The 144,179-nt window shown below is 36.3% G+C and overlaps 1 protein-coding gene across 1 annotated transcript; it reads right to left on the minus strand.

The window, feature by feature from the left end:
* Positions 1 to 363: 363 nt before the first annotated feature.
* On the minus strand, positions 364 to 52,883 carry LOC131060878 (kinetochore protein NUF2 homolog). The gene is made up of 10 exons (XM_057994289.2): positions 52,218 to 52,883; positions 51,795 to 51,885; positions 51,137 to 51,316; positions 37,048 to 37,137; positions 2,564 to 2,671; positions 2,145 to 2,198; positions 1,929 to 2,043; positions 1,651 to 1,808; positions 1,057 to 1,155; positions 364 to 883 (listed from the first exon to the last, which is right to left on the minus strand). The coding sequence occupies exons 1-10, from the start codon at positions 52,595 to 52,597 to the stop codon at positions 818 to 820; spliced, it is 1,341 nt and encodes a 446-aa protein (XP_057850272.2). The 5' UTR covers positions 52,598 to 52,883; the 3' UTR covers positions 364 to 817.
* Between the last annotated feature and the right edge of the window lie 91,296 nt (positions 52,884 to 144,179).

Raw genomic sequence — 144,179 nt, forward strand, 5'->3', positions numbered from 1 at the left:
AAAGGCAGCATACTACAATGTCAAGCTACAAATTTTAACTACAAACCATGTGTAAAAGACCTCTCAAGTTATACTATTTACATTATGCACAAAAGCTGTTAAACAACCAAAGCAAAAAGTTATGTCAAAAGAGCCATGAATCAACACAGATTTGTGGCACCAACAAACACGATTAATTCCTTGCCCACAGATACTCTTAAAGGTACCCTTGGATGGAGATTAATTTGCAGCAATAGTTTTACAATCAAAACGTTTGCATTGGGCAAACATAGGCAGCTCTTGAAAACTATTAGTTTGTTCCCACTTTTAGATTATATAAAACTGGGAGATGCTTTAGTAACTCAAGATTCCAATCAGTGTGAGTTGGTTATTAGTATATTAATCTTTTTTTTGTAAAATGAATTTAATAGTTAATTACCTATTAACTTCAATTCAACAACTCATACTAGAAGTCAGTTCGCATTTCAGCTCGGCTTTCCCTCATTATTTACATAATCAAATTATACATCAGCAATGCATGCTCAATGCAAAATTAAATTCAGCTTTCCCTCATTATTTACATAATCAAATTATACATCAGTAATGCATGGTCAATGCAAAACTAAGTTGTGCTCACAGTGGATGAAGCTGATGACTTATGGCTAGAGGAGTAGATTTTCTATATTCAAGATAGCTTGAATACACCATGTTTATCATCATATGAAAACTTGTATGCTTTTCAATTCACTGGCTGGTAGGTCCAAGCATCCTGTACGGGTTATTCAATAACCAGATAATAAGGCCACATCTCAGAAAGCATTGATTTATCACCATGCTGTCAAGCATCCCCCTTGCCACAATGTTGGTCAAATGCCTCTAACATTGCTTGATTGTACTTTTCCAACTGTTCAAGAAGCATATTTTTGTCAGACAGTCTATTAAATCCCTGACCTTTTTTGACATTTTCTTATATTTCAAAATGTTTGGAATCTTCACATACTGATTGCTATTGGAAAAGAAACATAAATATAACTAATGGCTAGTTATGCACATCCAAGCACTTGAGCAATATGTAACCTTTTCACTCAATGTAGCATGCTTGTTGACCAATTTACTGAGAACTGTTTCTTTGCTGGCAGACACTTCTGCTATTCTCCTTTTCCTAATGAATTCTGCCTGCAAAACAGATATTCACTAATTGTCATCCAAATACTTAGAACATGTCAATCGAGACCTGTGTTCAAACTGATATTCACAATGGAGACCTGTGTTCAAACTTCAAACTGCCAATAGACATGTCACATGATAAAAATGTTACATGTTCATTGTTAAATGTTGAATCAGTTAAACTACCACACCCAATTCTGAGAGTGGCATACCCAACAGATGAAGCCAGGTGCAAGTCCAAGATGTACATGACAGGAGATGACTCTTGGGTGTGGCATCCAAGTGGAAAGGGTCCCGTCTGGGAGATATTAATCTTATCGACAACAACAACAACAAAAATCAAATATCTACCTGGAAACACACATCTAGGTAAACATTTTGGCTAGGTGCAAGTCCTGGGTGTCAAGAGGGAAGAGATTCCCCTTCCTCATGGTATCTAAGCCAAAGGTCGCCCCACAAGGAGGTATTAAACATATCAGAAGAGAAAAGAGATCAAACATATACCTCAGCAAACTTTTCAGCCAGTTTTTTCTCTGCTCGCTCAAGTTCTTGCAATCTGGGAGCCAACTGTGCATTCAAAGCATCAAGTTCCTTTTCTGCTTCTGCACACTTTACCTCCTTCTCTGATTCTATGTTTTTTATTGCCCTCTCCAATTGTTCCACTATAAAGAGAAAATAAAGTAAACAAGCTAAAAGGATGCGGTCTATTTCCACCGATTAACTATAGTGATTCTAAAACTATTATGATTTCCCAGCAATACAAAAACATTGACTTTAAATACCTTCCAATTGAAGTTCAACTCTCTTTGCTTCAAGTGCCCAATCTTCCTTCTCTGCATCTTTCAGTTTTGCCTTATGCGATTTAACATCTTTCTCAACAGTTTTGAACGAATTTATCTGGGAAGAGATAGTAAGGAGACAGCATTACTTGCCAATCATTAGTTTAATCTGAATCAAGAATTTCTATTGCTGTGTGTGTGTATTTAAAGGGAGCAAACCTGCTCCTGCAGGGCCTGCACTAGGGCCAAACTCTTCCTCACTTTGTTGTGTGCCTGAAAGAAGGCAAAAGTCACATACTCATGACAATTCCAGTGCACTGGATGTTCCAAAACTTTACATGGAAACAAAATAACAGTTGTGAAAGAAATAACTCAATTTGATGGAACAACCATACAAATCATAATTTTCTAAGAGGCATGAATAAACTAAAATAATCTCCAACCAGAAACAGACAAAAGTTAAAACCATTGATTTCCTCAAAAGTAAACAATTTCATTATACAAAGTTTTATATGCATATAAATATACAACAGAGTAGTAGTAACGAATTTTATTCAACAAATATTATATAGTGATACTTATTTATCAAAAAATAAATTAATTAAGTGAAAAAACATGCTTAGCTATATCAGCTTTACCTTTGTGTAAGCTCCATTTGTAGTGTTCCACTTTTGATAAGACTCCATTGCAGACTCAACGTTCATTTCTAGTTCTGTTTTGAGGGCCCTCTTTTCTTCCAAAGCTTTCTACACACAATGAAATAGAAAGCACCAATAGCAACATAGATTAAATACATTAAGTTGCTGGTATTGATGTCGAAACTAACTCAATATCTACTGTAATATCACAATTCCCAAACTATATAAAAACTCCTGAAAAAGAATTTAAATCCAAAATCACTATAATTATATAAATTGTTGGAAATGAGAATATTGTAAATCTTACCATAACCATTAATTTCTCTAAGAAACAAAATAAATACATAGGATTACCATACGACATATAACAATTAAAAGCAATTTACATGCAGTTCAATTATTGAATGATATAAGCTTATCCTAGCTGCTAAAAACAGAGTGACATCCAGAGAAATAATCAGACTGCTTTCAGATTCATATGGAAAGGCCCTGGGACATAGCTAACAATTATAAACCTCAATTTGCTACTTGTATTGAAGCCTCTCTTTATAAACAGACACAAAAATGTTCTTGGTTTGTCAGCTACATATTAGATTTTTAGAATTCCAGAACTAGACATCTTTAGTTCTGGTGTGTCCTACAATCAACTGTGACATCACAGTTGAAGAAAAAAGTTGATTCCAGAAAAGATAGATTTTTTGCATATCATTTCTTAACTCCCCTTGAATATATGTGTTTGTAGAATTTGCTGCTTTTAACCCACTCTCAATTGTTTTCCCGTTCCGTGTAACTAATGAGTAAACATCAATTTCTTGATGGAAAATGCAACATGAAAACAAGTTTTTGCAGGTTGAGATAAAGAGCCCTTGTTCTCTTTCTGTATGTGGATAGATGGGAAGAAGGAATGAAACAGAGGAACAAAACAAGATTGAATAGCTAGAAACCAGGATGGTGATTTTTAATTTTATGGAGATTGAATTGAAGCATTCCATGGTGCATGATCCTCAATGCATGCAAACAGGAGTAGCCCTTGAAGAAACTGTCAGAAAACCTATAAACATCAAAATGAGAAAATATACTACTACTTTCTCTTTGTGCCTTTGTGTGGAATATTGCACGTGCTTCCTCTCATTTTTGTCTGTGGAATATTTAACTTATAAATTTGTATGCTTGTATTTGTGCATTTCTCGACTTGCAATTGTGCATGCTATGTGGTAACTTCCACCTGTAATTACCCATGCTGGCATAATCTAGCATCTGCAGGTGCATGTCTATATATTGAGAATGAAATCTCTCCTAGTGCAACTCATTAGTCGTGTATTGTACCATATGTTGTTAAGGAGAAGAACAATACTAGCACTAGCAGCCCTGATATTCAAGGATAAGATTAAAGTTATTACTTAAAAAATGAGAGGACCCAAGATCATACAGCTTCCCCTTGGCTTATCCCAAGCCTTCTAAGAGGCCATCAAGCTGGATATAATGGGTCCACAGTCGATGATCTAATAGAGACTCTAATTGAACTTCTTGGTACCAATATCAAAAAATCAGAAGCACGAATCAACAATATGGTCAGATCCATTTTCAAATAGAAATCAATTTATAAAATCATAATGAAAGTGATACATGATTAAACGGGACAAATCCATTTCTGGCTCATGAACACAGATTCTAAGTAGTCTAAGAATGATTAAAAATTTTCAACTATTTATGTACACATTTAAGTATTTTTCTTATGCACAAACATTCATAGAGCTTCCCAAACTGAAGGTTTTGATGAAAAGAAGAATTCAGTATGGAATACAGAAAGAACATAGCAGAAAATACACAAATTGAGCCTAGAGAAACCCAATGTCAGTAAACTACCAGCGAGTGGGATTGTGCAACCTTCCACTACCAACAAAAATGCAAGTCATAAGATCACAAGGCCATTGGGACAACAGAATGCCTAGAGCGAAGGACTTGTTACAGGAAAGTCAAGACATCATGAAAATCTTGAAGGAGAACCTGCAACAAGCACAGAATCAGCAAAAGCTGTACGCTGATCAACAGAGGACAAAGCATCATTTTGAGGTTGGTGACATGGTGTACCTCAGGTTGCAGCCATTCAGACAGTTTACTCTCAAGAAGAGTGGGGCCAAGAAGCTCAAGCCAAGATTTTATGGACCCATTCAGAGTTACCAGGAGGATTGGGGAGATTGCTTACGAGCTTGAGCTACCAGCTAACAACCGAGTGCATAATGTTTTCCATGTATCCAGACTCAAGAAGGCACTTGGACACAATGTGATTCCTTCAGCTGTGTTACCACCATTGGATGAGGAGAAGTTGATCTTGATAAACAATGCTATTATTGATTTTAGAGAGAAAGTCCTTCAGAAATAGGTCCAGTAGAAGGATTTGCCAGTAAAAGATGCAACTTGAGAGAGTGAACAAATTTTACAACATCCAGAGCTGAAATTGCTTGAAGACAAGCAATTTTGGGAAGGGCAAACTGTAATGTCCCCTTCCTAACCAATCAGCAGGGTGAACCATTAGCCTAGTCAATCAAGTTCCCACAGGTCAATGGGTAAGCAGATAAGGAACTCAGGGGGCGTCTATCGGTTTGGACATAATTTTATATTATAATGGAGTCCAAGGCTTTATAATTAAATAACATGGAATCTTAAGTGAAAATTAAATATATTTCGCTTATCTTAATTATTATGAAGTAAGTTTATTGAGGGTCCCACCCTCATAAGCTATTTTTAAAAAGTGGGAAATTAAAAATTAAAAGGGAGATATAAGGATTTTAAAAGTTAATTGAATTAATACCTAGAGGTGCGTCCAAATGGGAGATAAGGGACTTCAAAATATTAATTAAATCAGTGTTCCATGGGGATGCGTTCCCCCCCCCTTTTGGGTCGCATCTCGAAGACGGGAATGTTTATGGGACCAGGACGCAACGTCTCCTGCCGTCTCGCCACCACCACCGGAGCTCCGTCAGAGACGGGGAAACGTCTCTACGTCTCCAAGTTTCCTTGGGAGACTCCCAAGCATCTCCTTGGGAAACTTCTAGGCGTCTCCAAGTCTCCTTGGGAAAATCCCAAGCATCTCCCATCTGACGTCTCCAAGACTCCTTGGGATACTCCAGGACGTCTCTTAAGGTGCAAGGAGACTTGCAAGAGTCTCCTGTTCGAACACATCAGACTCAAAAAGCAATTGAAATCCTTTTTTTTTTTTAATTTTGAGCGATTTGAGCATTTTGTCATTTTGTCTTTTGTAATGCTATTGCTATTGCTACTCATTATAATGATGTATCATGTAATCATCATTATAGACTTTGTGATATCAGATATTAATATGATATTTTAATAATAGAAATCTCCAATTTAACAATTTCATTTGTCAAATTTGAAATTTTATTTAGCAATTAGCATTCAAGAAATCTTTGTATTTAGATTTAATATTTCAAATTTTGCTATTTTGTAATTTTACTAATTTCCTGTAGTTCATTTGAAACGTAATTCTTATACTGTTATACTTCTTTTCACAACTAGTTTTTCAAGTACCATAAGTATATGTATAATTATATCAGCACCACCACCCTACCATCCCCAAACTTAGGCCCTTTGTCCCCCCGTCCCCGAAACCTGTCCCCAACGGTCGTGGAACACTGAATAAAATAGAAAATGTTTGCCTCCAAAAGTGGGCATTCAAACTAGTGTAATGTCCCCACTTTGAAATAGGATTTAATAATAAAATTAAAATAAAAAGAATTAAAAATTAAAATATAAAAGAATAAAATTAAATATAAATAAAATTTAATTAAGTTAATGAATGGTCAAAAGGAATGAAATGAAAAATTGTGACTCCCTCTAACATGAGATATAAAAGGGGGAAGAGAACCTCATTTGAGAGGGGAGAGGGAGGAGGAAAAGAATGGAGCCTATAAATCAAGGAAGAATCAATGGAAGAAGTAAGGAATGGGAAGTAAATAAGGAAGTGACTCTACCAAAGGATGGTTGTGACTCTTTCAAAGGGTTGTGACTCTTTCGAAAGGGTGGTGATTGTGAAAGGTTGTGACCATTACAAAGGGCAGACATGATGAAGAGGTGTGACCCTCCCTTACATTGGAAAATATAAGGGAAGTAGGTTTCATATGATAAAAACATCGTCGCATAGCAGGAGTTCTTATAAAGCAGTAGATCAGACCTGAACCGTGATACTCTAATCTCTTGTGGGCAAAATCTAAGGTGATTCAGAAAAGAGACATTAAAATTGGTATCAGAGCACCATTCCTGCCAGCCTGAGGAAACAGAGAGCAGATTGTAGTCATACCATTACAAGTATGAATCATTGTTGATTAAGAGGAGAAATGCCAAACATAAAATGATTAATAAGTAATAATGTGCAGCAATAAAGGATGCGTAAAATATGTTAAAGAAATATTGTAACAATATTATTGAGGTGGCAACAAATGATGGCAAATCAATTCTGATTGACAAAAAGCTGATTGATAAAGAAGTTTTGAAGATAGTTTAAAAAGCAATTAATATAAACAAACAATGAAGAGAAAGCAGCGATTAAGATAAACTCAGCAATTATGTGTAAAGACAAACTATTAATGGTTAGTGATTAATAAAACATAAGCGATTGATATGGAGCAATGAATGTTGCCATTATCTTCTTTGATGAATATGAGGCTATCTTTGAATTCAGAGAATGTGGTAGTGATAATTTGCTAAATACACTTTTTAATATGATGGATCAGACACAGCAATACAAAAGTATAGAGCGATGATTATATTTAAAGCAAAGTTACCCCGAGTTTCCGGGACGGGGACAGCAGGGGACGGCGGGATGCATTTCCGGGATGGCAATTTTTTTTGCCAAATTTGGGGACGGCGGGGAACGGCAAAGGGGACGGCTATATAAAATATAGGAAAGATTTAAAACATATAGGAAAATTTCAAAATTCTAAATGTTCATATGAAAACATGGATAAAGCATGCATACATACATTATGTTCATATGAATACAATAAAACATGGATATAGCATGTGTATGATACTATGAAAAGTTGAAAACATTTTAGAATGTAAATTCTGAACATACAACATTGTTAATACTCAATAGACAATATGCAATTATGCATTCATAAATCAGAATTTCAATTCATTCAAATTGTTAATATGCATATCAATAGACTCAGAGGTTAAATTTTCCCTACTTCTATCGACACAATTTCCCCCCATATTTTTCAACGGGGGTTTGGGGGCAGCGCCCCTTGCGCGTTGGGTGTTATTTTTCTATTGACTCGCCGAGTTTGGCGATTTTCTAATCTGTGTCAAAATGCCCAAAGGCTACACTGCTGCCATATAGTTTCATTGTCAAAATTATGAATTAAATTAATAAATTTAAAATTTAATTAATGTTATCTTTTAATTTTTTTTATTTTTAATAACAATTTGAATTAATAAGGGGCCTATATAAGAAAATTTAAATAAAAAATTGAAAATACAACTTTTTTAATTTTTTTGATATTTTTTAAGGGCCTTAGAATGGGGGACGTCTGGCCATCCCCGAGACGGATTGGGGACGTCCCAATCGTCCCCGGGACGTACGGATGTCCCCCAGAGCTAGGGCAAGCCTCCCCCAGTTTCGAGAACATCCCCTAAAAAAACAAGGCAATTTGGGGACGGGGGGAAACATCCCCTGGCCGTCCCCAAGTCCCCGAAACGTCCCCGGGTAACACTGATTTAAAGATATCGCTTATATATAAAAATGAAGCAGCAATGATTAATGTTTAAGAGCAGCATACAAAAAAGCAGTGCTATTATTTATTATGTTAAAGACAATGATTCTATATTATGGCAGCAATTATTCAAAAGTAGATCAACATGGAGCAGCAATTACAGTTTACAAACAATGATTAAATACATTAGGTATAAGGCAGCGCTTATATCTAAAACTAAGGCAGCGATCAGTATTTGAGTTTAATAATTAATATAAGGAATTGTTTATGAAGCCGACCCAATGTGAAGTGCTTCATATAAAGACAAAATTCAAAAGACACGAGGAGGCAGTGAGTGAAGTGGCAACAATTTGCTTAATGAGAAGTGATCAAGATTACAATAAAAGCAGAGGTTAATAAATGCAAAGGCAGTGATTAATTTAATGAAAGGAAGAGATAAAAGTTTAAGAGCGACGTTTGAATAAAGAACATATTTTAAAGCAGCAATTATAATGTGAGCAACAATTAATACACAACAACTAAAGTGGATTAGAAGCAACAATTCTTTATGAAAAGACAACAGTTCATAAGGAGAGGGTAGAAATTTATTATGCTTGTTTAGGGCAACATTTTAGCTTAAAAGAATGAATTAACAAAAGGGCATGTCTATTCATAAGATTGTGTCTATTCATATCAAAACTCGCTGCGAGTCAGGTGAGTTTCCTGAGTTGGTGAGTCGAGTGAAGCTCAGCGAGTTTTGGTAGCTCGTGACTCGAACTCGGTGAGTTTTTCGCATAACTCGCATGACAGAAAAACTCGCCAAACCCGAGCTCAAGGACTCGCGCCGCGGCAGGTCACGTTTTGACTCGACTAGACAGATTTTGGACACTGACTCTTCTCCGATCACTCTAGCAAAGATCAATCCCGAGTCTGAGTGGAACACTGAGTCTACTGATCTCATCTTCACTGAGAAGGACCATGAGTGGGTTGTGTTGAGACATGGACCAACTAGGACTCGAACCTAGGACCTTCCATATGTTGTTGGAGTGCTCTACCACTGAGCTACTAGCCCCTCTTGGACCAATTCATCGTCGGTCCGAGTGTGGCTTATCTCCAACACCAACACCCCCCCTTAAGCCACACCTCTTGTGTGCTTGGGGCTCCTAGCCTGGACCTGGCTCTGATACCATGGTGAGACGTGGACCAGCTAGGACTCGAACCTAGGACCTTCCATATGTTGTTGGAGTGCTCTACCACTGAGCTACTGGTCCCTCTTGGACCAGTCCATCGTCCGTCCGGGTGTGGCTTATTTCCAACACCAATAGGTTGACTAGGCAAACAGAGAGGTTGAGGTTGTGGCTATGGCAAAGGAGGATAGAGCACGATCCGGCACAGGCACAACTGATGTTGATCATTGTGGCACCTCACAGGCAGAGACTATGGCTACTCAGTCATCCAAGACCTACCTTAGACGCCTTTGTAGGAGGTAGACAAACTACTCTAAGGCTAAGGCTGAGGATGAGCTAAAGCCTAAGCCATAGACTTGTTTTTGTTTACAGTTACATATATGTTTGAGAACATTTGATGTCATGGATTTTATATACATTTGACAACATTTATAACTCTATATATCTATGTTTTCTATTTCCTTCAGCTACAATTTACATTTCTACGCATGTGATGGATGTATGTGATCAAATTAGCTTCAATTTGATGATGTTATAGTGTCTTTAAGCTTTATTCAATAATGGGTGCATGAAACAAGTTTTAAATCGTTAAAAATCTCTAAATTTCAAGGGTTTTTTTAATTTTGTCAAGTCGTTGTTGGGTCATAGCCGAGTCACGAGTCAAGTCGGCCTTGCCGAGTCTGAGCCAAGTCCGAGTCTAGGAACTTTGATTCTAAGGGATGTCTCCCTTCAATTCAAAGGCATAAGCTATAACTGTGAAGTGAAGTTGGCAAGAAGTGAAGTGAGATGATGTGAGAGAGGTGTGTGGAATAAAAAGGAAGATATATTAAAAGAGATGTGTATAGAGATTTGAAGAAAAGTTGAATAGAGATATATGAAGAAGAAGTAAAGATTAAGTAAAGAAAGTTGGAGTGAATAAGATTCAGATTTAGAAAAGATTTATGAATAGACTTGAAGAAGACTTTTGAAGCAGACTTATGAGAGCTTATGTGCAGATCTATTAAAGAATTATGAGCAGATATAAAGCAAATTTAATAGAAGAATTTATAACAGGTTTGCAAGAAGAGTTCATGCTTATATAAAAAGGAAGTTCATACAAAACTTGGAGACAGGTTTATGACGGATCCATAGAGAAAAATATAAGTACATTTGAAGGAAATATGCAATTGTTTGAAGTATTTATGGCAAATTTATAAATAAGAGTTTATGCAGATTTGTGCAGCATTCATAGCAGATTTGTGGAAGAGATTTATTGTGAATTGTAGAATAATAATTACCCTAAGAGATGGATCTAGTCTTGGTTGGACGTTCTTGCCTCTTGTCTTCAAAGTGATGAACTAATTACTCCAATAGTTGGATCTGGTCTTGGTTGGACGTTTCTACCTCTTGTGGACTAAGTGATGAATTAATTACCCCCAAAGATGGATTTGGTCTTGGTTGGATGCCCCTACCTCTTGTGGGCTATGTGATAAATTAATCATGCCAAGAGATGGATCTGGTCCTAGTTGGATGTTTCCTACCCCTTGTGGACTAAGTAATTAATTGATTACCCCAAGGGATGGATTTGTTTTTGGTTGGACGTTACTACTGCTTGTGGGATGTGATGCAAATGGCCATGACTTGGATATTGCACACTCTCAGCCTTAGTTGTGTTGGGCAGTTTAATGGTGGCCTGTCAAGTTCCTCCCAAACTAAGAAATGATTGGTTACAGGTTAATAAGCTAGTCATAATGTTTATTGTAACATGCTTGTTCACTATGCCTACATATATTCATGTGAATGCTTCGTGATTTTATGTGTATGCTTCATATTTGGTTCAGACTTTATGTATTTTCAGGACGTCTACTCTATGTGCGCATTAGGCCTTATGTCTCGAATATGCTTCGCATCATGTTTGATGTGTTTTCCTATGTTACCCTGAGTATCCGAGGCTGGGACAAGGGACGATGGGACGAGTTTCTAGGACAGCAAATTTTTTTGCCAATTTTGGGGGCGGTGGTGGAACGGCAAAGTGGACGGCTGTGTAAAATATAGGGAAATTTTTAATGTTCATATGAAGAATAGATAACGCATGTATATATACATATCCATACAAAAGCATGGATAAAGCATGTATATGTACATTATAGAACCTTAACATACCACATTTGTGTTCAGAATTCATTGTCAATACTCAACATGCATTTATAATTCATAATTCATTGTCAATACTCAATATGCATTCATAATTCAAAATTCTTTGTCAATATGCCAACACTTGTTTGCATGTAGTTCATTGTTTCTTTCTAGTTGAAAGATATTTTGATAGTATTCCATTACTATTATGACCTACAACGGCTTCTTTATGCAGTACCAAGTTTTGGGTGTTTGTGAAACTCATTACCAAGCTGTTATTCATATTTCTGAGTGCTTTTGGCTATGATTCAGACATGTTTACCTTTCATATCAGTGAAAATTACCTAATCAAAATTACCTCCCAAAAATTTATTAAATGTTTGTAAATATAATGCAACATGCCTTCCAAAATGTGGGCAACCAATAAGATTTGAATATGTAATCTTATTTATTGAAACAAATTGAACAAAAATGGCAACCATCAATATTTCACTCTCAAAATACAATTAATCCCCCATACTAGAAATGTACTATTGATGAGGTGTGTGGACCACAAAAAGAAATAAAAAATGTTTTTTAAGCATTTTGGCCTTTTTTATTTTTAAATGTACTGGGAGAAGGGGGACGACTGGCCATCCCCGAGACAGTTAGGGGATGTAATAGGTGTCCCAATCGTCCAAGGGACAGGGAGACGTCCCCTTTGAGAATCACTGTCGTCCCCAAGTTATCAGGATGTTTCCCACAAATTTTGCAATTTTGCAGACGTCGAGGGGACGTCCCTTGGCAATCCCCGAAACCTCCTCGATACAAGGATGGGAGATTTTAGCCCAGGGATGCTTCCCCAGGTAATGTAGGTGTTTTCAGCAAGTTTATTTTTTGTGTATTTCAAAAGCCATTTCATTTTGGGAATCGTTTGAACACTCCATGATCATTGCTTCAGGGCAAGCAATCTTGGGTGGGGCAGACTATAATGTCCTCACTTTGAAATAGGATTTGATAATAAAATTAAAATACAAAAAAAAAAAAAAAATTTAATTAAAATATAAAAGAATAAAAATAAGTATAATTAAAATTGAATTAAGTTAATGAATGGTCAAAAGGCATGAAATGAAAAGTTATGACTCCCTCAAACATGAGATATAAAAGGGAGAAGAGAACCTCCTTTGAGAGGGGAGAGGGAGAAAAAGAAAGAATGGAGCATGTAAGTCAAGGAAGAATCAATAGAAGGAAGGAACGTGAAGTAAATAAGGAAGTGACTCTTACAAAGGGCATAAAATAATGAAGGGTAGCGACTCTTTCGAAAGGGTGGTGATTTTGAAATGTTGTGACCATTACAAAGGGCAGACATGATGAAGAGATACGACCCTTCCTTACATTGGAAGATATAACCCTTCCTTAATCTTGTAATCTTCTTAATAAATTCTGGAAGAGGTCTTTACAGAGTTGTTGCTCAAATTGAGGTTGCAGCCTCGGATGGTTTGAGGAGGTGCTTCCTTGAGAGTTGGTGCTCTTTGTATTTTGGGTTGTAGCCCTTTTTCATTGTTATGAAAGCAATTTGTGCCATGGTTTTTTACCCTCTTGGGTTTTCCACGAGATAAAATCTGTGTCTCTGTTTCTCTTGTTACAAGCTTTTATTTTTGTTTCAACTTTTTAATTGTGTTAAAAACACTGATTCACCCCCCCTCTCAGTGTTTTTCTGTTTGTTTTCCAGATTATTCATTCAAGTTATTGTCTTTTTGGAGTTTTGGCCGCAGGTTCTTCTAGAGCAATATTCTGGTTAATGAGGACAAAATCCCTCATTAATGGCATTTCCTGTGCTGTTGAAAGATACGATCTGGGAGATATGTGACTATCATCCTACAGGCAACAAGTGGATCAATCAGAATAATTAATTCAATCATTTACAAGTCTGTTGCAGATTTGTGGAGGCTGATTTACAGGTTTTGGAAGGGTTTTATCAGGCCAAGTTGGGCGATTACGGCTGCAAGCAATCTTCAATCAATTCACTGGCATTTGGCATTCATAATTGCAGGTGTAGCCCCCAGATCTGAAGAGTTGCATGTCTGATTTTATGACAGCAGTAGTTTCCAGCCAACCACTTATTCTGGATATGTTTGACTTGGATTTGTAAGGGTTTTTTATTAACTAGGTTGCTGATACATTGTTAAAAATTTCAGTATTTTGATCAGCATTTAGATCTGAAATTTTCAGCTTCAAATTGTATGTTGTTGGTGCATTTTCAGAATTCCATATTTGCTGTAAATTATTGTAAAATTCAGCTGAATCATCAAAAACAAAAAACAACAAACCCTTCTGCACCTTTTGTCTAGTCTGAAAGACCATGCCAAAAAAAATGAGATAGCATTTTTAATCTAAAAAGAACAACAAGGGCAGCACACTTCACAGTCATAAAAAGACTGCAACTGATCGTCTTAAAAGATGAAATACCAATAGCTTTAACATCCATCCTGATGGGTCTCCAGGTCTTTTTCTCTTATTCAAGACATTGGAACATGCTCAAATCCATTCTTGATTACAAAGTGCTGGTTTCATGTTACCTCAATTTGGCCATGTCAGTTGCTGTTACAAATGACAGCTTTGCTTGTGCTGAAACACATGATAGCTACATACATGACAACCTCATTCAACCACGAACCCAGAAATCTCTATTTTTTGAAAAAACAAACATAAAAGACAAAGTTTTGTTGGGGATTCATCACCATTCTACCACCCAGAGTTTAATTTTGACAACAATTTACATGTTTTTTGTGTATTTTACCATAAAATACTTGCAATCTTACCCCATATCCCTTGCCTTGCATTTTTAAAAGATTGCAATTAATTTTAATAAATATACATAATTTATATATAGAATATGTAAAACATATATCAAAAAATGCTACGATAAGTGGTGGCTGCCCCTTTAGTTTGATCAGTAAATTAGAATTGATGCAAATGTGTGCACCATAAAGTTCAATTTCAAAAAAAAAACTCGCTCAAATTTTGATTGATAGCCATTTAAGGGCCATACAATGTACGTTCTCCTAATCAACTGTAGACTTATTTTGATTATCCTCTTGCCTCTGAGTGATCGCATGAAATTACATGAACACATGTACATACGTAGTGATCAGATTTCAAATCGCACCTACTAATTAGGAAGTTTCAAGTGAGCACTATTTTGCCTTGCTATGTAATGTGTTACATAGAACAACTTCCTAGCTTTCTCTTCGGTGCACTATTTTGCATTGCTCAGAATCTGACCCTTCTTACCAACCCATAAGTGTTCTTGCTCTCCTATTCTGGTTGCCCTTACCTTCCACTACAGCACCATGTTTTCCACTTCCTTTTCAAAAGTTACCAAATCCTTACATGAAAACAACATTGGACCTGCATCTTCATCATCTAGCATGTAAGGTTTAAAGCTATGTCATCGCATTTGCCAAATTTTCGGCTTCAGGTTCGAAATTTGGCAAACCTATAAAAATTTCATAAAATTTGTATATGTTCATAACAAATTCGTACAGCAGAAATATGAGTTTTGTTTTGTAGGGTTCCGGCTGAAGTTGAAGTTTGTCCATCGTACAACTAAAGTTGTGTTGACATGTTTTTTATGACAACGCCTAACATAGAATAAAGTTGCCTAACGGTCATTTCACTCTCTCTTGATCAAAGTATGATTGTATGCTAAGATTGCAGTAAGTTCAAACAATCAACTCCAAGGTTCCTTTATGCTACGGACGTGACTCAATTGGTGGATGTGATATGCTAGTAATCCAAGGGGACTTACATTTGAATCATTCTTTCAATCCTTTGTTGTGGCTTGGAACTTCATCATCGAATATGGCGATTTTGCGATGCTTCTGCTTCTGCTTCGAAATCAACTAAAACTAAAGGGGAAAGGGTTAGAGGATCTAAATCTACTCCTAAGGGCAGTGATATCAATAGATAATGCTTTAGTGGACAAATTCCAAATAAACCAAGCTCTGCTTCACTAAGATTAACTACAACTCCGCAAGAACCGAAACAATCTTCTAAGAATGTTGAAGGATTTTCACATTGAGAAAGTGCATTTGAATATCCAACACAACGCAATCCAAACGACTATTCACAATCGAACTTAGCATAAATTTGGGGGTTCAGGCTAACTTTACATTGCATCTTATAATCAAAAAGATGCAAAAAGTATGAACCATGGAAATTCATCAAACACCATTACATTCTTCATTGAAATCAAAGCACTTTATCTAACAACTGAGAAAATTAAATTCTACTCTAAGTGAGGAAGGTGAAACCATGCAAGTTTTGAAAAAATAACTTAAGTGGACACCATCAAAGAACAATGTTACACTGTTATTATCTCAAAAACTTATCGCAACAATTTCATACAAATCTCCCTCCGCTTTACAAATGAGGGGGTCACCCCTTTATATAGGTTTCATGCCTTAGCTAAATGCAAAACTCTAATTAGGGTTTTCCCTTAAAGATTCCCCACACATGATGCAACAAGGTGGGAATCAATAATAAATGCCCATTATGCCCATTAACAATTAATTACAATCCTACCAAAAATGGCACCCATAAAGTATTAATTAACCATTACATTCAACAAGTGCCCACTATGCAATGAATGTATCCTCATGCAAAAAGCCCATTGTGCAATAAAGATTCCTCCATGCAAAATTGCCCCATAATGCCATAAATGCACCATCACCTCCACTTGCGACAACTGCATGCAAAAGATGCTCCATTAATTTATCATGCGTCGACCCGACTGCCACTTGGCAAGAAACCCCTGGAGAGAGAAAACTTTACCTAGGAAGAATTTTCTTAAAGTTTTGAATTTTCCTTGTTCCAAGGAAGCTTTTCCATCAATTTTGCATATCTCCTTTTTTTAAGAGATTTTTCAAAATTAGAGTTCCAAGGTCCAGGAGAGAAAAAATCATCTCACGAATCCAAATTTATTAGGCCCTTTTTTATGCTCAAAAATGGATTTTTCAAAATTTTGCCCAAGGGGAATTTTCTTGTTCAATTTTTCCTTGATTTCTTTCTTGCCTTAGAAATTTTATCATCAATTCATCCTTGGGTGTGATTTCTTCCTTGCTTAGAATTCCATCTTGAAGGAAGGAATTTCCAACACTCAACCAAATTTTCACCTTTTCCAAGAATTCTATCATGAAGGAAGTAATTTCCAATAGTCAATTTTTCACCTTTCCTGGAATTCTATCCTGAAGGAGGAAATTTCCAAAACTTAGTCAATTTTTTCACCTTTTCCAAGAATTATGTCATGAAGGAAAGAATTTCCAACACAGTCAATTTTTTCTCTTTCCTAGAATTTCTTCTTCTTGGGCGCAATTCTTCCTTGAGGAAGGAATTTTTTTTGAATTTTGAACCTTTCTTCCTGAACCTTGATTTTTACGTCTTACTTCCAACCTTGGGCACATTTTGGAATTGGAGAAAAAATTCTTGAAATTTGTTCCTTGAGGAAGGAATTTTTGTGCTCTTTGAATTCATCATGTCCACAAGAAGCTTTTTGACCAATTTTTTACATCTATTTTTAGGAATTATTGCCAAATTTGGGTTCCACGGTCCAAGTGAGAGAAAATTCTCACTTAGCCAATTCTAAAGAATATTTTGAAATTCGGACGAATTTTGATGCCTAAAAGAGGATTTTTCAAATTTTTCCTTGAGGGGAATTTTATTTTTCAATCTATCCTTCACCTCCAATTTCTTCTTTGCCTTGAAAATTTTCATCTTTTGTCTTGGGTGTGTAATCCTCATCATGGAGGAAATTTCAACTTTTCAAGCTTTTCCTTGACATCTTGATTTTGACACTCCATTCCACACTTGGGCACTATTTTCACTTGGTCAAGGAATTCTTGATTTTTCTTATTTTCCATGCCTTCTTGATTTTGGCACTCTATTCTTGACTTGGGCACTATTTTCACTTGGTCAAGGAATTTGGCCCTTTTGAAACTTTCCATGACTTAAGTCATTTTGGCGCTCTATTCCTGACTTGGGCGCTATTTTCACTTGGTCAAGGAATTTGGCATTTTTGAAACTTTCCATGACTTAGTCATTTTGGCGCTCTAATCCTGACCTTCCAGATTTAGGAGTGTTCAGGAATGCTCAGTCTTCAATATCTGCCTGCGGAGAACCTGCCACAAATAAACTTTCTGTTGGATTTTGCCAAGATCAAGAGGTCAATGAAATGTACAAGATAGAGACACAATATAGGACAAGAATAAATTGTATTCTCATCAATAGAAAATGATCAACAATCAACTGGATTATCACCCATACAATGAATAGAGGCTTGCTTATATAGGCAAAGCCATATGGATGTATGAGCACACAAATATGACATGTGGCTCAATAAGAAACAAGGGTAGGTAGGAAATAGGTGTGGGTAGGTAGGAGAAATAATATAATATTCCACATGAGGTGGATCACCCACTGAAGGTGGAATTATCACTCCACAATAAGTGGATATGATAGTGTAATAACAAGATCAACACCATAAGAGGTGGAATTTCTCCTACACACACTATCCCAATGTGGCACAAACACCCAAGTGTCTCATATCCAAACTACTATGAAATGCATTATCCTAAGTAAACTTAAGTAAGTGTAATAATATCCATGATGAATTATTATTTACACCAACACCCCCCCTTAAGTGCAACTTAGGGGAAGCACTTAAGTCTACAATGCAACTAAGCAATGCAAGATGGGTCCCGGCTACGAGGCCATGTTAGGTACCCATGAACAAATGCAAATGCATGCAAACCAATACAATGAAATCTCTCACAAAGTGGGGAAAGAGAGAAAAACCCAATGGGAAAAAACCCTCCCCCAAAAAGAGAGATGAAAGCTATACAAAAGAACTCTCATAGAAGAATGTGAGGAACAAAACCCCATGTGAGGAAAAAGTCCCCCCCATATGAGAGAAGAAGAGAAGTCAAACTGTGACCCCCCCTCAATGGAGAATCTGCACCAATGGAAGAAGCTCGATGTATGAAGAAACTGCTCCACGAACGTCGAACAACATTCCTCCCCTTAGGAAGAAACAAAACCAAAGGTGTATCCATGAAGTCTCCCCAATCATGAAGGGAAGATGTATGAAGAAAACTCATGATGAAAGGAATCTCTGAAAACTGCTCAAGTGTCCCCATGTCGATGCTAAAAGATACCCCCTCCAAAGGTGGTGAACTGCTCCACACTACTGAAAAAGGAACTCCAACATCTAGTGAAGATGAGTGTAGAACAATATCCAAAGACTCATGTGTCTCCTCAAAGCATAAAGAGACCTCCAACTGTTGTACATAAGTATCCACAATCATGTCAACCTCGAAAGAATGATCATGTAGAGAATGAACAAGAGGGTCAGAGTGTGCCCCCGCAACAATCGAAGAAGGATCATCTTCATCAAAGAGAAGATGAATGTCATCAATGATGTCTCCCAAATCTGCAATGTAGGATTCCACAAACAAACCTGCAATGTCTGTCAAGTAATCATCCCATGAATCTGAAGCTGGAAGACAATGTATATCACATGAAGGCAAAACTGTCGCACTATCTGCATCATCAGGTGCAATAGGTGATGTGATATCAATATGAGGAGATGAAATACAAGACTCAAGAACTAGGTTACATGTGAAAATCCCCATGTTCAAGTGTCCAAAGTTCTCCTCAAAGTCTGAACCATCACAATAAGTGTGATCATCATGTGTAGAATCATCAAATGTGAAATCATCATCATCAACAAAATCTGAAAAGGAGTATAACCGAGATGCATGATCAACCACCCCAGTTGCAATGATAGCTCTAGTCTCCATGTCTCTAATGAAAACTGAGTCAAGTGTGAACTCCACAACTCTCTTAGTTGCGCCATGTGTGATTTGATAGATAGAAAGGAGATTGTTTGTCAAGTGGGGTACACACAACACATCATTGAAGGAGTTATCCCCAATGTCAATAGATCCTTTCCCAATCACATCCATGTATGTATGATTGCCCATCAAAATCTGTGGCATGGTGCAAGGCTCAAATGTAGAGAACATAGACTGTGAAGATGCCATATGATGGGAAGCCCCTGAATCTAGAAGCCATCTCTCTGAATTATGATTTGTTGTAGCACATAGAGCTTTTCCTTTTCTTGTTCCAAAAGAGTGAGTTTTTCCACTTGTAAAAGCCATGAATGCTTGCCCTTTTCCTTTTGAATGTGAGGAAGTGGAAGTTGATGAATCATCCTTCTTGTAGACTTTAGGCAAATCAATGTTATGCTTTTTGATGATATGTGTGAGTTCATCAATCTTCTTAGAATGGCAACAATGTTCCTCATGACCAATCTTTTTACAATAAGCACAAGTAGGTCTCTCCCTCTTTGGTGAATTATCTCTCTTGGAAGAGGATGAATCTCCTTGTTGTGGAGAAGATGGTGCTTTTTCTTTAGGCTTTGATTGCCATTTCTTCTTGTTTGAGTTGTCCTTTCCTTGATTTCCTTTGTTCCCTTGATTTGCCACTAATGCTTGAGACTTAGAAGAAGCCTTAAGAATGCCCATGCTTATCAACTTAGTTTGTTCCATCATCAACATTTCATTGAAAGCATCAAATGTAGGCATTTTGTAGCTTGAACCCATTGTCAGCCTATGAGTTTGGAAACTAGAAACAAATGCTGCATATTCTTGTGGAAGCTTGCCTATCAAGTTGAATATCAATTGAGTATCCTTCTTATCAATGCCACAATCTTTGAGTTGTGCCCTCAACTCATTTGCCTTAGTGACATAATCTTGTATAGTATCAAAGTTCTTGGGATCTAACATGGTTAGATCACTATCAATTTGATATCCCCTAATCTCATCAACTTGACCATACAAGTCTTGAAACTTTTGCCAAGCATCCTTGATTAGAGTGCATTTATCAATATGGAAAATGAGATCCTTTGATACATACTTTCTTAAGGTACCAATTGCCATGACATTTTTAGTGAGCCAATCTAAGTGACCAACTGGATCAGCTGGAGCAACAATAGTTCCATCAATGTAATGAGTGAGTCCTTTTTCCATAAGTTTACTCCATGCATCAATTTTCCAAGTAGCATAGTTATGTGGAGTTAAGAGAGGAAACTTAGAACCCATAGCAGCAAAAAGGAAGGAACACAAGAGCACAAAAACACAAGAGCACAAGAGACACCCCCCAAATTCAATCAATCAAAGTACCCCCCCAAAAGTGATGATTTTGGCACTTTATACTTAGTGCAATTACAATGAGCCACTTGCAAAACAAGGCAAAGTGGACTTATGATGCAAATTTTACAACTTCTCAAATGAGATACAAGAGACTTCAATCAATAGTGCAATGAATCTAACTGAGATTCAAGCAAATATACAAGTACCAAGAGAGCCAAAAATGGCCTAAATCTGAAAGTACAATTTCTACTTACAATGGCATCAATATGATAGCATCATGTGAAAGTAGACGAAAAAATACGCACTTTCAAAAAAAATGGCACCTAAAAAGGAGGTCGGATGACCCCAAACGAAGCCTCTGAAGTTGCAAAAACTGGGATTATTCAAGGACAGTCACCAAAAATTGCATTTTTTGAAAAATCCGTGCATCAAAATCAAAAAATTCTTTCACCACTATGGAGAGGACAAAATTCTAGCCCATTTCAAAAAAAATTGCACCCAAAAAGGAGCAAAAATGAGCAAGTTATGGCCATTTGAAGTTGAACTGCAAAATCAAAAATGCAAATGAGAAGGGGTCCAAAAATTTTCAAACCCTGCTGATGTGGCGCTGATGTCAGCAATTCACGTGATTAAATTTGACGGCTGTATGACCGTCGCAAAAACTTCGCCCTCTGTTGACTGGATGTCCGTACTGTACGGACAGATCACGTGGACAGCTGACTGTATATTCCGTACTATACGGATTTGCTGACTGGGCGAGCTGATTCGGCAGGTGATGTGGCGTCCGTACGGTTGATGTGGCATACTGAAAAGGCTAACTCTGCGTACGGAAGATACCCGCGAGTCAGTGGCCGCCTGCCACGTGGCGGGCGCGGGTCCGTCTATCTGAGGTGGTTGCCGGAAAAGTTTGTTGTCCGGTGGGCGGAACGGGCACTGCCAGAGGCCGAGATGCCGGTGTTGGGCGGAGGAGCTGGCGGAGCCGAGAGCCGGACTGTTGGAGCCGGCGCCGGAGAGGAGATCCGGGCCCAGGAGTGGTGGTGAGGGCCGGCAGGAGGAACCTAAGCGCTGGCGGGGACACAGCACGGCGACCGACAGTGGGTCATTGCGAGTGGAGCTTCGGCGGCAAGAACAGCCTCAGCACGGAGGACGGGCACGGGCGGCAACGCTGTGCTGTCCGGACGGCAGGCAGGTACGCAGGTTGTCAGACCTGTAACCTGCGTAGGACAGGTACGTTCGGCACAGGGGGGTCTGCGGACCCCCCAAAAACCAGTTTTTTTTATTTTTTTTTATTTTTTTTTTATTTTGGATTTTCAAAAAAAAATTTTGATTTTTTTAATTTTTGAAAAAAAAAATTTCAGAAAATAAAATTTATTTATTTTTTTCGAAAAATACAGTAATATTCCGAAAATCCGTACGATATAGCAAAATTGGAGAAAAAAATTTTCTCACCAAAATAGGCCAACTTTATAACCAAAATTCATGGAAATGGCCTTCTGGACGCAATGGCGGGGTCGGATCTGGTCTAGGACGCTTCCAAAAGATGCTGCTCCTCAGATCTGCCTCTTGACGTCACAATAATGCCTCTTCAAGACGAATCAATGAAACCCCAATAGCTCTGATACCATGTTGGATTTTGCCAAGATCAAGAGGTCAATGAAATGTACAAGATAGAGACACAATATAGGACAAGAATAAATTGTATTCTCATCAATAGAAAATGATCAACAATCAACTGGATTATCACCCATACAATGAATAGAGGCTTGCTTATATAGGCAAAGCCATATGGATGTATGAGCACACAAATATGACATGTGGCTCAATAAGAAACAAGGGTAGGTAGGAAATAGGTGTGGGTAGGTAGGAGAAATAATATAATATTCCACATGAGGTGGATCACCCACTGAAGGTGGAATTATCACTCCACAATAAGTGGATATGATAGTGTAATAACAAGATCAACACCATAAGAGGTGGAATTTCTCCTACACACACTATCCCAATGTGGCACAAACACCCAAGTGTCTCATATCTAAACTACTATGAAATGCATTATCCTAAGTAAACTTAAGTAAGTGTAATAATATCCATGATGAATAATTATTTACACCAACACTTTCCAAAAATAGAAAGTGTTTCAAAATGTCAGAGTTAGGGCAAAACAAGATGTAGAGACATTAAAAATAGAAACTTACTAAAAATAGAAATTACTAAAACTAGTAAGTTTGATTTTTAATGAAATGAAGACATTCCAGGAGGCAGTGAAATCCCTAAAAAATAGGAACTTTCTAAAAAATAGAAAGTTGCTCAAAATTTGCTCAAATTTCACAGGTAGGTTCCTTAAAGGGCCCTGTTTCCAAAGCAACACTCAAATTTTCCAAAACCCAAAAGGAAAGTATTGTAAGGTATTCACACATCACCCCATTGCAAATGGGGACCCCCACTTTTTCTTGCTTTCTAGGATAGTGTTAAAGTCCTTAACTATTAGCCTTTGCATTAGAGGGGTATAGGTGGTCAAAAGGTCAAGAGTCAGGTGGATAGCCTTGTGTGAGGTGTGAAATGAGTGAGTTGGAACCTTCACTTCATGTGCATACCCTCAGGAGCATACTTCATGACCATCACCCTTGGAGCAAATTCCCTTAAAAAGCTTTATTTGAATGTGAATTAGAGCATTTGAATGAAGATAGTGAGCATGGTTTTGATTTGAGATCACCTCTTCTTTGGAGCAAAGTTTACTTCAATGAGCTCCTTGATAGGGACGAAGTTTGCATTTTAGGCCTTCATAGGGAAAGTTTGGCATGGCATTGTGTCATGTCCCCCCCATTTATAGAAGAAATAATTAATATAAATTTTGCCATATAAAATAATATGTTAAAATCATATTAAAATCATATTATATTACATTGATATTAAAATGATATTATATTATGAATTTACATTTTTATATTGAATAATGTTAACAATATACATTATATTAAAATGATGCCATTGTATTAAAATGTATGACCGATTTCCCCAAGGCCCGATAACCATCCATATGAAATGGTGGCTTGGTATCAATTAACTACGTAGACTCCAGATTAGTTTATGGAGGGTCCCACCGGATGAGAGGGTAGTGCCCCTTCAAAAAAGGTGCTACCAAGTAGGAAGAATCGTGGCTTTTCACCATGATGGGGTGGGATAAATACCCCCGTGCCAATTTGGAGATACAGGAAAAACAGAAAATAAAATTTGGGGGAAGGATAAGGAGAATCGGGTCTGTCAGCCAAGAAAGAAAAGAGTAATCAGGGCAGTGACAGGTAAGAATACTTTGACTCTCTGACTTAATATTAAACAGGTCAGCCAGTATTTTATATATTAAAAAATCCAAACCATGCACCAACAAATATGAATTAAAATGGATGTTCTTAACACAGATTAATGACAATTAATTAATGTAAATTGATAGACAAATTATATATATTTTTACTCAGGCAGCATTAAAAATACAGTATGGTGAAACATAACATATAAATACTTAAACAATGCAAGGCACACATAATACAATCAAATTCAGGTTGGATAATTTACTGAAATGCTGTCAATTCATATAATAATATGGGAAGTAATAAATTAATTAATTGAACACTGTTAATAGATAATTCTGATACAAATAAATGCTCAGAAAATGTTAATGGTAATCCAATACAAGACACTAATGTAATATATTGTAACATAATAACTATGTCAGATATAATTGATTAACATAATGAGATTAATTGAATAAATATAACTTCACTGGAGAATCACAAATGATTCATTGAAATGGAGGGGCTCTCTCTAAAGTACGTCACTCCATAGTGGATGCCTAACACCTGCCACATGGAGCGAAGAGGGGTGAAGCATCTGCTCTTGGGCTTAGGAGAGAGGGTGGTTGTGATGAGGGGGAACAGCGAAAGAACACCTCGCTGGGTACCCCTCTCCATGATGGATGCCTAACACCTGCCACGTGGAGCCAAGGGGGATATGGTATCTGCCCTTGGGCCTAGGAGGGAGGATTTCTTGGACACCCTATCCAACTAGCCTACCCTGGTATACTAAGGAAATTGATTGGTAACTAACTTACAATCCGATTTTATTTAAATATAATAATCTGATTTCACCTAAGGAATATAATAAGTTGGACTTTATCTAACCAATATAATATTAATAATTAATTAATACATCAAAATATTGATATCGTTCAATATAATCCATTAGCATATGTTTCAGTTTATAAGTATTAACTCATATCTGTTCTCTAATTACCTATTTCAGATTTGGGAAATTTTAAGATAATTTAAAGTATAACTAATTAGGGGACATTACATATTGTGAATGAAAGCCTTGTTTGAGTGTGAGTTTGAGCAAAACCTAAGGATTGGATCAATAAGCAACAAAGTGATTGAAGACAAGCTCGTTTGAAATCCACTTTTCATCTCCAAGCCCTCAAAAGGTTTACTTCATGTTTGAGCATTAGTGAGTGAACTTCACAAATTGGAGGAGATGAGCAAACTTCACAAATTGGAGGAGATGAGCGAACTTCATGTTTGAGCCTAGAGGAGCGAATTTGTTTCAAAACAAGATATAAAGCAGCTAATAGATCATTTCCTCAAGTTGAATTGATGCCTTAAAAGATTTAGGAGAAAACAATTTCGAATTTAGGATGATGAAAGGCAAGTTTACTTCATGAACTCAAGCACATGAGCGAACTTCACGAACTCAAGCACATGAGCGAACTTCATAAACTCAAGCATATGAACAAAATGTGATAGATGAGCGTACTTCAAGAATCAAACCTACACGAGCGTACTTCAAGAATCAACCTACACGAGCGTACTTCAGGAATCAGCCTACATGAACGTACTTCAGGAATCAGCCTACATGAGTGAACTTCACAAATCAACCTACATGAGCGAACTTCACAAATCAGCATACATGAGCGAACTTCACAAATCAGCATACAAGAGCAAACTTCATAAATGCACAGAGGAGAGCGAACTTCATGTTTTGAGCTTAAAGAGCAAATTTCAAGTGTAAAAGTTATGGAGTTAACTCTACTCCATGTGTTCCTAATTGAAGGCAAATTTGCAAGATTGATTACAAGACCACTAGCTTGAACTGATTTGATGTTTGAAAAGAGTCATTTTGAGTTGAGAAGATGAAAGGTGAAAGTTCAAAAATCACTTCATGTGAAGCAAGGTCAAGGTGAACTTCATGAGCAGGGATTTGGGAGCGAACTTCATGTGCTCCATTCTCAGAGCGAAATTCCTATAGAGGCCTCTCCTAAAGGTAGTTCATCATGTTTGCATCAATAAATGATGGAAAGAATCAATGTTAGAACCCATAGAATGAAGAGAAATAGTTAAAAAACAGGTTCAAAGATCACTTCATGAGCAGTAAGGTGAAGGCGAACTCTCTCTAAATGCTCTTATTACACCTGCAAACCACATGAAATCACACAATTATATCAAACTAGAAGGTTATATAAGGCATATATCATGTATGTTTGATGCTCATTTGTTTGTTTTGCAGGAGATAAAGAAAGAAATAAAGGGGATCACATTGGAGGAGGATTGAAAACAAGCCTCTCAAGAATCAAATTTCAACATCAAGATTAAGGTACAAGGAAGATATCCTCAAGGGAACTTCATAGACAAGCACAAGAAGGTGATTACACAAGAAGCATTCACTTACACGAAGACATGATCCACAACACCAACAACATGAAAGGAGTCACAAAGAAGGAATTCCAAAGCAGAGAAGCAGTTGTGCCATCAAGAGTTCCTTCCAAGGCAATATCAATACTTCAAAATTAAGAGTATACCTTGCCCCTCAATTTTTGAAGCATTCAAGAGGATAGTTTCAGAAGAGTTAATCAAAGTTAGAAGATCATCATCATCACCGTTGAAGCTGGATAATGTTGAGTATCAAGAAATATTCCTTTATGATGATCTATCAAGCCTACAAGTGCAAGTCAAAGTGGAATCCTAGTCATCATCCCAATCATCACTCACCAAATCAAGGAGTTTCACATCAGCACATCTTGATTCAATGTACCTAACTTGCCCGTGAGGACACAAACTTCAAGGCACGTACCCTCATCATCCATTGGTCGAATATTCTAGAAATGACATGTGTCAAAATGATGTAATTATTTCATTGGCCAAAATTGAGTTTGTTGTAACAAACCCTAATTAGGGTTTTCATTGTAAAATCTCGGCTATTGATCTCGAATTGATCTGAGCCATTAAATTGTATTGAGAGCATTATAAAAGGCTCAAGTCCTTTATTTGTAAAGGTTAATAGCTAGCGAATAGTAGTAGGAGATGAATAGAATAGAAGATAGAATAGAAGTTAGAGCAAATTAGGAGAAGGAAGAATTGTTGTTATGACTTGTAAATGAGATACTCTTTTCATTGAAGTTGTGGTGAAATTTGTTATTTCAACAAGCCTCATGGTTCTACTTCTCATTTTGTTTTCATGGTGATTAGATGGAATGGAAGAATTTGTTGAATGCATTTGTGTGGAATCCCTTTTGTCCATACCACTAGCCTCTTGCTGATTGTAAGTGTGCCTTGTGTGGTCAACAGGAATGATATGAGCTTAACTTCGTATTGTTACACATCCACTGCTTATGCCTTAACTTGAATGGTGATCAATGCTTGATGGTATTGATTCGAATATCTTTGAAATGCCCTTAGAAGATTGCATTGATCTTGTGTCAAATTGTTCAAGTTGATGGTGAGACCTCGCCCAGTAGAATTCTACCTAATCATTCACCCATTTTCTTACATTCTAGGTCTTAGAATAGACTTTCTCAACCCTCCATCTTTTGCCCTTTTTTCCAATTCAAGCTAGTTTAGGACAAAAAGCATCACCAGATTGTAACATTAGATGATCTAAGTTACAGTGCTTCAAGCATTCAACAATTCAACGTAAGTCCCCTTGTGATTCCAGCATAATCACATCAACCAATTGTGCTTATCCACACGTCAAGACCTGACATTTATGAACCATGGAGTTGTCTTAAGTGAACCTTAAGCTAATCTTCAGCATTTGAGAAGCTTTGTTCAAGAAAGGATAAGATACTTTTGGGTATTTTATTCTGTGTTCGCATGTGTATGAAAAACACATCAACAGAAAGGAAGGCCTCAAATTCAGGTTTGAATGTCAAAACCCTAAAACAAACAAAACAAGCTCCCGACTTAACCAAATTTGCTCACACGAGCTGCAAACTTGATCAAACTGACCCCCAAACACTTGCATAGTGAGGAGATTGACGAGACTTATGTGAAAAGACCCAACAAACCAAAGCCAAAAGACCAAGAGGACCTAAAAAGTAGGGGGTCCCCATTTACAATGGGGTGATGTGTGAAAACGTCACAACAAGTTGGTTGTGTTTGTTCATGCTCCGTTTGTGAATTCTTGAGCCCCTGCCCAAGCGCTACAGGTTTCCCCGAAGTTCATTTATGTCATTTATATTCATAAACGTGAAAGTATTATTGTTTTTCAACTTATCGAGTGAGAGTTTTATTATTAAAATATTAATATTGTTATTATTATCGGGTGAGAGTTTTATTGTTCTTTTAATTTAAATTATTTTTTTAAAATATTAATAATTAGTATATTTAATTTATCGTTATTCTATTTTACTTATTGATCTGTCAACTAGAGTAATATATTAAATACTAAATAGTATTTTTTATTTTTACTTGTTATTTTAGTGTATTTGTTTTGTTTTTAAATTTTAAAAATATATATTAATTTTTATTTTTTTTAATTTATTGGTTATATTATTTATATTTAAAAAAATTAAATTATATAAGGCGAATGTAATGTCGAATTTTTTTTTCGAATTTTTTGCCCCTGTCGAATTTCATCCAAATTTAATGGTTGCCAAATTCGAATTCAAATGCGGTGACTTAGGTATAAAGAGACGTAAGTCCTCCATAGTAACAACATAATACATTCTCATATAAGGAGGCAGGTCTAGTCTGAATGCATTACCATTCAGGTTGAAACTTCATACCTGTTATGTACCTAGAGTTTAATGATCTGTCTCAAATTTTAATTCAGGTTGAAACTTCACATCACCATCAATTAGTTCAACAACAACATGCTCAGATAAACAGAATTTTCTTATTCACAGAACTTAGAGGGCAACTGATCTAGAATTCTGAGTTAAAAAATATCTGGATCACTTACAAATCTCATACAAACTGCTGCTTCAAGAGAATTAAATATGACTGGATGTGTGAATCAGTTACCATTCACTGTGTTTGGCCTTCTAGTTGGAAATTTGTGATCATAGCGGTTGTCACTAATGCTGGAAGCTCCAATCTTCTCAAATCTGCCCTCTGGACTGGACTGTGACTTGCCTGGTGCAGATCACCTGAATTTTCTGAGGGTCTTTTCTCACCAAGGTGTGTTCCTCCCTGGCCCATGCCCACCTAGCAGATTTGAGGAATGAAACCCTCAAACACAAACCACACAACAGTGGAATGATGTCTGGATTGGGTTCGTTGGCTGCCTGGTCACACCCTACTGCTGTGCTGGTCCAGAGCTGGTGTAATTTAGGGATTGCTGGGTGCACGGTCCAGGGTTGCTGGTATCCCACCACACGCCTCCTGAGTGACCCTCAACTGGGGTAATGCTGGGCGCTTAACTGTTAGGGTATAATTTTAATTAACTCTCCACTATTATGCCCTTACTCAAATCACTGCAGTCCTAATAAGTTCCTCTGTAAGGTGTTGTCACCAAGGACTGAATCAGAGGCAGGAGACCTGCAGATAGAAGGCAGTGAATCAAACAATTTGAACTGAAATCCATTACGCTCAGCCTTGGAGTAGTTGACAATGATAATCAGAGTTCTGTAAGTGGATAATTATGAAGTTGCAATCTTATAACACTAATAAAGGTCTGATGATTGAGGCTTGGGATTTCTCCTCACCTTAGTGGATTTATAGCAAGTGTTTGCATCCTTGTGCAAATCTTTCAAACTGGAAAATCAGAGAAAATGCCACAACCCATATAATTTTCCAGGGCTTGTAGATATATGAGCTGGAAATAGGACCCATGGTTACAAAAAAGGTGCCAGAATTTAAATTTAAATTTCTAACTTTCTTTATCTATTTATTTGTTATTTATCATTTATCATTTTTATTTTATTTTATATTTATTGTTATATTATTTACTACGAAATCCGGGGGACGGGGGACATCCCCCTAAGTCCCTTTTTTTCCAAAAAAAAAAGAAGAGAAACAGCCCCTTTTTCAAAAACACCATCCCCTGACATTGGGGGCGTCTGGTCAATGTCCCCGGTGTCAAGGAGGTGATGTCCAAGAGATGTTTTATTTAAAAAAAACACTTTCCAGTTACAACCCGTCCCCCTGTCAAGAAACTCCGTGGAACACTTATAATAAGAGAAGAACAAACAGTTGAAAATTATTTTAGTTTCAAACAAACAACTCACCACCTAGCTCACAACAAACAACTACCTCAACCACCTACACACTATTAGCCAACAATAACCAAGTATTGCATTTAAAGATTTATAGAATTTGTTTGCCTCACTGGGTAAACAAAAAGAGTACAGAAGTAACACAAAAATAAACAATGCAATAACAGCATGAATACGAGAATAAGCTTTCCATTAATAACTCAGAGTGTATACAATGTTCATAGTATTATCTGTCATAACACAACACACCTTCAATACCCACAGGTAGTACAATACATAACAGCCGAAGGGGTGCGACACAACCTTCGCGACTCCAACTACCTACCCGTCGGCTAACTAACTACTAACAAATAACATTACTACCAAAACATGAGATATACATATTTCTCGACAACATCATCCCCCCCCCAAAAAAAAGAAGTCGTCTCCAACGACTAACAACAAAAATGGAGACAATGCAACCCATACAAAATATACATCCAAGACAAAACTAAGGAGGGGATTGGGGAAGCGTCCCTGAAGTAGAAGGCTGAGATGTCTGTGTCTAGGCCGCCAAGCGGGCGCGGAGCTCATAAACCTACTGAGTACATGCAGTCACATCACGCTCCGCCACCAACACTTTCTCCAAAACCGTCTTCACCATATGCACGGCTTCCAGCAACTCCCTCTCTTTCGTATCTGTTGTCTCCATCATACAAACCAATCGATCCTGCAACAAGCTCCTCTCGACAGTGATTGCATCCAACTCCTGCTGCGCGAGGCTCCTCACACTCTGCTCCGTTGAAAGGCGAATCTCCACCTCAGCCTTTTCTGCTCGGGCCGTCTCAAGTTGCACCAACAACTAGGCCCACGAGGCCTACTGAGTGGCCATATCCCTCTCCAACTTGACTCTAGCAACCTCACGGACCGCAGACTCATGTTGCGTACGCCTTAGTGCATATTAGGCGTCTCGGTAGACCTGCTCAATCTCTCGGACGACTGCCATCACCCGTTTTTCCACAATGGGCTGACGCATAATCCAAGCCTGTAGCATCTCATCTGTTTGAGTAGTCGACCATCTCGGAGACTCAAAGCATGTAGCAAAGGCTGCAGGGCAGCGCACCCGCATAAACTGTAGGACCCTCTCTAACTCGACCACAACTTGTTGCAATGCTCGCGTCTGGGCCGTGGCCACCACTCGCCTACCCCTCGTCACCATGTCAACTAAATAGGCCTCAATGTCCTCCCCCTCTTGCTCTGAAGGTTGTGACCATGATGGAAGTGGCCTCTGTATAAGAGCGCCAAGGAGTAACTCAGAAGTCTCTGGCGGACCTGATACAACCGCATTCTGTTGGTATGAAGGTACCTCCTCCGTCACTAGATGTGTAGCATCCCCCTGCCCCTGGATGGCAGAGACAACCTCTCCTGCCTCGTTCCCAACTGCTAGTACATGTCTCACCAGAGGAATTGTCCAAGTCTGCTACCTTAGCTCGAGTCTCTCGACAAGGTGAGAATACAGCAGCTCCCACAGGTGGTACCATTGTCATCTGAAACCGCTGAGTCAGCCAGCTCTCCATAGCCACTACCAATGGGTCTGTACTGGGGATCCCCGAGACTCTCTGCATCTCAGCGACTGGAGTGTGTGTTGCCATAGCCATGGGCTCCTCCAACAAGGAGGCAGAAACAGTCACCACTACCTTAGTTCCAACAACATCCAACCGCACCTAAGGCTCTGTATCAACCACCTCCCTCAGTCCTTGCTCCTCATCTACCACTACTCGATGTGGCGACTCCTCCATACGCAACTCTGCCATGTCTTCGGTAAGTGCCTCCATGGTCGGGGCCGGTCTCGAAGGTGGTGCTCGATTCGACGGAGGTGATGCTACCTGTTGCTGGATGGGGCCAAGTGCAACTGGCGTGCGGCTCTGCCCAAATGCCGGAATAAAGGTGCCTCCCACTCCAAATGACATCACAGGTGTGCCCATCAATAGCAAGGGTGGGGCAAAAAGGACCCTCTCCTCCGTCGCCCTGCTGCTATCATCCTCCTCATCCTCCGCTTCTAAATCCTCTGTACTACTAGAAGTCTCACTCCCACTATCAGGTTCCCCTGAGGCCGTATCTACTGTCCGTTTCTGCTTCGCGGAAGAGTGCCCAATGTCAAGGTGTCTCCAATACATGATAGGAGGCTCACCTGCTGCCAACGGACCCTGCGGCCGTACCTCCAACTCTGCCTCCGGCACTGCTTCCCGCGTGGCCTCCAAGAACAGTCCTATAGCATAGTGGGGCATATAGAACATGCGATGTTGCATCATCAAGAACTCATACATTCGCTCTGCTAGCAATGCAACCCAATCGTACACAATGTCGTTCATAAGCCTGTTCGTGAGCATAATCTGAGGGAGGGCGATGTCCGACGCCCTACCAGATCTCGTCAACCTGCTCTTAATGACATCCATTATGCACCGCCAGTGGCCCTCTGCAACAAAGGTCTTACGGATTCCTCGTCCCTTCGTGGCATTAGCCACGTTGTCCAGCTCTGCTGTCGTCAAGTTTTTGGATACTAATTTAATCCAATATTCCTTCTCACGCTTCATTTTCTTAGCCTTCAACTCGATTTTCCTGCCCTGTCTGCCTCGGATGTCGAATACTCTGGTAAAGTCCACCACTTTGAAGGATATGGTGACATCCCTCCCGAGGTACTCAAAAGTACTCGTGCGTGTGTGTCTGTCAAAGGTGTCCACCATGAACCGTAGGGCACCCTCATACTCGCTGATAGGAAACACGAGCATTCGAATAGCCCACTCCACTTCTACCTTACGAAGGTTCTGCTTCACCAAATCCTCATCGGGAGTGTCCTACCACCATTTCTGGCATTCCGACCCATTCAAGCCCTCGAAGGTGATATTCTGAGGTGTTAATGTATTTTTCCCACTTATGGCAGGTTGTGGTGCTTTCTGCTTTTTCTTCTGACCTGTGCTGGCATCAATTGTGTTGTCTGCAACTCGCACGCCTGACGACAAGACCCTGGTATTTCTATCCATCTAGCTGCTACTGGAGGAAGCCTGCAACTGCTTCTTCCAACTCTGTTTCCCAGCCGACTCCATTAATTTTCCTTGTAAATGATTTCTTGGTTACAACTGTATGGTTGCGTAACCACCTTAACTACCTCCTGGATGGTTGTGTATGCCTTCCATGTGCTTGAGCGCTACGTTGTCAGGGGTTGTGCATGCGTTTTATGTTTGCTTTTGGGCGACGCTGCTGCGTGTGCGTGTGTTTTATGTTTGTGTTTGGGGTTGCTGCATGTTTTATTGCTTGCGTGGGTGGTGGTATCCACTGCACGGTGGTTTTCACGGCACGGTGGTACACCGTCGGTGTTGCCACCGCACGGTGGGACCACCGTCGATGTTGCGAAGTTAGAGAGGGTCCTATAGTTTATGCGGGTGGGCTGCCCGGCAACCTTTGCTACATGCTTTGAGTCTCCGGGATGGCCGACTACTCAGACGGATGAGATGCTACAGGCTTGGATTGTGCATCAGCCCGTTGTGGAAAGTCGAGTGATGGTAGTCGTCCGAGAGATTGAGCAGGTCTACCAAGACGCCTAATATGCACTAAGGCATACGCAACATGAGTCTGCAGTCCGCGAGGCTGCTAGAGTCGAGTTGGAGAGGGATGTGGCCACTCAACAGGCCTCGTGGGCAGCAAAGAGGGCCCAGTTGTTGGCGCAACTTGAGACGGCCCGAGCAGAGAAGGCTGAGGTGGAGACTCGCCTTTCGACAGAGTAGAGTGTGAGGAGCCTCACGCAGCAGGAGTTGGATGCAGTCACTGTCGAGAGGAGCCTGTTGCAGGATCGATTGGTCTGTATGACGGAGACAATGTATACGAAAGAGGAGTTGTTGGAAGCCATGCATATGGTGAAGACGGCTTTGGAGAAAGTGTTGGTGGCAAAGCGTGATGTGACTGCACGTACTCAGCAGGTTTATGAGCTCCGCGCCCGCTTGGCGGCCCAGACATCGACATCTCAACCTTCTACTTCAGGGACGCTTCCCCAACCCCGTCCTTAAGTGTCTTGGATGTATGTTTTGTATGGGTTGCATTGTCTCCATTGTCTCCATTTTTGTTGTAATTGCGACTAGGCAAAGCCCGCTACTACGGACAGTGAGGGTTGCTCTTGCACGAAGAATACTTGGTTCCCTTTTGTTTTCATGTTGTGGGGACACTCTTTGACGGCATATCCCAACATTTGGCAAATTTCGCAAAATGCCTTCTTCGGGCAAGTGCCTTTTGTGTGACCTTCTTCCTTACATTCCGTGCACCACACGTCTTCGTTTTTACTCATGCTTCCTTTCATGTTCTTAAATTCCTTCAACATACGGTGCATATCCTTTTGAAGAGCTTGCACCTTCTTACTTGATGATTCATCACTGTTGCTTTCTCCTGAGGACTCCTCTTTTGCAAAGGACTTGTACTTTTTCTTTCGCGATGTTTTGCCTTCACTTTCTAAATCCATCGCACAGTTGTATGTGCCATCGTATGAGGTGGGCGGTACAATTTTCATTTTTCTCCGCAGGGATGACCACAACCCTTCCACGAACCATCTCTTCTTTAGTCCATCAACCAGTTGGTTCTCCATCTTTCCCAATAACTCTTTTACCCGTCGATTGTATGTTCGCACTGTCTCCTGCTTTCCCTGCTTTGTGCTTAATATTTCCGCCACGATCTCATTATCATCTCGAAGGAGTCGAAACTCCGTCTCGAAAACTTTCTGTAGTCCATCCCATGTTCCCACCTTTACTTTATCCACGTCAGAGTACCAATCAATGGCTACCCCTCTCAGGGTGGCAGGGAACTGCACCACCCAATCAGCTTTGTCAACCACCCGGTTGGCTAACCATATTGTCTCACACGTACGGCAGTGTCGTACGGGGTCATCCTTGCCATCTCCGTTGAATTTGGGCAACTTCTGTTTTCGCGCCATCGATGGGGGTTGTCTCCCCAGAGGTGGTTGTGGTTGTGTTTGTGCCCCTACACCACTCCCTCCGGCACTGATGTGTCCTGCGTGGGTGGCTAGGGGTACGGTGTTTTGCCTGCCGTGTGTCGCACCTACAACCGTATGGTTGTCCTCCCCTTCGTTCTCACCCGCGCCCACTATTGGCTCACTTTGGTGATCCTCACTTCGTGGCGTAAGGGATAAGTTTTTGAACTGATCTCGAGTCTCTTCGACTAGATTCCTCCGTAACCTTGTTTTGTCCAAAAACTCTTCGTGGCTTCTCACCCTACGGTGTTCTGGCGACGCGTAGAAATTTCCCTCGGCTTCTGCACCCTCCATGACACCTCCTTGGTTCCCTTCGGGCAACCCTTGACAGGTCGTCCTTCAACAAGTTGCCTCAGCCTCCGTCTACGCTCTACTCGTTGTTCCAGAATCAAGGCCCTCTGCACAGCCTCCCACTCGTCCATTTCTACTTTCTTATTTCTATCTTTGTTTAATAGGTTGGGCATTAATTCCCGTACATTTCCATAAATAACAACACATAAAACCAGAACACTCCTATATTAAATCATTTCATCAGATACAACTTGTGTCAATATTATGACACCTTTATTTGAATATAGAATGTTCCTTTATCCCTATGGGATTCAGGGTTCAATTCCTTCTTGGCGTCGTGCCATCCCACTCCGCTTCTTGACGGCTGCTTTCTTCGTATTGTTGGAGGATTTGTTGGTGTCGCTCTTCCCGAGCAATTTCCTCCAAGCGAGTTCGTTGCGCCAGTGATGCCTGTGCAAGCAACCGGGGGAGGTGGTTCATCAACCGATTTACTGTCGAGCTAACTTCTAGTGTTGTCCAAACAACACTTGGTGGGATTTCAGCCTCTGTGGCCTCTCTTCGGACATAGGTCTCGATGGCTACTTGGAGCAGGATTGAAAATTCCCTCGTCAAAGTGTCTTCCCTGTTGTAGAGCTCTGTTTGCGCGTCGTCGGCCTCTGGGTTTATCTCACCAACGGGTAGGCCCATCGTGCCTGTGCGCCATCCACTCCCTCCGTTCCCGAGTATGTCTAAGCAACAGCGTCAAATGTTTGCCTCACTGGGTAAACAGAAAGAGTACAGAAGTAACACAGAAATAAACAATGCAATAACAGCATGAATACGAGAATAAGCTTTCCATTAATAACTCAAAGTGTATACAATGCTCATAGTATTATCTGTCGTAACACAACACACCTTCAATACCCGCAGGTAGTACAATATATAACAGCCGAAGGGGTGCGACACAACCATGGCGACTCCAACTACCTACCCATCGGCTAACTAACTACTAACAAATAACATTACTACCAAAACATAAGATATACATATTTCCCGACAACAGAATTATAGACCATAAGACTAGTTTTGAGATTTATAACTCATTGACAAACATAATTTCTTATATTAAAATAATGTAAATTAAAAAATTTAACATTAATCATACAATTTTAAAATTTTAATCATATTGTATTGCCTCGAATTTATGTGTGATCTATGTTGATGTTCACTTTTGTTCAGCTTGGGCTACATGATGATTGTAAATATAAATATCTTATGTTTTGTCAAGAAAAGCACTCAATCTACATGTCAAATATATGATTATAAAATTTTAATCACACAATCTACAACTTTAAAATTTGAAATGCAAACTATAAATTTTTAGAATATTTCACTTTCCAAACAAGGATAAGAACACAGATTATAAATTGATTCTTTTTAGACAAATTATCAATCCATAAATTATTACCAGAAACCAGAAATAAAAGATTTTTCTATTCTTTCAAATGTCAAAACCTGAAGCTTGTCTGGTGATTGAACTATTAGAGACTGCTGCTGCATAGCTTCTTGGGTCTTCTGTAGCAGCAAAAAATTTGCATTTCTAATCTGCAACCAAACAAAAAAAAAATTGGCATTTACAATCACCACTGATCATCATTCACCAACACAAAAACTCTACTCAGTCTCGTTTTAAAAAACCAACAAATAATACTAGAGACAAATTTAGAGTTTCTATTTCAGCACACATGAAAAGAGCTCACTTCAATAAGCTGTTAGAAATACTTTTCACATACTTAGTAAGTTAGTAAGACAAAAGAGCACCAATGAGCTAACATCTGTATTTAAGCTATATCAAAATTCTGAAAAGAAATTAAAAACAGGCATAAACAGAATTAATGCCAGATCAAAAAATGCATAACAATATGGGAAAGGCCAGCAAACCCTCTCTCAGAAAGCCCAAAGGCAACCCCGGCTTAGCAGGTTCTCATTTTCTCAGTTACAAGTTGAATAACAGGGCTGAGTGGGAAGCTGCAGTTGCTGGTATGGCTTCTTTGATTAATTGTAAAAAGCTTGTGGTGGAGGGGGGATTATTCCATTGTCATTCAAGGGCTGAAGAAAGGCTTTTGCCCAAGCCAGTAAAATCATTGTTTTCTTGAGAAAGCTTTGATTCCACAAAAGTCCTCAAATAATCAATTTAAGCATTACTTCAAAGTTGGTGATAGACTTTCTTGCTAATGTTGGTATTGATCAGATGCCATTCTCAATCCTTTACAATGGCAGGTTTGATATTTGGCCAGCGATTGATCATCATTTTGGCTTTTTGCCAATATAACATGGATGCAATGTTTCATTTCTCCCCAACCAAAGCATTAGGGTTTAATTAATGATGGCTGCTTGAGATGTTTCCTTCGCCTTATCATTTTCTTTTGTCATTGTTGAGGATTAGTGGTACAAGGTGGGATCCTCCCCGTTGTGAATTTATGAGTAATGGGATAGTAAGTTTATATCCCCCATGCTGGCACATTTGAGAATTTATTTCACTCACCTTGCAGCCTTTTTACAGCCCCCAGCCAGGTGGTGGTTTACATTCATTTCCCTGGGTTTTTTGGTGGCTTCATCTTTTTGCTATGTTATTGGTTTTGTCCCTAGTATGCCTAGATTTGGGTCTGATTTATAACAATATGAATTTGGAGCCCATTCACATAGAGCCTCTATTAAGGTGCATACAAAGGAATGTGAGTTCGTCTCAAATAAACTTCCATTAGTCCATGAAGAACCCAACAAAAAATCATGTGCCTTGCCAAGACCTTTGAAAACCAGCTTTAAACTTGTTGAAAATCTCTATTTTGTTTTTGTCCAAACATTTTACAATGAAAATTCAAGAGGGTGAAAACCCTCAACAGCCAAACATAGAGGTAAATCACAGGCATAAATATAGGCACAAGAAAAAATCCAATCAAAAGAAGACGAATGTTATTATCATAAGCTTAGTATGAGAATGGAAATGAAATCTTTTATAGTCCACAATACCAAGCAATCTACTTTTGGGCTTACATATGGCTTATAGTACTTGGGACTACCCCATACTCCCAGTATGCAAGAGGCACCTAACTATGCTTCAAAACAAAGCATACATACCCTACCCCTTGCAAGATTTGAGTTTGCGACCTCTCTTTCAAGAGTCCAACATTAGGCCAACTCAGGACTACACAGGAAGAATAATGTTTTATAAAAATATATCACGAGTCAAAATGTCAATGTGGAGAGAAAAATTTCATGGGAAGAAAAATATTAACAATCACAAGAAGAAAAATATATTGGAAATGTTGCAATCTTTAAAATCTAAAAAGTGTTGGAACTTTAAAATCTAAAACCATTGTTGCTTTTTATCCTGTTGGAGTATTACCATAAATGTTGGAATGACGAATGATGAAAAGTCAATAGATGTCTACAATAACCTAAGTTATTGGGTTCACCAATCTAGAGCCCCTAACACGTACCGGGTCCGCGTGGGTCCCAATTCGCATTGGGTTTGTGACTGGTTCAAACGGGGATCCCTAGGGTGAACCTTGTTCGGACCCGAGCAAACCCAAGCACGAACCCAAGTGAACACAAGTTTGTCGGCTGGGTTAAGTCACTTAAAGTGACTTTTAAACATTAAAAAAAAAAAAAAAATTGCCTTTTTAAAGCAAAAAACCCTAATCTGCCCCTTGCTAAATACATTTGAAACCTAAAACAACTTCATTTGCTCATCTATTCTCTCGTGGTTTCATTTTGGCATTTTGAAGGGCAAGTGATTATTTTCGAAGGAGATTGTTCGTGGAGTGCTTGACAAAGGTAGAGAGCTTGCACAAAGGAGATTCAAGCACTTAAGGTAAGCATTTATCCCTATTCTTTGATCTTTTAACGAATTTTTTAAGTTTTTTTATAGAAAAAGATAAACAAGTTCTATTATTTTTTATAATGTTTTTTCATACTTCCATTAGATTTTACATTGTCTAATCTTGCATTTTTATTTTTATTTCTAATTTAAAAATATTTAATTTCTTATAATAGCAAAAAAAACAAAATGGCAGCAAGTTCAAGTTTAGTGGGTGGGGATTACAAGTCTCAAAACCAAAAATTTAAAGTTGATAGAGGATCTCCTTTATGGAATTATACTACAATGCATCAACAACTTCCAGGAGGTGGGGGATATGAATGGACTTGTATTTTTTGTAAAACCAATTATAGGTGCTCGTATTATCAAGTGAAACGTCACTTTTGTGGCCTTGCTGGGAAAGGGATTAAAATGTGTGTAGGACCAGATGAGAAAGGGTTGTCTGCAACACAAATAGCAGCATTCATTAGAGAACAAGAAGACATTGATCAAGCTATAGCAAGAGAAAAACTAAGAGCTAATTTATCTAAAAGCAAAACCCCAATGACTTTACCTGATGATCATACACTACCAAAAAAGGCCCCCCATCACCCTTTCTTGGAGATACCCGCTATGTAAGATGAACTTGAAGTAGAAAATTCCCTTCTTTCCCACAAAAGAGGCCCATTGGACAAAGCATTCAAAATGGAATCAAGAGATATTACAGCGCAAAAAAATTGCACGTTGCCTCTATGCCAATGGTCTTCCTTTCAACTTGGTACGATCACCATATTGGCAGGAGATGGTGACGGCACTCAATAATGCACCTACTGGTTTCACAAGTCCTGGGTATGAAAAGGTGCGCACTACCTTATTGGCAAAAGAGAAGAATTTTGTATAGCAATCATTGAAACCAATTAGATATTCTTGGGTTGAATCAGGTGTTTCTATTGTTTCTAACGGATGGAAGGATTGCAAAAACCGTCCTTTGCTAAATGTTATTGCAATGTCCCATAAAGGAGCAATCTTTTTGAGGGCAATTAATTGTGAGGGGCAGCTCAAAGATGTAGAATTCATTTCTAGAATCCTCTTTGATTCCATAGATATGGTGGGACATGAAAATGTTGTCCAAGTCATCACAGACAATGCAAATGTTTGTAGGGTTGCAGGCGCTTTGGTTGAACAAAGTATTCACACATTTTTTCAACACCATGCACCGTACACTCCCTCAACTCGGTGATGCAAGCAATTAGCACTCAAATAGAGTGGGTGAAGGATATCTACCAAGAGGGTGAGGAGATCCAAATGTTTGTGACAAACCACCATATGTCACAAGTCATTTTCAGGAGCTTTTCAAGGTTGGAATTGCTAAAGGTAAATTTAATTTGTCTATTTAATTTTATTTATGCCACGTTTAATTTTATTTTATAATTTTTTAAGACGTGTTATTGACATATTTTCTACATGAACATGCGTTGTTGAGACCCGATTTGCATCACATACAATAGTGTTGAGCCGACTTTTGAAGGTGAAAGAGGCATTGAGTGCCATGGTTATCAGTAACCAATGGGTTATTTGGAAGCAATCAAATTCAATGAGGGCCGAAAAGATTAGGTCATTGATCTTGAATCTCAATTGGTGGGATAATGTGGAATATGTATTGAAGGAAGCCTATCATGAGTATGCTCAGGTATACTAATACAGATGCAACATGTTTGGAGGAAGTCTATAATGGCATGGACACCATGATTGAAAAAATCAAAGTCATAATAGCAAAAAGAGACAATGACCCCTAAGAAGCATTTTTCAAAAAGGTGGAACAAATCATTCATCATCAGTGGAACAAGATGACCATGCCATTGCACCTCCTTGCACATGCTTTATCTCCCATGTACTATAGCAACAAAGTACTTTCTTTGCCAAGGAGAACCAGGCCATATAGAGATTTTGAAGTTGCTACTGGGTACAAGCGAGCATTTGCTAGACTCTACAGTGATCTTGAAGTGGTGGAAAGTGTTAGGAAAGAGTTTGGTTTGTTTATCTCAAGAAGAAGTCATAGTCCTTGTGCCATTAATGACCAATCCAAAATCGATGGAGTTACATGGTGGTACCTCCATGGTCAAAATTTTATGTTCCTCCAACCTCTTGCAATCAAGATACTATCACAAATAAGTTTTTTTACTTTTAAATATTAACATTTGTATTGTAGACTTTAGCTTTTAAGTTTTTAACATTCTTTAATTTATTTTGCATTTTTTTAATTTTAAGTTTTGTTAGTTTTCTCTCCAATTTCAATAGGTTGCAAGTTCTTCTGCTTTTGTTGCTGAATGAAATTGGAGTACATACTCCTTTATCCACTGAATGAAGCATAACCGGTTGGCTTCAAAAAGAGCAGAAGACTTGGTTTATATTCATTCCATTACATCTTTTAACACATAAGGGACAACAATACAAGGAAGGGGCAATGAAGCTTTGGGATGTAACCCCCGAGTGTACCAACTTGGATGCAACTGTTGATGATCTGGTTAGAGTCACTTTGAATGATGATGATGAGATACTTACAACTGATGGAGCTAGTGGGAGTAGCACTTGTTTGGGTTCAAATGATTTTGAATTTGAACTTGGAGCAAATGATGATGATCTTGATCTAGATCTTTTTGATGATTGATGAACATTGAAGATAGAAGACAATTATTATTTTTGATTTGTCAATTTTGTAATTTTAATGATTTTATTTAAATCATGAACCTGGACATATATGAATCTATGATACATTGATATATATTATATGGCATATGAGTATATGACATAATATGATATTATTGAAATTCTTAACTATCAATTGAATTGGCATTTTGCATTGATGAATGATGAAGTAGCATATTATTAAATGTATCTAGATTTGTAATTTTGTATATTTCTTTAAATTTTTGCATATAATATGTATGTATGTGTGTATATATCTGTGTGTGTGTGTGCGGACGAACCCAACCCATGAACCCAAAAGGCAAAAAAAAAATTTGCCCAAACCCATGAACCAGCTTCGCGTCCTTGAACCCCTTCTCGAACCCGAATCGATAACTTACACAATAACTAATTTTTAAAATTAATAATATATACTGATATTTCTTAACATTGACTTTATTTATAATTTCAATATTATATTATTTATACACTAAGTTGTTTTTTATGTAGGGTTCTAGTATGCTAGTATAGCTAATTTATACCTTAAGTACAATACAACTATATATATATATATATATATTGAGAAAAAAATAAAAATATACAAAATTGCAAATAGTAAATAATGATGTTTGAATCATTGATAATATGATACTTCATCATTGATCAATGATAGTGATAAATATTAGTCAATGGGATTGTGCTCAAATGGCAAGGCCATAAGGTTCTTATGTTGGATATCCATGTTTGAATCCCCCAAAGTGACATCTATGTGACTTCTTTGTTAACTTGAGTTGATTCATTGGCTTATGTGGCTTCTAAGTTGAATATGTCAAATGGGGAGAAGGTCCCCCTTGTGACCTCCAACATCTTACAAAGCAAAAAAAAATGATTGTGATAAATATTGATCAATTAATAGTTCAAAATTTCAATATTATAGCATATATAATATATTTCCAAGATTATTCAAATGAAAAGCATTACAATTACAAATTTTGGAAATAATACAATCAAAATTTGTATCCTGGTATTCAATCTTCATCAAAAGCATCTAGATTGAGGTCATCACTTGGTAATATGCTTTGAACCACAAGCAAATGGAGTGTCACTCACACTCAGTTAATCATGTGTAAGAGCCCCATCCTCATCTACATTGACTCTAGAAGCAAGCTCTATAATATATGCATCCAAGATGCACTCAAGGGCTATATCCCAATTCTTCATCCCTCTAGCACTTTTCAATCCTTCTGCTTAAAAAAATACAATCAATCTTCCAAATGCAAATTTGGCAAAACGAGAATGAGTTTGTCTAAATAGCTTTTTTTGTCAAACAAGAAATATGATAGGTGCACTTTGGGGTTGGGGGAACTTTTTAGGCTTTGTTTTTATGTTTAAATATTTAAAAAGTACTTTTTTATTTTCATTTCAAGTTTGGTGTGGCTACATTAAAGGTACCCACAGGGAACCCAAGGTTACAATGATGCACAATGTTTGCTCCCAACATGCTCCCATCCCTAAAATGATACGATTGGGTTTGGTGTTCGAACCCTTGAAGGAAGAACCCGATAACTTAGTTTATACACTAAAAACATGATGAAATATATGTATTGTGTCTAATATTCTTGATTTCAGGTTGTAAATATGTATATATTTACAATTATTAAGTTTTTTAGTACCAACAAACCTAACTCCAAAAAACTTTTGGCCAAATACACAAACCAAAACTGCACAGCTGAACTATTACCATGATTGAACTTAATTTTTTTTCAATTTTTGTTGACTTTGTGGCTAGTTGTTTTAGTGGCTTGGGTGATTGTGTGTACAATTCTACTCTATTCTAGTGGATGAATGACTCAAAATTGTTCACTCAAAGCCTAAGACCCCTTTCTTAGGTGTAATTTGTCCAGCAAGAACCTATGTGTGGTTTTGAACTGATTCAACTTCCTTAAAATTTGTTCAGTGTGTTATGGGCACATCAACATTGGATAAGTCTTTTGTGAGCTATTCAAGCCTCCATTTCTAACTGATTTTGTTACAAAACTCTCTATTTTGATTTCTATAAGAATAACAATATTCTAACTTTTGGGTTTAACTATATTTCAGTGTTCCACGGTCGTTGGGGACAAGGAGAAAGGGGGACAAGGGGACAAGGGGACAAAGGGAAAAAGTTTTGGGGATGGGTTTCGAGGACGGGGGGGGAGGGGGGACTTGGGCCTGGAGGGGGGAAACGTGTTTCCGTGGAACACTACTATATTTGGTTTTTTTTCAACTAACATTTTGGATAACAATCCATGATTCACAATTAGGATGACAAAAGAATAGCGTGGTTCAAAAAATCGATGCAAAAAAAAAACAAGCGCAATTAAATCCAAAAGCTAGAATATTATTATATTCATGAATTGTAGAAGCTCATGCCTTCTATCCCATTGAGGAGTTGAGGGATTAGATCTTCAAAGCATTTCTAACAAGCTACATTGGCCCTACAAAGTTGATTAAAGTCAAAGAAAAGGTGGTTAAAGGTAAAGTGTGACAATTATAGCCACCAACCTTTGTGGGGGGTATAAGTGTGGCGAGCAAAGAGATTATAGCAATCTATTAAGAGTTGCAAGATGTTAACGCCAACCATGAGGATTTAGGGCTGGTAATAAAAAATTTGATGGTTACTTGTGTTAAGTTCTTTTGAAATTCTGCGATCAAGAAGATAGGAGAGATGGAGATATGATCTAAAAGTTGTATTTTATCTGCTATAGTGTGATTTGAAGGATACACCACACGTATTGATTTTGGTGTGTTCATCCTCCTCAATGTATGTATGTTATATAAGTGGATGAGGGGTTACGTAGTGAAGAAATATGTCTTCCCACGTGGGAAGACACATCTCTTCCCTACGTACCTCTCACCACAGCACGTTAACTAGCATTATTTACTTACCCGATCGGAAGGAGTGCGATTTGTTAAGAATCGCTTACAACCCGATAACATGTAACAGTGTAACCGTTGGCTAAATGCAATAATTTAATCTTGTTTTATTCATTATATGTTAACGTATATACTAATAGTTAATCTATTAGTATATATGTTAACATGTAATCAGATTAATACATCGAAATCATGAAATAGCACAACCGATGTTAAAAAAATTAACACTCCCTCTTAACTAGGGAGGACACATCTCATGTTAGAGAAAACATCACAATTCATCCATTGATTGTGAAGAGAAAAGATATCACACCATAGTGATATTCAAAGATATGGTTCAACAATGAATATCAAGTCTCATGATACTCACCATAACTCATAGTTATCAAGTAAGGTATGTGCACTGGCATCAAGTCACATGATGCCTACCATATTGATAATGATTTCATGGCGTGTCCACGAATATTATGTTCATAATATTCACCATGAAGATCTCTATCATAATTATGGTTTATTTAATGATATCAACCAATAGATATCTACCATAATGTCTCAGAGATATATATACTATCATGACATGTCCACACATATCAAGTCACATGATATCCATCAAGATAGATAAATTGATAATTGTAAAATCGTCACCTTACAATATCAATTTGAAACGTGTTCATTATTGAAAAGTCGTCACCCTTCAATAATGTTCACAGAAGGCCCATGAAGTCATGGAGTCACACACATGACAAATAAAAGAGTCTACAAATTAAACGTCTTTAAATATATTAGTATATCAGAATAAATGAGACTCTATCTCAAAATTAAATAACATTTTCAACCATACCAAATTTATCTCTAAAGTGTTCAATCTTGATACTAGAGAGAGGCTTGGTAAGAATGTCTACAATCTAATCACCTGTACTAATATAATTCAGTCAGATCACATTCCTTTCCATCATATCTCGAACATTGTGATAAGGAATCTCAATGTGTTTAGACCTGTCGTGAAATACTGGATTCATTGAAAGCTTGATGCAACTTTGATTGTCACAATAGATGATAGTAGGATTTAAGGGCTGACCAAACAATCCTACAAGCAATTTCCGAAGCCATAAAGCTTCTCTTTCTCCCATGGAGGCTGCAATGTATTCAGCTTCTGTAGAACTCTGAGCAACTGAAGACAGTTTTCTACATATCCATGAGATCATTCCTGATCCTAAACTGAAGCAACATCCTGATGTGCTTTTCTTGTCAACTAAGCTTCCAGCCTAATCAGAATCAGTGAATCCATGTAGGTCAAGGTCTACATGTTTATATTTCAGACCAAAACAAATAGTTCCTCGAAGATATCTCAGAATATGCTTTGCTGCAACAAGATGTATTTCCCTAGGTTCACACATGAACTGACTTAGTGCATTAACAGCCTAACATATATCAGGTCTTGTGTTTAACAAATACATAAGGGATCCAATAATCTGTCTGTAGAGTGTAGGATCTGCAAACTCTGATTTTGCAGTTGTTTCCTTTAGCTTGTGCAGATTTGTCTCCATAGGTGTGGTCATGGATCTAGAATCCATCATTCTAAATGTCTTGAGTATATCAATGGTGTATTTTCCTTGATTAAGGATTATACCATCTGCCTACTGCCAAACTTCCAATCCAAGGAAGTAGTGAAGAATTCTTAAATCTTTCATATCAAACTCAGAGGCTAATTCTTTCTTACATCGAGAAATACAATTATCCTCTCCTGTAATTAGTAGGTCATCAACATAAAGAATAAGAATTAATAATTCACCATTGACTACCTTGTAGTAGAGATTTGGAACTGCTTCATTCTTGGAAAACCCTAATTCCAAGAGATAGTGATCAATTCTTTCATACCATGCTCTAGGGGCTTGTTTCAGTCCATATAGAGCTTTCTTTAATCTGCAGACATGTGATTCAGCCTTATGAATCACAAAACCTTTAGGTTGCTCCAAATAAACTTCTTCAATCTTACCATTCAGAAAAGTAGTCTTGACGTCCATTTGATGGACTTCCATCCTTTAGATGCTGCAATAGCCAAAATTGCTTGGACAAAAGTGTATCTGGCAACAAGAGAAAATGTCTCTTCCTAGTCAATACCTTCTTTCTGTGAGAAACCTCTAGCAACAAACCTTGCTTTGTCCTTCAATGCTGCCATCTGCTGCATGTTTGATTTTGAAGAGCCATTTAGAAGATACCACAGATTTGCCTTTAGGCCTAGGCACAATATCCCAGACATCATTTTTCAGAATTGACTGATACTCTTCTAACATAGCATCTTTCCAAACTTGATGCTTGAGCACATCTCCAACACAGGAAGGTTCTGCATCAATGATCTCACTCATCAAGGCAATATAACTAGAAAATAGGTTAGGTCTCTTACTTTCTCTGAAGGTCCCCTTTGGAGCAGCATAATTTTCAGTTTTTTGAAGAATCTTTTTAGCCCAAAGTGGTCTCTTGCTAGTTTTGGGATAATATTCTTCTAAAGGTAAGCTTTGAACTTCATGCTCAGCATTTTCAGGGGTCTCCTTCTGAATCTCAAGGGTGGAATTGTAGGAGGATCTTGGTGTTCTAATTCATTAGAGCTTTTGGACCTCCTGAATGCTATGTCTTCCTCAAATATGACATCTCTGCTTAGTTCAATTTCCCTTTGACCAGGCATGTATACTCTGTAAGCTTTAGAGGTTTCACTGTACCCAACAAGTACTCCTTTCTTTCCAAAAGGTTTTAACTTTGACCTCTTTTCTTTGGGGACATGAATATAGACTGACACCCAAAGATCCGGAGATGACTTATGTCGAGTTTGTTACCAGTAAAGGCTTCTTCAAAGGTTTTATTATCAAGAAGAGAATAAGGACATCTATTTTGAATGTACACAACTGTCCTAGATGCTTCAGCCCAAAATGAGGTTTCTATATTTTGGTCAAACAACATAGCCCTAGCAGCATCTACTATAGTCCTATTCTTTCTTTTAGCTAACCCATTTTGTTGTGGGTTATAAGGTACAGTTAACTCCCTCTTATCCCAGCATTTATACAATAATCTTTAAACATATCAGAAGTGTATTACCCCCCATTGTCTGTTCTTAAGATTATGATTTTCTTACTTGTCATATTTTCTGCAGGAGCTTTGAATTCCTTAAATTTAGAAAGGATTTCTTCAAACTCTTTGTACCTCAGAAAATATATCCAAGTCTTCCTAGAATAATCATCTACAAATATTACATAATATAAAAATCCCCCTAAGGAGGGTACAGACATGGGTCCACATAAATCAGAATGAACTAATTCTAATACATTTTTGGATTTACTGTTGCTAGAATTAAAAGACCCTTTAGTATTCTTTCCCAAGGCACACCCTTTGCAGGCTCCTTCAGAATTTTGACTTAGCTTGGGTAAGCCAATCACCATCTTCTCTATCTTAGGTAGGGCATGGAAATGAAGGTGCCCTAATCTTTTGTGCCAAAGTTCATTCGAATCTGGAGTCTCACGAATCAAGGCTAGAGGTGGAGTGGTGCAAAGTCTGTAGAGGCTCCCTTGTCTTACTCCAATGGTGTGGGCTTTCTTGATGGTGGAGTTCTTTGGCCAAGTAAGTACCTTTCCTTCCATAAAGGTTAATCCGTAACCCTTATCTTCAAGTGCAGAAACTGAGACAAGGTTTCTCTTTATACCAGGTACAAATAGAACTCCAGTCAGCTATAGGGACATGCCTGACTTTAAGTTGATATTGCAGGTTCCTATTCCCATAATTGGATAATTTGAGTCATCACCAATTGTCACTTCTTCATTTGAATTTTCCACAAGTGTATGTAGGTGCTCATGAAATCCAGTGATGTGTCGAGATGCTCTGCTATCAATCACCCATGTGTTGGAACTGGAGGTGACTTGACTAGAGAGGGTTGAGTAGAAGACTAGCTTCTCGGAATCACTCCCTTTCTTAATTTTTGCCATTGAAGCTTGTTGCTTGATCCTGTCTGGGCACTTCATTGCATAGTGCCCATATTGGTCACATCTGAAACATTGTACTTCAGAAATGTCTCTCTACTTCTTTGAAGACCTCTTTCCATTTGAGCTATTGTCCCTCTTTCTCTTAAAGTTCTTCTTCTTTCCTTTCTTAAGGGAATTAGAGTTTAGAACTTGAATGTCTTCATTACCATTGTTTTGTTTTATTCCTCTTGTGACAAGACAAGATTCCTCTTGAATGCAATCGGTTTTCAATCTATCAAACTTAGGAAATTTAGAACGAGCATTGATTCCTTGAATGAGCGATTCCCATAAGGTAGGAAGTCCATTTAGGGCCATCATAGCAAATTCTTTGTTGTCTACTAGATGTCCAATAGTGGATAGTTGATCCCTAAGCTCAGTGATCCTCAAGAAATAGGATGTAACTTTTTCTCCTTTATTCATCTTTATATGGTGTAGTTGATTCTTTAGGGTGAGAGCCCTGCTAGTGTTGTTGATTTCATAAATGTCAACTAGTGCTTTGAACATCTGAAAGGTCATCTTGTATTTAGAAATAACTGGCAAAATGTGGTCTCTCACTAAATCCACAATTATCTTAAGAGCCTTCTCACTGTCCTTGCTCCACTGAATTTCCTCTGTATCATCAGAGGGTTCAAGAATTTCACTTTTGACATGGGAGTCAATTTTATTTTCTTTCAAAACAAGTATGATCCTGAATTTCCAAGATACAAAATTTGATGCTCCATCTAATCAGTCTTCAAACCTAACTCCGATTGCCATTAGGATTATAGGAATGTGATCTAGTAAGAGTCGAGTGAAAGTCTATGAGATTGTTACAGAATTTTAATATGATCTTCCTTAACTTCGCTCTGATACCATGTTAAGTTCTTTTGAAATTTTGTGATCAAGAAGATAGGAGAGATGGAGATATGATCTGAAAGTTGTATTTTATCTGCTATAGTGTGATTTGAAGGATACACCACACTTATTGATTTCGGTGTGTTCATCCTCCTCAATGTATGTATGTTATATAAGTGGATGAGGGGTTACATAGTGAAGAAATATGTCTTCCCACGTGGGAAGACACATCTCTTCCCTACGTACCTCTCACCACAGCACGTTAACTAGCATTATTTACTTACCCGATCAGAAGGAGTGCCATTTGTTAAGAATTGTTTACAACCCGATAACATGTAACGGTGTAACCGTTGGTTGAATGAAATAATTTAATCTTGTTTTATTCATCATTTATTAACGTATATACTAATAGTTAATCTATTAGTATATATGTTAACATGTAATCAGATTAATACATCAGAATCATGAAATAGCACGACCGATGTTACAAAAATTAACAACTTGGAAGTTTCCAAACCATTGACACTATCTTGGAGGGATGATGATAGATTGATTTGTGTGCAAGAAAGAGACATGGTGTTCCACAATCAAATTCCCTAGTTTGGACACATCTGGAGGTTGTGGCCCTTGATGCCAAATAAGGTTCCAAGCTTGCAAGTGGCGGTGATGGATGTTAAGGCCTAGGGTGCTCGTAGCTAGGGATTTGGAAAGGTGCTAACAATCCTCGTCTACAAGGAGTTTGTTTTTTATGTTTTTTGTTTTTCTTTTGCTGCTGGTAACCATTGGTTGATGGATGTTTTTGGTGGTGGGTTTTTGTATGCCAAGTTTTATACTTCTTGTTTATCAATCATTATGACTATTTTAGCTGTATTTATTTCTCATACTTTTTTGCGCAAAGTCCCCTATAGATACCCCATTAATTATCAAAAAAATATATAATTAAACAAATGTAAATGCAGCCGATTTCACACCCATTGCCATAAGAAAGCTACATTAATTTTTTTGCTAACATTAGATGTTATTTTCATAGAATACAATAAATTTTCATCGAGTTATTAACGTATTGCAATAATTTTGTGAAACATTTGCACTGATGCATTGCTATTTTCCAATGTAGCATGCTTAGCAGGATACACATCTTGAGATTGGCATGCATATTTCCAGAATTGCACATAACTTGGGCATGCAGTCAAATGCACAAAGCATAAATGTGTATGATTTCATTTCTCTTTTTTAAAGATCAATTAACCCTGAGATTTGTATGAAATTCAAATGGACACTCCAAAAAAATGGAAAATCTTACCTTGTCATTATAGCCGATGTTTTTCTCCTTGAGAGTCTGCACTTCTGCTTGCAAATTGGATTGTTGTTTATTAAGGGCTAAAATGTTCTGATTCAGCTCCTTGATTTCAGACTCTAATGCCTCAATCTGGGGCTGCTTGGATTGCCTCTCTGCATCAATTTCTGCCAATTCAAGCTCCAACTGAAAAAATGCAAGAGTTGAAAAGAAATTAAACTTAGTAGCACAATTTCATCACCATTACAAAACCTATACAAAAGAACTTATTAAAAATCTAGTCCCATGGACCTAAACTAAGCATGGATGGGCATTGCCACAATAATGTCTCAGATTCTAATCTTTGCGGCATCATCCTCCTAGTCTATGCTGCACAAATATAAAGGATCAAAAGCCAGCAAAGAGTTGGATAGCCCTTAGTCTCTGGGTCTTAAGTTCTTAACCGATCTGTAACCTGAGTTCGGCTGGTGCAGTGATTAGTGCTGCTGCAACTAAGCACTCGTGGAGCCTGCTCTGTGTGAGGGCACTGGCGCAGGCTACCGTAGGCACTCCTAGGGTTTCAAATTTGCCAAAAAGACACCCTTAAAAAAGCTAATATGTAGAAGATGGAATGAGAATACCTCTCTATGTGAGACAGAGAGAGAGAGAAGAGTGTGAGAAAAACCTCTTTTTTCCTGTTTTTGAGGAGAATTTCTTTCTCTAGCTCCTGATCGCTTTCTTGCAATGTCGAACCTATAAGTGTTAATTTATCTTCCCTGCAGTGCGGAAACAGAACAAAATCAAGGTGAGCCATTAACAACAATTCGAGAGGAGAGAGAAACGTTACAGAGCAGCAGACATTGGGAATGCCGGGTAATAATTTTATAAAAACTGGGCATTATCAGTAGGTAATAACTTAAGATAGCTCGAACCAAAAAAATAAATTTCAAGTTCCTTCAAAATTTGCATGTCCAGTACAAAAGTAGGACAAATTTCCAAAGAGAAGAGAGAAGGTTTTGCAGAAATCAACGGAAAATTTCTACAAATGGCATACAGAAAACCAGTCAAATAACGAATCTGGACCAGTAAAATCATCCATAGCCCCTACTTGTAGCAGTATAAATTGATCAATGCGCTTAAGAACTTGACAGTGCGCTGGGGGTCGGGCTTGAAAATGTCCTTGGAAGAGAAGTCATGGGCCCCTGAAGCACGCATTACTTTTTGTACTTTCCGAATGTTGTTTATTATGCCCACGGAATCCCTATGCAGCTCCAGGTCTTCTAAGACCTCTAATCCACAGAATAACGGCTGGTCGTCCCGGCCTGAACCGTCCGTCATTATGTTTTTGGCGAGGCATTCATACATATAAGCAGCAGTTTCTGAATTTATTTTCATTAGTTGGTCGGCAGTTACCGAGCCGATCCCCAAATTTGCCAAGCTGTTAACAATTTCTTTGATACCCAAGATGGGGAATGAATACGGAGGCATCCTGGCTTCGTGCTGCGATATTTTGAGCCACAACTCAATCGGGTAGGGTGAAATCTTTTGTTGATTTCTCAGAGGCTTTACAATTTATAATGATGGGACGATTTAGAGGTTGCCCTTCCCCACCTGAGATTTCTTCTTCGGCCCTTGCTTGCCCTGAAATTCTTTTCCACTGCAATTTCTTGCAAGTAAAAAATGACAGACGATGAAAAGAAAATTTTATCCGTTCGCGCGCCCTTTCCTTTCAAAATTTGAGCGGGAAACGGCAGAAAGATTTTCCTTCATTTCAAACCTGATGAAATAAACCTTTCAAATTATATGCTATTTGGGTATAAAGGGAAAAAACGTGATATTAGGATTTATAAAACTTATTCAAGACAAAGAAATTCAACAGCCTTAAATTTGTTGTACTGGTAGAAAACAATAGACGCTTGATTTCAATATTGAGAAAAGTGGACACATGATTTTTACTATTGATTCAATATTGATGAGGTTGGTTCTTATGATCTTTTTGAAGACCTCAAGAGCATCTTGATGAAGAATAGTGAAGAAAGGGTCTTTTCTTACATTTATGTGTTTGGATTTATGATACATGCGTAAAGAGAAACTCTATTAGTAATTGAGATGCAATCAATATCTATTTTTTCTCCCTCTTGCAACCAACATCATTTCTTGTAGATATATGTTGCATGGTTAATGGTAAGTTGAAGGAAATTGCAATAGGGAAAATTATTCTCTCAATAAGTCTTTGACCTAAAATTGTGCCAACTATGTTCTATGCAATTAACAGAGACATTGGTTATAACTTATCACTAGGAAGATCATGAATACACAAGATGAAAGTGATTGTGTCTTCCCTATTATGAGAGTTATGATTCTTACATTAGTAAAGATCTATATTTTGAAATGAGGCCCAAAACTATTCAACATGTTCGAGAAATGCTTAACTAGTAAGAAACCAAGAATTCCAATTGAATATAAGTTACATGAAAACAAGGTCATAAGCCCCCAAAACAACACCATTAACTTAAAAAGAGAGATAAAATAAATAAATTTTTGGAACTACAAACATTTAAGCTCAAAAAGAAAGACACTTCTAAGGCAATCTCCATTGTCTCCATGGAGATAACTATAGAGATAGTTAATTTGTTGGAGAAACACAATGAGAAGCTATGTTATTGAAGAGGAAAAAACATATGGAAGCATTGTCAATTCCATACAGAGAACTAGATAGCTAATAACTAGCATTCGTCATATATGTGTTAGTCATGATATTGTGAACTAGTATATATAATAGTTATGTAATATTATAAGAGTATTATGATATATGAACAATACCCTTGTATTACATTATCTTCTCAAAAGTACAAATCAAGAAGTTTGCAAAAGCTTCAAATTTCACTATTGCACGAGATTTACTAAACGCATGATCATGTTGCCCTTGAGTGGAATAATACTAGAGCTAGATATTCATTTGCATTATTGGGTCCCAAAACTCTTCCATTTCCTAAAATAAAATCTCACTTTCAAGGGCGATGTTGTCATCATAAAAGCGATATTTGGCCATACACAAACCATGCAGGGTTAAAGGTCAACTCCAAGACAGTGGGTTACCTCTCCGTAGTATCATAAATTGTATCCTCTTCATTTTCACACTCATTTTGGGCTCACTTTGGTGGTTTTCCCTCATGCTCTTGATTCATGGTTGATTGTGCTCAAGCCATGGCCAAATCTAGAAGCCCAACATAATCCTGAGCTCACTGACCTCAATTTTAGCTCATAAAGCCAAGACTATGGCACCTAGCACCCTAGTCCAACCTTTTCAAGTTCCTCTTTGTATCTCATTTCCAAATTTGTGCTTCTAAGTTGACTTTTTGTTTTGTATATTTCTATTTATGTTGAATCTTGTCAATTTCTTAACACTCTACAAGAGTTCTCGCGTCATTTCTTATCATTATTATATCAAATCATATCAATCGCAAAAAGATAACTATTAGTCAAAGTGCTCAACTCTCCTAGGGAATTGAAGTTGAGCCTAATTAATTATTCTCCAATGAATGTAAGGTTGTAAAAACGATTCCTAGTTTGCATGTTTAAGCTAGTGAACACTCATTTCTCCTACATTTCATTCTCTTACAATTTAAACTCAACTTACACTCAAGATGGTGTTACTAGAGGTATACCTAAATAAGTGTTGAACCAAACAAAATGGACAACCAAAAATAACCACAACCAAATTTGATTGCATTCCTGACCTTAAATATTATCACTAGAATAAGAAATAATGGTTTCAATGGTATTTATATAGTTGATGTGATTGTGTAGATGATGCAAGAGTGTCCCAAAGAAACTTACCACGTTTCATCATAGAATCAGATTATGGATGATGATAAGGAACTCTAGATCTCTACATTAGCTCACAAACATCATATCCATATCTCAAGAGTTGTGAACTAGAGTGTGAATAGTTAGCACACAATCCATCAGACAAGTTTTGTGAAACCTTTTTGTGCCTTGTGTTGTGTAGCCCAATGTATCTTAAGGAAGCATGGGACTAGAGGAATCTTTAGTTAGAATCACACCAAGTTTCTTCAACATTGAGTGTTACCCAACAAATTTTGGTTGACCTACACATTACACCAGATATTGAGATTCAGAACCACTTACAATTGATGTAGATTACTCCTAAAGCTTGGAGCTAGTGTGTAAGCATAGTGGAATTCATTTGAAGGGGGGTGATTTCTTTTTTCTTTTTTTTGAAGAGGATACTAGTAGATTAATAGAGTTCATAACTATCATAATTTTCCATGTACGCTTGTAATAAACCTATGGTGGCCTATGAGTTAGTCTATGTTTGTAATTTGCATGTGGTAGGCCTGTGAGTTAATCTATGTTTGTAATTGTATGTGGTAGGCCTATGAGTTATTCTATGTTTTTAATTTGCATGTGGTGAGACAACGAGCCAATTGTAAGCATTCTATGAAAGAGAAATTATTGTTATTCTATGTTAATTTTGTTGTGTTAACTCCAAGCTACACAATCCATCCATGACTACATCAACAAGCATATCCCATGTAAAATAAATCTATTTAAGGCTCTCTTAAGGTTTAATCCCCTATTTGTATGCAAGATTATCGGTGCACAATAAATGGTTCTTCTTGTATATTATTGATTAATGTTTATGATATTGCTTAATGATGTGAGATTGGTTAAATGGTTGCAAACTGGTGTCTAATCCTTGGGTAACAAAGTCATGGTGTTGACGTGTGTTAATCTTGCTTATGTGCATAGGTGCCTCTTGTTAATGCATGATAGCCTCGGTAAGATAAATGATTGAATGAGAGATAAATGAAGTCTCTCATTGAAACATTTATTATCGTGAGGGGGCACGATCAAGTGATGTCCTGATCGGCCATGTCCAAAAGACATGGCCGGTCAAGGCATCGCTTGACCGTACCCAACCCACTACATATACCAAATGAAATGTGTGAGAATGGACATTGAAATAAAAATGCTCCTCCTCTCCTGCACCATAAAAGAAGACAATTAGATTTATACAATAATTCAGTGATAGATGATACATAGAACAAGATAAATTTTAATTCTGATCCACAAAATTAACATGGTATCAGAGCCAGGTTTCCTTCTATAAAGCCTAACCGCCTGAAGGAAGATCCGATTAAGATCAGATTGATATCTCCTTAAAGTCTCAAATATGGCCACATTGCAAGAACTTGTCCTCTCAAACTTAAACTACAAGCGTCCCTTGCTGAAGTCAGAAATTCAGACGTATGTTCAGAAAAATATGTTCTCTAGAAGAAACTCAAGATACCTTGTGATTGAGAGGGAGCTTACTAATCAAGATTGAGCACTTATGAGGTAAAAATTGTAAATATTGATTATTATTATTAATACTAGTAGTTATTTTATGGGCCCTGTGTAAATCACAAGGAAGTGACGACTTCCAAATGATTTCCACTTGTATTTTTTAGGTTATTGGAAGGTGATGATCTACAATAACTCAAGATAGTGGATAGAATTGTCGACCAAGGCAATCCACGTAAAAGCTTGTGGATAGAATCACCGACAGAGGCAATCCACACAAGAGCTCATGGATAGAATCGTCGACTAAGGCAATCCACGTAAGAGCTTGTCGATAGAATCGTCGACTGAGGCAATCCACGTAAGAGCTCATGGATAGAATCATCGACTGAGGCAATCCACACAATAGCTCATGGATAGAATCATCGATTGAGGTAATCCACGTAAGAGCTCATGGATAGAATCGTCGACTGAGGCAATCCATGTGAGAGCTCATGGATAGAATCATCAACTAAGGCAATCCACACAAGAGCTTGTGGATAGAATCGTCGACTGAGGCAATCCACACGAGCTTATGGATAGAATCACCGACAAAGGCAATCCACTCAAGAGTTTGTGAATAGAATCGCCGACAGAAGCAATTCACATCTTGAAACTATGGTCCCAAGATAAGCATCATACGATTTATGAATATTGCTCCCAATACCTTTTACATTTATCTTACCTAGCTAAGAGGGAGTGTTAATGCATGATAGCCTTGGTAAGATAAATGATTGAATGAGATATAAATGAAGTCTCTCATTGAAACATTTATTATCGTGAGGGGGCATGATCAAGTGATGTCTTGATCGGCCATGTCCAAAAGACATGGCCAGTCAAGGCATCGCTTGATCACACCCAACCCACTACATATACCAAATGAAATGTGTGAGAATGGACATTGAAATAAAAATGCTCCTCCTCTCCTGCAACATAAAAGAAGACAATCAAATTTATACAACAATTTAGTGATAGATAATACAAAGAACAAGATAAATTTTAATTCTGATCCATCAAATTAACACCTCCTATGTGGCATATTTTCTAGTTGGCAAGTTTAAAAGGGTGGTGGGTAGGATGCTTGTCCTATATAGACCTCCATTTCTCTCCTAATACTTTACCTCATTCATTAATCCACTCAATACATCCATCTTCATTTTCCTATTAAATTTTTTTTTTATTTTTTATTTTTATCGATAAAAGGTCGAGGCCAAAGAATTTTATTAATTTAAAAATAGATAGATTTACATTTACACCTCCATTTGGTGTGGACGCCGGTAGGAAAGAATGGAGGGAAGAAAACCTCCAATCTAGCCGAGATCCTTCAAGGATCAGAAAAATTAAGAAAGCAATACAAAATGGAGATGCAAGATCACAAAAGGAACATGTCCCAAATAATGAAGAAAAAATTAATTTTTTATTATTTCTATTATGCCTAGTTTTCCAACCTAATCCCAGACATAGTTCATTAGGAAGATAACAAATTGAAACAAAAAAAATAGATACAAATATTAAAACCAAAAAAATAGGAACATATTTATTTGCATATAAGACCAATTATAAAATATATGACAGGGCATGGTTAGTAACCATAAAAAAACTACATGAACCCATATACAATGTGAGAAGGGTCATTTAAAATCTTGAAATGTTTTTGAAGTGTTGAACACGCATTCATCTAACTTAGCATTACATTCATGTCATCAAGTGTGGCAAAGGAAAGTATTTATCTACTAGTAAGACACCCTCATAAAGACATATGCATACTCTAATGGAAATGCTCTGCAACAAAAACCACTTGCAATATTAAATCGCATTTTATTCCATAGGCTTATACTCCACTCAATGACTTAAATTGGCATTCAATGGTCGTTTGCATACTTGTAACAATTCTCTACCATTTATTGACCATGAAATAACTAACCTCTTCACAAAATACTCCTTTTAAACTTGACACATATCTAACCCTAATTTACAAAATTATTGTACCCTAATATAAATGGCTCGAATGAATTCATATTAAAATGAATCCTTAGTATTTAAGAATAATCATAGAGAAGTATGCATGGTATCTATCAAAGCTGCTCTGTATTCAAGACAATTAGGTAAGAGAACAAAGATAACACCATTTCATATAAAACAACCCAAAGCTTCAAAAAATCACAAAAAAATGTTCGTTGGCAAATCTTGTGCCAATAGACCTACTTTGAGAACTTTAGGTGGTTATAAAACTACATCAAATCTCTACCACACAAAACAATACTAATTTTCAATGAAATCAAGAAATTTATAACCTATTTGATGTCAAGAAAGGTTACAAAACCATTAAGAAGTTTGTAACATATGTCAACCCTCAGCCTTGTCATTTTGTTTTAACACTTGGATACCCATTAGGAACTCCATGTAGCTAAGCAACCATGATAATCATTGAGTATATTCAAGATTGAATTCTCATAAAGGTCTACAATTATAGTTACATCCTTTAGGCTTATACATAACCCTACTCGATGTGTGCTTAGATACTCTTATCCTCATGCATTTAACCTTTTTTTTTTTTTTCTTCCTTTCACTAATTTGAAAAATGGTGGTATTTGAGAATACATTGAAAGGGTCAAAATTATGTTGCAAGGAGACAATTTCTCCTAGGTCAATCCCTAGACACGTGAACACAAATTTGAAGATGTTAAGCAAGCCTCCTAAGATGGTGCATTTAAATTTGATACTTGTTGTAATGCACCCAATCCAAATGTTTCATTATTGATGGGTCCTTAAATTTTCTAAAATTGGAGAAAGTGTAAATTCTAGATGATGTAAAATAAATGCATTGAATGTCTCTAAATACAAAGACATGACATCATTTTTTTATTATTAAATGTGCTCTTAGTCAACTTAGGGTGGGAAAATGAAAAAGGCTAGTCACCCAAGCTTGATATTTAGAATTTTAAAAAGGAAAGGGCCAAGTTTGTGACTTCAAGGTTGACTTAACAACCATATAAACAATCCTTAGTAGGAAAATGGTTGAAAATCCAAGTGGCTAATTGCTATGCAAGGTAGGTGTATCGGCAGATAAAATAAATACGTGATCTAGCCCAATGTATTAACATGTATTCGTATTTAAGAAAATTAGGAAGGAGTTGTGTGGGAATAAGTGTGTGTAGAATAGTTAAAATTTCAAGAGCCAAACTTTAAAAAGTGCAAAACTTGTCACTATATGTAGATGTATCAAGACATCTCCATAAAATAGGAAAAAAATTAAGTGAGAAACAACAAGGATATATCATAATTTCACCATTACAAGTTAGATGTGACTCTATTGGCACTTGGAAAAATATTTGCCCCAAAGAATGAAAAATAATATCAATATAAATAGAATTCAATTGTTCTCACTTTCAAAATGATTTCATTTGATCTGTGAACACCAATTTGAAGAGTCTACCTTCATATGAGTACCAAATAACTATAGAAAAATGCATATCTATTCTCAAGAACTATTTATTATTGTTCATGGATTTTAGAAATTCAATAAATAAATATAAATAGTATAAATTAAAAATGGTAGTTGTAGATGTTTATGGTGAAAATAGAACAACAATATTGAAAGACTAAATGAATTTAACTACAAAACCCTAGCCTAACAACAAAGATCCACCATAACATGTGAAGATTACCTAAGACAATGTAAATCAACAAAATCACAAAGATGATACCATCTCATGTCCAATAGGGTTTGAATCTCCATTCTTCCTATCTCCATTGATCTTGTTTGATATATTTGCTCTCAGATTTTATGTGTGTACAAGAGCTCAACAAAGAATGGAAATGTGGTTGCAAGTAGGCTTGATCACATATGAAAGTTTGAATGCTAGAATGCTTGGGAGAGATTGATAATGAAAGAATCATCCTTTTATATAGAAGACACTATAAGAAATGGAGGGATAAGATTAAAAGGTGTAAAAGATATATGGATGGCTAGGATTAGAGGGTAGGTAGAAGAAATAAGAAAATAATGAGAGGTTAGGTAGTGTAGGAATTAAGAGATGAATGACATGTGTCATGGGTAGAAAAGGCTAATGAATTAATTAAATAAATAAAATTTTATTTAATTAATAGATCTCTTCGTCATCATATGCCTTAATGGTGATTTTTTTTGTAGCATTCACAACTTTTTTAGAATATCCCAATTTATTAAGAGTATTCAATGTACATATATTGAGACCAACTCCTCCATCTATCATGATTCATTTTATTCAGTGTTTGTGTAGGAAGGGTTCAATGTGTAAAGGTGCATTACGTGGTTGGCTTACAGAGGCATCATCAACTTCGGTGAATGTAAGGGAGTGTGGAACAAAAATGTATCCCACCATGGCTTGAAACTGGTCCACGTTCAGATCAGTGGGGACAAAGGTTTCTCTCAAATTTTTATCAAGGATGGGTTTATGCGAAGGAGAGATATGCAACAGTTCTAGGATTGAGATAAGCGTGGGCATCTTCCCTAACTATTCTACCAGATAGTACTCAAGTTTGGTTGCTAAGGAAGCAGTGGTTTTAGCTAGAGCACCTTGCAAGGTGACTTTACTTTGATGGGTTGTGACATTACATTCAGAGGTAGATTCAAAAGAAGGTCCAATGCCTTTTAGGACAACTTTGGGTCTTTGGGTAGAATTTTCAGGTGTTTTGTGCTTTATGATAATGGTAGAGACATAATTGTCCATCAAAATGTGATTAATAGTTGAATCATAGTTATAGGACACTTTTGTATAGTTGGCTTGCTCATACATGGCTTTGGATTTTCCCTTGTCATGTTTAGGGAATGGTTCCTTAAACATCTCATGTTCTTGATTGGATAAATGTCCTTCGATCTCAATGTCACCTCTATCAATAAGATCTTGTATAATATTCTTCAAGTGATGACAATTTCCTATTTTATACCCCTTGCTCTTGTGATATTCACAGTACTCATCGTCATTCCACCAATTTGGTTTGACCTTTGGCTCATATGGAGGATTGTCTGGAATTGTTATTATCTTGTTTTCCACTAGCTTCTTGAAAGCTAATTCAAGTGGTTCTCCCAATGGGGTGTATTTCCTTCGTGGTTTTGAATTTGTTTGAGTATTTACTTGGTTGTTTGTAGAAGAACTTGATTGTGAAAGAATGATTTTAGGTCTCACTGTGTTAGCATCAACACCATCATTTACCGTGTTCTTGTTTTTGTTCCAAAATCATGGCTTGTCTTTTCCTTTAAAGTCATCTTTGTTTTCTTTGAATATCTTAATGACTCCTTGTTCAATTAAGACCTTCTCTATTGCTAATCCCTTTTCAAGGAAATCCTTGAAAGTGGACAAACAAGATTTTCTTAAGTCATAACCAATTTCTCTATTGAAATTCTATGTGAACATCTCTACCATTTGTTTTTGTGGAATTTCACAAGAGCATATGTTGGCTACATTCCTCCATCTTTGTAAGAATGATGAAAATGACTCCCCATCATTTTGCTTGGTGTTGCACAAAGTGGAAACTAATATATTTATCTCTATGTTATATGAGAAATGTTGTATGAAAGCTTCTGCTGGATCACCCCATGACTTAATTCCAGGTGGAAGTTGGGAGAACCATTCCATAGCTTGATCACCTAAGCTTTGTGGGAACAATCTCATCAAATATGTGTCTTCTATTGCTATATCAATGCAAGCTATGAAAAATTGTCTTATATGTGCCTTAGGGTCTCCTTTGCCTCTATACTTATCAAACTTAGGTGTCATGAAATGTGTAGGAAAAAGAGGCATTGGAATGCTTTGTTCAAATGGATGGGGACATATGTCTCTCATTGTGTAAGCTAGCTTTGGTGTATTAATGTCCTCCATTTTCTTTTGTAAATCCTTGATTTGCTATTCCAAATTGTTCTTAGGTGAAGACCGACTTCTTGGACCATATCCCATGCCCGAGCCACTAGGTGGAGGAGGAGGATACTACATATATGGATGGTATTGAATATAAACATGTTCATATGGAGGAGGTCTATAATGATACTATGTATAGGGACCACTTGGTATAGAGTCATAATGAGGAATGTAATATCTGCTTTGTCCATGCATATCATATTCTACAAGCATGTCATGAGTTTTTTCTTGTGTAGTGCCCCCAAATTTGACACGGGGTTTTCTTATGTCCAAATTTTGAGCATGGCTTTGGATATCCAATTTCTTTTGAGGTTGGTCCTTAGCATTGGTATGCAATTGAGTGTATTTATCTGCACAAGACTTCCATAATGGTCTGCGTAGATGGAGTTGTTCATGAGATTCTCTTTCATGAGTACCATAAGTGTGACCATGTATATTTGGGATCTTAGGTTTTTGAAACAAGGATGATGGTGACTCAGGCACAAAATGTGGTCCTTTATTACCTCCACTATTAGGGCTCCTTTGATCCATGTTGAGTTTAGTTTCTTGCCCACTATTTGAGACATGTCAAAATCGCGAGGTATCTTAGCTCCACTTTGTGCCATCACTTGTAAGAAATATTGTTTATCTCTTCTCATGATTTCCTCAACCAATCTATTAAAATGGAGATCCATAATAGAGTCTTCCAATTCTACTGAATGTACTGAAATGTTGTCCACATTGTCATTATGTGTATCATTGTTGTTTGTATTATCCAAGTTCTCAACGTTTTGAGTGTTTCTATAGATGTCCATGTCAGGTAATGTGATATGATCAAAATTGAAAAAGATATCATTGTCATACTCATAGCCACTCATGTTTGTAGACTCTTGGGCCTCTTTAGCTTCTCTCCTAGATTTTTGGGAACAAGTTTCAACCATGAACTAGGTCTCGACCAAGATGCGTGAGACTAGATGAAAATGGAAAGAGTATGGAAGATCAAGAGTTGGATGGAATGTAAATGAATCTGAGGTGTACTTGCAATATCAAAAGTGTAAGACCAAGTATGTATGTAGTAGAGTAGGCGTGTCTTCCAAAGAGATGATAGATTCTCTTGATGAGGTGAGTTGACCTCGACTCTAAGTAAGACCAAATGAGACCCAAAGGTGATAGACCTTGATGAGGGACAACTTAACAAAATGTTGTTGTATGTAATGTGTTGACAAAGCAAGATGAGGACAAAAAGTGACCTTTTGACTCAAGTTTAGACTAATGTGAATGTAATGCAAGATGTAAAGCAATGATGAACTATGTGAGACCCAAAGACATGTCGAATGCTAGATGAAAACCTAGAGAAATAACCTAGGAAGCTCAAGAATTCTGAAACTAATTGCTCTTGTTCACTGGACTATAAGTATTTTTCAATGTCAAACACAAACGTGCCTGTATACTTCACAGACATAGTTTTCCAACACAAACATGATTGAACACTGCACAGACGCGTTTATGAGATTTTGTGAATGCAAATTGCTTATGATAATACATACGTGTTTCTGTCCTACACAGACGTTGTTAAAGGACACATACATGTTTCTGTCAGACACAAACGCGTTTCTAGAATCTGAGTGCAATTTTTCCAATTTGTAAAGTTGTTTGTTGGGACCAAATCTGAATTTTTGACTTTTTTTAATGACAAGATGACACAATGGTGATGAGGACTCAATGTTTGCAAGTGTTTAGACTCAAAATGACTCAAAAGAAAGTGTGTTGTTTGGTGTAAAAATGTATTGCATACACTTGAAGACACAAAAGACATAATGTTTTGATGTTTGATCTTGAATGGTTGAATGTTTAAAAGAAAACAAGCACAATTCTTATGGTTGGCCAGGACAATAGTTGTTGATCCCACATGGGGTTTCCCCCGAGGATATGCTATTCAAAGCGGATACTTAGATGCTTGACCCCACTGGCTCCACCCTTGACACTCACTTCTCTGGGGCAGCCAAGCACTAGTCCCCATGAAAACATCCCTGTGGCAAACTTTGTATCTCTACTAAGAACCGTATATGTGTGGGCCGCTCCAGAGGTCCAACCTCCTACCCCAACAACTAGAAGGATTTTGACTTTCTAAACCAAAAAGGTGCTAGTAAGGGCATCCGCTCGTGTGGCCATACATGCGGCACTTTTAGCTCTGTAAATACAAAAGGCTCCCAACCAGTAGGGGTTATGCCCTACTATTGATCAAACGGGTTTATGGGGAGACATAGTGTCGGTATGAACTAATCAACACACGTTACCCATGGCTTTGACCATGGATACAATTATTTATAGTGGTTCTAAAGAGGTGGGTTTTCCTCGCTATCACTTGGGTCGTTCCCTCCTTACTAGTAGTCCTAGTGACCACACGTGGAGGCAGGCCCTCTAAAGATCAAACAAAAAGAGCCTATTACTCAAGACACCAAAGACACTGGTTAAATTTCTGTGCACCAATTGAAGTGTTTGCTAATCTATGAAAACAAAACACACAATGAAAATCAAAAGAAAACCCTTGACAAGATCCTGCAACAAAGATTTGTTAGTAGTTTTGCAATAATACCCATCTTGCAAGCACCCAAGTTAGGTAAATTTTAGATCCATAAGACTTTGTGATAGGGGCCTTCGACAAGACGTTTTTTGACAAATTCAAAGATCTAATTTTCCATGAGTTATTTTGCATCATAAAAAATAGAGCACCTGTAAAATTTCAAGACATTTCCAGAAATGTAAGAAATCCAAAAACGTTTCTAATTTGCTCCAAAAATTATGTTTTTATGAAAGCTCATAAATAATTCATAGAAAATACAAAATTGATCCAAAAAATTTGAATTTTTTACTGGAAACTCTTGATAGCATTCCAAAGCTACATTAAAAAATGCCTGCAAAAAATCCAAGCAGTTTGTGAGATATGATCAAAATAATGCAAAACCTTAATTTTTAAAGATCCAATTTTTTAGGAATTATTTTTCATCAAAATTAAAATAAAAAGAACAGATCCTATGTATAAATTGAAGAGATTTCCAAAATTGTAAAAAAATCTGAAAAATTAGCTCATGTTCTCTCAAAATTATTTTTTTTATGAAAATGCATAAAAAATTCATAGAAAATTCAAATATGCTCCCAAAAATCTTATTTTTTTACTGAGCACCTTTGATAATGTTCTTGACGTGCAACAAAAATTTGATGCCCAAATTCAAAGCCGATTGTGAGATCTGATCAACATAATGAAAAACCTAATTTTTAAAGATCCGATTTTTTAAGAAATATTTTGCATCAAAATTAAAATCACAAAGAATAGATCATGTGTATAATAAATTGGAGAGATTTCCAAAAAAATTAGAAAATCCAAAAAATTCACTCATTTGCACTCAATTTTTTTTTTTTTTAATGAAAATTCAAATATGCTCCAAAAGATCTAAATTTTTGATTGAAAGCTCCTAATACTGTCTTCAACCATCACATGTCCACTAGGTTTTGAATCTCCATTCTTCCTATCTCCATTGATCTTGCTTGATATATTTTCTCTCAAGTTTTATGTGTGCACAAGAGCTCAACAAAGAACAAAAATGTGGTTTGAAGTAGGCTTGATCGAATACGAAAGTTCGAATGCTAGAGATTGACAATGAAAGAAACATCCTCTTACATAGAAGACATTGTAAGAAATGGAGGGATAAGATTAAGAGGTGTAAAAGATAGATGGTCGGCTAGGATTAGAGGGTAGGTAGAAGAAATAAGAAAATAATGAGAGGATAGGTAGTGTAGGAATTAAGAGATGAATGACATGTGTCATGGGAAGAAAAGGCTAATGAATTAATTAAATAAATAAAGATTTATTTAATTAATAGAAGAAGTGGGATTAATTAAAAAAATAAAATTATTTAATTTAGAAAAAGGGCAATTTAAATGAATAAAAGCATTTATTTAAATGATAAATAAGGCTAGAAGATGATAAATGAATTAATTAAATAAATAAAGATTTATTTAATTAATATAAGAATTAGGCTTAAATAATTAAATAAATAGAAATATTTATTTAATTAGACAGGACAATTGTAGGTGTCTACAATAGAAAATGAATAATATACAAAGTTATCACTCATTATATGAAAATAGATGGTTCAAACTCTATTAAATTATATACTTAACTTAATATCAGCTAAATTTGATAGAATCGATTCTATCTTTTTGCCCTTATAACCATAAACACTATCAAGGTTTAGCTTATGTTGACAAAAGTAACCCCTTTCTTCTACTTATACCATAAAATTGTGCAATCACCAATAATTTTATGGTCATTTGTTTAGTTATTGTAGTGTATGAAAATTGAGAATTAAGGTTTAAGATACTAAAACCACTAAATAGCCCATTTGACACACATACATTGAAATAAGGTTGAACCCAATAGATTTGGGCTCAATCCTAATAGGAAAGGGCTCTAAGATTCTGATTGGATTTAGCTAGTTTTAATTGTGATTTAACCTCTTTCTTAAGTTGAATTGGTTTGATTGTGAAATTAGGGCAAAATAATGAATTATTGAAGCAATCTGACATAAACAATAAACTACAGGTATCCCATTGAGCCACAAAATAAGATCCAGACAAAAGAATATGTTTCGAACCTGTTCTTAGAAGTGTGACCTAATTTTTTCAGACCAGGTAGCACAGATTCACCCTGGTCCCCCAAATATTTCATCATCAAAAGCTGACTCATTCGTCATTGTTGACTCTGTCGGATTTCCCAAGTATAACTCTGCACCTATTTCCAACACACATAAAGAAAGGAAAATATGTTGGGAATAGAGGTTTTCCTTAGGTCAAACTCCAATTTTGGAATTAACCATGAAATTAAATTTACAAATGTAATGAAAGACTTAAAGTAAAGTACTTTCTTTTTGAGGGAAAGACCAAATCTAAAATGTAAAGTTGAAAACCATAATGTTTACCTTGATGAATTTTTGTTTGTCTTAACACAAAACAATGGGTTTTATGTAAGATGTCTTCATAACACATTGATCATGAATGCCATCTTCAATGCTTGAACTTGACTTTTCTTTTGTTCCAAAGCTCGATGAATGACTGATTGCTTGCTCACTTGAATTTGCTAGAGTGAAAAATGATAATTGATCTCAATTCGTTAGATGATTGATTTCGGTTTAAAATGAGAGGGGTAGAATTCCTTTTATACTTGACTGTTGAAAATGAAATTGAATTCCCCAACAGATCAACATGAGATCCAAATTCTTACTCATTCATGATTACCATTAAGGGGGTGCAATTTGGGGCCCAATTAAGAGGCCCAAGGCATGGTACACCCTAGTCCTAATTTGGGACCAAGGCATGGTACATCTTGGTCCTCGAAATAGATTGGGGGTTGAAATGGGAAATTGATGAAAATTTGGAATAGGTAAGTGGTGTGAGCAAAATCAGCATTGCAAGCAGGCCTTGGAAGATGGAATGCTAAAGTGGGGCCTAGGTAAGAACAAAATTGTAGGCAAGTACAATTTAGGACACTACATTTAACCCCAACTTTAGCGAGAGTATGAGACTAAGTATACTCATGGTAAAGTATAAAGTTGCATCGAGATACTTCTATCGAGATATCAAAGAGACAAGACACACTAAGTCCCCAGGGACTTTAGGATCTTATTACTCTAACATTGATGTAAAAGGGACAACATAATAAAGAGGAAGGAGAGATAATAGATGAATGCACTAGCCTAGTAATATTTTCTTACTACGAGTCATCAAGAAGAAAAACAAAAAATTACAAAGCAAAAGGATCAATTTGCAAAGTAACTTGAGTATGAAAACATGGCATAGCATGTGCAAAAAGTGTAGCATTGAGTGGAGTGTATACCCCCACATTAAAACGATTGCATATGCCTTATCAGGAGAAATTTCTTTAAGGTAGCATGCACCCTTAAGACAAGCGTGTTAACACAATGAGATTCCCCGAAGAAAAATGACAAATCAAAGGATAATGGTCACAAGATATATATGAAAAAGCACGTAAGGGATCCACTAACTCTAGGGTCAGTATACTCTTATGATAAATAATATATATCAAATATATTTGTATTGAATTAACCTCATCCCCCAAAGGTAGTTGAACTACAAGCACAATGGAAGAAGGGAACGCGTGTCTTTTTTAGTCAACATGGAGAGACCAATAGAGATCTCAACGCTTTGCATCGTCCCCAAGTACAAAACATACAAAGTAATAAGGGTCATCCAAAGAGAGACTAACATAACATAAAAATACATCACAAAGGAAACACATTACGAACAAGCAAACACACAAGAGAAGATCTACGACACGAATGTTCAGCTAATCAAGCAAATCATCCACCCCTCAATCTTGTTGAACATCATTTAGGAAAGGAGAAAAAGATACAAGAGGAGCCCCTTCAAGAATGATAGATGGAGCTACTACAAGTTCCAAACAAGGACCGTGCTCTAATGATGAGTGACGTTGTTTGTGATTAGGAGCTAGGGTTAATGCTTTTGAAAAACGTGAAAAGTCATGATTAACATCAACAAGCTCATACATATCTTCAGAATTATTAGAATCAACATTGTTAGCATGAACAACATCATCATCCATGTCATCATCCAAATTAATAAAAATGAGATCTCTAACACAAAAAGAGCATAAACCATCATTTTTCTTAAGAAATTTTAATCTTGGTGATTTAGGTTGAACTTCCTCCCTAGGGTTAGGCGAAGGCTAGACAAATGGGAACACGTCAACATTTGGTGTCTTCGGGGAGTAAATGGTTTGGGAAGCAACTTCATGAGCCTTAGCACGATGTCTTTGTTGGCGTTCTCTCGCACACCAATTCCTTTTAGTTTTAGATGAGACTTGTGAAGGTTGAGGATAAATGAACATAGGTTTCTTGATTTTTTTAAAGGAGGAGGAACAAGAGAAGCCCTACTAGGTTGAGACATAGGAGATGTAAAGTGTTTTCCTTTGTGAGATATAGAAGGTGGGTCCGAGGCATACATGGGAGGAATAAAAGGCCTAGGAAGAATACCATGTCCATTATGGGGAGGAGAAATATCCATAGGTATAAGAACTCTAGGCTTACTCAAGAACATGATCATCTCATGTTTCCACTTTTGATAAGATAAGGATGTCACTTCGAGGATTAAGAGGTTCAATTTGTTGAGGCCAAACGTAATCAAGAGTGAAATTAGAATTCTCTGTTGTGGGTTGGTAAAGGCTATGGTTAATTGTTATGATAGTGACATTATGAGGGAATTTCAAACATTTATGGATCGTAGAAGGAACAGATTTCATGGAAGAAAGCCAAGGATGTCCCAACTTCACATGAAACCGATCTGATGTAGGAATGATAGAAAAAGTCACATCTAAGCACTTAGTACCAACCTCAATAGGGAGAGTAATATAACCAATAGTAGGGAAAGAAAAACTATCATACACCTTGTACATAATATTATATTTATCATATGTAACTTGGTGCAATTATAAAGTATAAAGACATTCTTAATTAATCACATTCACCATATACACTGGATCAATGAGCACTCCTAATGAGAGTTTGCCATTGATCTTCACAGTGATATGCAATGGGCCATCAGGTGTAATATTAATCTCATTAAGATCAAAAGTAATGCATAGATCTTTAGGAGGTATAGATTTATCCACAAGATTCACAACATTATTAGACTTCATACCAAGGTCATTGAGAGACAAGGCAAGAAAACAAGACTCAACAATATCAATAGAGTGAGAAGGCAAAGGATTGGTGAAGATTTGGCGGTTTTGATTAGGAGTTGCGAACTTGTTTCCCTTGTCATTCACACTAGTTATAGATATGGTACTGTTATCAATATAGTCTTGAATCTTACTCCTTAATGTATAACATTTTTTAGTATCATGGCTAGGTTGACAATGATTTTGACAAAAGGCTTTGGGATTATGGTGAGATGGAAACGATTTAGAAGTATCAATTGGATTGATGGGAGGAAGTTTCAACACATTATCATTTATCAACCTCAACATTATACTATGAAAAGACTCAGAAAGAGGAGTAAATTCTTTTCTAAAGTATTTGGATAAAGGGGCCACATCTGATGTCATGGCTACCACCGAGTGTTGATGTAGTCATTTATATTGATGTAACCCTTGTTTGGTTTAAACTTCACAAATGATTGTTGAGCACCTTCATTCTTATCAACCAAAGCCATTGGAGGAGATGGTTCAAAATGACTCACTTGAAGGTGATAATTATGAATTATTGCAAACAATTATGTAAGGTCCAAGTAAATGTTTAAAATAGAAGTTTATTTCTAATGTCTTTTAGTAAATGAAGTAAACTCATAAAATAGAAGTTTATCTCTAATGTTTTTTTTATAAATTAGCAATAAAAATTATTTGAACATCATAATCAGACACTTGATAAGAAATTTGAGAATGCAGATGTTTATATCTACCAATGAAATCAGTCACTTTTTCTTTAACTTCTTGCTTTCAATGAATCAAATCAGTTAGAGTAATTTTAGTACCAATATTATTTTGAAATTTTGTTGAATAAAAGAATTAGCCAATTGTTGAAATGATGTAATGGAATAAGGAGACAAAGAACAATACCATTGCAAAGCTTTATCTCTAAAGGTTCGAGTAAACAATTTAGTCATAAGTCTTTGGTCATGAGCAAAATCACTACACAAAATTTGAAATGTCTTCACATGAGTCAAGGGGTCACCTTTTCCATTATACAACTCCAATTGAGTGACTTCCATATGTTTAGGGGGGATTGAATGGACAATATTATTGGACAATGGGCTCATTACATCAAATGTGGGCACATTAAACTTGGATTGAGTAATGGAAGACAATTTTTGTTGTAGAGATGTAACAATTTGGACTAGATTATTGATGGTTGCTTTAGTGGATGGATTGAAATTGGGTGTGTTGGATTGAGATGGAGGAGTAAAATTGTTATATGTAGGTGGAGGTTGAAAATAAGGAGGTGGAACACTATAGTATGTTGGTATAGGAGATGATTAGGATACAAATGGAAGACTCATGGAAGGAGGTATGTAAGAACGTTGATTAACGAGATTTCCCCCATGACTAACATGTGTAGGATTAACATTTTGTGTGGAAGTAGCCATGATAGTTCAGATGTAAATGTAGGCACACTAGGCAAGGATGCATGCATAGGACCGAAATGATTATCTTGAAGTTAGTGGGTTGAGAGTAATTGAGGACTTTGACACATCTTTCAATTGGAATTATATTAGTGTCAACAATATGGGAAAGGTCACACACCAAACCCTAATTTTATCACTTTGCACCATTCTCTTTAATCCTTCAATCAAAGGGATTGCCTCCCTTTTCGGGTATTGTTGACTCATCCATTGTTAAAGGTTTTAAAATTCATTGTCAATCTTCTCCAATTGGTCAACAGTAACCCTAGTTAGTGATTCATCCACGTCATGAGATATGATGAGAATGGAGATAAATGATGTCATTAGTTGGATTATAGGAAGCACCAACATTCTCATGGAATAAGTGACCTAATTGAGATTTCATACCCTTAGTGATTAAACCTTGGGAAGCCTTAATTCTACAAATTTTTTTTCTCACGGGAATATTGTCTGTACAACTAATGGTAAGAAAACTCACGCACAAACGAGAGAAATTTGAATGCACAAATTGAAAGTATGATTAAGCAATACAATTTGTTGTAACAATGATTGTTTAACCAATTAGTTAAGAAATTTAAATTATGATTTTGAACAATAAATACCTTTATCTGATAACATAACATGTCACAATAATCAGATATGAAAATACTCTTGAAAAATTATGCAACCCACAAGTTAATTTTATAATGATAAATTGAGGTTTTTATGAATTTAACCTTTAAATTGATGGAATTCATTGTAAAATAAAAATTATGAGAGAAAATTTGAATTTTAAAATGCATACAAGATCAGATCTGAGGCAATAAATCAGAATTAGGCATGCAAGATGTCGATTCACCATAATGAATGTATGGAAATTGAGAATTAGGGTTTAATATACTAAAACCACTAGATAGCCCAATTAACACACATACATTGAAAGAAGGTTGAACCCAATAGATCTAGGCTCAATCTTAATAGGAAAGGGCTCTGAGATTCTGATTGGATTCAACTAGGTTTAATTGTGATTTAACCTCTTTCTTAAGTTGAATTAGTTTGATTATGAAATTATGGAAAAATAATTAACTATTGAAGCAATTTAACATAATTAGTAGGCTACATGTATCCCATTGAACCACAAACTTGGATATGGGAAAAAGAAGATGTGTTACCTATTCTTAGAAGTTCGGCCTAATTTTTGGGACCATGTAGCATAGATTTGTCTTGGTCCTTTGAATATTCTGTCATTGAAAGTTGACATGTTCATCATTGTTGACTCTATCGGATTTCCCAAGTAAAACTCCGCACCTGTTTCCTTCACATAGAAATAAAGGGAAATATGTTGGGCATAGGGGTTTTCCTTAGTTCAAATGCTAGTTTTGGAATTAACTATAAAATTGAATTGACAAATGCAATGAAAGACTGAAGTAAGTACTTTCCTTTTAAGGGAAAGTTTGAATATAAAATGTAATACTGAAAACCACAATGTTTACATTGATAAATTTTTGTTTGTCTTCACACAAAGCAATTAGGGTTTTATGTAGGATGTATTCATAAAACATTGATCACGAAAGCCTTCTTCAATTCTTGAACTTCACTTCTGCTCTAATGTTTAATGAATGATGGATTTTTTTCTCACTTAAATTTGGTAGAGTGAAAAATGATAATTGATCTTGTATACGGTGAAAAATGATAATGATAAACTATTGTAAAACTACAAAGATCCAACCACAATAAACCCTAGCTCTACAACCAAACATTCACCATACACCAATGAAGATACCTAAGAACATGCAAATCAACAAATGAAGTAATATTACCATTCACATGTCAAGTAGGGTTTCAATCTCCATTGATCTTGTTTGATATATTTGCTCTTAGATTTTGTATGTGCACAAGAGCTCAACAAAGAATGGATTGTGGTTGTGAAGTCACTTGATTGCAAGAAGGTTTGATATCATAAAGTACTAATTAGGGTTGATAATGATGAAATAATCCTCTTATATAGAAGACACTTTAGAAAATGGAGGGATAAGATTAAGAGGTGAAAGTATAGATGGTAGGCTAGGATTAAGGGTAGGTAGAAGAAATAATAAAATAATGAAGAGGGTAGGTAAAGGAAAATTAAGAGACGAATGACATGTGTCATAGAGGAAAAAGCTAATGAATTAATTAAATAAATAAAGATTTATTTAATTAATAGAAGAAGTGAGACCAATTAAATAAATAAAATATTTATTTAATTTAGGAGAAAGATAATTTAAATAAATAAAAATATTTATTTAAATGAGGAAAGGGATAGAAGAGGATTAATGAATTAATTAAATAAATAAAAATATTATTTAATTAAATAGGACAATTTTAGGTGTCTACATTTTGTTCCTCTTTGAGTCAATGCAGCCTGTCGCGTTGGCTCAAAGAAGAAAAACTGATACAAAGTTGCCCCAAGATGGGAATGATATGCCCTCTTGAGAGATTGGATGGAAAAAGTGCAAACAATCTCTTGATAAGAAAGAAAGGCTAGAAAGACTGACATGATAAGGTGAAAAGGTCACACGAGAAAAAGACTGAGAAGGGATAAGAAGACTGACATGAAAGATTAGAGGTGAGTAGCCTATATGTACAGGCCACAAGGAAAACAATCTCATTTGCATCCACAACATCCAGGAGATTAGAGCACCTAGAGCTTAGAGAGTAGTCAACAGAGTGGGAGAGATGGTAGAGAGGATTCATAGATTTGATCGTGTCCAATGGTTCCAGAGACTAGATGACATGGGTGAGCCAATATGTACCTCAAACTTTGTTTGTACATTTCTGCATGTATTGCTTTATTTAATGCATTTTAAAATGGTTTAGCAAAAATGTGGAATCAATAAATTAGGTCTTAACGCGTCTAGGTCTGGTTTGGACGCATATGTGATGAACGGTTGTGTCTAGGTCGGCTTAGGGTGCGTATATGCAAATAATTGCGTCTATGTATGGATGCAGGCAGACTTGTGATGAGCATGTGTGTCTATAATGGGAAAGCATGTGCAAGTAGAGCAGGACTGCGTCTATGATGAACAGGCGCATCTACGTTGCAAAAGCGCATATGCATAGGTTGAAATCACATTTGCGTGGTAGAAACACATTTTTGTTTGATTAGACTGAAATCGAGAATTATATGATGTTCATATGTTGTCAATTGGATAAGCTGCCAAGATGAAACACTCAAATAGGTTCCCTAGGAAGATAAAACTAAAAGATAGGCTAGAATTGACAATTATATGAAAAACATACATTGCCAATTGATAAGTTGATGAGAGGACACACTCAACAGGTGCCCTAAACAAGTAGGTTTGCTAAGCTAAATATAGGATAAGCTGTCAAATTGATAAAATCTTGCGAGTGCTCTAGCAAAATAGGATCAAGTGCAATGCGATAAACATATACATTGATAGGATGCAACACCATGTGATCAACATAAGCACTAGGATATGAGTAGCACTTATGATGAACATTAGTACCACTAGAATTGACATGATTGATATGACTGGATGTAGGAGTACTTTCCCCAACTAGAGTCATGAGAGATATTTCTAGTGACTTAGCGGTTACGACCAGAGTTGACCTTCGAGGAGCATGCTGATATTGATGTGATGGGCTTGAGACATGTGTGGTATATGCCAGAGATCAAGACAAATAGAAGACTATTGATTGCTCTTGCAGAGAGATGGCACTCAGAGACTTGCATGTTTCATTTGTCGATTGGCGAGATGTCAGTCACATTAGAGGATGCCTACAAGATACTACATGTGTCGATCCATGGGGATCTCATAGTATATGATCAGGAGGGAGATACAGATGCACTTAGACGAGTCTTTGCAGATCTAGATCTAGAGTTGAGACTAGGACATTTGAGCTGGGAGATCATGTACTCTAGTGGACAAAGACTAGCAATAGTGGTGGGAGGAGTGATCAGTGGGTTCTTGTGTCCTGATAGGGCTACATGAGGTTTAGCTATCTGATGGGGGAGGACATTGGATATCCTTCTCATTGAGTGGAGGAGATTTGTATGGGTGCCTTGCATTCTAGTGCATTTTTACCATGAGTTTCACCAATTTGTATACCTCGGTGGTTGCGTGTTAGGATGTGGGGTTCCACTTATATAGGTGGGGGCTTATGAGCACAATATTATGACTAGGCCGATACATTTCAGGTTTAGAGGACACATATAGTCATATGTATATTTGTACAACATGATCACTTCCCAGCCACAAATTGGGAAGGTAGAGTATTGGTGGTGAGGGATTGATGACATTGATCTATTATGATATGGAGGCCTTATCTTGACTGTGAGGCCTAGGAGGAGGACAATATAGAGTTGCCATTTTGTTTTCACAGCAGGTACCTCATCAGGAGGACTCCTTACATACTAGATAGAAACTTGATCGACAAGGTATGTAGGCAGTTTGGGAGACAACAATGTATGCTACAGGGTTCAGGTGAGTTTTCTGACTGTTAGGGAGCAGGTCCATTGGGGGCCTATTTTGTCATATGATGCAGTGATTACACAATTTGAGCAATTGGCACCTATGCCTTGGGATATGATACCAAATGTTATTGCCGTCGGGATGGATGATGAGTACGCAGCCTATTTTGTAGCCCATTTGTTCCCTAGGCTTACAGATCCAGGTGAGCACATGCCACTCGCAAAGGAGGACGATGATGATAAGGATGGAGGTGGAGGTCGATAGAGGAGACAGAGGAGAGGGGGAGACATGAGGATGGTTTGAGGTAGAGGGGGACAAAGAGATGGAGGGAGAGAAGAGGGTGTACAAGAGGTGGGGATGCAGGACAAGGAGGTGGAGAGGGAGGTAGACCACTGAGGCCACCTAGGGGCAAATGAGGATAGGTCATACAGATTCTTGGACAGGTACAAGTACAAAGTTAGGTTGGATAGAGGTAGGGATAGGTACAGGGTGGATGGGGATGGGATTCCCCACAACAAAGAGAGAAGGTGAAGGGAACTCAGGGGGAGATGAGGAGGAGGATGAGCTACTCATGCTACGAGAGCTCACATAGGGGCGGACCAATGAGATCAAGGATCTCAAAAGAGACGTGACTCGATTGAGGCGAAAGATGGGAGAGATGCAAAGAGAGAGGGATGAGGCCATCTAGTGATACATGACCATAGAGGAGACACTACGGGTGGCCAAAGCTACACCAACAGGGGACATAGCATCAGGGTTCACCTTTTGTCTTCATGTAGGGCATGAGATATCCTACTGGAGGAATCTATATTATGATGCAGTACCTCCAGAGTTGAGGGTAGGGAGCTATAGGAGAGCTTCACGCTCTACCACTACAGGTAGGGATAGAAGAGCAACATCCAGTGGTGGGGTCATGGGTCCACCTACACCACCAGGAGGAGGAGTTGACAAATGAGGAGATCTAGGGGCGGGTACTTCAAGTGCTCAGATTCCATCGAAGCTAGTCAGCTTCGAGGGAGGGAGTTCATTGTAGCTCTCTAGGATCCCATTTTGTATCAGTTTTGTATGATGATATAGACACCTTCAGGTGATTTTGTAGCCATATGATTATTTTGACATCATTGTATCATGACACTAGTATTTCACACACACACACACACATGTGAGATGATCCATCCTTGCGGTGATTATATGCATGTGTTCTTATTTGATGCTTCTATATGTTTTATGACTATGTGATGTGATGATTATATATGATGATACAGTCTTATGTATACATGTGTTATTATGATGCTTATGATAATTATGATATGGATGCAAATATGTACATGATGAAATGCAATATATTTTTGTTCTTTTCTGGATTTATATGTATGCTATGATGCAAATGTGCTAAATGCAGATGGATGTATGTTTATGATTTATTTACATGATGAGATGCATGATGTATATTTTTATCATTTTATGTTTTTATATTAAAATGTAAATGCTTATATGAGATGCTAATCAGTGGTGTGTGCAAGATGTGACGCTATCATGATGTCTATATGCATTTATATGATGTACTAACATGTAATGATGCAGATGAAAGCCATATGGAATGCAAACCTTTTTGGTGTGTCATTATACTCAGTCATATGATAGCAAGCTACATGGACTCAGGAAGGGACAACGAAAAAGGGGGATGGAAGGTAGAAGGTATGGAAATGAAAGAGATTCTTGTTCTATTATCATCATTGAGCTTTATTATGGAAAATAGGTTATGACATTATAGGTATATGTTTGACCAAGAAATCCATTGTACCCATTTGCATGGAGATCAGACAGTCACAAACAAGGAATGCCCCAGTTCATACTAGACTCACAATGTCCTCATATTCTTGGATGAGCCATAACATTACTAATAGACAATCCACAAACAACAAAATAGGTGAACATACCCCATCCTCGCCTTTCTAGTCAAAGACATCTTGGAGATAGAATCTCTAATCAGAGACATCCTGGAAAAGCTAAAAGACATGTCACCAAAAGATAAAATCAAAAGAAAATAAAGACTTGACACCAATATTCAATGAAATCCTCAAGTTATTTGTGTTTCTTACCACATATGTTAACATGTTTAATTTGGTCACAGTATTGTTTAACTGATAAAGGACGGACAATGTTGAAAAACTCTATTGTCTCCAAAGTTTGTTGAAAGATTTGATTTGTTTAAAGCCCATTACGGATTGCGTCCCATCTGAAACTGACCGAATTCATGAAATCGATGTCTTTATTGTGGAGAAGAATAAAACTTTATTGCGGATCAATGATGTAAATGACATTTTATTGTGGATTGTGTGCGAACAAAAGCAAGTATGAAAAGATGATGCTCCTCAAAACATGCGATGCGTAGGCACCATTTCCATCACTAGATTTAGGATTTTGCCCCAGTTGCAGATTGGACTTGATTTGTTAAAAAAAATATGGTGAAAAGGGGTTTATTTTGAATGAATAATTAATCTTAGGTAGATCAATAACAAGCCATGATGGGAATGGGTAAATTTATTATGGAATGGTAGGTTGTGAGTGTGTGCAAAGTGAAAGGATGAGATTGAATCCTGAAGGAGAGAGGAGCAAGGTCTTTACTCATGATGTTGATAACCTGGTTTTCACCACGGTACTTGCCGAGGGCGCCACCAAAGTGGTTTTTACCATTAGACGAATTTATTTCTCTTTACTTTTTAGGGTTTTTTCAAATTTTTTGTGTCACAAGGTGCCTATTTGTCAAGTTTTCACCAAGTAACGATTTTTTATTTTTATGTTTTTTTGGTATTTTTGATTTTTTTTTGTATTTTTTATATTGGGATACTCTGAAAAACTATGTGTAAAACCTGCTAAGGTGCATGTTGTTGATAAGATCCTCTAAAGGTTCTCCATCTGGTGTCGAGAGCTGATATGCACTTGATCCATAGACTATTGTGATGATGTAAGGGCCTAGCCAATTTGGTTTGAACTTACCCTTCTTTTCTCTATCTTTCTGATTGTTAAGATTTTCTCTACGAACTAAGTCACCCACCTCAAATTTGCGAGGCTTTACCTTATGATCAACTCATTCTTTACTGATATGGTTTGAGATGATTGAAAGCACTTTGTTTGCGCTCATCCAATAATTCTAGATCTTGTATGCAGGAGACCCTGTAATCTTCATCATTGACTAGATTGCACAAAGAGACTCGTAGGGATAGTAGCTTGACCCCAATAGGCAAGATAACTTTGACACAGTAAACAAGTGAATAAGGTGTAGCTCCAGTAGGTGTGCGAACACTTCTATGATAGGCCCAAAGTGCAGGGTTGATTCAAATATGCCAGTTACGACCAGTGTCATTGATTGTCTTTTTTAAAATTTTGAAGATAGTTTTGTTAGATGCCTCAGCTTGACCATTACCTTGGGGGTAATATGGGGTGGAAAAGCGATGGTGGATATGGAAATGATCACAAAGCTCACGGACATCTTGATTTTTGAATGGATGCTCATTGTCTGTGACAATGAAAAGGGGAACACCATATTGACAAATGATATAGTTAAGGATAAAATTTGCAATCTTCTTTCTGGTGACTTGGGTGAGAAGGACGACTTCAATCCATTTCGTAAAATATTCTATGGTTTTAATAATGAATTTATGGCCATTAGAAGAGGGAGGGTGAATCTTACCTACAAGGTCAAGTCCCCACTGACAAAAGGGCCATGGAGTGGCAATCGGTTGAAGTTCATGCACTGGTGCATGAATAAGGTCTCCATGAATTTGACATTGCTTACACTTTCTGACAAACTGATATGAGTCTTTTTTCATAGTAAGCTAGTAGTATCCAATCCTCATCAATTTCTTGGCTAAGGTTGGACCACTATAGTGAGCACCACATATACCTTCATAAAGCTCATGTAACACAATTTTAGCTTCGTCACTTTCTAAACATATAAGAAGAGCACCATCTAGACCTCGACGATAAAGGGTATCGGCTAAAATGACATATCAAGAGGATTGACGAATGAAGGTACGATGCTGATTATTGGAAAGGTCAAGTGGAAGGATATTGTCATAGATGTAAGTTAAAATGGTACTGTACCAAGGGGAATTGGTACCAACAACACATATCATTTCAGCAGGAGTAATCTCATATGAGAGAACCAAAAGATTACTCGCTAAGAACTCATAGCTCGTCTCAGTCTGAGGCATATCAATCAAGGAAGCAATGGTAGCCATGACATCTATAAGTTGATTATTATCCCTTGGAATATTTTCAAAGATTATTTGGGTAAAATATTGCTTAAAATCATCCACCAAGGCATTAAATTTTCATCTTTAGTCTGATAATCATCATTTGATTGACGAATTACGAGTTGAGAGTCCCCAAAAACATGAAGTTCCTAGATCTTCCACTGAATTGCAATTCGTAGTCTCATTGTTAATGCTTTGTATTCTGCTATGTTATTTGTACAAGGGAATGACAATCGTTATGACTTAGGAATGAAATCCCCTTGAGGTGTGATGAAGAGGATACCAGCTCTCGTACCATGTTGCATGTATGAACCATCAAAATATAATTGCCAAGGCTTTGCATTTGTCACCATAAGAATGGATTCATCCAGGAATTCTGATACAATGAGAGTATCATCAATCATAGGTGCATCTACAATAGCTTGTCATTTAATTTCTTTTCTATCCACATATTTAATGTTGAACTCACTGAGGATCATAACCCATTTAGCTAATCTGCTAGTGAGTTTTGCCTTATTGAGAAGCTATTTGAGTGGATCTATCCTTACAATGAGCTTTGTTTTATGAGTTAGCATGTAATGATGTAATTTATGCGAGGCAAAAACTATAGCAAGATATGCATGCTCAATCAGTGAAGTTAAGCTCATAACCAACCAATGTGCAACTGATATAGCATATTGCTCTTTCCTTACCTTCATTGTCCTATTGCACCAAGAGTGCCCCCAGTGTTGTTTGTGTAGCTGATATGTCAAGTAGTAGGGGTTTTCCTGGGATAGGTGGCATCAATACTAGTGGATTCAAAAGATAATCTTTGATAATTTGGAAAACATGTTGACACTTATCGTCCCATTTAAACTTATTATTTTTGTGAAGTAGATGCTGAAAAAGATGACATTTATCTGCAAGTTGAGCGATGAATTGGCGTATCGATCGAATTCTTCCTTGTAGAGATTGAATTTGAATAATATTATTTGGTGATGGCATCTCCAATATATCTTTGACTTTTGCTAGATCTGCTTCAATTCCTCTTTGTGAGACAATGTATCCAAGGAGTATCCTGGATGTCACCCCGAAGACACACTTCTTAGGATTTAGTCTAACTTTGTATTTTTTCAGACGTTCAAAAATCACAGATAGGATATCAAGGTGGGTTTCTCTTGTTATTAATTTCCCAAGAGATTATGAAATATTGTCGTCATTGCTCTTTGATATGTAGCACCCACATTCTTTAATCTGAAGGGCATAACATTCCAACAAAAGGTACCCCAAGGACAAGTAAATGTTGTTTTATGTTGGTCTTCAAGTGCGATTTTGAATTGGTTATACCAGGAGAATCCATCCATCAACGATAACATTGCGTGACTAGTTGTAAGATCAACTATTAAATCAATGTTGGGCAGTGGGAAATCATCTTTAGGACAAGCTTTATTGATGTCTTTGGAATCTGTACATATTCTGATATCGCGATCTGGTTAACTGATAGGTACCAAGTTATAAATCCACTTGGGGTAGTCAATTGGTCTAATGAATTCAACATCTAATAATTCCTCTAGCTCGACCTTGACTAATAGTGCCACCTGCAGATGCATCTTTCTCAATTTATTTTACAGGTTTAACTCCCGGAGTAACTGTCAAATGATGCATTACTAGATCAAGGTCCAATCTAGGCATATCTACATATGACCTTGCAAAATTAATTTGTCGCTCTGTAAAGAAACTTATGAACTTTGATCTTTCTTTTTTTGTCAAAGACTGTGCTAATAAAATGTTGTGTGGAACTTCCTCTGTGCCAATATTTGTCTTGATAGTTTCCCCTACCCGCATTTATGAGTTCTCTTCATATGATGTCATAGGGAGAGTGTCAAACCTTCCATCCTTAGACACCTTAGAGAGGTTTTCACCTTCAGATACGTCCTTTATTTTTACTTGTTTTAGGGTCAGATAGCGCCACAATGTGGTTTTCACCATAAGACCCATGATTTATTTTTATTTTTATACTTTTGCAACTAGAAGGTTTGGTGTTCTCTCCAAGATATGTCACGCTATTGAGTTCTATGGTATATCATTCTTTGTGGTCCCCAAGAGGAAGGTCATTTCTTATGCTAAGGTAGTCAATGAAGGCCTCGTCATTTTGGAAGGTGTCTAGTTATGGATGCCCTTGCTGGTTCTAGTAAATGAGTTGTGGATAATGAGGGGAAGGCCATCAGTGTTTTCAAAAGTCAACAGGAGTACGGGTAAATACACAAGAGTCTTCAAGTATTTCGATGCAATCGTCGGGGTCATCACTATAACTCTCCTCATCAGCCTCGATTGTAGATGAATCAAAAAAATCATCACTAGAGGGGCACTTAGCAATGGGAGTCTTCACTCTTCGCAATTTTGACCTAGAACCTTGAGATGTTTAGGGTTCAAGATCCCAAAATGTTTTTATCCACAGTTCTCCACTATCTTTGTTTTCTTATGATGTACACTCTGACAAAGTTACTTGACCAAATCTAATTTTTTTGTTAAACTCTTCTTCGTCTATGGGTTCACTTGGTTCTCTAAATGTTTCAGTGAGCTCATAATCACCATATTACTTTTCTAAACCCCATTCCCTTTCATTGGAGTCTGTGGAATAGTGTTTCTTTTGTTGTTGGTCATTAAATTTTGTGATTTGCAATGCTTTTTTAGAACTATGAGTGCCTAATCTAAAGGGCATGAAGCCAAGTCCTTTGGAGTGCTAATTTTTGAATGTTAACACTGGTTGCAATGGTTCAACAATTCCTTTCTTTTATAACCCAAGAGGGCCTTTACCATCATATCCAAATTATTGTAAGAACTTAAAGCCTCTGCCATACTTCTCACATGGTATTTTGATGTGATCTTGTGTCGATTCCTCCTCAGGTTCTTTATAAAGCATTTTGTGAAGGTTTTCTTCTTCCATCTCACCCCATTTTTGGAATATGGTGGGATCCCATTTTATAGTAATAGTGGATACTTTTTTAGAAGGACGTGGTCATTCATAATATTTAGGAGAATCTATTATTTGTCTTAAATACATGGTTTGATTCAAAGTATACTTTCCCATGCCATTGTCCTTTTATTTTCCTTTAAGCTCACCTTGTTTTGATATAAAAGGTTTTAATGATTCTGGATCCACATATGTTGATGACGGAATTGCTTTAGTATTAATTAGAATTATTATCTTTGATCTTGGTCACAGATTATTACAATATATGAATGGATTTGGATCACCTTTTATTGTTACTTCAACTCCATTATAAGGAAATTTGATACATTGATGATATGTTGATGGTACTACTCTCATTTCATGTATCCATGGATGTCCCAAAAGTATGTTATATGTAAGATCTAGATCAAGGACTTGAGAAACCACATCCTTCATGACTGGCCCAATTCTAAGAGGTAAGGTGATTGTCCCTTTGGATAAGCATTCTTCATCATCATATGCTTTAATGGTGATCTTATTCTTTGAACTCACAGTTTGTTCAAAGTATCCCAATTTTTTAATAGTATTCAATGTACAAATGTTCAGACCTGTTCTTCCATCTATCAAGACTCGTTTGATACAATTTTTATGGAGAAAGGCTTCAATGTGGAGAGGTGCATTGTGTGGTTTGCATATAGAGACATCATCGACTTATGTGAATGTAAGACAATGAGGAGTGGAAAGATATCCCACCATGGCTTGAAACTGGTCCACATTTAGATTAGTGGGTACAAAGGCTTCTCTCAAGGTTTTGTCAAGAATAGCCTTATGTGAAGGGGATATATGTAAAATCTCAATGATGGGAATGAGGGCAGGTGTCTTCCCTAACTGGTCTACAAGGTCATACTCATTTTTGGTGGATGATGAAGTTATGGCCTTGGGTGAAGAACCTTACAAGGTGACTTTACCTCAATGGGTTGTGACATTACATTTGAAGGTTTCGTCATTAAGTGGTGAAGAGGATGGTGAAGCAGTCACCGCTGAGGAGGGACCTCGAAGAGATCAATCTAGACCGGTCAACAACAGTAAACACAACAGAAACACAAAGATATGATGGAGGCAATACAGAACAATTTTTTTTCTTGCATGAAAATTGATTACATCCAACCAGTAACAACCGGGTTACAACAGATTGGCTCACAGGCCTAGTAGAACATACAAAATAGGTCACAATCAGTACCTTGAATCGTGAGATCTATCTTTTACGCACAATCTAGCTACCTGATACTCTCCTCCTACTGATTATAATGCAAAATTACAATTATATATATCGATCCAAGGGATCCAGTCAGCCCAAAAGGGATCAAAACCCGAAAAACAAGACCTAACGTGCAAAATAACAAGGTCGACCTCCACCAAGAGATTCCTCCGAAAAATGCAAAGGATGAAACATAGGTCATGGGAAAAGGTCGGCCACACGCCAAGGAACATCAAAATCAACGTCCAAGGCTCCGTAAGCTTCGAAATAGGTTATGGTAGATCTCCAAAATAGGTCTAGTCAACCGGTAATAGGAAACTGTCATGGAAACCAGTAGCGATATCTTGCCAAAAAAATGATCCAAATGCGATACAGTCTAGAAGCAAGAAAGATGATCAAGTATTAAAGTAGAATCCAACTCCATAGGATCTAGTGAGCCAAAACCAAGACACACAGAAAGGAAAATTGAAATTGCAAACATAAAGGAATTTTTTTTTGGTTGATACAAGATTGCTATGAACCAGAGATGCTCCTGCATCAGACATCTGAGTTTATTGAAAAATTGAGTCTCTCACTTTGCTGGGGTCAGAGGGAAACCAAGGTGGTCTACCTCTGCCTGAGAAATCCAAGATAAATATTCAACTGGTATGTCCTTCCACTTCACAAGATATTCCTTATACCGACTGCTCTGGGTACTACGCCCAATCCTACTATCCAAAATCTCTTCAATTTGATCTGGTTCCTTTCGGGGTAACTGTTTCTCAAAGTCTGCAACACTATCCTCACTGAATTCTGGTTCATGGTACTCATGAAGATCTACAATGTTAGGTTAGGACCCAGGAGGCAACTGAGAGGGGGGGAGGGGGGGTGAACCGGTTGTCAATTAATTTCAACCCAATTATAACTTAATCAAACTTGATGCATAATACCGGTAAGCCAAACTTAATGCCGGTTAACAGATTAACAGTTAATATTAATGCTGGTGAAACTTAATGCATGAAACTGAAAGAGAAACAACATCCACAACACATAACACAAAGATTTGTACATGAAAACCCTGTAAGGGGGAAAAACCATGATGGAAAACCTTACCCACAATAAGATGATACTACTGCAGATAGTATGTGTATACAAATGGGGTTTGCACATGTAGAAAGGCCAATCGCTTAAAGCTCACTGCTCAATCACAAAATAGGAGTCACATTGACTACAATTGGATGGTTAAATCCAATGATAATGTACTGCTCAAAGTAGCATCTCCAATGCTGGATTCAGCACCGGTTAAGCTCTAATAATCACCTTCAAACCTTCCTTGAACCTTCTCTATGGTCTGTTCATATGATCTTTAATATTCACACATACCATGTTACATAACCTTACATACCATATGCTATCATATGTCCATTATTCTATATATCTATCTCATCAATTGAGATCTTACATATATACCAAAACCTAAGACCAAATTTGTAGGTCAGCTCACTAAGAATGTTACAATTAAATCAATTACAAACAAGTTAAGATGCGATGCATCATATCGGCTCAATACATTTACAACAATATCCAATCAATAAATCATCTCCATAACGTGTCATGCTGATCTGGAATAGATAATGCATATCAGTCTATAACCTAGACCAATCTGTCGGTAAAGCCAAATATGTCAACCCGTTTAGATCATTAACCATAATTCCAAAACCAAGTATCAAACCATGTATTTGACATAACCAAGTGATCTCCAGATGATAACAAGTCATCCTCTATGCCGGTGAACAATATAAAATACTGGTGAACAATATACCGGTGACTGTGCATAAGTCACTGAACTTGTCGGTGAACACAATGTGCCGGTTCAACATAACTAGAGATCTCTAGAAGGATAAGTGTTGACATCAATGACAAAAATAATGCAACACATCCATAATACCAACATGTTAAACACTAGTGAAATACTTAGACTATCCAGTAACTCCACTTCATATGCATTTCCAGAACTAAACTTCCTCAAAATTTTGCAAGGTCCAAACTTCTTCATCTGCAACTTGTTATAAGTTCCAGCTAGGAATTTCTCTTTTCTTGGATATACCATCACTTCATCACCAAATTCAAATTCCTTATGTCTCCTCTTCTCATCTTCCTTCTCCTTATACTTTCTCTTCATGTCTTCCAAATGTTGCTTAATGTGAATATGCAATGCTGCCATGTGATCTGCAAAGTCTTCTGCTTCTGAACTTCTCTGGTCTTCATTGCCAATGTCTCTCAATTCTGATATACCTCTGGGATGCACTTGTTGGCATTATACACTCATATGAGAATAGTTGATGTTGTCATTGATGGCAACTAATTGGCAACCAACCGGCAACAGGTTTCTACATGCTTCAACAGACACCGGCACCGACAAGCGCTTACACCGGCATTCAGATTTCACCGGTAACAAAGCATACTGGCACTCAAGCTGACATGGGATGAACTTTTGTTTATTATAATATAATTATATTTTGTAAGACGACATGGTATATTGTAAAAGACTCATATATGTATGAGATCTTATAGGTCATTTTGATACGAGAGAAGTGGGAGATATAAATAATATGTATGGTGGAAGATAATTGTTTAGTGGTAGGGAAGGTTTTTGGTTAAGGTATCTATCTGAGATTAAACTTGTACTGAACCTGGCATTAGAGATACTATTTTGAGAAGTACATTGTATTGGATTTAATTATCCATTTTGTAGTCAATGAGACTCTTCATTGAGCAGTGAGCTTTAGGCTATTGACCTTCTTGCATGTGCAGGCCCCTATTGTAAGTAGTATTTATTCATTGGCTAGTGAGTAAATATCGTGGGTCAAAAATCCCATCGAGGTTTTTCCCACATCGGTTTTCCTCGTTAAAATATCTTGTGTTATGGTGTGTTTCTATGTTGTCTCTGTTATTTGTGTTTACTACATTAATTCTTGCTTACCAGTACACTGTTTTGGGTTGCAAAGTTAAAAATAAGTTTAAATATTCATTCAACCAGTTAGAAATTGTTTCACCCCCCCCTCTTAGTGTCTTTGGTACTGTCATTGAATCTAACAATTAATATCAGAGCCTGGTCCTCTATTTACAAAAGCCTAACAATTTGAGGAAGATTTTGAAACCAACATAGATGGAGAACTTAAGAAAATAGTTGGAAGGAGCTCTTGAAGATTTTGATGCAGAAAAATTGAAGAATATCAAACTTGAAGATGATCCAAGGACTACTAAGGAATTCATTAAAGGACTTCGGGAGAACCTGGTTATAGCACAAAATAAGAGAAAGGAACTTCATGAGAAAATGCTAAATGATGATGATGGAAAGGAAACTCTTTAGAGTGGCATCAGATGACCCCATAGGATCAGATAGATCATTTGTGTGTGCCATAGGTTTCAAAAAATGCACAGTCAAAAGTTTGACAATTTTCACACTTTGAGCACTTAAGCGAATGCGTCAGTAGGGTATGGCCTAGAATGATAGGGCAAGTTGGTGAGTGAAATAGAGATATTACTAGCATAAAACCAACCACTCAAATGCGCATGAATTGATGGTTCATGACCATGATGAGCAGAATGAAAGTTAGGGTATATTGCAACTTTTCATTGAACACATTTGATGCCTTTGTTGCAACAAAAAAAGTGTTGCCATGGGAAAATGCATTCAATTATTCCCAAATCGAGAGAGGTTTTTTCAAATTTTCATCACATGACCTTGTAGGATGAGATAGCCCATTTGTGTGTGCCATAGGTTCCAAAAAATACACCATCAAAATTTGACAATTTTCACATTTTAAGTACTTAAGTGAATGAGTCAGTAGGGTATGGCCTAGAATGATCGGGCGAGTTGGAGAGAAAAAAGAGGCATTCCTAGCATAAAACTAGGCACCTAGATACGTACACGCTAATAGTACATGACGACAATGAGTAGAATTAAAGTTAGGGTATATTATAACTTTTTATTAATGTATCTGATTCTTTATGTTACAACAAAAAAAGTGTTGCCATGGGAAAATGGATTCAAGTCTTCCTAAATCAAGATAGGTTTTATTAGAGTAGCATCACATGACCCCATAGGATCAGACGAATCGTTTGTGTGTACCATAGGTTCTGAGAAACGTGTCATTAAATTTTAACAATTTTCACACTTTGAGCACTAAAAGGAATTCGTTGGTAGGGTATGGCCTAGAACGATCGAGCAAGTTGGCGAGTGAAACAAAGGCATTCCTAGCATAAAATCAGCCTCCCAGATGCACTTGTGTTGATGGTTCATTCCCACGACAAGTAGAATGAAAATTATATTGTGATTTTTAGGCCTATTTATCAAGTGCATTAAGAAAGTTAGGGCAAAAAAGTGACAAATCATGAAACATTATTACATTACAATTTTTTTAGATTTTATTAAAATAATCACACCTCAATTGTAACACTAAGTATCTCAATCATTAGAAAAAAAAATTATATTGCACATAAGTATCTCATAAAGACATTTGATATTACAATGCCTCAAGTATTTCATATGTTCAAATATACAAGTCATATGTACATATATCCAAATATGATTGGCATTACAATTTTTTTGCATTTACATTTAATCCAATGAACCATGTGGATCCACTCTACTCTTTATGGTGCCAAGTATTTCCTCATGGTTAGACTCATGAACCTTCCATAGGTTCTTGTTCATTAGTCTACCCCATATTTGATCAAATGAACATTTGATACCCCAACAAGGTTGAAATAATGAATAATCTTCCTATGTGTCTTGAAATCCTTAAACAACCACAAGTTAGACTTCCTCACCGGGTACCTTCTAAGCCATGTACCAGTAACAACCATTGATCCTATAGGGTACTCAATATTTTCTCCATCTACCGCATGACCATCCAATTTATTTTTTGCCTCCACACAACAACACAAATAATAATTTGTTCCTTCTTCATTATCTTCAACTGCAATAACTGCATAAACATGTCGTGCAATGATAAAATGAGATGAATTTAGAAAACAATTAAGGTAAAATATTGAAGTATATGAAATTTTCATGTGGATAATTTACTCGGTTGGACTAGATATAACTCACGATCAAAGACAATTAATGCTTCCATCTGTGTGAGTTGTAGTGCACTCAGAGGTCGATATGTCTCAATCAAGATTAGAGGCCTTATTGGGCCTTATACACCATTTATCCACCCACTCCTTTGAATGAAACTCATTCCAAGCTTGATCTCTACATGAAGAACAATAACAGGCTATTCGTCATGTATGGATACTCCATGAACTGCATTAGAGCTTCTAAAAGAGTGTAGCTCACTTGATCACATCAATGTACGAAGATCCTTGAATTTTGCAATGTTAGTATCGTCTACCAACCAAAAAAATATATGAATTGAAGACTTACCTTCATCACCTTGACCCATTGTAGCATTGCACCACTCGACAATTGATTTCCCATCTTTCAAGTTTATATTCTCTTTGTACTTTAACACTTCTCATGCTAAAGCTCTTTTAATACATGTTCCTGCACCATCATGCTCCCCCTTTCCATGCCCAACCTCAGAGAAATTCCACATATGTTGAACACTAGTGAACTTATGCATCTTGTTGTTGTTTCCAACTGATATCTCTAAATATCCTCAATGAGAATTCAACCTCAATGTTCAAGGGTTTAGATCAATGACCAATTGACAAGATAATAACTAGGGATAAGGAGCTAGTTATATCCCCTTCACTTTAGGCTCTATTAGACCTACGTAGGTATCTCTTTTAACAATACTTTTTTAATATAATTCTCTTCATCTAGTACTATATCATATATGCTCTTAATACATTAAGTAAATTAGATAAATTATTTACTTTGTAGGATATGGCTTCTAGATCCCTAACTTATGTACTTCGAGTCATTGTGAGAGTCAATTTATCTTACTACTGAAAACTTGAACTCAAAATAAAATTTGAACGTAAATAACGATATATTTCGCTTCATTTAAACTTCCAAGGTTATCAATACATAACATATGACCAATGCCTATCCATTGGGCTAGATGAACCATTATTACAATACAAAATATGTGTGTACTGCAACATCTTTTGCCTCATATAACTAACACCTGGTATTAGTCATAGCATAAAATGAATTATCTAGTTGCATCCCAACCAAGTATGATCTCTACAAAATCTTTGTGAATGAATAAAGCAATTTAATCTCCTGCTTTAGAAGAAGCTCAAATTCATACACGATCAACAACACAAAGTAGAGGTAAAATTAAAAAACCCTTGATTTATTGTTTGAACAAGATTTTGGAGCACAAATGATGAGTACAACTTGAAAACCATTAAATTTGATTCCAAGATGTTCTTGCAACTGCAAAGTACCTCACATATCCATTGCAAAAAGACTGAAAATAGGACATGAAACTGGAAAATAGTATTGTATTGTAGAACCTATGAAATTTTTGTATGCAAATTAACTCTTAGTGAAAAAGATTTTTACAAAACTTGAATAATACTTCAAATTTGAACTTAGAGATCCGACACAAGGCCTTGAATACCATTTTATAGAAAATAAGGATGCAACAAGATTTGATCCTTTCACATTCTCAAAAAGTAGTAGGTTACCGCTTGACAGAGTTCAAAATAAATAACTTTTTAGATCTTCTGATAGAGACATACATTCTCCTTCTTCTCTTTGCAGGTGGCAGTTGTTGCAGATAATCTGGAGCTCTCCTTTTCTTTACACAAACTTAATTATCACTCTAAGGAATTAGATAACCCTGTAGACTTATTGAATGCTCATAGATAGAGAGAAGCTTGCCAAATCCCTTTGAAAGATATGCATTAAACAAAGAGACCATAAACTTAAATTCTCTAAGAATGTCATAAACTAGCCACCTGATTAGAATTAATATCCCTTGCCTGCATATCAAATTACAATCTGATGCGATTACCTATGTTGACATGTCCATGCCGATTACAAGTGTCAATGTGGGTTTGGATGGTGCAAACGGTCAGGAGCAGAAGTTTAAATCTCAACTATTGATCGAAAAACATTGATGGCCACTGACATAATTCAAATCCCTTTTAACTGAGCACATCAACTACCATGATGGATAACTCACAAGATTCACCATCATTTCTCACTAACCGGATTAGACACGTGTAAGGATCTCGTGAGATCGCTAGTTAGTCCAAAATGGTTACATAGAACCCGCGAAAATGCGATTAACATTTTATTTAACCATCAGTTGCCAACCACAGGATCACAATTTGAAATTTAGCACATGTCCCTGACCATTGCGATGATGTGACTTGACATCTTTCATAACATCCAATGGTCCATCACAACATCAAAAAGTTATCTGGCAGTTTGCCTCCTGTTGCGACCATGCGATCCAACAATTTATGTAATAATTAACCTTTCATTGACCGATCCCACCTAACATGTGGCGGCTCCTCGCTACTTCACAAACCAATTATAGACCACTAACCCCAAGCCGAGTAGATGTGGCTCAACACATGTTGTGACTACTTACTACTACATCATTAGATCACAACTTGCCTCAGCTGCCTGCCATGTCAGTTGCAAACCTGTGATCGATCACTTAAGGGTTTAATTAAAGCATGTACAAACATGTTATGAATATAAAGGGGCCAAAGACTTAGGAATATTACAGGTTAACAACCAGCTAAAATAAAAATGCTAGCAACATACATACATACATATACATGCATGCGTGTGTGTGTAATAAACATAATAATAATACACACACACATATTATATATGTGTGTGTAATACACATAATATAAAATATATATAGGCAATGTGTGTGTGTGATATATACATATATATACATACATATATGTATGTATAAATATGTGTGTGGTTGTGTTTGTGTGTGTGTGTAGACACACACACATATACATATATACATATACATATACATGTGTGTGTGTGTGTGTGTGTGTGAGACACACACACACATAATATATATGCATATATGTATCACACACACGCGCACACACACACACACATTTTGTATTACACACACACACACACAAGTGTGCACGTGTGTGTGTGTGTGTGACTTAGGAGACTTAACTCAAATAGAGATCTATAGAATATTTTTGTTACAACTGATGAAGTATTAGGTTTAAGGTTTGAAAATTAACTAAGAGGAATAGCCAATTGAAGGGCCACAACTAAGAATGGACTCGATATGGCTGATTTCAACAAAATATCTTTTTAAATTTTTTACTAAGGTTTTACACAATATGAAAATGAATCTCATATAAGACCCAAGCTCTATAAGTTCAATATGTTAACTTGAAAGATAATTTCATAATAATATAATTTGTTTTATTGGAAGTGATATGCATTGATAATTTTATCATTAAAATTTATATGGGAACTCTGTTCTTGTAACGAGAAAGGTATGTATCTTTGTTGTAAAAATGATATGTGCACTATGTTTTCCTTAAACAAGAGAATACTAGTTAGGGTAATATCTTACAATAATGTACATATACTTAAAAACATTGCAATATAGATATTTATGATTGAATTAAAAATTTTCATGTACTATACTAAATTAAGTGGCTTTCTAGTTATAGCCAAGTGTGCTACATAGCATATTTCTATTGGATATTATAAAACTATGCTTAATATTAAAACTAGGAGATCGATGACCACCAGACTATCTATTAATATGAATGACAAAATTTTAATTGAGTACTAAAGTCAAATTATATAATAATTATATATAAATAGTAAGATATTAAAATGGGATGACTTAAGGGTTTAAATTGTGGTTTACAGACTTGGTTGAAAAAAATATTGAACTATTATATTCTCATAATTATATACATTTATTGAATGCTTATTTTTTTTTTAATTAATTATGACTATTGTAGTAGTTTATTTTGAGAAATATTGAGTACATTATAAGTGAATGTCTTGATATTGATGTGATTTTATTTAAGGTCACCATGCCATCTTTTATTTACACTAGAAAATTATTCTTGATTAGGTTGTTACACATAGATTTATCCTTCTTTGTCACACTATAGATAGAACCAATGTACCTATATGTATAATTTGAAAGAGTAGCAAGGTTTAATATTAAATTTTTTTATTCTTGACAATGATTTACATAGTATTGGACATGGGAAATAGTGAAATGCACATCTCTTCAAGGACATTCTATTGTGAAAGTTAAAAATTATGTTTAATACACATTTATTAAATAGGTGACTAATGAACAATATTTTCTTCACATAACAATATTTTCACAATGATTGATTTTGTATAGTTATGAGAAAAGTCAAATTAGGCTATATAATAATTGATGATTTTTTTTTTTTTAGTTTAGAAATTTAATATCCAATCATATATAATGTCAAAATTGTTACATTGTTTTTAATAAAAAAAAAGAGCAGCGTTAACTAGGGCGTTGATTGTTTACATAGCCAAAAGGCTATTAAAAATTAAATAACAGCCTAAAGGCGACAAGTAGACCAAGCAGGGTTAGAAACCCCAAACAAACAAAGTCAGACATGCCATACAAATATGTCAAACCTGCAACAACCCTACCCAACCCAACTCAAGAGTGGGGAGAAACACCTGAATCTTGACAAAGGAGGGTTGGGAAAGGGAGACATATTTTCCCTTCCGCTTGCGGAAAACAACCATCTAGACAACACTTTCATTAGGAACATTCAAAGAAAAATTAGGTAGGGAGGACCCCTCAGAGTCACTGCTAGACTACTACTATAAAACAATAACAGACCGTTGCTGTAGGACAACAACAAGAGAAGAATTGCCAGGAGAAGAGCGAAGCTGTGGAGTAGGAGTGACAAAAGTAGGAGCCAAAGGGGTGGAAGAGTCCACAACAGCTGTAACATCAACAAAGGGTTCATCAATAGTAAGGGGCACCTCATCTCGAGAGGCTACACCATCCTCTAGAGAGGAGTCGACAAAAGTAGACTCAGAAGCATTAACCATCAAGTGATCTTCAGTAGTATCCTTCCACCAAGTTGCAACACCTCTGTGGCGAGAGAGAGAATAATTCGAAGCTAAGTGACCCATTGAGAAGCATCTGCAACAACAAAAGGGGAGGCCCTCATAATCCACCGATTGAGTCCATGGCCTATCCCCAACCATCAAAACCACATCCCCAGGGAGGCGCAGAGATATGTCAATATTAATTAATAAACGGGCAAAGGTTGAATGACCCATGGAGGTCGTGGCATCATCAACCTTCAAGAAGCTGCCAATGGAGTTATCGATGGCCTCAAAACAAGAAGGCTCCCAGAAATGGAGGGGAAGATTAGGGAGTAGACCCAAACCAGATGAATAGTAAGAGGTTCAGTAAGGGGGTTGAAGGAAGTTGTCCATGGCTTAATAGAAAGAGAGTGATCTCCCCAAGTTCACAACTTACCCAAAACCAAATCGTGATTAAGAGTAGAAGTAAAAGAAGTAACGAAAAAGCCTTTAGCACAAGGAAAAAGATTGATTTCATGAGCAACTTAGGTTTCCAGGAGTCACTCTCCCAGTTATAAAGGTCTGGAAGAGAGGGCCAGAACCTAGTAAATTTGCAAACCAAAGTGCAGCGTTGGCAAAACTCAATATTTTTCACAACCTCTTGGCCACAGATCACAATAGGGGAAGTCTTGGCACAAGGAAGAGGAGGAAATCCCTTGTGGAGATGAGCAACAACTCTGGCCACGCGAGCAAAGCTATGCCCAGGAGAAAAAGGAGGAGGTTTGGGATGAATAAGTTTAGCAACAATAGGGATCTTAGCACCAGTAACACCAGCCCTGACATCAATATCCACAACAAAAGGACCATCCACAAGAGTAGAGGAAGGAGCTTTGTCAGCCAAACCCTCGGCAACAACAACACCACCAACACCGATTGCAGGGGCAAAAGGCAAGGCCGAAGCCCCATCACATGTGCAGGCACCACCAGTCAAATTGCCAACCATAGCAAGGGGGGAATCCAAGGAACAGAGCCATTATGAGGGGAGCAGAGGCATTCAAGACTTGGGCAAGAGAAATAATGCCGTTGCGCGGAGAGACAAACATGATGCCTGAGACTAACTTTTCGGCTTTGGATAATATTGTGACATTGTTATAAATATGTTAACCTATATGTTTGATAGTATTTGTGATGTTTCTTTAGTTATTGACCTACATATAGATGAAGGGAAATATTTATGCTAAGTAGTAGTGTTTGATAGTGTGTGTACACTTTCCATGACCCTCAATATATGTTTGATAGCATTTGTGATGTTTCTTTAGTTATCCACCTACATATAGATGAAGGGAAATATTTATGCTAAGTAGTTGTGTTTTAATAGTGTGTGTATACACACATACTTTACATTTTGATTTGTGGAATGTGGAATTTGTCATTTGTCTTTAAGTTGATATCTATGAGATGACATTTGTGTAGACTATGATTTATGTACTCGAAAACCTTAGAAACATGTTTCATTTGTAGAGTAGAGAATAACATATACATTTTAAGAATAAGTTGTTGATTTTGATTGATATTCTAAAGGTAGAAACACGATTCTATTGGTAATTGCAATGATCAAGAATAATATTTATAGATATATTTAACAGGATTATAATATTTAAACATATAAATCAATGAGCAATAACAATATTTCTTAAAAAATAATTGAAAAACTGAAATTTTTTAAATCTCAAACAAACATATGAAGTTATAGATATCATTTATCTAAAAAACGTAAAAACAAAATTAGCATAATCAAAACAAACAAAATCAAATCAATTGTATTATACTATGATGAATTTAATGTATCTAATAAAATAAGTTAAAACTTTTTAGAATGAAGTTGAAGCCTAGAATATATATCCATAAAAATCAAAATTTAAAATGCTAAAGAAAAGGAAAAGCCATGCAAAATGAAAAGCATGATATTTATCTTCCTTTTTCATTAATAAATTTAAATGCATAGACAAGATATAGAAATTAAATGTTCTTATCTTAATTAACAACCATCTTAACGTGATTTTCAAATTGAAAAGTAAATATTTTTATTTATTGAATTATAATTAATTTTTGATTGATTAATTTGATATATTTAAAAAAAGCTAACAAATTATATAATACTCCTCCACATAACAGCGCCATCAAACATATTAAAATTTGAAATTATGACAGACATTAAAATATATCTAAAGAATGTATAGTAAATTATGAAGACAAAAAATTATCTAAATGCATGAAAAGACTGAGAACTGTAGTAGATTATCTGTTCAAATAGGTATTGTATTCCAATGAATGATGGCAGGGCAATTTTCCTTTGGCAGAGAATAAAGAAAACCACACTCATTTTCATTTGAGGGTTGGATGGCATCTACCAAAGGAAAATCACCCTGTAATCATTCCCTGCAACTTCTCCTGCCCAGTCTAGAGAGTAGACTCTCTATGGCTTTAGAATTGTTGGACAAAGCTATTAAAGATGTGATTTTAAGAGGATATTCTGTAAGTATATGTCTTGTGTGCAACAAGATACTGTAAAATCCTTTGAACATTCCCTGCAAAGAAGATGCTCTTTAGTGACCAAAGAAGAAATGAACTTTTAATCTTATCCAAGTTATACATCTGAGACAACATTTAGTTAAGAAAAAACAAAAAAAGATGTATGATCAAACCCAACAAAACCATTTTAATAATTTCATTTTACAAATAATCTCATGCTCTAATGAGCTACAGCGTTTTAAAATTTGTCAAAACAACAAGAGAACTGAAATTGTTACTTCCTAATATAAGACTTAAATTCTAGGTTTAAACTGTGTCTAATCTGAGTAAAATTTTAAGAATAATGTACTTTAAATTGAAGTAGCTTAATCAAATAGAAATATGTTTTTGTAGGAATAGATTGACTGTTTGATGCCTTGAATATTATTCGCCCTTTGATTGTAGTAGGATACTTTTATAGTTCAAATAATTCCCCAGGTATTGTCCTTCACAACAATTTTTCCTGCATTCAGGAGGAAGAAGGATATCCATTGGGCAGATGCCTTGTTTGGAGAGGAGCGAACACAGTAGAATGCTGTGAGCAAAGCTAGTTAAAGAAGCAGAATATTTTCTTGTGTTTACATGGGAGACATTTTTGGTCAATAAAGAAGAAAGCATCATCTTTGCAGAGGAATGTTCAAAGTATTTTTCAATATGCTCCTTTAAACAAGGCATCTACTCACTGGATATCCTCCTATTACCACAGTTTTAATACTTTTATACAACTAAAAACATTATAAAGCCATTACTTGCCAAAGCTATAGACTGTGGAGAAGATTTTGCAGGGAATGATTACGGGGAATTCTTCTTTGGCAGATGTCATGATCATTCTTTGTTTTCTTCCAAAGGAGAATTGCCCTGCTATCATTCATTGTAATCGAATACAATATATTTACACTGATAATCTACTGCATTTTTTACATAACTGTTTTTTCTTTTGCATTCTTCAGATTTGTTTTAATGTTGTACTGTAATATGTTTCAGAAGTATATGATGCGGTGCAGTAGCATTCAATACTCTATAGTGATGAAGTTCTTCAAAGGTATCAGATTGAGATTTTGTAAAAAATTATTAAATTCAAGAAGAAGTACAAAGCAAGGGTATTACATAGTCTTATCAAGTTCAATTAAGTGAAGAAAATGTTGAGATAAATCAGAGGTAACTGACCCTAATCCACAACTTTTCAATGATGAATATGATCAGAAGTCTACTTGACCAAACAATCAGCAACCCCATTCCATTCTCACTATGAACACCATATAATGGATGTGCCACCAAATTAACATTCAAGAACAATAATTCAGTATTTACTCCAATTTGGTTAATTTGAAGTCCTCAAGTAACTTAAGAATGCTCAAATCTAATTTGAGATTCATGGGAAGTTGTTTATAGATTTAAATTAATAAAGAATAAACATTGTCTTCTTGTTGAGTTTTTTGTGTTTTTATGTTCTCTTAAACTTCAAAATTTTCTTTTAGACGTATTCTTCTTTTAATTTAGAGGACAAACCAACACATGATTTCAAATCATTTTTAATGTTTTTATAATGTTGACGATGGTCAGCATAACTTTTTTATAACAAATTTTTCTTAAAAAATGTGGGTGTTTCTGTTTTTCATGTTTTTTAATAAACATAAAGAGTTAGAAGTCAAAAAGTAGAGACAGAAAAACAAAAGGAATCGCTGTTGGTATTCCTTTCAGGCTTCACATCATCATTAAAATTGTATCATTCAGTTTAAACTCATTATCGCTGACATTTAGGTTTAAGGTTCAACTATATTGCCCCATAGGTATTCGTGTGTTATAGCAGTAACCATGTTTAGTTTGATAGGGCTTGAAAGTCTCATAATTCTATACGCCTTATATCAGGGTAGATCAGATGCATGCAAAAAGATGATAATTAGCAATTGTCTCTTGTATCTTGGAGTGCAATGGGTATGTTGGAATAGTTTAATTAGGAAGTTTTTGGTCTATTTTTTGTATATATTTGTGCAATACACAAAGTGGATTTCTTGATTCAATATAAAAATTTATATGAGGTCAATTGGTAGGCCATATAGAAAATGATGTTATTTGTGCAATAAAGGTTTCAATGGAGAAGTGATAGCTTTAAGTCAATTATGTGTCTAGTTATAGGGATGCAAACGCGATTGAAATAAAATCTGTAAATCAAGAAGGCAATTAGGCTCCATTACCAACAAGCTCATGTTATGTTTGCAATAGGGAGAGGGGAAAGATAGGGATAGAAAGAGGGGGAGAGTGGGGAAGATTGAGAGAGAGGTGAGAAGATAATTATAAAGAGGAAGATATAAATATAAATGGAGATGGAGAGGGACATGGAGAGAAGGGGAGGGGGAGATAAAGATAGAGAGAGGAGAGATGGAAAGATAGAGATAGAAGAGATAAATGTATACAGAGAGGGAGAGATCATATAAAGATAGAGATAGGAAGTGATATATAAAAAGAGTTAGAAAGAGGGAGAGATATAGAGGTAGAGAGAGATGGAGAGCTAATGAGATAGAAATGGATGGAGGGATGGAAAAAGAAATATGGAGAGGTAGAGAGAGATGTAGAGATAGAAATGGATGGAGGGATGTAAGAAGAAATATGGATAGGTAGAGAGAGCCAAATAAATCTAGATATAGTGGTTTGGGAATAGTGGGAGAGAGGAAGAGAGAGGTTGAGATGAAGGTAGAGTGAGAGAGGAAGAGGGAGACAAATATATATCTATAATTAGAGAGAGGTAGAGGGGGTGATAAAGATAGAGAAATATGGAGAAATATGGATAAAGAGATATAGAGGAAGAAGGAGATATAGAGAGAGATGTAGATGGTGAAATATAGTGAAAGATATATATATATATATATATATATATATATATATATATATATATATATATATATGGAGATGTAGAGAAGGGGAGGGATACAAAGTCAAAGGGATAGATAAATAGAGATGAAAAGAGAGAAATAAGGGGAGACAAAGATGGAGAGAAAGAGATAGGGTGAGAGAAAGTGGAAGAGATAGAGATATATGGGAAGAAAAAGGGAGAGAGAGGTAGAGATAGAAATATTGATAGGGGGAAAGGGAGGGACTGAGGGAGGGAGATATGGGGAAAGATAGAGAGAGGGAGGGAGAGAAAGGGAGAGAGATAGGTAAATGAGGAAGAGAAAGAAGAGTGGGAGAGGGAGAGATAGATCAATATAAATAGAGAGAGGGAAAAATGGATAGATATAGATAGAGGGTGATATAGAGAGATATAGAGGGATAGGGAAAGAGATAGGGTGATAAAGAGAGGGGGGAAGGAGTAAGAGGGAGAGAGAAATAGAGAGATACAAACAAAGAGTAGGAGAGATGAAGTAAATAAGATAGAGAGATAGGGTAATATCATAGTTGTTGGATGGAGACACAAGGGCCTCTAAGATTATGGCTATTCATTGTTTGTGTTGCACACCATTCATAAAAAATTGCATGCTATGCTGCACATATTGTGCCATTTAATCAATGATGTTTGCGAAAAAAAATGAATAGAGTTTGGTGGAAAAATATTATGAAACCCTACCAAAGCATAATCAAATAATCTCCTATAAATAAATAATGGAAAAAGTGGGAAAATAGATAGAAAGGATGGGTAAAAGGGAAACAAAAAACCAAAGTAGTGAATGAAAAAATGACAAGCGATAAAGTGACAAAAACCCATCATTTCATTGGATGACTCACTTCTAGCCATATTAAATATTAAATATAAATATATACTTAACATACAATATATTTGATATTTTAATCAATATTATATATTATAATATATATTTTTGATCGGTAATAGAGATAGTATTAAAATAATATAAAAATGGTTCATACATTAACTTTATCAGATTAAAACAAAAACTAGGGATCAAATCCTATCACCATTTTAAGAAGAAGGAAACCTTGCCACATATACCACTCGAGCCATGAAATACTACCAACAACCAGGCACTACCCTGCCTACAATATGTTACCTCACCACCCAAAATTTTGCATAAAGCCATTGTTATTAACTACGAATTTAACATCTAGTCCTACTAAATTTTTTAATTAGATATAACAAAAAATTCAAACCAAGCTAAACTTTTTTCTTCTTTTTACCAGGGCCATTGACCCAATAGTCTTTCAGTACAAAATTGGTCTTCTTTGCATCATCCTTCTACTTCGCCTCCCACTCAATTCATAGCTCCACCTTATTTTCACAAATGAACACTTTTAGAGCCTCCTAGCCCACCCGTGCCTCCTTTGTTTAGGCCTCTTGGTTCGCTCCATCATTCCAGAGAACAAACGATCTAAACTCGACATCATCTCCAACTTGCATGAATCCTTCTCTAAACGGTCATCTTAGGCCTCTTCCCACTACAACTCGTACCATCAATGAGGTCAATCCACACAATTAATGGTTTGGGATGCAAGATTTTGCCACCCAAATCACATCCTCCTTTGATCCAAACACCAACCCACAAACAACCACCATAGAAATAATGTCAACGTTTGCTTTGAAATGAAATTCTGAACTTGAATACTCCTTGCCCGATGACACCTCCATGATCTACAAAAACATGGGGTCATCAAACTGGAAAATTCCCCCAAGCCTTTTTCCTGAGACCTTGCCAAAAAATGCAAGTTGTTGTTTAATAGAGTGAAGCAAAAAGTTTGCTTCCATTACTACTAGCTGTGCACACTATTCAAACACCCTTTTGTCACTGCTTGGAGCTTCCTACACATACCTCAACCTTGGAAAAGCTAAAATTCCATCGAACCTTTCATTTAAATGGCTCCATCCCTTTTCAAATTTACAATAATGATCATACATACATCCTCTTGTCATTGGTGTACGATATGACCAACTCAACAATTTTGAATTAAGAACACTTGTGCCACCTCCATTTTGAACTCTATCAATCCACCATGCAGTTTATTAGAGAAAAATTGGTTGCGTACTTGCTTAAAGAACATTAATACTGCAACATGGATCAATACACATCAATACACTCAAATGATGAAGGAGATCGTGGGTGATTCATCTGCCAACCAAATCCTGAATAATGTCTTTCACCATCAGACCATTAATATCTCATGCTTGCTAGGGCCATCCCACCAACTCACATTTTGATCATTAAAATCACACCCTTGATTTGATAAGCGATTTGTTTTAGGGTTTTGTTCCCTTCATACATGCAAGATTCTAAATTCTATAAAGTTTTAAAGTTTTTTCCCAATAATAGAAATTGATTTATTTATGTTCCAACACTGGAGACTCCTTTAGAAATTGCCTCCGTTACTATTTTTGAATCTCCTTCCAAATGTAGCTTAGTAACTAAGAGTCCATTTTCTAGAGAGATGACAAGCAAGGAAGCTTGTGCCTCCACTTCATTATTCTAGTTCCATTCATCAGTTGCTGTGCTCCCCTTGCCAAAACAACCCCTTTATCATTTCTTGCAATTCAACTTGCTCCCAAGACACCTAGATTCCATTTTGATGCATCATCAAAATTAACCTTGGTCCATCCCATCTCTGGTTTTTCCCATGTTACATTACACTTTGAACCTTGAGTAGGATTAATCCTACCAGGCCCATTAACAGGCCATGCTATAATATATTTTTATTTAAAAATATATATTATATTAAATCTAATGAATAATAACAAGAAATATAAATTTATATATTGAAAACACAATTAAATACTTAAGGCATAATATATCTAACATTAAAAAATATAAAATTCAATAAAAAATTAAGTTAATAATTATATTATACAAAATATAAAATATAATTTTAAATTTTTTAATTCCCTTTAAAGCCATGGTAATAAACAAAACTAAAATTCAAAACATTTTGAATTATACCAATGTAGGAGGGGAATTATGATTTTACAATTACGAGGTCAGAAATGAGGATAACTAAAACTTGCACATTTGACAAATTGTAATTAAATTAGGTGAGAGAGATTGAATACCTAGTATGTTAGGGTGACAGTGTGGGGAAAATATCCTACTAAATATGTAAATTCTACATCATTACTATTTATCCATCTGTCAAACAATTTTTAAGTTGTATTGTTTTGAGTAGACATCAAGTTTCCACAATCCATGAGATATTAATCTTGAGTGTTTCTGGATTAGATTGTGTGTGAGTTTTTTCACAAGACCACCAAAAAGGAACAAGGAGGAGAACAAAACAAAATGAGACACAAAAAGAAAAAATATATATATATCTCTATGTGTGTGTGTGTGTTGTTTTGATTTTAGGGGGGGGGGGGTGTGGAAATAGGTTTTGAGGGGACCTGAAACCCCTTACAACAGGTTTTGAAGGGACTTGAAACCCTCGGATTGTACAAGGATCCGAAACCCAAAACAGACAGTTGCCAAAAGATACATCAAGGAAAAATAGTAGCCCAAACTCAGCCTAACAATAAAGAAATCTCAATGAACCAAGCTGAAAAGGAAGAAGGCCAAACCCTTTCACAAGCACAAGGGTTTTTTTCAAGGCTCTCTTAACCTTCATCAAATACCAAGGGTTTTTCCAGGCACCCATAACTTGAATGAAAAAAAACAAGAAACATAGAGTTTTTCCAGGCTCTCTCAATCTTGAGAATGGGTTTTACAAGACTCCCACAACCTGAAACAATGGGTTTTTGATAGGCTCCCATAACCTTGATGAACAACTTACCATTTAGGATCTTCACCTCAATAGGAGATAAAGGGAAGATATCAGCCCACAAGTCAGGATTTCAGCTGTCCCCCAACAAGATTTCCAAGCATATCCAAAAGCATCCAACTCCACCTCAATAGGAGATGGGTCAACTCCAGCCACATCTATCTCCCCCTTAATAGAAGATAGGACCGCCTCAATAGGAAAAACTAGAGCAACCCAAAGATGCAGACAATGAAGCATAAAGACCCATGCCAAGGAACTGAGTCGAAGAGGGAAAACAAAAGCCTCACCATAGGAACATATAGGATTCAAGAGATATAACATGAAGAAACCAGACCCCATCTTTAGAAAAAACTCTCCCAAATGAACAAGAAAAACAAGGAAACACATGAAGAGAAAGAGAACAACAAAACCACCAAAAATCCATTGCAAGGGTAAAGAAGGAACAGTATCATCAAGAAAATCCCTCAAGTAATCCATCATGAAAAACTCCAAGCTAGGGCTAGAACGACTTTCACATAGCCCTCTGGAAAAAAAAACAATACTAGAGCAAGGAGGGACTAGAGGAAATCCAAAGCAAGAAAACCCAAAACCCTTCCCAACCACCCAATGCTCACAAAGAACAAAGGAACCACCAGGTTGAGTAGAGAACGCCACAAGAAAGAATAGGGTCCAAAAAGAAGGCATAGGAACACACAAGCACCCCCAACTGGAAGAAACAACAAACCCCCATAGGCCCAAAACAGAGCAGACCAGATTCCAACAGTTACGTCCAAAGCTATGACCAGATTTGTAGGCAGATAACCCATCCACCACCAGAGGAAGTTGCTCCAGAGAAGCCACAAGGACACCCTAGACAAAGTCAGCTACAAGAGCATCAACTGCAACTCCCACAACTTTCCAGTCGTCCACACCTACAATGCTCCCACCACACGCGCATCGTAAGCTGTTTGTACTCCATGATAACATTCCGAGCAAAGAGGAGTCCACAACAAAAAGCAGAAGGGGGGGGGATAGCATCATCTTCCTCAGCACAACCACCTTCTTCCTTGTCGCCAATACGGCAACCAACGGTGGCCCTCGCACCTCTGCAACCTCTTGGAAGCCTCCCATCATTGTCATCTCCATCTTCCCCGTCATCCTCTACAACCTCCCCTACAACACAATAGCCTCCCGGAACCCATCTGTCGCACCCGCACCTTCTCCCGCTCATCTCCATTTCAAACGACAAAACACAAAGCTGTTTTTATGTTGTATTGTTATCATACGACATGTCAGTTAATGCAACAATAAATAGTTATCCTTTCACATCGAATATAATGCGGATGGATCTCCAAATCCCTTGCATCTTTTGTGAATGTGTCATCGCGGTTGCATTATTTTTTGTCAACAATCAAACATACATGGTAAATGATGATGACAAAAATTAATGAATGGATGAGTCTTGCCGAATGACATAGATTGCTCTAATTGTCTTGCAACCCTTCTAAAGCATTGTAGATGGTTGATGACAAAAAAAAAAAAGGTTGTCCATTTTAAATAAGGGAACGCCTTCGACATAATAAGTCATAGTTATGCAATTGAAAGAATGTAAGGCTTATATGCACATTTAATATATGTTCATAAGGTTAAAACATGTGATTTAAAATCCCACAATCATATTAAACTTTCAATCATGTTACAATAAAATACATAATCTAATTGTGAGCTATTTAATAAAGTTGTTAAAATTAATATGCCTCCAGTTGAAGATGACATGTCATCCATGGACGATAATTATATTATGAGAACTTGAGTGTTGTGAAAATTTTAATCTTTAAACAATTAAAGAAAGAATTAATGCATTTAAATAGAAAACAAATAATAAAAATCATAACAAAAGTGTATGTGAAAGAAAATCTTTGGAGAGAAAAATCCCACATTTTAAAGTAGCTCAATGTATTATTCAATAAAATATGAGTACAATGTATTTATAGAGTTATATTTCACATGATTACTGGACCAACCAAAGATCTAGAGGAGCTCTTACAACCTAAATAATATGCACAAAACTTTACACACAACCTCCATCTCAAGCACCAAATATATAGGAGACACAAAACCTAAAACAATCAAATGGTATTTCAAAATCCATGAGCTAAAATCACCTAAATGTGGCACCCAAATTATCCACAAATAAAAGATGTCATAGAATGTGTCATAATATGCATTATAACTTGATGAACGGGTGTAACTCTCCTTTATAGCTCTTTTATGTATGAATAATTTTTTACAAAATTAACATTACGAACACATTGAAACTATAAGAAGTGCATAACGAAAGGCTAAAATGAGAGATTAGGGATGATTTTTTATATTAATAAGTCCTATTTAAAAGATAATAACTTATGATGTTCAAATAACTATCAATATGCAATGTTATATTGGGAGTCTTATTTAACATCATAATATATGCATACTGTTGAGCACTATTTTTTAAAGAAAAAATATAATAAAAATAAAAAAAATAATAATATATGTTTCCATAAGCATGAAGACTAATGGATATTTCGGCCAGTAAGCTGTATCGAGCACTGCAGGAGAAGTTTCATCGAAAGAGCGTTTTCATCGACACAGGGCATATAAAGCATTAAGCAAAGGTGTTTCGGCAAGAAGTTACCTTCGATGAACGCAAGAAACCGCTCATCGATACTCCAGGTTTCATCGAAAAGGCAAAAGGTGATTTCGAAGAAATATCGTTACCGAGGAAACTCAAGAGACATTCATCGAAATGCAAGTTTCATCGATGAACGTGGTGTCGAACAAAAGAAAAGCTGTTTCATCGATAAAAAGGATATCGATGAAAAAGGGGATATCGATGAACACTCATAAGCCTTCATCGAAGAAAGAAACTCATCGAAAGTATGGCATCGATGAAACTCATGAGCAACTTGTCGAAAAGGGAGACTATCGATGAAAAAGTGATTTCGATGAGTCTTAAAAGCGGCTTCTCGATGTAAGTTTTTCACCGAAACAATATTATCGAAGAGAATGAGCTTTCGATGGAAGATTCAAACACTCGGCCGAAGACAAGGGTTTCATCGATAATCTGAAACGCGCGCACTTTGAGCGGACTGTACTTCCCGCGAAGGAATTAAAGGCCCAGTTGAAAAGTGTCACATCTGCAATTAAATTTAAAACACTTGAGTAGCCGTTACAGATGCAGAACATTAACTATACACAAGTTGCCCATTCAATTACAGTTAAACTGAGTGAATTTTCGTAAGAATCAGATCGATACTAAGAGATTGGAAGCTGTGAAGAACTTGCAGAGATTTGCAAACGATAACCAGAAGAGTTGAGCATTCTACCAAGTAAGTATTGTCTCTCTTATTTACTGTAACTATGGAACCTTCGTCTTCTTCTTCTAAAAAGAGTAGGAAAGGAAAAGAGTTAAACCCTGAAGAGAAGCCCAAGAGACAGAAGAAAGAAGGGAGAGCTTTGACTCAGGACTTATTAGACTAGTGTCCATCGTCTAGTGTAAGGTCCAAGAAGATTAAAAGTGAAGAAGAAGGATTAGAGGACAAATTTGAAAATCTAGGAGACATTTGGACTGAGATAAGAGGACATGAGTTATTTTTGTTTGGTTACAAAAGAAGGGATGCACCCGAACCCATTAGTAATCTGTGGAAGAGGAACTTAGGCAAGTTAGTAGTTCCAAATGTATTTGTAGACGTAGAATTAATGAAAGCTCTGGTAAATTGCTACAACCCGAGAACTAAAACCATATGTGATTACAGAGGGAATACATTAGTAGTAATCAACAAGCAGATTATTGATATGGTTTTTGATCTAGACTGGGAAGTCGAGGAAAGCATTGATATGAAGAAACTTTCACAGGAATTCTTTAGTTTGGAAAATATCTACAGGACTTGGAGGCTACCTGTTCACAGGCCAAAAGTGGGTGGGTCATTTGTTCAGTTTGGCAAAAGTGACAAGGTGCCATTTGATGTCAACCACTTCCATCCATATTTCAAATATACGTATTATACTGCAGCCCAAGTACTAGGCATAGAGGCTCATCCACTCATGGATGTTGGGATTATGGTTCTGTGTGCTGATATTCAATCAAAAGACCCTAGGTCATTTGATTTTGCTACTTATGTTGCGGATACCTTGAATCATGGGCTGGAAAAAATGAAAGGAGACCTTGTGAATGTTCACTTTTCATTATACTCCATGCTAATGCATATTCTTCTTTATTGTGGACAAGAAATTAACTTCTGGCCAGATGAGTTCAGCATCAGGTCTTATGATAAGAATGGTCTGAAGAAGCCGGTTCAGTTGTGGGTATCAGCATGGGACCAGAGGTTTATGAACAACCAATATTGGCATTTTCAAGAATACTTTGTGAAACCTCTCAGTGCAGCTTTTGGACAACGCAGGGATTATACTTTGTCCCCTGAAATTAAGAGGTTCCTCAGGCCAAAGGATTTCTCTCCAGAATCACAGATTGAACATAATTGGGGTGATTGGTATTGCCATGATAATCACACAGAGATAAGGGTATTTGGATATGAAGGGCAACCGCACATGCTTCCAATTACGGTGCCAGACAGAGTGGCTAGCTTGGAGATTATAAGGCAATTGTCTATTGCCAGTGCTAAACATTTAACTGATTTTGGTAAACAATCTATTGTTCCAGGTCTATTAGTTTTCTCTGATTTCATTGTCAAAAGTTCGAAGAGTTATCATTTATTACAGAATAAATTAAATTACTATGGCATGACTCTGGGTGAGCCTAGGGAGAATTTTGATCCCGAAGGATATATAAGAGCTGCCAGAGCCTCACAGAAACTCAAAGCTGGGATACATATGGCCAAAATGCCAGACGACCTAATTAAGAACCTTGAGCGAGAGGAGGCCAAAGCTTTAAAAGGAAAGAGTGAGTTAGTCTGGGAGGCCTACAAATGGAAAAGGGCAAGGGGAATGATAGATGGAGACCTAATTGGAAATCTCCAAGATCCTCTGGAGGTAGCTAAAAGGCTGCTTCAACATGAAGTTGAAATTATGCACAGAGTTCCTTCACAATTCCTTCGCTTCATTAATACTGAAAGGGACAGTCAGCCCCTAGCTCACATGTCACCAAAATCAACCGCCAGTAGTATCCCACCTGATTCTCCTAGAGAGGATTATCCTCCTGGTTTTGAAACAGAAATGAACATGGACACAGGAGAAATCAACATCAAAGATGTTGTTGACATAAGAATGACTGAGCATGAGGACTTCATTGCTGATGATGGATTCGCCTCCTCTAGGGAATTCCTCTCATTTCTATATCAATACAAAGGGGCTCATGTCAAACGAAGCATGGCTGGAAAACCAGAGGAAGAACAGATGAAGAGATTACAGGATGAAATTGATGTCCTCATGAAAGATATGACTCCTGAAAAAGGGAGGAAATTATTAAAAGAGGCCGGTGTGATCATCTTCTCTGGTTGGGATATCAACTCAGCACTCTTATTTGATGGCTTTTTGAAGAAACAAGATTTGAATCAACAGGTATTGCCCCAGGAGGTAGATAAACTGTTCCTAGGCTCTGGATATGATCCAGACAAAAAGGCTCTCCTACAGTGGGCACTATATCCAAAAGGGAAGAGGCCAATCATTGTGGATATAGAAGAAACCTTTGGGCATCTCATGGTTCATCAGGTTGGAAAGACTGATCCTAGGGTCACTGCAAAGCTCAACCTGGATGTTGCAAGATTGAACTTGGACCAGACAGAGTTTCTGGTCAGAGAGAACATTACATACAAGGGATTATATGAAAAATCCAAGGAGGAAAACCAGAAGCTGCAAGCAAAGGTATTGCAATTAGAAACGGGGACTCCTATCAGCGAATACACCTCATACCCCGCAAGACGCAACTTGGATGACGTCTCTGATGCCCTATACTGGAAATATCAGGCAGAGAAGGCCAATAAACGCGCAGACAATATCCAGCAAAAGATGGACAAATTGGTCAATGACATCATAGGACATCGGTTTAACACCATGCTCTTACAGGTCGAACCATATTGGATAGTTTACAATGGAACAATAAAAGCGCTAACAGAGCATGAGCGGTTAAGAGCACGATTGCAGGGGGTGCTAAGCAATGATGATTCCATGACGCCAGAAGAAAAGGCTGAGGGTAACACGTATATGGATAATCATGTCAAACTCGAGGATATGCTGAGAAGAGATTTAAAAGAATTAGATGATGAAAAACCCGTTGGAATGCCTTCCGTCTACAAGGAAGGAGAGGTAATAACCTTGGAGGATTTGCGAAAGGAGCTTGTCAGCGTCAAGGATTGGGCCTTGTCAGAAATTGATCGGAGTAAGTATATGGCCCCTACCGCCAACCAGATGATATTCAAGTACCTGACGCTAGGGGATGAATTAAAAAAGCAAACGCCTCGAATCAGAACATTCAAAGACGATGATTACATTCATCATCTGGGGCTTTTGAATCTCTTTTTGCTTAAGTTTAGAAACACTCGAGTTAACGACTAATATTTTGAAAAGTCGTGTCTCTTCGTGAAAAGCTTGCGTCCTCATATATATATGAGAATGTTTTTTGTAATGTAGGGAGATAATATTAGATAGGATTAAGAGCGAAAGAACGACAGCCTGTAAGCCTTTTGTGTACGAACTTCAATGGAATACAAATCTTGATCAATTGTTTCCCTGCATATGTGTTGTGGATTATTTCATTTTCTTTTGGCAATCGTCTGTGATATTATCTGATAAAGATAAGGTTATTCATATTCTTAAGATCAAATCTATGCTTTAGGTTATAATGTTGCAACAAAAGTTTTGCCTGCGGATTGTAATTGTTCCTTGCAAAGCTTAATTGACTGGTCCCTTAAGGGTAGGGTTAAATTCACTCAATCAGCACATAATATAAGCATTCATTTGGTTTTGAAAGAAATAGTAACTGACAGGTTCATAAGGGATGAGTTAAAAAACTGTCTCACAGATTCGCACTACAAGTCCTGAAGAAAATTGTAATGACTCTGTAACCCATGCAGTGAAGAAGGCACTGGCTAAAATCTCAAGTTATACTCATCATTTCTTTTCATAATTAGTTATTTCGACAGCTACAGGAGTAATTAAGAAACACAAAGCAAAATAACAATCTTGAACTCGTCTGCTATATCTCCATTCAAGGAACTCATGCCATTTCAAGATCAGGAGATATCAGAATAGGATAACATATCTGCTATAAAAAGCACTGTTTATTGGAGACATTCAGTGAATAGGTATACCCGCCTAGGTCCTGCAGAGCCTAAAGAGAGAGAGTTAGTAACTAAATAGGTTCACTCTATAAGTTGGCCAAGTCAATTGGAGGGTTTGATCATAGGAGTTGGCATTTCCTTAGAACCCATCCAATCTGTTGATTTGAGACCCAACACATACAATAAGGTAGAAATAAAACACAAAGTCTTGAAAGATCCGTGCAAATGAATAATATTCTTATTTCAAAAATGAGAACCTAAAGAAAATATATACACATTTCAATTTAAAAACATTACAGTTACCTCACACCAGGTTGCAATTTGAAGAAGTAATAAGTAGTTTACACTTACAAGAAAAGAACTTTACTTTCAAAGAACTTGAATTTTATTATAGCTGTTGAGCAACTATAGTTTTATAATAGCTCTGCTATCCAATCAAGGAATATGGTAACAATGTAAATAAACAATAATACTCTGACTGTATTTGAGAATGGGAAACTATAATTTTGAACTAATTACTCACCAACCGAAAGCAACATGTTTGAATTTTTTCTTTTCAAGAGAGCCTAATTCCAGTAAAATTTTAAGAAAAATGAGCTTTAAACTAATGTGGTTCAATCGAAAGAGAGAATTTTTGTTTGGATAGACTCTTTGGTGCCTTGGATATTATCAATTATCCGATTGTAGTAGGATACTTTTATACTGTGAAGAGGCAGAAAAGTAATGTAGATAAAGCATATACAGAACAGTTATTCTTCTCCCCATTTATTAGACTGCCTTTAATTTGGTGCAGGGCATCACAGGTTTAATTGTAACCTTAGTACTATTTAAAGTCATAAAATATTTTTGTTGTCTTATAATATAAGAATAATTTGTATCATTTACAATGATGAAATGTTTTTGATTTTGTTGTTTTTATTTAGATTTAGTTTAGGAGTTTTAGAGATTCTAAGGGCCCTCAATTATTAGGTTTAGTATATTTTCAATTCTTTAGAATTGTTAAGTTTTAGGTTTCTTTGTAGGTGGATAAGTGCATGTATATTATTGTTTTTGTTTGAGTTTTTATGTTTATTTATTTAGAAGTATCATATGTCAATGGACAATCAAAAAGTGATGTTTTTTTTTTGAGTTGTTAAATGTTTAGAGTTAGAGATTGCAATCTCTTCAATATGCTTTTGAAGATATATAATCGTTATTATGAAAATGTTAGGGCATTTTGTTGTGGCATTTTTGGTACATATGTTTATATATGATACAACAATACATTGTACACTTATGACAAAGTCGATTGGAGATTTCTCTCCAAATGTATGGAAGCTTTTGGCTTTTCTAAACAATGGACAAATCTTATCTTTTTTTGCATTTCCAATCCAAGATTCTCAGTGTTAATTAATGGGACACTTGAAGTTTTTTTTGAATCTTCTAGAGGGATTATACAAGGAGATCCAATTTCTCCCTTTCTTTTCATCATTATGATAGAGGCTTTAGGCATAAGCATATATAAAGCCTAAGAGTCTAGTTTAATAAAATATATCATAATTACTAACTCACCACTACCCATCACCCACCAACAATTTGTTGACCACATTATGCTCTTTGGAGGTGGAGAGGCACAGGAAGTGGCTCATAGATCAAACAAATTCTTCACAAATACTCCCAGGCATCAAGACAAATGATAAATCAGAATAAATCAGAAATAGTTTACTTCTTTATCGATCAACCGAAGGAAAGATGGATTTAGAGCACTCTCGGATTTAGAGCTGGACAATTGCCTTACATCTACCTTGGTCTTCCTCTAGATAAAAGGAAAAGAACAAACAAGATTTGGAATATGTTTGGAGATAATATGGACAAGAGGATGTCATATTGGAAAGTAAATGGTTATCATGGACAGGAAGAACCACTCTACTTAAGGCAGTCTTTTCAACTTTGCCAATATATCAGATGTCATGCCTTCCTCTCTCAGTTAGAGCTAATCTGAAACTTATTCAGAAAATGGGAATTTTTTTTTGGCAAGGACTTGTTGAAAGCAAGAAGATGGTAATGAGTTCATGGGATAACATTTGTAAACCCAAAGAAGCAAAAGGAATAGGGTTGAGAAATCAATTATGGCAAAACAAATCTCTAGGTGCCAAATTGATATGAAATATGTTTAAGGAACCTAATCTCAAATGGGTTCAAATCATACAAGGGAAATATTTAGAAGATTTAAATCCTATTGGCATTTTTTAGAGTCTCTAATCCTTTGAAAGGCTCAAGGGTCTAGATATAATTTCAAAGCACCTTTCTTGGGACATTGCTGATGGAGTGCCTCATTATGGAATGATTCTTGGGGAGCATTTCTAATTTTGACCAATCTTATGAATACAACAAGGATAAGAGATTATTTTGTAAGGGAATGGGGTTCATCTATTAGGGATTATGTGAATTTTGATAACAATATTCCCTTGGGATGGAAATAGAATTTTTTTGACCATCTTCCCCTCCCATGAGAAGATTTATCTCAGCTAAAGGATATTCTAAATAGCATAACATTGAATTTTAGAAACATCCAAGACAAATTGGTCTGGGTAGGTGCTAACTCAGGGAATTACTCTTCTAAGGAGGGATATAATTCCATTATCAAGAGACAACATTTTATTAAAATTAAGATTCACATCCAATTATGTAGGAATAAATTATGTTTACCAAAAGCAGGGATATTCTCTTGGGCTTCTCTTCAAGGGAGAATTTTAATTGCCGAATGGTCTAGGAAAATAGTCTTTGAAGGTCCATCTAGATGTGTTTTATGTGAACACCATCATGATTCAGTTAATCATATCCTTTTAGGATTCCCCTTTGCTAAAAAATGTTGGAGATGGTTGTGTGCCAAACTAGGATGGGTCACTGCTCTTCCTAATGACATACTTAACCTTTTCAAAAGTTGGCCATTGTTGAATAAGACATGTGTTTATGGAGGTATGTGGATTATTTTCCCCTCCATTATCCTATGGGAATTATGGAAAGAGAGAAACTGAAGTATTTTCCAAGGAAGGAAGATGATTTGGGAGTCCTTCATCAATAAGGAGGAAGCTGCCACTGTGGAAGTGATGAATAGTAGAATTGAAGGTCAATTAAAAAAGGAAGTTCAATTTTCAAATCGGGATGGCTCTATCAGAATGAAATGGTTTGGATCAAAGATCCCTCCTTATGTTGGTAATGGGGATCAAGTGAACAAAACAAAATGAGTGAATTGTGTTTGGTCTCCTCCTAAGATAAGTTGGGCTCAATTGAATTTTGACGGGGCTTCTCGAGGTAATCTTGGAACCTCTCGAGTTGGTTGTGTAGTTCATGCCTTTAGTATTAGCTAAGTTGGAAAAACACCTCGAAGATGACATAAATAATATAGCTAAAATCAAATCTTTACTGGAAGGGGTCCTTATTTGCAAAGAGTTAAACATAAAGATTTTGGAAATAAAAGGGAATTATATCATAATAATCAATGCCTTGAGAGTGGGCTCTACTCCAAATTGGAGTCTCAATTAATTGCTTGGGAAAGTGGTTGAGGTGGTTAATTCCTTTGAAGAAGTAGTCTTCAATCATATCTATAGAGAGGCAAATATTATAGAAGATCATTTGGAAAACTTAGGGGCAATGAATTGAATTCAAAATCTTGGGAATGGTTGGGTAACTCTTGATTTCTCCATGGGTGGTTAGGTTTGAAATTTGAATATTTAATTGTCTACAGTCTAACTGTTGGAAAGGGGTTATCTATGGTAGATTAAGAGTTTATAGAAAATGGGTAAGCATTGTTAGGGGCATATGATATTGAATTCATAATCTGGGAGTATATGTTAGCTCTTAAATTCCCCACGGGTGCTTAAATTTGAATTTTAAATTTTTATTGTCCAATGTTCTAGCTGTTTGATAAGGGTTGGATGTGGTTGGTAATGCAATTATATAAAGTGGGAAAGTGGCCAAGGTAGTGTTTTCTGGTGTAGTCACCAGTGTGGAGGGACCTTGAGGAGATTAGTCCAAACCGGTCAGCAAGAGTAAACACAACAGAATCACACAGATGTGATGGAGACAATGCATAACTGATAATTTTATTGCATGAAAGTTAATTACATCCAACTAGTAACAACCAAGTTACAACATACCAACACACAAGCCTGGTAGAATAGGTCACATTGGGACCTTGAATTGAAAGATCTATCTTCTAGGCACAGTCTATCTATTTGATGTTCCTTGATTCTCCGATTGATTACATTCTAAAGCATGATTACAAAAATATATATTGATCCAAAGGATATGGTCAACCCAAAAGGATCAAAACCCGAAGAACAATGCAAAATGAACAAAGTCAGCCTCCACCAAGAGATTCCTCTAGAAAATCCAAGGTATGAAACGTAGAAGGTCGACCACATGCCAAGAAACATCGAGATCGATGTCATAGTGACTGGGTGACGAATGTTGTATGAGTATTGTTGTATAAAAAGTTGGATTAGTTCTTCAAACGTTTTTATCCCTTTGGGTAGACTTTCGAACCATTCCATTGCTTGACCTCCTAAACTCCTTGGGAAAAGGCGCATGAGGTACGTTTGATCATGCATGAACTCCATACAAGTGGCACAGAACTCTCTGACATGATCTTGAGGATCTGAGGTACCATCATACTTGTCAAATTTTGGTATCTCAACTCGTGAAGGAAATGGAGACATGTAAAGGTTTTTGTCAAATGGGAATGGGCATATTGTGTCCAAAGAATATTGTTTTGGCATTTTATCTTTATTTTCTATTCTTGTGACTGCAGTTTGTAATGCTTGCATTTGTTTGCTCATTTTTCCCCATGGTGTCTTTTCCTCTTTAGCAACGAGGGCCTCCACATTATAACCAGTAGGGAGTTTGGCACCTTGTTTTGCTAATTCTAGGAAATAGTCTTCTTTTTCCCTAGCCATGATGACCTTCATCATTTTTTGAAATTCTTTATTATTCTGACATCTATGTACTTCATCTTCAGGAGGTTCAAGAAGCTCAGACTCAGTTGATGAATCACTATCAGTGGCATGATTGCTAAAGTCGTCGTGAGTGTTTTGTTTATTAGCTTCTCTTTCTTGTCTTTCCCCAGACATGGTGGGAGATAGGGGTTGATCAAAGATTGGTATATCATAACCTGGTATCTGTGATGAGGACGGTATCTGTGACGAGGATGGTTTATTGTAAAAGGGGTTTTCTTTGAAGAACGGATTGTCTTTGGTCGAAAAGGGGGTTTCTTTTTCTTTGTCCTTTTTGTTGCGAGAACTTCTGGTTTGAATAGGCATTTCCAATCGACAGGACCGAGAGCAAGATGTATTGCAGAAGTCAAGATCAAATTGTAGCTAGTATTTTGTTTAACATAGTAATTAAGAGAAGTAACTTAAGATCTAGTTTGGTTTCAGGAACGATCTATCCTATGTAATACGTTATCCAAGTTGACTTAGGTTTGATAAAATGTTCGTTTGAACTAGCTTAAAGATGATCGACAAAATCGTGCAACGCAACGGCAGAGGTACACTATCAAGGTTGTTTATGCTCAAGAGGATGGTAACCAATTTTAGGCTCGTTGTAGACTATTTAGACAATTTTGACAATTTTGTCTGATAAGATCAAGAATTTGTATGACAGAGGATTGGACAGAGACGAGATTCTGATAGACAGAGTTTCAATGACTGACGACTACTAGTTTTTGATAAGGATTGATGTTTCAATGACTGACAGAGACCAGTTTGGACACAGACAGAGTTTATCACTGATTTTGTTGGTTGTTTTCTCCAGTTTTGGTATTCCAGATTTAGTTTTAGGGATGAAAACATAGAAAACACGCAAGATATATAATAATTCAATCACAACATGCTAACCCTATGGAAGTTGGCTTAGAGAAGAAAACCTTTGCTTGTTGACTTAGGTACACACCCAATAGCTAATCAGAATATGTTCGTTGAGTCTCACGTAATGGATTATCAATGTTGTATTAGCCGACTCCAAACGCTAATGGGGGCATGATATGGCAAGTGTCTTGGGAGAGTTACTATCTCTCTTGCACAAAGATTATCAACCTTTCGGAGGTGAATCGAGTAGCTTCTATCTTATAGTTCTTAGTCAGGAATTCCGTTTGAAATTACCCTTTGAAGTCACACAAGTATGATTGAGGCCTATAGCCCAACAAGGTACTGAAACAAGATGTAGTCACGTAAACATGATTGTGACCGTGAGGCCCTACAAAATGCTCGATATGAGAGATCTCAAAGAGAAAACTCAAATAATCCCATCCTCTGAGACTTTAATCACCAGAGGCCTATTTATTATAGTGACTTGGAATGCTCAGATCCAATTGTACTCACTTGGGTCATTCTCACAGGGTGATTACTTTTTCCCACTGTGGCAGGCCCGCTAAAGGTACACAAATCTCAAAACTTAGAAAAAAGCTTCGAGGGTCTAGATTTCTAATTGTCTATAAAAGACAAGAGCATACTCTCCTACCTCTTAGATTTTTCTGAAAACACGAAAGACAGATTTTTTCTTTAACCAGATAGCAATTTAAGTGCCTAAGAAAATACTAAATGAATACACAATGTTTAGTCGATTCTCCTTAGGCAACCTACAAAACCAATATGTCAGTAGTCATTTTCTTCTTGATTCTTTGGCAAGCGTATGTTTGATTGATAGATTCTTTGACAAGCGTCCTGCAAAAATTAAAATCCCAAAATTAGTTGCCAAAATAACATAAAAAAAAATCATCAAAATAAAATTCTATCATGTAAACTATAAATTAAACTAATCTAACAAGAATTTCCATTTTATGACTATCCTAGTTATGACAATTTTTTATAGTACTGCACTCTATCATTTATAACTTTTTAACCAGAAATAATTTAGAAACTCTCTTCAGTGGAAATGTGGAAAACTTGGTTTTACAAAACATATTAAAATTTGGGTTAGATCCAACGGTTCCATAAAAAGTTATGCCCTCCAAACCGAGACCATTTTTGACTATCACAGAAGAATAGGTAAAATGACAATCCTGCACTCTGTCAGTCATAACTTTCAAATCTAAAATATTTAGGTAAATCCGTTCGGTGAACCTGTAGAAAACTTGGTTTTAAACAACATATCAAAAATTGGTTGAGATCAAACGGTTAAATAAAATGTTATTCTCTCCAAATCGAGACCCTTTTTTGACTGTCATAGAAGAACAAACAAAAATAAAGATTTGTATCTGCAAATTTAACACATGTTTATTAGTTATAAAAACCAAGCATTAAATTTGTTCAAGAAATATTATAAATCTTGTATTTGTGGGTTTGAGCCCCACGGTGGGCGCCAAAAATGTGTGTGTGAAAAGTGAACCTGTATCTGTAAGCACAACACTTCAATCAAGTTATTACATGCATGGTTAATCAGACATAATCAATGAATAATAAACCATAACAAATCGACCCATTGCCTTCTAAAAGATGTGAGTATAAGATTGCTCTCAGATTATAAGCAATACCAGTGACTAGACAACATCAAGATAAAGGATTTAATCTATATGAGCATGATGAATGCTAGATGGATGCAATATTGATCTAACAAGATTTAAGCAATATTAAGCTAAATGATTTAATCAATATGAAATAATTAATATGCAATATATCAATGAGTCTAGAGCAAAAACAGTATAATAACAATATATTCTCCAGCCTCCTTTTGAATGAGAGATGAGCCTGAATTTATAGAAAATTCAGAAAGAAACCAACGGTTGAGATCAAATGATGATGAGCGGTCAAGATTTTCCAAGAGGAAGCACAATCCAGGTGAATTGATGTGATTGGATGCTTTTCTCACTTTTAAAGGAAATTGAACTAAAATTAAGATTAAATCAAGAAAAAATTGATTTAAAGGAAATTGAACTAAAATTAAGATAAAATCAAGAAAAAAATTGATTTATTATCTATTTCATTCAATTTTAATAATTCATTGTTTTAATTGCTTTCTTTGAGATTATCTATCAATTTTTAATTTGTTTTTTTCAAGATTATCTCCAATTGATTTCTTTTCTCAAATTTTAATTCTTTTTTGTCAATTAATTCCTTTTTTGATTTATTTTCTTTTTTGAAGATTTGTGCTCATAATTTCCAATTCCTCTTTCTTGATTTGTTTCCTTTTTTGAAGATTTGATGGCAAATTGATTTATTTAATTAAATTAATTCCTCTTTTTGATGATTTAATGGTAAATTGATTTATTTAATTAAATATGCTAGGATATTTAATAAAATAAATAAGATAATTGTTTAAAATGATTTACTTGGAATGATTTAATTAATTAAATAAATATTTAATTAATATTGAGTGATTGATTTTGCCATGTGACATTTGATGATTAAAGAATTAATTGTGTGCTCGAGATTTATTTAATTGCCTTTGGTTAGGACCTTGGTGACGTTGTCGAGATTAGGGGCCCATGGTTTAGATGACCATTTTTAGGGTATTACACAACTTAGCAACTTTCACTTGACTATCACCTTCATACAGGATCTCAAGCTTCACCCTAACCTCATGTGCAGTTTGAAGTTCCATAACATTTATCATTTCAGAATCAGTCAGGGAACTGAGTAATGCTTCCTTCGCTCTGATGTTATATTCAAATTCCTTATTGTCGTCAGGAGTGGATGGTCCATTCTGAGGAACAACATAAGCATTCTTAGTAATCTTCCAATAATTTCTTCACCAAGACATTTCAAAAGAACCTCCATCTATTTCTTCCACACAGTGTAGTTGCTTCCATCAAACCTCAGACTGACCTTCTTGAAAAGAATACCTTGAGCTGCCATCTCGAATCTCCTCAAGCGATTAAGCTTCTATCGAGGATCTAGATCTAATACCAATTGTTATCAGCAATCAAGAAGCAAGACTGAGAGGGGGAGGAGTAAATCAGTCTTCACTAGAAAACCACAAATTAAACTTTCAAAACATAAATTGATAAACCACAACAATAACAGACAAGAAAATTAACATCACAACACACAACACCAAGATTTTTATGTGAAAAACCCGGTGAAGGGAAAAACCATGATGGAAACCTACCCACAATAAGATGATACTCTACAATAGTATGTAAAAATATTACACAAGGAGAATGCACATGCATTCAGGCACACTGCCTAGAGCTCATTGCTCAAAATATATATATGCCCGGAAGGCTACAACCCTCAGGGAAATATCACTGACTTACAAAATGATTCAGACTACAATCTGGAAGAAATAAACTGCAATAATAGCATCTATAAATGCCTGATGATAGTTCCAGTTAAGCAGAGTTGTCTACCCTGCAACACCAAACTCAACACTACATCTCGCTAACTGATATATCCTTGTTCACACATTTACCTCTTCGATAATGTAGACATAATACCGACACAAAATAATATAAGTATATCACTTATATATACAAATCATCAACCTTGATAACAAGGTCAGCTAAACATTACACCCTCAACTCACAATTACAAAAATTACGTTACACAATACAAAGATCGACCACCAAACCAATATTATGATTTAGATTACATGGCATGGACCTAATTCAAATTCTCAAATTATTACATCCATCGTAAATCCCACCAAGATCAACCGCAACATGCTACACCACTAGAAATACCGCATAACACACAAATTATCACTGGTTCATGGAAATCACCAAAAACTCACTCAACAATCAATGCGGATCACCAAAATAAATACGACACAACTAGGAAACACCATCAAGAATGTTAGAATCATCTGGAACAGTTGCACCAACATCTCTTTTCAAATCTTCATCGATCAACATTTCAAGACTCAAGAACACAACCAATCAGCAGTTGTCATGAAGAAAGATAACTTGCAGAGAACCAAATCATGAACTATCTAAAATGAAGATACACAAGATCATCCCAAATAATAATCCAAAATCTCAGCACAAGATCTGATCACACTGTAATATACTGGAGGGAATACCAATAGAAATACCAACAAGAACAGCAGGAACCGGTAAACAAGGAACCGCAAACCGGATCAGAAAATATTCCCAAAATCACACAGGAATATGTTGACATAAATGACAACAACATATCCTAGCAGCAACAATGAACAACCAAATCAAATGATCTCCCCAATAATCCAACAAACAGTATGTTACATTTGTGTCAAGTTTATGATGCCTCTTCTTCACATTATCACAGACAAAGGTAGTCAATTGTAATCTTTCAAAAGGAGTTCTAAGGGATTCTGACTTCACAAGAAAAAATATTATTTTTATGGACAATTTAGGTCAAGGTTTCAGAACCTAATGTGCAATGAATACTACACAAAAAGAATCAATGGGAATAATAATCTAATATACAAAATTTATAAAAACAATTTCAATACACAAGTCATAAAGTTGAATAATTATAGAGAATACTAGTGATCTATATATTCATTTTTTAAAAATTATAAACTATGTTGAATCAATTCTCATTTACAATGTAAACTCTTTATCCTTATTTGTTTATCATTATGGCTAAGGACCTGGGATGTTTCGTTAAGTCTCAGGTTTCTTAGGGTTTGATCAAAGGGTGGACTTGGGGCATTGGACTACCTCAGCTTTCACATCTTCAGTTTGTGGATGATACGACTCTTATTAGGGTAGCTCATCTCCAAGAGGCTAAGTCATTTATAAATTCACTGGATGTCTATTTAGTTGTGTCGAGGCAGCAGGTGAATGACCATAAGTATTCAATCTATTTTTTCAATACCCTTGAAACTATCCAGAGGAAAATTGCCAATATTTAGAGGTTCCCAGTTGGTTCTCTTCCTTTCATCCAGTTGGGTATTCATCTTGTTGTTGGTCAGTAGCTTAGGCCTTTTTGGCAGGACCTATTGGATAAGCTACATCGGAAGGTTAACCATTGGACTCATAGGTGGCTTTCTACTGCTTCTTGTGTTACTCTCTTTTAGTTTGTGATTCAGGCTCTTCCTATTTACAGGGGTTTTGTTCAGGTTATTTCAATGTATTTCCTTAAGGAATTTGATGTCGTGTCTCATCAATTCCATTGGAGTGGTCACTTGCAATCTTCTAAGTAAATTTTGGTTCAGTGGGATTTTGTCTGTTGACCTAAAATTGAGGATGGCCTTGGCCTTCATTCATCGTTTTGCACAGAAGAGTTCTTGCAGAAAAGTTATACTGGAGGTGGTGTACCAATCAACATCAAACGTGGGCTCATATCCTTACTCATAAGTATTTGGGTACCATTCATGGTTGGAATGTTCCTCGCTACCAGAGGGAGGGTAGAGGATCCGTGATTTGGCATACTCTAAAAATTGGGGCTCAACTGATTAAAGAGGGACTCTTTGGATTTGTAACAAGGGTTTAGAGGCTCTTTTTTTATTGGATTCGTGGGATGGTAATTCCCCCACTATTTCTGTGTCCTCATTTACAGCCTCTTTATGGCAGCCTTGTGGCTGCTGGGTGGACTTCGGTTGGACATTATAAGACTATTCAAAATTTTGGGCTAGCTGTTAATTACAAATGGAAGGGCCCTAGTGAGTGGCCACCTGGGGGTTTGAAGGATTCTTGACAAGAGTTGGCCCATATTCTTGCTTCCCAGAATTGTAATTGCTTAGAGGGACCGGATATTTAAGAATGGGGTAGTGAGTTATCTTGGAAATATTCAATTTTTGCGGGCTATATGAAGTTTTTTCATCAAATTTATGATGTTGAAGAGGTGCCTTGGTGGAAATATGTATGAAATCTATTTTCTTGTCTTAAATGAATTTTTTTCTTGTGGCTAGTGGTTCAAAACCAATGTCTTACTTGGGATAACGTGTGTAAACGTGGCTTTTGTGGGCCTTCTATGTGTGTTCTTTGTTGTAATATTGAGGAGATTGTTTCCCACCTTTTCTTTTAGTGCTCATTCTCTAAGACAATCGGACACTCTTGGTGGGAATCTTGGAACCATACCTACTGGCATGTTTCTTCTCTAGTTGAGTTTTGGGTCCATTGGGGCCAAGCTCCTATTCGCACACCTTTTCTTTAGGTTACCTGGTCCTTAGGTCCCACTTTTATTATTTGGCATATCTGGTTGGAGAGGAATCATCAAATTTTCCAAGATGCCAAATCAGTTTCTTCAACATGTGTGGTGGAAAATTATGCATTATATTCGGGAGACTGTTTTGGCAAAGTGTGACCTTACTGGGGGAGTGGATCCTAATGATATTTATGTATGTAACTATTTTAATTTTTCTCTAACTAGTCCAAGTGTGCAAATAGCTTGGCATCTCATGAGGAATAGGTGTTATCATCCTTTGTGGAGGATTTCTAGAGTGGGTCATTGGAGCCCTCCTCCTCTTGGTGTTTTTAAAATTAACACTAATGGGTCTTCAAGGGGTAATCCTAGGCATGTTGGTATCGGTGGCATCGGGTGTGATAGCTCTAGGCAAGTCCAATTTTTGTTTTCTATCTACAAAGGTTTTCACGTGAATAACTATATGGAGGCTCTTGCTATTTTGGTTGTGGTGGTGCGTTGTTGTTCTCTTCACTGGCAATGAATTGTTGTGGAATGTGAATCCTAGGTAGTGGTGACTTTGTTGAATAAGAAAAACTTTGATAGCATCAGTTGGCAGTTACAATTGGTTATTTGGCAGATTCTTTTGTTTTGTAACTCTTTTGAGTCAGTCGGTTTTAGTCATATTCCCAAGGAATGGAATGAGGTGGTTGATTATCTTGCTAAATGGGCTTCGGTCTTCATGGAGGGTTGGTCTGTTGAAGTTAGAGGACAACTTTCTTCAGAGTTGTCTCATATGTTGGATCAACTTGTTGATCAGGATAAGTCTTGGTAGTCTTCTCTTGTTGGGCGATTTGCCTTCTTTTGATGTATTTCTTTTTCTGTTTTGAATAAATTTGTACCCCTCTTTATTGTCAAAAGATTTCTTAATTTTATAAATCAAATTTCCCAATAGAACCCCTTACGATTTCTCATATACTGAGATGACCTGCAAACTAAATACTTATTAGAATTTTAACAAGTTGGATATTAAGTAAAAACCATAGTCAATGCCAAGTCATAGATTTTATCTAGCCTTGCCTTATATCAATGTTCTACTTGGGATAATAAGACATGCACCAAATTCAAATTCCTCGTGTAGATGAAAGATGTGGGAATCCAACTACACAATGTTCTCATAACATGTTTGTAAGGCACAAATTAATATTCAAAAGTTTTCCAATTTTAACTCATCACTATAAATGAGATAAAGAAACCTCTTTAGACGGATACATAGAATAATGAAGGAATCCTTACTCTATTTAACTTCTAAAAGAACAAACATAATGATAGGTGTCAAATGTAATTTGAAATGACTTCTAGGGTGAATATATGATCTAGTTTTCATTATACAATTTAACTATCAATTGTGGTGCACAAAATATTGTTGTGTCATATATAGATATATGTAACAAAAATGTCACAACAAAATATCCTTGCATTTTCATTATAGCAATTATATATTTCCAAAAATATATCGAAAAAAATGCAATCTCTAATTCTAAATATATACTATAAACTAATAGCTCCAAAAAAGAAAATAAAACATCAATTTTTCGGGTTGAAATAGGATTGGCCATTGACATGTGATGTTTCTAAGTAAATAAACATAAAAACTCAAGCAAAATATTAATGTATATCTAAAACTTAGCAACTCTAAATAATTGAAAATATATTATGATATACTAAGGTTTTCATACAAATAATTATATGGAGGCTCTAGCTATTTTGGTTGTGGTGATGCGTTGTTGTTCTCTTCGCTGGCAACGGATTGTTGTGGAATCTGACTCCGAGGTTGTGGCGACTTTTCTAAATCAGCAGAACTTGGATGGTGTTAGTTGGCAGTTACAATTGATTATTCAGTAAATTGTTTTGTTTTGTAACTCTTTTGAGTCGGTTACTTTCAATCATATTCCTAGGGAATGGAATGGGGTGGCCGATTGTCTTGCTAAATGGGCTTTTGTCTTTATGAAGAGCTAGTCTATTGAGGATAGGGAACAACTTTCTCCGGAGTTGTCTCACATCTTGGATCATCTAGTGGATCAAGATAAGTTTTAGTAGTTTTCTCTTTGATGAACGGTGTGCCTTCTTTCTATATACTTCTCTTTCTGTTTTGAATAAAAAAATTACCCCTCTTTATTGTCAATTGAAAGTCATTATAAAAAACAAAGATATTCTTTAAAACTCCTAAACTAAATCTTAATAAAAACAACAAAATAAAAAACATTTCCTCATTGTAAAGGATACAAACATTCTTATATATACTACTACAAACAATATTTCATGATTTTAAATAGTACTAAGATCACTCTTAAGCCTATGATGCCCTGCACCAGATTCAAGGCAGTCAATTGAATGGGAAGAGGAATATCCATTTAGTTTATGCATTGTCTAGACAAGACAGTACAGTAAAATAGCCTTCTCTTTACTTTGCTGCCTCTTCACAGTATAAAAGTATCCTACTACAATCGGATAATTGATAATATTCAAGGCATCAAACAGTCAATAGTAATATCTGTATATGGTGAAAATGGATAACAATAATAACAATATTGAAAGGCTAAATAGATTCAACCACAAAACCATAGCCTAACAACAACAAAGATCACCATAACATATGAAGATTACCTAAGACAATGCAAATCAAATGAAATCACAAAGATTATACCATCACATGTCCAATAAGGTTTGGATCTCCATTCTTCCTATCTCCATTGATCTTGCTTGATATATGTGCTCTCAGATTTTATGTGCACAAGAGTTCAACAAAGAATGGAATGTGGTTGCAAGTAGGATCGTAGTGTAGTCAATTGCATAAAAGATGATTAGCATGAATGATTAGGGTGATTGATTAGGGTTTGATAATGAAGGAAGCATCTCCTTATATAGAAGACACTATATGAAATGGAGGGATAAGATTGAGAGGTGTAAAAGGAGGTCGGCTATGATTAGAGGGTAGGTAAAAGAAATAATAAAATAATGAAAGGGGTAGGTAGTGTATGAATTAAGAGATGAATGACATGTGTCATAGGTAGAAAAGGTTAATGAATTAATTAAATAAATAAAGATTTATTTAATTAATAGAAGAAGTAGGATAATTAAATAAATAAGAATATTTATTTAATTTAGGAAAAGGATAATTTAAATAAATAAATGTATTTATTTAAATGAGAAATAAGGCTAGAAGAGGATAAATGAATTAATTAAATAAATAAGGATTTATTTAATTAATAGAAGAATTAGGCTTAGATAATTAAATAAATAATATTTATTTAATTAGACATGACAATTTTGGGTGTCTACATTTTGCCCCTCTTTGAGACAATGCGGCTTGTCGCGTTGTTTCAAAGAAGATAAGATGAACTGATACAGAGTTGCCCCAAGATGGGAATGATATGCCCCCTCGAGAGATTGGATGAAAATGTTTGAAAAGATTGCACACAATCTCTCGATAAGAAAGACAGGATAGAATGGACTAGCCGGATAAAGTGACAGAGTCACGAGATAATGAAGACTGACTCGGGAGGTGAGGGCTAGGGCTAGGGTAGTCTATAAGATAGACCACGAGGGGAAAATACATCCTCATTGTCATCTACACATCCAAGAGATTAAAGTGCAGAGAGAGAAAAGAGCAACAACAGTCAGTAGCGATGGCTTTTGTTCACAGATTCGACCGTGTTCGCCGATTCTAGAGGCTAGCGGAGGCAGGAGAGCCAGTGAGTACCACAAAACCTCCTCGTACTTTGATGCATTTATTATTGTCATTAATGCATACTAAGTAATGTAATAAATGCGCATTTATGTCAGGAAAGCGCGTTTGTGTCCAAAAATGTGAATTTTTGTCTTCTAGGTCAAATCGGCAGTTCTGTGATGAACATACGCTGTCGATTGGATAAGCTGCTGAGGGGATACACTCAAGCAGGTCCTCTAGGAAGACTAGGATAGATCAAGGCACTTTGTGATGAACAGTGAGTACCAAGATAGAGTACTTTGTGATGAACAGTGAGTACCAAGATAGAGTACTTTGTGATGAACAGGGAGTACCGAAATATGAGTAGCACTTTGTGATGAACTGGGAGTGCAAATGTGAGCAGCACTTTGTGATGAACAGGGAGTGCAACACACGTAGTACTTTCTGATGAATAGGGAGTACTAATAGGATAAATAGCAACACTTTGTGATGAACAGTGAGTGTCACTAGGGTAGATAGGCATACGCATTTAGATAGCATTTTGTGATAAACAGTGAATGCCACTATGAATGACATGATTTGATTTGTTTGACTGCAGGAGTACTTGCTGATGCTGGAGTCATGGGAGAGATTCCTGTCGACACAGAGGTTGTGACCTAAGTTGTCGTTTGAGGATAGAGCTGCCATCGAGGAGATGGGTTTGAGACATGTACTGTATGTGTCTGAGTTTCGGGCAAACATGGGTTTGCTGACTACGCTGGCGGAGAGATGGCACTCCGAGACTTGCACATTCCATTTGCTAATGGGGGAGATGACAGTCACCCCGGAGGATGTATACAGGATTATGCGGATACCAATTGATGGGGAGTTGATTTTGTACGATCGAGACGGAGATAGGGATGCCCTTAGACGAGTGTTCTAGGATCTGGGACTGGAGATGAGGGTGGGACAAGTGGCATGGGATACCATGACATGGAAAGGATTAGCACTACCAACAGTGTTGGCAGGAGTTATCAGTGGGTTCCTTTGTATCAGTTTTGTACCATTTTGTATGATGATGTAGACACCTGCAGGTGATTGTAGCCATATGATTTTGACATCATTGTATCATGACATTTTATATATATATATGAGATGATTCATCTTTGCGGCAGCCATATGCATGCGTACCTATGTGATGTATGTTTCTATGTGATGCTTATGATATGGATGCAAATATGTATATGATACAATGCAATATATTTTTTTTTTGTTCTTTTATGTTTTATATGTTATACCAATGCAAATGTGAATGTATGAAATGCAAATGAATATGATAATGCAAATAATTATTTACATGATGAAAATGTAAAATGTGCTAATATGTGTTGTGTGCAGGATGTGATGCAGTTGTGATATCTATATGTATGTATGAAATGCTTATATGTGGTAATGCAGGTGCAACTACATGAAATGCAAATGTTTTTGGTGTGTCATTATACTCAGTCATGTGATAGTAGGCTACATGGATTCGAGAAGGATGATGGAAGTCAATCAAGAAAGGGGGGATGAAAGACAGAAGATATGAAAGTGAAAGAGCTTCTTGTGCGTTATCATCATTGAGCTTTATTATGGCAAAATAGGTTATGACAATCGAGGCATATGTTTGACCCAGAAAGTCATTGTACCTATTTGCATGGAGATAAGACAGTCACAAACAAGGAATGCCCCAATTCATACTAGACTCACAGTGTCCTCATATCCTTAGACAAGTCATAGCATTACTAAGAGACAATCCACAGACAGAAAATACAAATAGGTGACAATACCCCATCCTCGCCTTTCTAGTCAAAGACATCCTGGAGATAGAATCTCTAGTCAAAGACATCCTGGAAAAGCTAAAAGACATGTCACCAGAAAGATAAAATCAAAAGAAAACCAAGACTCGACACCAACACCCACTGTAGTCCTCAAGTTTAGTGTCTCTTGTCACCTGTATAAGTCTTATTTGATTGTGGTCACAATGTTTACTTTCACAGAAAGGATAGATAGCACTGAACCATAATGTTGTCTGAGTCTGTTGAAAGATTTGATTTGTTGAAGCCCATTGTTTTTGTTGTCCCATCTGAAATTGACTGAATCCATGAAACTGATACTTTATTGCGGAGAAGATGAAACTTTATTGTGGATCTGTGATGCAAATGCTGCTTTATTGTGAATTGGGCATGGATAGATTGAAGGAAGCTAGAAGAAACTGTACTCCTCAAAACATGTGATATTCTTAGTTCCACACCCATCACTAGACGTAGGATTTTGCCTTAGCCACAGATAGGATCTGATTTATTATGGATGGAAAGGGATGAAAAGGGAGGTTTATTATGAATGGCAAACCAATCTTGGGTAGATCAATAACAAGCCATGATGGGAATGGGTAAGTTTATTATGAACGAATAGGTTGTGAGTGTGTGCAAAGTGAAAGGATGAAAGAGAATCCTAAAGGAGGGAGGAGCAATGTCTCTACGCATGGCGCTGGTGACCCAGTTTTCACCATGGTACTTGCCCAGGGCGCCACCGAAGTGGTTTTCACCGTTGGACGAAATTATTTCTCTTTACTTTTTTTGATTTTTCATTGTTTTTTGTGTCACAAGGTGCCTGTTTGCCAGGTTTTCACCAAGTAACGATTTTTTTGTTTTATAATTTTTTTTGTTTTTGAAATTTTTTGAATTTTTTTGTATATTAAAATTTTTTTTTGATTTTTTTTTTGTATTTTTGAATTTTTTGGATATTCTGAAGAGCTATGTGTAGAACCTGCGAAGGTGCATGTTGTTGATAGGATCCTCCAAAGGTTCACCTTCTGTAGTTAAGAGCTGATATGCACCAGATCCATATGCTGCTGTAATAATGTAAGGACCAAGCCAGTTTGGTTCAAACTTGCCCCTCTTCTCTTTGTCTTGTTGATTTTTAGGATTTTCTCTGAGAACCAAGTCACCTACCTCAAATGTGTGAGGCTTCACCTTATGATTGTAACTGCATTGTTCCTTGACTGAATGATGTGTAGCTTGAGTGACTGTCTTCCTTGATAAAGAAACTGAGATAGAATTACTAGTGTGTGGAATACGTAGGCCCGTATGCTTGTCACCTAAAGAAGTTTGGGCATCCCTGATAACAAATTCCTTGAAGGAAGCTCCATTAAAGGTCCATGATGTATCGCCAGAAGGGAAAGGATGTGTGGAACAAGTGGATGAGTGATGAAGGCTTATGATTGTGAAAAGAAGTGAAAGTAGGATAGCATGATGGAGACTTAGGATCAACAAGTATGCTTTTTGATTTAAAATTGTAGAACTTTTGCCCCCAGTTATTTTGATATTAGGGGAGATCAACTCTTGTTCCTTTTCTTTCATAGGATTTTTATCCTTGACTTTGATTTTTGTAGAGTCCAATAGCTTTTGATTTTGATTTGGACTAAAGGACTTTTCTTTATTATTGACTTTTATATTTTTCTTTTCAAAGCTTGATTCTTGATCCCCAATGACTAAGGGCTTTTGTGATTCTTGTTGATCCAAGTCTAGAAGTGGAGTGGAAATGGAATGAGTGGATGAAATGGTAAAGCTATGTGAGTTCTCAAGAGGGGTTGCGATACGCTCAATAGATTCTTCATTGGAACCACTCTTAGGACTATTGATATCAAGAGCTACTTGCACCACTAGAGGAGATTTGCATTCGGACTTAGTAGCCACAACACTAGGTGGTTCACACCCAATTCCTTGGCATTGAAAATTGTTTGTAGATTGTTCTTGTTGACTGAATACCTTAGGAGATAGTGGGAGTTGCTCAACATGAAAGATATACTCACCACATCCCAGGTCTTTAACCTTGAATTTTTCTTTGAGCTCTGCTTGTTTTGATGTAGAAGCTTTTAATGGTTCTAGATCCACATATGCTGAAGATGGAACAGCTTCTCGATTGGCTGGAATTGTTATTTCTGATCTAGGTTGCAGATTGTTGCAATATATGAATAGATTTGGATCCGCTTTGACGGTCACTTCAACTCCATTGTGTGGAAACTTGATACATCGATGATATGTAGATGGGACTGCCCTCATTTCATGAATCCAAGGACGTCCTAGCAATATGTTGTATGTGAGATCCAGATCAAGTACTTGACAAACCACATCCTTTGTAACTGGCCCAACTCTGAGAGGTAAGGTGACTGTGCCCTTGGATGAACGCTCTTCATCGTCATATGCCTTGATGGTGATTTTGTTTGTAGAATTCACAGCTTTATCAGAATATCCCAATTGTTTAATTGTGCTCAATGTACAAATGTTTAGACCTGCTCCTCGATCTATCAGGACTCATTTTATTTGATGTTTGTGAATGAAGGCTTCAATGTGTAGTGGTGCATTATTTGGCTGACTTACGGAGGCGTCATCGGCTTCTGTGAATGTAAGGGAGTGTGGAATGGAAAGGTATCCCACCATGGCTTGAAACTGGTCCACGTTCAGATCAGTAGGAACGGCAGTGTCTCTCAAGATTTTTTCAAGAATAGCCTTATGTGCGGGGGATATGCGTAGGAGCTCAAGAATGGAGATGAGCATGGGTGTCTTCCCTAACTGTTCTACAAGGTCATACTCAGGTTTGGTTGATGAGAAAGCAGTGTTTTTGGTTGGAGCCCCTTGCAAAGTAATTTTACTTCGGCGGGTTGTAACATGACATTCAGAGGTAGGTTCAGAAGAAGATCCAACACCTTTTAGGACAATCTTGGGTCTTTGGGTAGAATTCTCAAACGCTTTGTCCTTGATGATAATAGTAGAGACGTAATTGTCCATCGAGATGTGATTGATAGTTGAATCATAGTTATAAGATGCTCTGGTATAGTTGGTTTGATCCTTTGTGGCTTTAGCTTTTCCCTTGTCATGTTTTGGGAATGGTTCCTTAAACATCTCATGTTCTTGATTGGATGAATGTCCCTCAATCTCAATATCACCTCTATCAGTGAGATCTTGTATGATGTTCTTCAATCGATGACAATTTCCTATCTTATGACCTTTGCTCTTATGAAATTCACAATACTCATCATCATTCCACCAATTTGGTTTGACCTTTGGTTCATATGGTAGGAAATCTGGAACTGTGATTACCTTGTTTGCCACTAGCTTCTTGAAGACTGACTCAAGTGGTTCTCCCAATGGGGTGTACTTCCTTCATGATCTGGAAGTTGTTTGAGTATTCACTTGATTGTTTGTAGAACTTGATCCAGAAAAAATGAATTTGGGTTGCACTATGTTGGCATCAACAACACCATCATTGACTGTGTTCTTGTTTTTATTCCAAAATCTTGGCTTGTCTTTTCCTTTAAAGTCATCTTTGTTTTCCTTGAATATCTTAATAATTCCTTGTTCAATTAGGACCTTCTTTGTTGCTAAGCCTTTTTCAATGACGTCCTTGAAGGTAGACAAACAAGCTTTCCTTAAGTCATAGCCAATGTCTTTGTTAACATTTTGTGTGAACATCTCTACCATTTGTTTTTGTGGAATTTCACAAGAGCATCTGCTGGCTAGATTTCTCCATCTTTGTAAGAATGATGCAAAAGATTCTCCCTCTTTTTGCTTAGTATTGCACAAAGTAGTGACTGATATGTCTGTCTCTATGTTGTAGGAGAAATGTTGAATAAATGCCTCTGCTAAGTCACCCCATGACTTAATTCCAGGTGGAAGTTGGGAGAACCATTCCATAGCTTGATCACCTAAGCTTTGTGGGAATAATCTCATCAAATATGTCTCTTCTGCTGCTACCTCAATGCAAGCTGTGAAAAATTGTCTTATGTGTGCCTTAGGATCCCCTTTTCCTCTATACTTATCAAATTTAGGCGTCACAAAGTGTGTAGGAAAAGGAGGCATTGGAATGCTCTTGTCAAATGGATAAGGACATATGTCTCTCATTGTGTATGTTGGCTTCGATGTATTTATGCCCTCCATTTTCTTTTGTAAGTCCCTGATTTGTTGTTCCAAACTGCTCTTAGGTGGATATCGACTTCTTGGACCATACCCCATGCTTGAGGCACCAATTGGAGGAGGAGCATGTTGCATATATGGATGATATTGATCATACACATGTTCATATGGAGGAGGTCTGTAATGACGCTGCGTATATGGACCACTTGGTATAGATTCATGTTGAGGAATGCCATATCTATTTTGTCCATGTATACCATACTCTACAGGCATGTCATGTTCAAATGTGTTGCCCCCAAATTTGACACGGGGTTTCCTTGTGTCCAAATTTTGAGCATGCCTTTGAATATCCAATTGCTGTGGTGGTTGATCCTTAGCATTGATATGTGATTGAGCATATTTGTCTGCATAAGACTTCCATAATGGTCTACAAAGGTAAGTATCATATGTTTGACCATGTGTATGTGGGACCTCTGGTTTTTGAAGCAAAGCTGATGGTGATTCAGGTACCATGTGTGGTCCTCTATTTCCTCCACTATTAGGTCTCCTTTGATCCATATTGGAGTGAGGTTGTTGCAAAGGTCTATGTTCCATTATTTGAGACATGTCAAAATCATGAGGTATCTTGGCTCCACTTTGTGCCATCATTTGTAAGAAGTATTGTCTATCCCTCCTCATTATTTCCTCAACTAATCGATTGAAATGGGGATTCGTAATGGATTCTTCCACATCTACTGAATGTACTAAAAAGTTGTCCACATTGTCATTTTGTGTAGCATTGTTGTTTATAGTGTCCATGTTCTCAACATTTGGAATGTTTCTATAGACATCCATGTCAGGTAATGTAGTATGGTCAGAATTGAAAAAGATATCATTGTCATACTCATAAGAACTCATGTTTGCAGACTCTTGAGCCTCTTTAGTTTCTCTCCTAGATTTTTTAAGACGGGTTTCAACCATGAACTAGGTATTGACCAAGATGTGTGAGACTAGATGAAAAATGGAAAGAGTATGGAAGACCAAGAGTTGAATGGAATGTAAATGAGTCTAAAGTGTACTTGCAATGCCCAAAGTGTAAGACCAAGTATGTATGTAGTAGAGTAGGTGTGACTTCCAAAGAGAGGATAGTTTCTCTTGATGAGGTAAGTTGACCTTGACTCTAAGTAAGACCAAATGAGACCCAAAGGTAAGAAACCTTGATGAGGGACCACTTAGCAAAGTGTGTTGACAAAGTATAGTGAGGACAAGCAAGTGACCTTTTGACTCAAGTTTAGATAAATGTAAATTTAATGCAAGATGTAAAGCAATGATGGACTTTGTGAGACCCAAAGACAAGTTGAATGCTAGATGAAAACGTGGAGAAACAACCTAGGAAGCTCAAGAATTCTGAAACTGATTGCTCTTGTTTGCTGGACTGTAAAATTTTTCCAATTTGTGAAGTTGTTGGTTGTGACCAAATCTGAATGTTTGACTATTTTTCGTGACAAGAGGACACAATGTTGTTGAGGACTCAATGTTTGCAAGTGTTTAGACTCAAAATGACTCCAAGAAAAGTGTGTTGTTTGATGTAAAATTGTTTTGCATACACTTGAAGACACAAAAGACACAATGTTTTGTTGTTTGGTCTTGAATGTTTTGAATGTTTAAAATAAGTCAAGCACAATTCTTATGGCTGGCCAAGACAATAGTTGTTGATCCCACATGAGGTTTTACCCCCGAGGCTACACTATTCAGAGCGGATACTTAGATGCTTGACCTCACTGGCTCCACCCTCGGCACTCACTTCTCGGGTCAGCCAAGCATCAGTCCCCACGAAAACTCCCCATGGCGAACTTTGTATCTCTACTAAGAACCGTATGTGTGTGGGCCGCTACCAGAGGTCTAACCTCCTGCCCCAACAACTAGAAGGATTTGGGCTTCTAAAACAAAAAGGTGCTAGTAAGGGCATCCACTCGTGTGGCCATACATGCGGCACTTTCAGCTCTGTAAATACAGAAGGCTCCCAGCCGGTAGGGGTTACACCCTACAACTGATCAAATAAATTTGATCAAACGGGTTTATGGGGAGACATAGTGTCGATATGAACTAATCAGCACACGTTATCCATAGTTTTCACCATGAATACAGTTGTTTATAGTGGTTCAGAAGAGGTGTGTTTTCCTCGCTACCACTTGGGTCGTTCTCTTCTCACTAGTAGTCCTAATGACCACATGGGAAGACAGGCCCTCTAAAGATTAAACAAAAAGAGCCTATTGCTCAAGACACAAAAGACAATGATTCAATTTTAGTGCACCAATTGAAGTGTTCGCTAGTCTATGAAAACAAGGCACACAATAAAAATCTAAAAACCCTTGCCAAGGACCTGCAACAAAGATTTATTAGTAGTTTGGATTGTTTGAAATAATCACCCCTTCCTACAAGCACACAAGTTAGGTAAATTTTAGATCCAAAAGACTTTGTGAAATAGGGGCCTTCAACAATGCGTTTTGTAATTCAAAGACCTGATTCATCATAAAAAAAGACCACTTGTAAAATTTCAAGAGATTTCCAGAAATGTAAAAAAATCAAAAAAAGTTGCTAATTTGCTCCAAAAATTAATTTTTTATGAAAAATCATAAAAAAATCATATAAAATGAAAAATCAATCCAAAAAATCTGAAATTTTTTCTGGAGAGTCCCGATGGTCTTTCCAACCTGCACAAAAAAATTTCTACAACAAATTCAAGCAGTTTGTGAGATATTAGTAAAATAATGCGAAACCCTAATTTTCAAAGATCTGATTTTTTAAGAATAATTTTGCATAAAATTTAAAATCACAAATAACAGATCCTATGTATAATTCTAAGAGATTTCCAAAAATGTAATAAAATCCAAAAAATTTTCTAATTTTCTCTCAAAATTAATTTTTTATGAAAAATCATAAAAAATTCATATAAAATTCAAAATCAATCCAAAAATTTTGAAATTTTTATTGAATCTTTCTGATACTTTTCCTGACCTGCATAAAAAATATTATGTCAAAATTAAAATCCGTTTGTCAGATCTGATCAAAATAAAGAAAATCCCTAATTTTTAAAGATCCAATTTTTAGGGAAATATTTTGCATCAAAATTAAAATCACAAAGAATAGATCCTGTGTATAATAATGAGAGATTTCCAAAAATGTAAGAAAATCCAAAAAATTCTCTCATTTGCTCTCAAAATTAATTTTTTATGAAAAATCATAAAAAATTAATAGAAAATGAAAATTTACTTCAAAAATTCTAAATTTTGGATTGAGAGCTCCTGATACTTTCTTCAACCTGCAAAAAAAATTTGGTGCAAAATTTCGTATCTGTTTGTGAGATATGATCGAATCTCTCCAAGATCTTGATTTTGTGTCCAAAACCCTAGCTGCACAAGGTTATTCTCCAAATTGTTTTACAAAATAGCAATATAGGGTTAGAAAAATCTGCAAAAAACATAGATCTAAGAAAAATCCATGTCCCACCGGGCGAGCCAAAATGTATATGGTGAAAATGGATAACAATAATAACAATATTGAAAGGCTAAATAGATTCAACCACAAAACCCTAGCCTAACAACAACAAAGATCCACCATAACATATGAAGATTACCTAAGACAATGCAAATCAAATGAAATCACAAAGATTATACCATCACATGTCCAATAGGGTTTGGATCTCCATTCTTCCTATCTCCATTGATCTTGCTTGATATATTTTCTCTCAGATTTTATGTGCACAAGAGTTAAACAAAGAACGGAATGTGGTTGCAAGTAGGATCGTAGTGTAGTCAATTGCATAAAAGATGATTAGCATGAATGATTAGGGTGATTGATTAGGGTTTGATAATGAAGGAAGCATCTCCTTATATAGAAGACACTATATGAAATGGAGGGATAAGATTGAGAGGTGTAAAAGGAGGTTGGCTATGATTAGAGGGTAGGTAAAAGAAATAATAAAATAATGAAAGGGGTAGGTAGTGTATGAATTAAGAGATGAATGACATGTGTCATAGGTAGAAAAGGTTAATGAATTAATTAAATAAATAAATATTTATTTAATTAATAGAAGAAGTAGGATAATTAAATAAATAAGAATATTTATTTAATTTAGGAAAAGGATAATTTAAATAAATAAATGTATTTATTTAAATGAGAAATAAGGCTAGAAGAGGATAAATGAATTAATTAAATAAATAAAGATTTATTTAATTAATAGAAGAATTAGGCTTAGATATTTAATTAGACATGACAATTTTGGGTGTCTACAATATCCACACAAATCTCTCTTTCGATTGAACCACATTAAGTACATTGTTCTTAAAATCAGACTCTCCTGTAAAGTAAAATCTATGTCTTATATTGTGATGTAATAATTTCAGTTCTTATTTTGTTGTGACAAGATGTAAACATCCATAGCAATCGAGAATATGTTGCATTTAATCATAGGCCTTTATTTACTAATTAACTCTTAACTCTTAATTCTGTCTCATATGTATAGCCTGAATAAGATTAGAAATTAATTTCATTCTGCTTAGGTGGGACAAGTTTGTGGTGAGTGAAGAGCATCGTTATAGTATGTTCAAGGAATGTCCAGAGGAATTGACAATATTCTCACTGGATATTCTTGTATAACCACATCGTTTATAGCTTTATAAAGGTACACTTCATCAACTTTCTAGAGTGTGCTCCAGGAGGATTTGCAGGGAATGATTACAGGGGGATTTTCCTTTGGCAGATGTCATTAAGCCTTCAACCAATAATGGCCGTGGCTTTTTTATTATCTGCCAAAGGAAAATTGCCCTGCCATCATTCATTGGAATATAACATAATATATACAATATCTATTTGTTGTTCTAGTATATTTGTTTTCGACTGTGTAAAGGACCAAAAATTCCAACAGGTTGCTCTTTGTATGGTTAGTAATCATTCACAAATACATATTTGTACTGTTTATGATTATTATTGTTTTCATATATATATTTTTACTCTATTCCTTTATTGGAGCAGAGCTATTATTAAATTATTTGCTGCTAAAGGAGAAACAATCTGTGTGATTAGATGGAGGCGTTTGAAGCACTGTTATTACAGATTAGGCAGGCACCATTGTTAGAACCAAACAACAAAAAAAGAGTTCCTGTTGCGATTTTTTGGGGCAAATTTCCACTCTATTACAATGGCATTTGAAATTAAAAAAAAATTATTCTTATAATTTGTGGTTATGTATTTTTCTATTTTTTATTTAATTTTTCAATATAAAAGTTTGGATTTTCTTTTGGGATTTTTTTGGTTGTATAGGTTTTGAGGTGATTGTAAAGTTTTTAAATTGAATTGTAAGGGAGTTTATAAAAGTAAAATAAGAGTTAAAATAAGAAGATTATTCATTTGTAGGGATCTTTCAAAATTTTGTGTTTATTTTTAGATTATTGTGTTCATATCTTGTGATGTTAAGGCAACAAATGTAACTTCAAGCATATTAAATTTGACTTTAGAAGGAGACTACTTTAATTGTTGGTGCAATAGACTGCAAGTTCTTAATGTTTAAATATATGTGCAAGATTGTATAACTAGGTTATGTGTAACCAATACATATGATTTTGTTAAGCAATTAAAAAAAAGGAGTAAAATCTACAGATGTAAGATAATATAGAATAGATATCACCACAACACAATTGATTTATATGAGATAAGATGCTTTATATCTAATATATTAAAAAAATAGAATAAACCCTTAAGATGGAGCAACACAATATAATACATCTTATGGAAGAATCCACTTCACTCTATATCTCCAAGAGATCCCAATCACATTTCATGCTTTTCACATATTTGTACAATGATATCCACCTTCTTTATAGACCTCCTTTTGACGACATAATGAAGGGGAAACCACTATTCCATGTAGACCTTCTAATTATCTAACACAATTCATAACCTTATATAACTTAATTGAGTTATAAGTGGATCATTGATACAAATAAAACACCTCATGCTTGCAATTTTAAAACTTAAATAGAATACCAAAATAATAAAATAATAGAGACTTCTCTATTCTTTTAACATACCCATAGAATCACCATATAGAAGAAACAACCATTATTCCATTCAAAGGTTTTTTAACAACCTTACAGTTAAATTGCAACATTTTATTTCAACTACAACAGATAATGTTTATTAACAATTCAATCTGCTCTCCTATCATAGCATAACTCTATTTTTACCCTATCCCACTATGCAGCTCTTGCTCTATTTTCATCCAATAGCAAAGTCATGGTTGCCCGTTCAGTCTTTTCACAATCAAACTTATCTTCTTATTGTCCACGCCCTCCCTTATTTTCCACGCAAACCTCTTTCACTCCCTTCCTAACCGCAGCCTCCCACTGGCCTATCCCACCCACTCCTATGTGGTTGATTCTTCTCACTATGGTGAAAAGAAACCCCAAATCACCTTGGGCCCATTCCCCCATTTAGCAAACCCACACACCCCATAAGATATTCCTCTAAAAGACCCCTTCTTTCCACTATATTGTTGATGCAACTTCAAACATGATGGGAGTATCAAAGAGGCAACAAATGGAATCATAAATGAAATAGGAAAAACTGATTGATAATGTTTGATTCTTCAAGCTATTTTGGGATTGCACAACAAAACCACAACACACATAAATGCCACGATTCCCCTCTTCTACAAGCAATCACCAAAAAATTTAAAAGCACCAATCCATTGCTTACGTTATTTTCAAAATCATTACGCATTTGCTAAATTTAGAGTCTTTACAAAGTTCCACTTCCCAACCATGAACATTTAAAAATCTAATGGAAGGTTTGAAATTTCAAACAAGGGTTCCTCCACATGGATGCCCCTACATCAATCACGCTTACAATTTATATAATAGAATAAACTCTTAGGTAGGATAATACCATGCAATAATCCTAATGGAAGAAATCACTCCACATTATATCTCCAAGAGATCCCAAACACATATCATGCTCCTCCAATATTGCTACAATGATAATGGCTTTATTTATATACACCTCCTCCTAATGTTAGCAACTAAATCCAAGTAGGCCTATTAATTACCTAATATAATTCTTGACTTAATAAAATAAACTTGAAAATATGTGAAACATTGTTGGACACACCACAAGACTGAGAGGGGGGGTGAATCAGTCTTGACAAAGTCTTTAAACTTCTTTAATCACAAGTACTTATAAATTATCATTAACCAATTAAACATCAATGCAAGATGAAACAACAAACACCAAACGCATGAATACTGAAATTATACATCAAAAATCCAATGTGGGAAAAGCCACGGTCAGAATCATAGTCACAATATGAATAACCGAATACAATGTTTTAGGCTCAAGGCCAAAGAAGTTCACTGCTCCTAATTTGGGATTGCAAGCTAATACGCACAACCTTAGGGCAATCTACAATGGTACCTTCAACCCATTTATCCTCCAAATTCATCACTCATCTTAATGAGGACTTTTGTAATTTAGTGAGGGCATATCCAATAGACCCCCACTTGAAGGGTATAGACCCTTAGGATCTATTTTTATAATTTAAACATGTAAATTGACTCAAAAACTCTAATTAAAAACCAACAATGATAAACCTCATAAAAACGTGTACATCAAATAATTAAACCTTATTTATTTCTAAGTAAAAAATGATAAATTTTATAATTTCTTGGAGAGGAAATTAATTTGGAATAGGTTTTTCTACATCCTCGCATTATCTCTCTTACTTCCCTACACAACACAACCATAACTTATAGTTAAACCCCATCAGTAATCCACATTAGATGATAATAAAATTCCTATGACTTTAATTGTGAATCATTTTCTTAGAATCAAATTCTAACTGGCAAAATAATCCCTTTTTTAAATTTCAATTCATGTGTATAATTTACATGTGCATATATTTTCATTACATAAAATATTAACAATAAAACATAATGCTTAAAAGTAACATTTAATATACCATTCATATGTTTGACAAAATTTAAATGTATTCTCTTCAAGGTATTTCAATGAAAGAGGAATACATAACTTCTATCATGTTTTCTAATGGCATCAAGAATATTACTACCATGACACACATATAGTTATTTTATTTATGAGCTTCAATCTATCTAACGAAAAAGCATATATTCTATTAAGATTACATTTATCTCATACGAAGGAGGGTTTTACAATTTGATTCAACAAAAGTAAATACATTTTCCTCTATCAATTGATCTATCAAACACTACTCTATAAATAAATAAAAGAACCTAATTTAATGTTAATCTATCAGATAGAATATATTATTAAATTTAATCATAATATTTGTTAACATTGAAAAAGTATAGTTTTCTAAATAAGCTAAAACACTACAAGAAAGGAAACTTCAATTGATTTATAAAATTTAAAATAAAAAATTAATAAGTGAACTAAAAACATGTAATTGATAGACAAAGGGACCTGGAGGAAAAATCTAAAGTTCTTTATTGAGGACACCAATTTGTCACATGGATGTTTAGGTGGGGCACATTGTGCTCCATTTCAAAAAAGTGACTAGAGTCTAAGTCATTGTCAATAAATATGTCCAATTTACGTATAAATAAAACTATAAAATACTAAGAAGATCATGAGTAATAATAGAAATAGAAATAATATATTCAACTAAACTATTTCAATAAAATAGAAGGAAAAAAAAGTAAGATATTAACAAATTCTCTTATGTTTAAATATTTTATTAAAACAAATTGTCGCTATAAACAATAAAGAAAATACTTTTGGAGTTGTTCATGATTTTTTAAGAGTGGTCAAACCCCTATTTTAGTATTTCAACCTCAACTATAGCCAAGATATGTAAAATGAATAAATTGAGTTTGTGCTCCTATGCAAAATGTGTCTAGAATTAAGAGAGTAAATCTAGGGATATGAATAATATGACTACATGATTTTTAAATATATATTTTTAATATGATATTAAATTATATATTTATTCTTTTTGAATTAATTTCATAAGAAGTGGTTTTGGAATGGTATTTTTGTTTAAAACCATTTTCATAAAATTTTAGTTTGTACATTTAGAAGAGAATAGTATATATTATTTTTATTTACTTCATTCTCTAATATAATAAGTTTGGCATTATATTTGTTCATCTCATGAATGCACATGCATTTTATTTAATTTCAAACACTCAAAAACTTTTGATGTTGGAGATTAAGTCACTCTATCACCATCTTACGAAGAAATCAAGATGCATTCAACTTTTTTATGCATTATCTTAATTAAATGAGATTATCTTATCATTATTATTTATTTATTATAAGTGTGACAGTTATTAAAAATGTTAAAATAACTTGGCTCTTCGTCGTATAGATTGTAACCAATTTTATTTACTTCATTCTCTAATATAATAAGTTTGGCATAATATTTTACCATCTCATGAATGCGCATGCATTTTATTTAATTTTAAACACTCAAAAACTTTTGAGGTTGGAGATTAAGTCACTCTATCACCATCTTACGAATAAATCAAGTTGCATGCAAATTTTTCATGCATTATCTTAATTAAATAAGATTATATTATCATTATTATTTATTTATTATAAGTGTGACATTTATTTAAAATGTTACAATAACTTGGCTCTTCATCATATAGATTGTGGTTACAATCATGGTAGTTGTCAAATGGATTATGATTTTTTTGTATACATAGTGGTTACATTATTCAAACATGATATTGATTGGTTATTTTTAATTTTCATGAGGCATTGTGACTACACTTTTAGTGGTACTTGATATTAAAATTTTGAACTTTGTGCATACATTTTATGCATAGTATGATCCCCTAATTCTTTTTATATGTATATAAGATTTCAATTTAGAGTTATATATAATTGTAATGGTGGAAAATTTAGGGTTTCACAAATAAGGATAGTATGACCACTAATCTTTCCTTGCAGAGAACTACATTGAAAGAAGGGTGAATCCAATAGATCTAGCTATAATCCAAATAAGGAGAGTGCTGAAATTCTAATTATATTTGTTGATTATTTGTTTGTCCCCTCTTTCTAGTTGAAACGAGATGATAATTGTGAAATTAGGGTTAAAAAATGATAGTTGAAAAGGATCAATCAAAACAGACTGCTATGGATATCCTGCATAGCCACAAACTGAGATCTAGGCAAAAGAAGATGTTTAAAACTTGTTCCAAAAAGTTTGGCCTAATTTTTCAAGACCAGGTAGTACAGATTCGCACTAGTCCTACAATTTTTTCTCTATTGAAATTTGAGCATGTTCTTCACTATTGACTCTACTGGAATCCCTAAATATAGCTCTAAAGCATATTCCCTACACATAGAAAGAATAGAAATAAGGTTTTGGATAGGAGTTTGTCAAACCTTGATTTAGGAATTGACCTTGAATTGAATAATGTAAATCTTGAAGTAGATGCTAGGATATATACCTCAGATATGCAATTGTTAATGATGATGCGATGATTTTTTAATGTAATTATAAATGTTTAATGTAATGACATAAAAAACCCCAATCACACACACATACTTGCATGAAGATTAATGTAACTTTGCTCCATAATGCTTGAAAGATGAAATGATGCCTTGAATTCTTGAGAATAGTTGTTAAACCATAAATTGAGAGCCTAAGGGAGGATAGATCTAGGATGGGGCCCACCCAGTGGTGTCAATAGGTGATATCAAGGTTGGAGCACAATGGGGCCAAAACAGGCCTAAGGGGAATGAAAATGGAACACGCTAAAGTAGAAGCACAAACATGAGGTGTAAATTGGACCAGTTATAATTTACAATGCTACATTTAGCCCCCACTTTAACAAGAGTATTATCCTATGCAAATACTTGTGGTAAAGTAGAAAGTTGAGAGAGAGGAATAACTAGTAGTGAGATCACAAGGACATAAGACATCGCTAATTTTGAGGAACCAAGCCCCTGAATCTTAGGATCTTAACTCACTCAATCACATTCAAGTATACAAAAAAATACAAATAAACGACCAAAAAAAGATAAACAAAAACAAACTACTAACAACACAAGGGGTTAGTACTAAAAACAAAAAGGCTCCAAGTCAACTAGTTAAAGAGACCTCGATAATAGAATGTCTAAGCCACTAATATCCTTCTCAGAATGTTTTCACAAGAACATAAGTGATCACATAAAAAGTTCAAGAGCATGCATCAAATGATGAATGATGATCCACAAATAGAAAATCTATGAGCTCATGGGGAGGAGAAAAGAGAGGACATGGATGTCATAGGCTAGCAAGTTGTATTATGCTAGGTGATCCAAGAGAAGAAGAAGAGCAAGAGAGGTCATGGAATCAATAGGCTAGGAAGTTGTGTTATGCTAGGTAATCCACGGGAACATGAATACTCAAGGGACAACAAGTTGTGTTATATTGTGTAATTCATGTAGAAAGGGAGATTTAAAATAGTTTAACAAGTTGTGTTATGCTAGTTACACTATCTGAAAAAGGGAAGAGTTGAATGGTCTAGTAAGTTGTGT

Source organism: Cryptomeria japonica, chromosome 5 (genome assembly GCF_030272615.1).
Source record: "Cryptomeria japonica chromosome 5, Sugi_1.0, whole genome shotgun sequence".
Classification (NCBI taxonomy): domain Eukaryota; kingdom Viridiplantae; phylum Streptophyta; class Pinopsida; order Cupressales; family Cupressaceae; genus Cryptomeria; species Cryptomeria japonica.

Excerpts from the sequence above, each read along its gene's own strand:
- LOC131060878 (XM_057994289.2), bottom strand. The coding sequence starts at position 52,597 with ATGCCTCCGTATTCATTCCCCATCTTGGGTATCAAAGAAATTGTTAAC. Across the intron at positions 2,672-37,047 it reads AATCACCAGACAAGCTTCAG|AAAGCTTTGGAAGAAAAGAG; the intron begins GTTTTGACATTT and ends CATTGTGTGTAG. Across the intron at positions 1,809-1,928 it reads AGTTGAACTTCAATTGGAAG|TGGAACAATTGGAGAGGGCA; the intron begins GTATTTAAAGTC and ends TTCTCTTTATAG.